We start from the raw sequence: 144,179 nt of genomic DNA on the forward strand, positions 1-144,179 counted from the left end.
AAAAAGTTTTGTCATATGTGCAAAAAGCATTTATTACCTTTGTAATCCAAAATAAACCTATAAAATCTTTGGATTTATCTAAAAAATTATTTTTTAACTTTATTTCTTAGAGCACTGTTAGGTTCACAGCAAAGTTGAGCAGAAAGGAGAGATTTGCCATATCTCATCTGCCCCCAAACACACACAACTTCCCCCACTATCAACATTGTCAGACATTTGTCATAATCAGTGAACGTAACCTGATGCATCATTATCACCCAAAGGCCAGAGTTTACATTAGGATTTACTATGGTGTCACACACCATCATTGTAGTATCATACAGAAGAGTTTCTTTGCCTAAAAATTCTCTGTCCTGTTCATCCTTCCCTCCCTACTCCTCCCTGGTGACCACTGATCTTTTTACTGTCTGCATAGTATTTTTTTTTTGGTTTTTTTTAAATTTTATTTTATTATGTTATGTTAGTTACCATACAATACATGATTAGTTTTTGATGTAGTGATCCACGATTCGTTGTTTTTGTATAACACCCAGTGCTTCATGCAGTACGTGCCCTCCTTTATACCCATCACCAGGCTAACCCATCCCCCCACCCCACCCCCCCTAAAACCCTCAGTTTGTTTCTCAGAGTCCATAGTCTCTCATGGTTCATCTCTCCATCCAATTCCCCCCCTTCATTTTTCCCTTCCTTCTCCTAATGTCCTCCATGTTATTCCTTATGTTCCACAAATAAGTGAAACCATATGATAATTGACTTTCTCTGCTTGACTTATTTCACTTAGCATAATCTCCTCCAGTCCCATCCATGTTGATGAAAAAGTTGGGTATTCATCCTTTCTGATGGCTGAGTAATATTCCATTGTATATATGAACCACATCTTCTTTATCCATTCATCTGTTGAAGGGCATCTCGGCTCTTTTCACAGTTTGGCTTTTGCAGACATTGCTACTATGAACGTTGGGGTGCATATGGCCCTTCTTTTCACTAAATCTGTGTCTTTGGGGTAAATACCCAGTAGTGCAATTCCTGGGTCATAGGGTAGCTCTATTTTTAATTTTTTGAGGCACCTCCACACTGTTTTACAAAGTGGCTGTACCAACTTGCATTCCCACCAACAGTGTAAGAGGGTTCCCATTTCTCCACAACCTCTCCAACATTTGTTGTTTCTTGCCTTGTCAATTTTTGCCATTCTAACTGGTGTAAGGTGGTATCTCAATGTGGTTTTGATTTGAATTTCCCTGATGGCTTTAGCCTTGCCGGATAAAGTATTCTTGGCTGCATGTTCTTCTCATTTAGTATCCTGAATATGTCTTGCCAGGCGTTTCTGGCTTGCCAGGTCTCTGTGGATAGGTCTGACGTTATTCTGATGTTCCTCCCTCTGTACATAAGGACTCTCTTCCCCCTAACTGCCCTTAAGATAGTTTCCTTCCTTCTAAGATTTGCAAGTTTTACTATTACATGCCAGGGTGTTGGCCTGTTTTCCTTGATCTTGGGAGGGGTCCTCTCTGCCTCTAGGACACGAATGTTTGTTTCATTCCCCAGATTAGGGAAGTTCTCAGCTACGATTTGCTCAAATATATCTTCTAGTCCTCTCTCTCTCTCTCCACCCCCTCAGGAATCTCAAGAATTCTGACATTGGAACGTTTCATGGTGTCACTTATTTCTCTGATTCTATTTTCATGGATTCTGAGTTGTTTTTCCCTGGCCTCCTCTTTTCCCTTTTTGTCTATTAGTTGGTCTTCTGGGTCACTAATTCATTCTTCTCCTCGCTTACCCTGTTAGATTATCTAGATTAGATTGGATCTCATTGATAGCATTTTTAAATTCTGTCAATTCAGCTTTCATTTCTGCCCTTAGAGACTCCATGTTGCCATTAATTGATTTCTCCATTCTAGCTATTGTCTTCACAATTGCTAGCCTGAATTCCATCTCTGACATCTTGGTTTATCTGCATCCATTTGTAAATCTGCGGCATAAATCATAATCTCTGAGTCTTTCCTATTTTGGGCGTTCCTCCTCCTAGTCATTCTGTTGAAGGATGGTTGAGGGAATGTATAGAGTCCAAATTATTGACCACAACCCAAGCAAGATGCACCTGTTTTCTAGGGACCTTAGCGTTGCTGGCCTCTTGTTCTCCCAGCCTGTCTTCTGGGGGAGGGGCCTGCCGTACTGTTACTCAGGCAACCCTGTTTGGGCAGAGTTGCCCTGCCCCCTGTGGCAGGGGATGGGCTCAGTGAAAACTGGTTTTGGGGGGCTTTTGTTCTCTGACAGCTTTCCCTGGCGGCTTTCCACGTCCCTTCCGAGAGTCAGAGCAGAAGAGACCGTTTCCAGCCCTCTGCCTCAGAGCAGAGAGATGGCAGTCTGTTCTTCAGTGAGCTCTCCAGGCCACACCATCTCCGTTTCTGTCCGTGCTGCTATAAACTGCAGTGGCCTGGGTTGTGCGCCCCTCTGCAGCGCCCCCAGTCCTGCCTCCAGGTCGGGGCACGTCTCTGCCCTTTGTGCTTCTAAAACCGCCAGCTGCTCCCAGTTCATGCGCATGACCCCACCGCTCCAGGTTTCTGTGTGGGGGCACTGCCCTGAAGTCCTTTCCCCACTGCTACTGGTCTGTGAGTCTGTGCCCGGTCCCCAGCGTGGAAGGCGGTCGCTCACCGGCGGTGTAGGATCCCCACAGCCAGGCACCCTCCCGCTGCCGTTTATCCTCCAATATCTGCCCACAGAATCATGCTTCAGACCTGGAAACCAACTGCCCGCAATATTCTGTTTGTAGAGATCCAGATCTATCTTCTTACATCTCAGGCTGATTTCATGGGTGTTCAGAGTGGTCTGGTAGATATCCAGCTCAATTCCAGGGACCTGCTGGAATAGGGTCCCCTACTCCTCCACCATCTTTTCCCCCCTCCACTGTCTGCATAGTTTCGCCTTTTCCAGAATGTCATGTGGTTGGAATCAGAGTATGTAGCCTTTTCAGGTCTTTTTGACTCCATAATATGCATTTAAGTTCCTCCATATCTCTTCTGGGCTTGATAGTTCATTTCTTTTTAGTGCTGGAAAATATTCCATTGTCTGGATATTCCAGTTAACATATCCATTCGACCTACTGAAGGATATCTTGGTTGCTTCCAAGTCTTGGAAATTATGGATAAAGCTGCTATAAACATCCACGTGCAGGTTTTTGTGTGGACATAAGTTTTCAATTCATGTGGGTAAATACCAAGGAGTATGACTGCTGGATCATATGGGAGAAGTATATTTAGTTTAATGTAATTTATAAACTTCCCCAAAGACAAACCCTCCTACGTAATATAACAACTATAAACTCTAGACAAACTACAAAAACCAATTCTCTTAGGGCTCCACAGAGTCAACAAAGGCAGATTTTGGAAGAGAGCTAAAACATGTAAGGCATCAATATACGGTGAGCTTCCTGGATTTGTGGCTTTCGTCTAAAGTGAAACACAGCCAAAATGGGGCCAAGAAGAGCTGATGTTCTCATTGAAAACAACTTCCTTTCAACCTGAGGGAGGCAGAGCCCAAGACAGAAAGTGAAGGGAAAATTCAGGAAAGAAAAAAGGCAGATGGGGAAGCTCCACATTCTACGTGTAAGCTCTGCCCAAGTCTCTGGCTGACCTCTGAAACCACACATGTTGCAGAGTAGATTGCAAACAGGTCCGCTAAGAAAAAAAAAAAAAAAGGATTGAACTGACATTTGAACTGCTACCCACCAAAGGTAAGATATGTTACGGTTTGAGTCTAAGCCTGTTAATTGCCTACCAAAAGAAAAGCACCTCATTGGAGGAATATATAATAGAGTCCAGATTTTCTTCAGCATAACATTCACAATGTCCAGGATATAATCCCAGAACACTGGACATATGAAGAACCAGGAAAAGGTGGGTCAGCGGGGGTGGGGCAGGGGACAATCAACAGAGACCAAACCCAAGATGACCCAGATGTGTCGCTATCAGACAAGAACTGAAAAGCAGTTATTATAAGTATGCTTTGTGAACTTTAATATTAAGCTCGTAATGAACGGAAAGGTTGGAAATGTTAGGAAAAGAATATAAAAAAGAATCAAATGGAAATTTTAAAACTTTTTTAAAAAAGATTTTATCTGAGAGAGAGTGAGAGAGAGAGAGAGAGCAGGAGTAGAGGGAAAAGCAGACCCTCTGCTGAGCAGGGAGCCCGATGTGGGGCTTGACCCCAGGGCCCTGGGATCATGACCTGAGCCGAAGGCAGACGCTTAACGACTCAGCCACCCAGGCGCCCGGAAATTTTAAAACTTAAAACAATATCTGAAATAAAAATTCACAGGATGGTCTTTAATATCAGAATGGACATAGCAAACAAAGTCAGTGAACTTAAACACAGATTTTTTTTTAAATGCCTCAGAGATCTGTAGAACAGTATCAAATGATATTTTTAAAGATTTTTTTTTTTTTTTTAGAGAGAGCACAAGCAGGGGGAGGGGCAGAAGGAGATGGAGAGAGAGAATCCTCAAGCAGACTCCCTGCTGAGCACGGAGCCTGATGGAACCAGGGCTCTATCCCAGGACCCTTGAGATCATGACATGAGCTGAAATCAAGAGTCAGACACTCAACCGACTGAGCCACCCAGGCGCCCCTAGAACAGGATCAAATGATTTGACATAGCTTTAATTGGAGTCCCAGGAAGAGAAGAGGGAGCAAATAGCACAGAAAAAAAACCCCAAAACTTTTGAGTAAATAATGGCCCCAAATATCCAAAATTTGGTAAAGCACAAAAACTTTTTTGTGTGGACATAAGTCCAAAATCTAAGCAAACCTCAAACAGGATAAATACCAAAAAAAGTACACCTTGGCATATCATAAAGTGCTGAAATCCAAAAATAAAGAAGATCGTGGAAGAAGCCAGAAAAAAAGGATACATCTAGGGAAACAACAATTTGAATGACCAGCTATCACACTGGAAAAATCTTGGAGGCTAAAAACAGTGGAAATCTTTATAGTGTTGAAATAAAACAAATACTCAAAAAATATTTGCTTCAACTGATGTTTAGAAGAGATTTTGTATTTGAAGACAGGTCTGGAATCAAAAGTAGCGTAATAGAATTAGATATCTAACTGCTAATACCCCAAACTGATTTTAAAATACTCTTTTCAGGAATACCCAAACAAAAATTAGGAATCCTTCAATGATTACCTGTTTTCTCCCTGTCTTTTGTATTTTAAAGGCAACTTTATCAATGGTCCTTAAATGTAAAAATGTGTCATTTCTTAAGATAAACACTTAAAATTTTAAATAGCCATTGTTGGAAAGGCTGATTGTTTCCAATTTTTGTAGCATTATGATTTTCCACTTAAAAAAAAAAAAAAGCAATCCAATCCATCAAATTGGAACCTGCATTTAGGGGGAAAGGAAGCAGAAGAGAACGACATAGGCTTGTTGGCTCCGACTACCAATAAAGCAAGGTAACTCTCAAGCACATCTTCCAGTGTCAAGATTTGTCTGGCAGCTTACCGCACAGGATGTCTGACATTTTATGTCCATAGCCATGTCCATCAATCTTGGTCAAAAGCAGAACTGCCTGTTTCTATGTGTTCACCTGGGATTACTTTTCTCAAATATAAATAAATAATCTATCTTTCAACGATTACTTCTCTCCAAGTATTTGATTGCCATTTTTCAGGTGTCCTGCCTTTGTTTCTGCTTTGCTCTGGGACTTCCAGTTAAGCCAACTATGTCTGCTTCGGGGACGTAGCTCAGGATATGGCAGGCAATAGGGCCTTTTTTGGTTTTTAAAATGTCACCAGTCAAGGGCGCCTGGGTGGCTCAGTTGGTTAAGCGACTGCCTTCGGCTCAGGTCATGATCCTGGAGTCCCTGGATCGAGTCCCGCATCGGGCTCCCTGCTCGGCGAGGAGCCTGCTTCTCTCTCTAACCCTCCCCCCTCTCATGTACTCTCTCTCTCTCTCATTCTTGCTCTCTGAAATAAATAAATAAATCTTTAAAAAAAATAAAATAATAAAATGTCACCAGTCAATTCCCTGGAAGCTGAACTATTTCCCTAGAGAACCAGTAAAAATCAGTGCACTCCTTCAAAAGAACTGATCATGCAGCTTTTATTTACCACTTAGTATCTTCTTGGGCATGGGTAGAATGTTCCTTTCAAATAGGTCGATCACATGCTTAACTAGCTCAACACATATTGCAAGGGAGTCTATGAAGACTTCACGTATAAAATACAAAAATCTGTTACATATACATCCATCTAACAGCGGTTTGTACATTACAATGAGTTCCAGTGTCGAAATAACCCCCTGTACCTAACTAGCAGCATGAGCAGACTGTGGCAACAGCCCGCAGAAATGCCCCCCAAAGGGCAGGCCACACAGTGCAGTCGCTGCGAGAGCACAGATCAACAAGGTCACATCTTTTTCTTGTTGGTGCACACACAAGGAAAAGATGGAAGGGGAGAGCCTTGGGGATTTGGCAGTGGTCAGTCTTACTGGCAGGTAAACCGTCACAGGCAGTTGTAAATGGGACACAATCATTCATTAAAGAAACTCCTGCTTTTTCTCACCGAAAACACAACTTTATGCTACTTTCATTGTTTTGATTTCCAATTGCCAAACTTCGGGTCCCTCCTTTTCACATACCTAATAATTTTGCGAAGTTCGACCTAAGTGCACTAATTTCAAGAGGAAGGTGTTCAGTAATTAAGCTCTCCAAATCAGATACTTGTATGACAAGTAGCACTGAATATTCCCAGGGGGATAAAATAATAAAAATCCATTCCAGAGAGCTTTGGAGAATGAGGGCCAAAGACATAAACACGTGTGGGTCCTTTCGCCATTGGTTCACCAGTATCAACATCCCAAAATGACAAACTCTCAGTTATTAATCCTTTTAATAAATATGTGCCCACCCAACACAAGCTGCAATGGGACACCATGATTTCACATTACCAGTCATGCCAATGACTTGGCTGGTCGAGGGGAAGGCATTAAGAGTGTAACTCGGCATTGTGCTTATAGAAAGCGACAATAAATGAACTCAACAGCACTGCGCACAAAGGTTTAAGAGTCAGCCCCACTCTCAGCACCATGGGAAATTCCCAGCAGTGAATAACAGAAAGTTTAAAAAGCATAAAACTTGATGAGGTGAAACACTCCGTATGGGCCGAGAGCACAATTCTTGCCCTCATCCTCTTTCAGAAAACAGCTGACCTGCACGGCATTCTTGCCTCAGAGGCGTATCCCAGGGCCTGTAAATCAAAGTCAGAGGGCACTCAGCAGAGGGGGAAATACTGAACTGGAAAACACCAAATTCTATGAGGCCACACGCTTTCTGAAAAATAGCCAAAGTGGATTTTCCCCCCAGGCACAAGCCATTCTTAAGTGGGAGTCCATGAGAAGCTCCTTACAATTCATGCTACTAAAACCCACAATTATATTTAGTATCATCTAAGAGGATGTTTTTTCAAACTGTGCACTACAACACATTTATAAGTCAGGAAATGAATTTAGTGGGTCTGAAGAGCATTTAAAATGGTTGTGGGGGGATCAAAGTATATTACACATAGTTAAAGAGTATGTATTATTATCACTCCTCGGCCTTTTGGCTAAGATAAGTGAAGAGTGTATATTATTTCACAAAACATTTATTTCAGTTAAAGATTTTATATTCGTTCACACACACACACACACACACACACACACAATTTCTGGGTCAAGATGTAAGAAGTTATTTTTATTCTGGTCACAGTCAATACAATGGTCTATAGAGACCACCAAAAATAATAACCATGGAGTTTCCACCGTGGAAACTGTAAAACCAATTTTGTGCTTGGAATCCAAGGTGAGCTAGAGTCGTCAGTTGACCATAAATACTTGCGTTAGGCTTGGTTTTCCCCCTGACCCTACACCCTTAGGCAGGGGTAGAGCAGTAAAAACAAAAAACAAACAAAAAAACCCTAGCTGCAATTGTTTACTTTGAGTGATATCATGTTATTCCCAAATGGCTAATTAAGAGGTTTGCCCTCCTATTCCATAATCATACTGTTAGCCTAAAAATGGGTGGAAAATTTTAAGTCATCTTCACAGTTTGGAGATTATAAATGTTTGTCTAAACCAAAGCGGTCATGATTTTGTTGTTGATTTGGCTTTTTGCAAAGTATGCAACCACAGATACAGAGAGAAGAAGCAATCTTGTCCTAAAGTATTTTCATCTGCCTGTAAAAGGACGATCAGAATGATCACATGGAGATCAAAGTCTCTCTTTCAACCTGTGAAGATGCTAAACAATCATCTTCTAAAAACTGATCATCTAAACGATGTGTTCAGTGTTCAGCTTCAGAGTTTCAGGAATCCCATGGTACTCAGATAATGGGTCGGTCGGCTTCCGGTGCAAGGACTGTTGTGCATGCCTCATCTCAGGAGCTTCTCGGGCAGACCAGGGGCAGCACTAGGCAGGGCATCTAACCCTGGGTCCCAGCCTCGGCACAGGCCGCATGGCGGAAGCTATGTCATCTCCTAGCCTCCCTGAGGCGTAAAACAAAGGGGTTAAATTAAGTGAGTTAGAGAGTCCCTTCCTGAAGTAACTTTATTTACTTTGGATGCAGTTCTAAGACTTTTATCCAGATTGCTCTGCAACTCTGCCTATTGCTTTACTAACAGCTTTAATTCTTTTCATAACTATTTCCGTCAGTTTCACCAACAACCACCTCTCAAACATCCAAGGTCCCATTAAGCTCACTAGGCCCAGACACTTAAAAATCAAGTAAAATAGGGGTGCCTGGGTAGCTCAGTCATTAAGCGTCTGCATTCGGCTCAAGTCACGATCCCAGGGTCCTGGGATCAAGCCCCACACTGGGCTCCCTGCTCCGCGGGAAGCCTGCTTCTTCCTCTCCCACTCCCCCTGCTTGTGTTCCCTCTCTCGCTGTGTCTCTCTCTGTCAAATAAATAAATAAAATCTTTAAAAAAAAAAAAAATCAAGTAAAATAAAGCTAGTAAGGAACAAAATTTAAGGCATTTTTTTTTTTTATTTCAGCCAAGGAATGATGCATGCTACAGATTAATCTTTACTTTTCCCCACTTGGTTTTTCAAAGAATACCACCATTTCAACCCCCAGTGAACATGGCACTTGTTTCTTTCTTCCCCTTCTAATTTATTCCAGATTTTCAAGTGTTTTCTTCAGTAATGATGCTTTCTCCTGCAGCTCAGGTCTGCTGTCTGCCTCCATAGTAGCTAAAGACTCGATTAGGAGCACTCTGCACTCAGATGTCAAACTTTCCCACTGTTTAGATTCTGAATGGAAAAAGAAGAAAAACAGAATCCTTATAGAACAAGCAAGCAAAAAGCCTAAAACTATTCTTTCTGCTTTTCTTCCATATAGCCTATCCCCCGAATAAATGCAAAGCAACCCCCTGATAACAGTTTGGTATAGAACAGGTTCAATAGTTGTCTCAAAACCTAATTATTGACAATAATCTGAGAGCATGTCAGGGAGTTTCATCCTCTGCCCCAGTACTGGTGGGACAAAGAGAATCTAGGGATGCTGAATCAAAGTGCGAAGGAGGAGTTATCAAGGCAAAGCACACAGTAACAAAAAAGCATTTTTAACACACAAAAAAACTCTTTATAAAATATGCTCAGTAAAAAAATCTTGAATAAATTTCATAATGGCCAAGTCAGTCTGAACAGACAACAGACAACAATTACTCCTTTCTTTAAAGCACTAGAAATCTATATACATACTAAAAATTTTAGAAACTCAAAGTATACCAGATCCTAAATCTTGTCTATGAGGTTCTGCCACTTTCTAGTGATAAGGTTTCAAGCAAGTTGTTTTGCTGTTTAGCCTCATTTTCCTCATCTAGAATACATTCGTATGCATCTGGCTAATTGTGAAAATTCAGTGATGTGACTAAGTGCCTAGCTCTTTTACTTCAACAAGGAAAAGATGATGAGGTGTGTAGTGTTACTGAGTCTAAAAGGCCTGCTTCATGGAACCTTAAGGGGGGTGCTTTAATTGCTAAGCAGAAAGAGAAGTAGAAACAGCAAATAAAGACTCTAGAGGAAACTGTTCCATCTTCTCCATTCTTAATCCATAGGCTTAGAATAATTAAAAAAGAAGAGAAAGAACAAAAGTGGCCTCCTTTTGAAATACCCCACTGGAGAAAATCAGAGCAGTTTTCTTTTATCATTAGAAGAAATCTGCTTCTTGATAAAAGGTTTTAAAAAAAAAAAAAAGGAATAGGGGAAAAAAATAAGATTAAGCAAACTGCTGTCAAATTTGATGAGTTGGGTAGGTAAGTGTTAAAATGTTTTCCCAACCCCACTCTTCAGGGATCACTCTGTTTCTTGGCGTGTGTACTGGGAGCCCCATTCTGCCACTGGAAGTGACCCAGATTACATCAGGAGTCATGGCGGAAACAGAACTTTTTTATTTCAACATAACTGTAGCTTCATAATACATTAAAAGTATATAAAATGAAAAAGTACCAAATTTAAACACTTAATAAAATTTAAAGGTTTTAGCTTTGTAGATCTCACTCACATGTCCGTGTACTAATTTGTACTTTAGAGTATACACTTATTAAAAACAAAAGCAGGAAAAAATTTCTAAAATATATGCCATAAAGTATCCTGGCTTTCTGGCCCTCTTCCAATCAGAAGAATCAAGAACTCACCTTCCTCCCCCTCTCCCACTCTCCCTACTTACGTTCCCTCTCTTGCTGTGTCTCTGTCAAATAAATAAAATCTTAAAAAAAAAAAAAAAAAAACTCACCTTCAAGTTTTTTAAGCAGTAATTCTATCACAGATAAAGCTTCTGTTCTCACAGATGAGTAGGTCTTATTTTCTAAGAGGAAAATCAGATATTCACATTATTTGTTTTATACGCCTTACAAACAGAACCTCCAAGATTAAGTTAGTGTTACTGGAAGAAAGATATTCAGAAATTACAAATTCAGGGAAAGATACACCTGTTCTTAAGTAAGCTTCACTTTGCTCATTATCATCAAATACTTGAAATGCGTTACATGTCCATATTCCTTACTTAAGAAAAAAAAACCAAAAAACTGTCATATACCAATATACCAATGTAACTGTCATATACCCAATATACCAATCACCACAACAGATGGCAATATTTCAAGGACCCATTTTAGAAGTGAGAACTCAAAGGACACTATCTCAAACACAGAGTTGTCGTCACATGATACCTAAGAAAGGTCTTTAGGTTTGCATGACTTCCTCATTTTATCAGAGAACATTACAGAACCCAGAGGCCTAAGGGCAATCAGGGACACCTGGCTGAGACCCTGCAGAGACTAGTGTCTTAGCAGCCAGTTTTTTATTCGAAGGCAGGCTACCTCCAAGAGTTGCAACTGAAAGAGGCGTCTCTGGTGTCTATTCTAGACACAGCATCTTGTTCAGGGTGAAACTGTCTACGGAAAAAATTAATACACAGCCAAACCTGAGGCAAGGAAAGCACAGGGTGAGCTTATAACATCCTTTTTATGCTACGAAGTACAGAGGTGCCTAAAAGGATGACAGTGACCTGCCAATAAGACATAGGAGCTTTTCCACTGGCCAAAGCTGGAACAATTTGAGCAAAAAATTAATTAAGGAAAATAATTAATTATAAACTGGTGGGGTGGGGAGAAAATCCACAAATCAGTACTGTTAACAGATCAATAAAGAGGTAGGGAGAGGTGGGATCTTGTTTACAAGAGGATGCCAACTGCCAAATGATAGATATGGAGAAAGCACCAGAGTTGGAAAATCATCTTAGTAAAAGCTGGTTCAGGGAGAAACCACGGATGCATGGTCTAAAGAGGATGTTTTGAAAAGGCGCAGTGTATCTGCATGGTCTTGGGAGTATCTTCTGACTGCTGGTTAGACACACTTTACAAAAGGAGCAGGGTGTCTGAATGGTCTTAAAGTGTGTTCCCACAGGCTGCTTATCAGACACAAGGGAGAAATTTAGTAACTATACAATAAAGAAAACTGAGTAGTACCTTGACCAGGTAATCAAAATTAACATCGCCAAGTAGGGCAGATGAACACTCTATGCCTCTTGAAGTGAGAGCACACAGCCTCACTTTCGGAGTATCCCAACTGGGAATTCATAACCTGGATCCAATCGTGAGCATACATCAAACAAACACCAAATGAGAAACACTCTAGCTTCAACTAGGCCGGTGGGGCGGGAGGGGGGGCTTTTCTTCAAAATTGTCAATGTCATGTGAGGTAAAGGAAGGCTGAGGAAGTGTCCTAGACTCAAGGAAACTAAAAAGACACAACAGCTAAAATCAGTGAATAATCCTGGATTCCTTACTGGAGGGGAGGAGGAGAAAGTCTATAAAAGAACACTGTCAAATCAACTGAACCTAAAATATAAATGGAAAAAATGTGATTAAGCCCACAGCGTCAGCGTCATACAACCTACGACTGGTAACGGTCCTGAGATGGTATGGAAGATGGCACACTGAAGAGTTCAGGAGTAAAAGGGCATGACATTAGCAACATGCTGTCAAACGGCTCCAGAAAAAAATATGTACACGGAAGTACAAATGATGAAGTAACTGACACAAAATATTAACAGGTGACTTTGGGTAAAGGATATACAGATATTGGGCGCCTGGGTGGCTCAGTCGGTTAAGCGACTGCATTCGGCTCAGGTCATGATCCCAGGGTCCTGGGATCAAGCCCCACATCGGGCTCTCCCTATTCTGTGGGGAGCCTGCTTCTCCCTCTGCCTCTGCCTGCCACTCCCCCTGCTTGTGCTCTCGCTCTCTCTGTGTCAAGTAAATAAATAATCTTTTTTAAAAAAGGATATACAGCTATATGTACTGTAACTGCAGCTTTTCTGTAAGTTTGAAATTATTTCCAAGTAAGGGTAAAAAAAAAAAAAAAACTATCACAAACGTTTTCCCAATCTAGGGGTTAAAATCCTAAATTACAGCTCCAGACTAATATACCACAGTGTGGGGCCAAGGTCAAGTAGATGAAGTAGCTCAGCAGCTGTTCCATAAATCTAGCTCCAAGCACAAGGGAGGGAACATCTGAAGTTTCACTCCTTGAACTTGAAAATGAGAGGCCTCCTGGGGCACCCGCGTGGCTCAGTCGTTGGGCGTCTGCCTTCGGCTCAGGTCATGATCCCAGGGTCCTGGGATCGAGCCCCGCGTCGGGCTCCCGGCTCAGCGGAAAGCCTGCTTCTCCCTCCCCCACTCCCCCTGCTTGTGTTCCCTCTCTCGCTGTGTCTCTCTGTCAAATAAATAAATAAAATCTTTAAAAAAAAAAAAAAGAGAGGACTCCTTACCACTGTCAGTTCACCACACTCACCTAAAGAGTAAGTGATTGATTTACAAGTTTCAAGGAGAATTTCAGCCAAAGCCTCAGGATCTGCATGTTCTTCTTCCAAAATCATTAATCTGTACAAATCAGAAAACAAGATACAAATTGCTAGTTATGAAGAAACATTCTAAAACCTTTCTGGCACAAATAATTTCTATCTGCATATATCACTTTCTGATGTCACTGCAGCTTTTCAGTTTTAAAATAAAAGAATTCCCTCTTAATCTCAGGAAACAAACTGAGGGTTGCTGGAGTGGGGGGCGGGGGTGGGATAGGGTGGCTGGGTGATGGACACTGGGAAGGGTATGTACTATGGTGAGCGCTGTGAATTGTGTAAGACTGATGAATCACAGAACTGTACCCCTGAAACAAATAATACATTATATGTTAATAAAATTAATTAAATAAAATAATTCTACTGATTCACTATAAAATGCTACTGGGGGGCGCCTGGGTGGCTCAGATGGTTAAGCGTCTGCCTTCGGCTCAGGTCATGATCCCAGGGTCCTGGGATTTCGAGTCCCACATCGGGCTCCCGGCTCAGCGGGGAGCCTGCTTCTCCCTCTGACCCTCTCCCCTCTCATGCTGTTTCTCTCTCGCTCGCTCTCTAAAAAATAAATAAATAAAATCTTTAAAAAAAATAAAAAATAAAATGCTACCGGGGCAGGAGAGACAAACAAATGAGTGAACTAGAAGCAAAATTACCCCTGAAAAAAGGCGTTCATGGACTGTAGGACTCCGAGCTGCACTTTCCACGTGCTCAGTTTTAGCCGTTCACATAGCAACTTGCACAGCTCCCAACGGTAACAACCTGGGGAGAGCAGGGCAGAGAATGGGCAGGGCCAAGAGACAGAGCAAGTGGGGGACACAGACAGGGACAGAGAGAAATTGGAGCAGAGAAGGACAGAGGGACAGGGAAAGGAGAGTAGAAGAGAGGAAAAAAATAAAATAGCAAATGCCTTTAATTAAAGCCATGAAATCTCAAAAAAATTTCAGCCTGACTTTGTGCCCAATTCCCAAATTTCCCTGGCCAGGAACACGCCCCACCCCACCCCTGTTCAAAAATGTTGGCTCTCCAAGGAACGAACACAGAATCTTAACCACACTACCTTTCCCTGTAAGATACCCTGAGTGATAGCCAGAGAAAGCAGAACTCGGGAGGCAGGGAACTCGACTTGGGACACATCCAAGCTTCTGTGCCTGGTTGGCTTATCAAGAGACAACGATGCCTATTCCAAACATGTTATGCCAACTGCACTTGTTATAATTACATAATTACTATTATGCTAACTGATGAAAAGGAGTATAAAGCTCAACAAAGTAGTTATTTCTTAAATACTGTAAAATTTAGTAGGGTTCACAAATGATGAATGGTGGTAAAAATCTAGAAGAATTCTGTTGCACTTGATTTGTTTCGTAAGAAATTGTAAGTTCTTTTTCCACTATAAAGAACCAGAAACCGGAAATTGTAGATGTGCGTAAGAAGCCAGTGTGGAATAGTTCAATTCTCAAAGGCCTTAGCCCTCCCTTCAATAACTAGCAAATGAATGTACATTCCTATGCCTTCTATGAAAATAAACTGCTTTGTTTTGAGATGTATGTCATCTTTTTTTACAGAATTCGCTACTCTAACTTTTCTACCTATCAAGCAAAAATTAGGAGTCCTAATGGTGTCAATAAAGTGAACTTCCGCTGTGGTAGTCAACGTAATACCAAGAAATAAGGCCACTTAACAACGCTCCATCTTTTGGAAAATCCTTCTAGTATGTAGCAAATAGGCCGTAAAAAGCTCACACAAAGATGGCAAGGTTCAAAGACAACCTTAAGTCTGAGTTTAGACATGTCCAGTCCTGAATAATCAGTAATGTTCTGTGTAACATTTGAGAATACGGAGATGTTCAGCAGGGTGCACTGGAGGAAGCAACACCAGGCCAACTTAGGAGCAGCGTCATCCCGCGACTAAGGCCCTATGAATGAACTACAACTAAATCAACAACAAAGGTTTAGTGGTTATTTACTTAATCCTTTGGAAATACATGTTCAATTTAAAAATCTCTCAAAAAGTTGCAAGTTTCTCAGTGAAATACAGATTTCACCTCTTTATTGAAGATTTGGTAACAAGGCCCTTAATTTCGAGATGGAAAGAACCCACTAGTGAAAATTCTACAGATTCCTCAGAACAGAGCATTTACGTAAAAGAGTACCAGAATTCTTTTTATGGCCAAACTATCTACATAAAATGTATCATGACTGTTACGGGTTGAACTGTGTCCCCCAAATTCGTATGCTGAAGTCCTAACACCAACTACCTCAGAAGGTGACCGTACTGAAAGACAGGGACAGGGTCTGTAAAGAGCTCATTAGGGTGGGCCTCAATCCAGTCTGACTGGTGTCCTTGTAATAAGAAGGGATTCGGACTCAGACACAGGCGGCCATTTACAAGCCAAGGAGAGAAGGTTCAGAAGCAGCCAACACTGCCAACCCCTCGATGCCAGACTCCCAGCCTCCAGAACCGTGAGAAAACCATTTCTGTCGTTGAAGGCACCCAGCCCGCGGTGCTTTGCTCCTGCAGCAGCCCTCGCCAACCCGGTAAGAGGAGTCAACGAGATCATCTGCTCACGTAGGAGTACAATTTACACTGGATCCTCACTACACAACAAACGGTAACTGTGATCTGGCACACACAACATCCTTGCTCTCATTCAGTAACCTCTGGTGACAGCACTTCTCCAAATGCAAGCCGTGTGCTTACGTTGGGTCTCCACATTTCGGGGCCAGGCTTTGCCCAGGCTCTCGAAGGCTCCCAGCAGAGACTCCAGCTGCAGCTCCTTTTCCTTCTCATTCTCATCTTCATTCTTGGTTGTCCGAACGCCAGTGTTTTCAGGGGAGTTCTAGGATACATCAAAGCAAAGGAAAGCAAAACTTATTTTCCGTCAAAGTTACAGGTGTACTGCAAAACAGTCAGGGTACCAGAATAGATGTTAACCAAGAACTAAAAACTAAATTCTCTACCACGGGCCTTCCTATTTGTAAAAAAAAAAAAAATTTGTTACAGAAATACTACACCTCTCTAATAAATTTGGAAAATCCTTTAAAGGACTCTGTTAGGAAAGGTGAAAAAAATACTGTGTATGTAGGATTTTAAACATAACATAAAAAGACTTGCATTAGAATCATGGGATTAAAGATGCAAGAACTTGGTAATAATCCTCTAAATCCAAACTCTCTCTTAATAAAGAAAGGGAAACATGCTGAGAAGTGACTCATCCAGCTAGCTGGTAATATAATCAATTGAAAACACAAGTCTCCCAAATCCATGTACTATCATTATGTAACAGAAATTATTTAAACAGCCTTACTGTTGAAAGAAAACTGCAGATTGGCAGCAACACAAGAAATAAAAATGCTATTTAAAATATTTCGTGTTTCACAAAAAAAAAGATAATAAACCGTAACTTTTTTTCTCTGAACCAGTGCCCAACCTTTACAAATGAGTACTTCATTTTCCAAATGAAACCAAAGTCTTTTTGACCAAAGTCCCTCAATACATGGCAGAGACAATTAACAGTGGCCCACTGAGCTCCCTGTACTCACTCTAGGATGCCTGGGGTGGCTTCTGCACACCCTTAAAGGGCAAAGCATATCACCACTACGTCAGAGACTGTCCATTCACTCCAACACTCACTCTTGGAAGTCACTGTCCCCATAACCCTGAGTTTCCCCGTGTGCAGGTTGAAACCCCTGCAACAAACTCATCTTTCGCTTTGCTTAAGAAGAACCAGCCATTCTCCCATCGTCCCACGGAGGGCAGATGGAGGGCAGACACCTGGAGGACTGCCTTCCTCAGCCTCCTGTGCAGAGCTGTGGCTAGCTGGTGAAGGACTGGCCGATGAAAGAGAAGTGCCAGGGCCATGCAGCAATGTCCGAGAACTCTCCTTGAGAGAGAAGAGATGTGCCGACTTCGACCCTGCATCCTCCCTCCATCTCCTCTGCCATTACCCGCCCGGAAGGCAGTGACACCACGCACCACGATGACAATGGCCACACTCCAGGGAAGGCGGAGCTGTGAAGAGCCTCAACTATTACGTGACAGACAAAACTCTATCTTGTTTGAGGCCATGAGACTTCGGGATTTCCTATTTGCAGCTACACTGATCCAAATAAAATGAGTAAAGAGGATGCCGGGAAAATCTTGCTTCCTTTTCTTTCTTTCTAAATTTTAGTTTTTAAGTCTAAACGAGACCTGAGAGAAGAGAGGTGATCACTACCTTCTTGATGAGAGGTATGACAATGTCAGAAAACTCCTGGAATCTGTCTTCTTTGGTGGCCTTCAAGACATCCGCCGCACAGCTGATTGCTACGATCTTGTATTTAAGGTTCTCTTTGCAACACTCCTTCAGAACAGCCCGGAGAATCTCCTTTGTGCTGGGCTGACTGGGCACAGGCTTTTCCAGCTCTGCACTACGGGAGCCACACAAACGCATCGGGACAGTTAACAAGGACTTCAGCTTTGGGGTTCAGCTTAAGAAATGGCATCTTCTGATGTAATGTATGGGGATTAACATAAGAATTAAAAAAAAAAAAAAAGAAAAGAAATGGCATCTTCACTGAAAGAACATTTACCTGCAAGCTGTCACCACACAGGCAATGGCTTTCAAAAGCTCTTCCTAAAGGGTTGAAAGATGAGGGAACACTGTTAAGCACACAGGTGTCACTTCCATCCCACGTACTATGACTCCATTACCTCAGGAATACTTAATGACTATGAGGACAAAAATTAACCAGAGTCATCTTATCTTTAATGCACTTTACTATTTAACAAGCACATCGACAGACTTGTACTCCAAACCACAAGAGCAGGACAACTGTCTTCATCTCCATCTCATAAAGCCTAGAGACCTGACTTGCCCAAGGTCAACAGGTGGACGTGCCAATCACGGAATGCTGATACCCAGCCCAACGCCTCTCCTCTAGTACAGCGCTGGCCACTACTGACTGGGACAACATCAAGGACATTGTGATATGCTGCCACAATCTCATCTCCCCCACGGAGGGTTCACTGTAAGTATCCCACTAGCACCCTTGTGTGTAACGTGACTGATTCACAGGCCTCAGAGATGGGCATCCTCGGCTCCAGGTTTAGACACAGCTTGCCTTGCTACTCAATTTCACATGTGCCCAATCCTGATCTGTTCATGAGGTCAACAGGGACAAAATGGCGACCAAGTGATTTAAGACCTCTCTTGGAAAGCTGAACATGACAAATAAAAATCAACCCCCAGCATTACTGTGCAGTATTCAAAAACACGTGGGTTATACTTTGATGAAATAGCATATTTAATCAGACAAGGTTTACCCAAAGCTTCCCATTGGCTAGGAAATCTGCTTCACAAAAACAATCCATCTGACATCCCACAAAACCAGATTCTAATTTTTATAGAAAATGAGAGATGAAGTCATAATCCTTTAAGGATACCTTAAATTTAACTGGGCATGAATGGTTCCTTTACCTTTCCTGCCCATGTTCTTCCAGCTAGGCCTTGCAGTAATGCGGTCAGGATCATTCCCAGATATGGAGGTACTAAGGAGCTGGTTTGTTTTGCAATTGATGCCATGGCAATTGCACCCTGGGCTTTCATTTTCCAAGACTGAGACTGCAAAGCCTTCTGGGTAATGGTAATCAACTCCTGCAGGTATAACCGAATGCCACCAAAGGAACCTAGGTTATGAAAAGCAAAATCAAAGCAACTTTTAAGTGACAAAAAGAATTAACTGGGTTTTTTTAATCTGAAAAAAAAGTCAGTGACCATCAGTCTAAAGCAGTAATTCTCAATGGTTAGATCACACCACTCTCGGAAAGAGAAAGAGAACAGTGTTGCGATATATCTTTACAACAGTAGGACTTTACGAACTCGAATATGCCCACAGGAGGGTGTCATGCAAATGGTCGTCATCCATTTACACATGTGCAGGTGAAGTACAGAAGAAGCCTCACTCTAAAATAATACTCTAAGCCAACATCAAATCACCACTCACTCCCAACACAAATCAGTAAAGCTCTACTTAGCTGGGGCAGAGGTTCTATTCTCTCACATAGGCAGCAATGAGGGAGGAGAGAGAAGAGCTGAGCATCAACCTTGAGAAGGCAGCAATTTGGACAGGCTTAAAACCAGACGGGACACATACCGTTAAGGTCCTGGGAAAGTAACTATAGGAGTCTATAAATGAAAAAGAGGAGTAAGAACTCCAGCTGTGGTTCTTAAGAAACGGGATGAATTCACAGGTACTGATTACTAACCAGGTACGTTTTCCTGCCACACTTCAGTCCACAAGTCACACTCTTCTTTCTCTGATTTCTCCTCCTCGGCGATCTCATGCATGCCCAGAAATGCCAAAGGCAGCACTTCTTTGGCATGGTTCTTCAGCACGTCGGGGCTGTACCGTCCAATAGCATGGATGGTCAAAGCACAAGAGGTCTTATAGATGGGTTCTGAAGAGGAGCAGAAATAGAGTCATCTTTATGATACTTACTGTGGTTAGGGTAACGAACTGACGTAAACAGACTATTGCTCAGCTCGCACCACAGCAAAACAAATCAGTAACATCAATCCAGTGTTCCTAGCAAAGCACATAATACCACAGACGGCAAGACCCGATTTGTATTGTCTTACTAGACTGTTAACATCTAAATTAAAAATAACAGAGGGCCGCCTGGGTGGCTCAGTCAGTTAACGGTCCGACTCTTGCTTTCAGCTCAGGTCATGATCTCAGGGTGGAGAGAGGGAGCCCACCCCTCATCTGGCTCCCAGCTCAGCAGGGAGCCCGCTTCTCCCCCCTTCCTCTGTCCCCCGACTCACGAGTGCACTCTCTCTCTAAAATAAATAAATCTTTAGTAAATAATAAATAAAATAAAATAAAAAAATAAAATAAAAAATAAAATAATAAAATAAAATAAAATTAATAAAATAAAATAAAATTAATAAAATAAAATAAATAAAATAAAATAAATACTAGAGAGAAGGAAATAAAGGTACCTTCTTTCTCCATGTACCAGCCATTAAGCTTCTGCAGGAGTTTCTCAGTGCTGCTATCCCTTGAGGTCTGAAAAAGAAAACAATCGCTATTTATTTCTTTATAATTATCAAAGTATAAATACTTAATTAAATAAGAAATTCAACTCACCCGAACTAAATGGCCCATGGCAAATGCACAAGATTTCTGAATTACACTGTTCCGATCTGTCAGGCCACTAAGCAAAGCACTCATGAGTTTACCTATCAAAAATAATGAAGAAAAATCTGATCCTTGGTTGACCAAATGTTCAACCAAAACAAACTTAACCCTGTTTAGAACACATGTATGTTACATGTGTACGATGCACTTGCTTCGTTTCGCCCAATACAAAATTAAACAATCCGTGTCTAGAATATCGTGGGGAAAGTTGCAAAAATGAGAGCTAGGTACATAAAGTTCATTAGCCCCATCGAGGAGTCAATCCAAGAAGAGAAAAATGCTGATGTAAAATTAGGCATAAATGGGAAACAAATCCTACAAAATGGCAGATACTCTTACCTCTTCATAGCCAGTAAGAATTAATCTAATACTTATAAAACAGTGAACACGTGCTAAACTTGTTAAACTTGGTCATCACCGCACCTCTTGCAAACAAAGAAACAAAGGCAGAAGGGGGAGTTTACAGGGAGGAAAACCATACAGCAGATCACAAGCCCGTCTGAAGGATACTTAACATTTTTAAAAACCCTGTCCACAAGACATGGCCACACCGAAGTATCACCACTCGCGGCTCTGACAAACTCACCTGAGTGAGGGGTCAGGTCCTGGGGACACTGAGTCGTTAACGACACGATGACACTGGCACAGCCTCCCTACAGGGTTACAAAAGGCAAAGGTCTAAATCTGATGGTCACAATGTTCTGTCTCTCAAACCCACCGTGTCTTAGGTGTCGCTGATTTAAAGATGAGAAATACAGGACGCCTAACGGGATTCCTATCTGGCAAGAGGAAGGTCCTTATTTTAAGTATGCAATGCAAAGATTTTTTCTCAAGGCTTCCAGCAGGAAGACGTGTGCTCTCACACACACTACAAGGAAGAAAGAAAACTAATACAATCTTTTGGGAGGGTCACATAGGTCAACCTGGCCATCCTTGTTCTAACAGTTCCAGCTCTAAAAATGTAACCAAAGGAACTAGCTCCAGATATGTCCAAAGACATTCATCACAGTGCTCTGTTCAGTATCAAAACAGTTGAAGACAAATCCGATGCTCCTTGACGGACTAATATAAATGATGCTACAGCCACATGACAGAGTACCCCATGGCCATTAAAGGGGACGCTGTCACAGACACGTGCACAGAAAAGAGACTGGAGGAAAACACTGTGGAATATTAACAGCGATTACCACTGGGTGCTAAACTTCATGCACAGTCTTTAACTTTCTCCTGATCTACAAATGCTAAAATGTTAAAATGCAAGCAAGTGCTAATTTTGTCAAGAGAAAAACTGTGAGTTGGCTTTTGAAGTGCGGGGACAGGGTCTGATCCTTGAAAGACCTTGGAGAGGAAGACATTTTTCTTGCCAAATACCTGCTAGCCCCTGTGAAAATGCTAATCACCACCTAAAACCACCATCCGTGCCTTGATACCTACACAAGCATTTCCATTAATGACTGATCATGGCGGGGACCCAGAGGGCACGTACACGGCAACCAGGGGACAGAAATGATCCCACTAAAAAAGTCAGACACTATTTATTGAATAAGTCACATGTTTTCTATTCTGAGTGAGCTACATATTTTAAGTTATTAGTACAACCAGAGAAACAAAATGGTTAATGTAAATTATTATTAAGTTGTACAGAGAAATATGAATTTCAAACATGACGGCTGTTATATTTTTGTGGCCCCAACTAATGAAGATGCAAATTCCTCTTGTGAAAAATACACGTACTTACCTTAGTTCCAAGACCCACACCACTTCTGATCAATTCACATAATCTAGGAACGAGCTCACCAAGCACCGACACATCAAGATATTGCAGGCACTTTGGGAAAAGAATAAAGTTAACCTTAGAAAATGATGAAGGCAATGCCACATCATCAATTAAAAGCTGCTGTGTCACATATGTACCCACTGGATTTATCAAGTTGAAAAACTGCCAGGTTCATTTTGCACTGATTTCAATATAAAAACCACCACTGTACTACAAACAGAAAAAACATTCATCAGTCGTTCAACATTAAAACAAAAATTGGGGTGGGGCGCCTGGGTGGCTCAGTCGTTAAGCGTCTGCCTTCACCCCAGGGGCCTGGGATCGAGCCCCGCATCAGGCTCTCTGCTCAGCGGGGAGCCTGCTTCTCCCTCTCCCACTCTGCCTGCTTGTGTTCCCTCTCTCACTGTCTCTCACTGTCAAATAAATAATAAAATAAAATCTTAAAAAAAAAAAACATAAAACAAAAATTGGGGTACCTGGGTGGCTCAGTCGGTTAAGTGTCCAACTCCTGATTTCGACTCCGGTCATGATCTCAGGATCATGAGACTGAGCTCTGAGTCCAGCTCCACGCTCAGCATGGAGTCTGCTTGTCCCTCTTCCTTCCCTTCTGCCCCTCCCCCCACTCACATGCTCTATCAAATAAAATAAAAATCTTTTTAAAAAATCATGAAAAACACTGACTTACTAAAGGAGAAAATAAATTAGGATTCCGCAAGAAAGGATCTCTCTGGGCCTACTCTTCCTCCTTACCAATCCACGTTTAGTGTAAAACATGTTTAGTTAAAACTTTCAACGGGCCTGCCCTACCAAACCAACTTCTTAGCCAAATTTGCTACACTATGTTTTAAAAACGCAATGACATATTTTCTATTATTAATGAGCATATCCAAAAGGTGTTTGCTAACCATTCCTATTTATTTAAGATTCCTTTTCCCCTCAATAATCCAACTAAGACATAACACCCTTAGACCAAATTTCGGTGACAGTCCCCCAGTAAGCACTAAAAAATATCTTCTTCTCTTGTCCAGCCTTGTGATCTGCTTAACAAAACAATTTCCAATAGCTCACGAGTTGTCAATTAACCACTCCAGGGTATGCGCAGCAGAGCTATCTATCGACTTTAGTGACCCCTAGTCCCGGACTCCAGGATCTTTAGAATTTAGAACCTCAGTGCCAAGCAGATCTTTTCTGCAAATCCCTTCTTACAACTAAAACATTTCAACATTGCTCAGTTCTCCTTCCCTATCTTTTATGCTACCTACCTTCACTGAACACCTCCAGCTTACACCTTCCTAGGTCCTCCCAAAGACCGTGCCCAGGCACACAAATATCTGAACCTTTCTAAACAGGCCAAAAGAGATAGAGATTTATAGAGGAATCTTTTAATATATTGTTCTTCTATGTAACACAAATCTGGACTAACGGATTCTAGTATTTGGAAAATGTTTTATTCCATTTAATAATCTGGAAGAAGAAAGAAAGACCTATACTAAGAAAAAACTAGAGTCAATAGCTGTTTGACTCATCCCTTAAACCTCTACTTCATTTAATGGGCTGTAAAGACTGAAAAATTACACTCTAAGGTAAGCAAAAAACAAACTTTCTTATTACATTAGGCACTGACCATGTTGATTGTTTCCATCATGGGAGAGGATTTGGCAGCACTGAGTCGAGCACTATCCATCGCAGCCTGAGGACACAAATTCAAGTCACTCAGCATATTCGATCAATTAAGAAGAACCCACATACACTCCCATAAAAGGGCTTTACTTCCAGAGGAAATTTTTTAAAAATAATACATAGGTAAAGCAAACTCAAATGTTAAGTCCAACTCTAATTTCTTTTGAGCTACATTCAACAATTACCAATGAGGCAGCCTCTCACTGCAGGTGAGAAATTCAGACAATAGTTAGAAATTAACTGCAGTTAGAAATTAACATAGCGTGGCTCTGAGCAAGCCATCGGCCTGCCTGAGCCTCAGGTTCTCCAACCACTAAATACGAGAATAGGCTAAATAAATTTCTACCTAAGGTTTTAAAAAATTGTATCTAAGCAATAAAAAATGTCATACTTTTTTTTTGCTTTAACTTTGTAAAGGTATTTCAGTCTAACAATGACCCTGCAGGAGAGGTTAACTAGCCACACGTAGTCAATGAGGAAAGGAACGCGTATAGAAGTGACAGGCCTAAGGCTGCAAAGTTTGGGCTAGACATTGTTTCCTACTTCTCAGCACTAGTAAACTACTGTGGGAACCTAGGCAGGGCGAGTCCACTGCTGAAAAGGAAAGAATGATGAATGGAGAAGAAACAGCAACATGAGAGGCAAAGGGAAAGAGGGTCGGTTATTAGAATAGTTTAGCCAAGGTAAAAACCAAATAGCAAACTGAGAGCGAGTACCAGCAGTCTACATGACAGAGGTGTGACAGTCCTAATAAACAGAGACCAACGTAAAAACATCAACAAGCACAAAACCAGGCACGGAATAGAAACACACAATTCACAGAATGTAAGTGACTAACATAATACGATCAGACAATGGACAGCCCTAGTAACAGGAAGGTGTAAAGCAGAACGAGATTCTTGCTCATCAGACTGATGTTCTTCAATGTTGGCAAAGGTGTGGAGGAAACAGAACGGGCACAACTTTTGATGCTGCATAATCTCTCTGACCAAAATGTGAAATCACCTCACTGTAGAATACTATGCATGCATTAAAAAGAATGGAATAGCTCTATATACAGATATGATATAATGTCCATAACAAAAAGCAGGTTGTAGAACAACATTCACAGACTATTTTCAAATCAGTGTGTTTGTTTGGGTTTGTCGCCTGTGACTTCAAGGGAATTTCAAAACAGACCCAGAAGGCTACTGACCATGGGGACCCGGTAGGGCAGAGGAGACTCCTAGGGGATTACTTCCTCCCCCTTCTGCATTATTTTTTCATAGTAAATGTTTCATCTACAATTTTTTTTAAAAAAACTTTGGTCAGTCAAGGCAACTACAGTATCTCTGAAAAGCAGAATAATCTTGGACAATGCCAAAGTCTAGATACAAATCCTCTTTACTTATAGGGCAGGAGTGGTCCATAGAAGGACTCTGAAGGTGGAGAACCAACCCCTAAAAAAATAAACAAACATGTACAAAAAACTGTGTTAAATAAATGGAAATGCATTTTTTGAATGGAAGTGTTAGTTTTCATCCAACTCACAAAACACTATGTGAGCCCTCGTTGTGCTCCCTCCGACCCCCCAAAACACACACTGCATGAAGTCACAGGTGTGGAGTTATTTCAAGAGTGGTGAAAGTATCATTCGAGTAATGGAGTTTGTCTAAAGACACTGGAAAGATTGTTCAGATGGAACTCAGTACCTTAGCAAGGCTTTTCTTCCTTGAGACTCACCAGTATGCCTGTGCTGTCAACTCACCTTTTCTTGGTCTGTAGCCCGGAGGCTCAAATAATTGAGAACCTGCGGTTCCAGTACACTTAAGGATTCCAACAGAGCTGGGATGAGTTTTGGTGCATGTGGTTTCAACATGGCTCCCGCACTTTTGCTAATCTTCACAAGGGTGTTAATGCTACAGACACACAGAATACAACTCCTAAGTCCTTTTGACAAAAGCCAGAAGCTCTACAAATCTAACCATGAGGACGTTCTGTGGTTTATTGTGTTCAGGAACACATTCACATGGTTAGTGTCTTAGCACTATTTTTTTCCTTTACTTTTTATTATAGAAATTTTCGAGCATATGTGAAAGAAGAGAGGATCATAAATGAAATTCTACATATTCTCTACCCAGTTCAGCCATTTGCAACTTCTCACCAATTTTGTTTCATTTATACCTCCTCCAGACACACAAGCACACATTCCCCGCCCCCCATATCATCTTGAAGTATCCTTTAACTAAACTTCAGTATGTGTCACTAAGAGGCAAGAATTCCTTACTATAATCAAAATAACATTTTCAAACTTAGAAAACATTAATAATTTTTTTCATGTAATTTGATATCCAAATTTCCCTGTTTCACAAATGTCTTTAAGAGTTGGTTCGTTTGGAGGGCACCTGGATGGCTCAGTCAGTGAAGTGTCCGTCCAACTCTTGATTGTGGCTCAGGTCATGATCTCAGGGCTGTGAGATCGAGCCCTGCGTGGGGCTCCATGCTGGGCTTGGAGCCTGCTTAAGATTCTCTCTCTCTCCCTCTGCCCTTCCCACCCCTCCACCTCTCTCACTCAAAAAAAAAAAAAAAAAGTAAGTTGGTTTGTTGGAATCGGATCCAGAGTCCACCCACACATTGCAATTTACTGCATTTCTTAAATCCTTTTTAATCATCCCTCCTCTTTTTCCTTATAATTTATTTGTCCTCACTAACTCTCTTCCAATGGTGTCATTTAACATGTTCCTCTCTCTGTCCCCTGTACAGATCTTCAGGCTAAATCAGGTTCAGGTTCAATTTTTTTTTTTTTTTTACCATGAATCTTTTATAGGTGGTGGTGTACATGTCCTATTCCATCACATTAGGATGCATGTAATGTCTGCTTATCTTTTTTTGTGATATTAAGTGGTCAGTGAATTCAAGTTTGGTTCTCCTGACCATCCATTTAAAGCTTCCAATAACCTTTGACCAGTGGATTTAGGAGCCACTAATGATCATTACCCTAGATTATTTTAATGAGGTCAGCAAAACAGTAATATCCTACTTTTATCATTCCTTTGCCTTTGTTATGTGAATTCTTTAAAAACAAAACAAAACAACAACAACAAAAAAAACACCTTCAGGGAGCCTGGGTGGCTCAGTCAGTTGAGCGACTAGCTCTTGATTTTGGCTCAAGTCATGATCTCAGGGTCCTGGGATCCAGCCCTGTGTTGGACTCCGCAATCAGCAAGGAGTCTGCATCAGGATTCTCTCTCCCCCTCTGCCCCTCCCCCTGCTCACGCGCATGCTCTAAAATAAGGTAATTAATTAAAGAAAAAATCTTCCCTCATCAATTATTTTATTAGTAATAGTAAGAAATAGTTACTCTTAGTATGAAATACTGTTGGTACTATTAATGTGATCTAATTTTAAGAGTGAAATAAAATGACAGGTAAAATTCCTAAATAGGACTCTAGTTTAAAAAAAAAACAAGAAACTAGAATCCTTCACTGCTGAATTTTACAAAATGGCCATATATGTCTAAACATGTGAGTGTATTTTTTTAGTACTTCACTGTTGCAGGTGGTACAGTTTATTTTAAACCTAGTTATCTGTGAAATATTACTAAATGGTCTAACCAACAGCAACCTCCCAGGGACCAGGGGCATAACAGAAAGGTGTGCTTGCCGAGGACAGATGCCAACGGCAACACAGTAACACACCTTACGCAAGTCAAAGCAGAACAGCAGGATGTTGGTCCAAAGCAAGGTTCCCGTGAGAATGTTTGTTTCTGAGAAATGTTCCACCTCAGAACTTTTCACAAATGCTCTTGGGTCACCTCAGTGTATTCTCCTCAACTCATTTTCTCCATACTTTGAAGAATCTAACACTCAGAGAAACACTATTTCTGCGGAATGGCTAGACACTAAGTAAATCCATTCATTTTATCAGCTGATTCACACCTGAGGGCTCGAACTTCTGTCACAGGACTCATCATTCCTTTGTCCAGAAGGCAAGGCAGAAGGACCGCGATGGTTCTCTGGCCAGCTGCTCCTTTGGCGGGGTCACACATTTTCACACAAACCTCACATACACAGAGCATGGAAATTAGTGAAACTGACTTCTTACCCAATAAAGCATTCATCTAACAAAATACTTTCTATTTCCCATAGCCATAGAAAAGAGTAAGCATCAACTCCATGACACTTCGGGGAGAAACGGAAAAGAATGCTCTGTATGCCAACACCTAACAGGGAATTGGGTAATGCCTTCCACTCTGTAAGCTTTGGTCTTGTCATTTGTGAGACAGGAAATAGTTGAAAAGGAAGTGAGAAAATCTGTAAGAAAGCACTCTGCAGAAGGCTTAAGGTATTATCATCATCAATAACTTTGGGTGGCGGCATAACACAGTGGTCAGGAACACTAATCGGGAGTAAGAAACACCTGGATTTAAAACCTGTTTTTACTACTTACTAACGATGTAATCTATGGCAAGCCTATACAGATAGAATGTAGAAGTCCCTGAAATACCATACAATCAAGTTCAAGTAAGAAACTAGTTTCAAAAAGCTTGCCAACCTCATAAACATGCAAGGCAGCTGAACACAAAACCACAGTAATAATAAAAGAGGTAATGTGTTCTTCAGGGTCGAGTGAAAGTCATACCTTATGTAAAAGCCCACAGAAGCCGACCAAATAAAGAGACCAGACATATTCTATGCTAAAAATACTAGTATTCTAGTATAATGGCACCTAGTTTCTCATTCACTGTAAGAACACTGAACTATAACATGAAACCGATTACTTTATGTCACTGCAACTCAATGGCAATTGAGATGACAAAAAAATAAGTCATCGTTGTCCTGGTCACAGAAAGCCCTGCCCCACTTCACTCCCAGTATAAGATAAGAGTTTTCACCTTGCTCAGAGTTTTCAGAGCTAGTTCTGCGGCTTTCCGTACCGATTCCTAAAAATGAGGAAAGTATGGCATGACAGATTAGTTTCATTCCCATCCACCCCATGATGTGTATTTAACTGCCTCCGACTCTACACAGATTAGTGAAAAATCCTACTTGCAATATCAGGTAAAAAATAGTGTTTCATTAGGCTCCCTGCCCATCAAGGAACATGTTATAATGGCATATATTTTTTTAGGTATGACCTATTTTGATCTTATAAAAATATGGCTACAAAGTATAACAGTTTAGGGCCGCGTGGGTGGCACAGTCAGTTAAGTGTCCTCCTCTTGGTTTCAGCTCAGGTCATGATCTCAGGGTGTTGAGACTGAGCCCCATGTGGAGCTCTGAGCTCAGCACAGAGTCTGCTTGGTCTGCCTGGGACCCTCTCTCTCCTTCTCCCTCTGCACCTCTCCCTACACTCATCTCTCTCAAAAAATAAATAAATCTTTTAAAAAAACATAAAACAGTTTAGAAACTAAAGGTATTATAAACGCAAACATATAAATATCTGTATGAGCATTCTAAAAGACTTTTAAAAATCTCTAATGAATAAGTCAAAAAGAAAGGCAAAACTAAAGTGCCTAATTCTAATGGTGAGATACCAAAATATCTAAAATTTAGATTGAATTTAAAATTCAAAGGAATTGGTCACGTTATTTGGGATTAACTGATCCAATTTATAAAACTGATCAAGTAGAGGTTGTCTGGATTATTTCCAAACTGTTGCTTGTCCTAATCAATAACATCATAAAATCTCTATTGAAAAAAACCCTGCAACATCACAGATACATTAAGACTGAAATTTTGGGAGGAAACTGTAGTCTCTTAAAATTGTATACAGAGTGAATTCTTAAATACCCAATGTATACATCTTAACAATCTCAGTTAAAGTTATTCTGTGAATAAATGCAGACTTTTTTTTTAATACCTTGATATCATCTTGTACCCGAAAAAGAGTTTCCCAAATTTCTGGAAGTTTATCAATGATGTCATCTAGAGGTCTTCCTCTCAATAAATCATTCAGAGCTAAACAGCTGAAAATAAACAATTTGGTTTTCAAGTCTATGATCAAGAAAGCTCAATCTTACTATGAAACATTCATATCAAACAAGAATATGGATTCTGCCTCCTGGACAGCAACACCTGTTCTCTCCTTGGTGCCTCAAATACCCCCCCCCACACATGGCATTTATATTCATCAGATGTCTGCGTCCCACAACTACAATACAGCCTCTTTGAGAGGATACATCATTTTTTATTTACCAGTGTACCCCCACGCAGCACACCGACAAGCACGTAACAGGCACTGAATAAATTTACATAAATATGTAAGTAAATGACACCCTACAAAGTCATGACAGTATATATCTTATTGTCTACCAATTTAACAAGTGATCTTCTTTAATGTCATACTTATATAAACTAAGACAACTGAGAAAAACCACTGATTAGAGTTGGGTGTTTATTTTAGAGTTTTAAATAGTTAGGTAGAGAGAATTCTCTAACCCAACCAAAAATACGCTTTTTCGTAATTTAGTAATTTATTCCTTTTGCATAAAGTATAAAGCTTGGAAACTTGAAGAAAAAAAATTAGTTATATCTGACTAGTCTTGTATTTCCAAAAATGGTACCTGGATTCTCGAACTCGCCACATACTGCTGGTAAGGTTCTTAACCAAATCTTGAAGAATCTCCTTCAAATATTTATCCACCTAATGAAAGAAAAAGTTTAACATTTAAAATGTGAAATTCATCAACTGTCAAGTTATTAATCTCTCAACCACACTAACCATGTCTCTGTAGGTAGCAGCCTGAGTGTCTCTGGGCGTCTCAGCCCACAAGTCTCTCCCCACTCTGCTTGCTGACAGCTGCTAGAATGATCATTCTAAAATGCAAACTTGATTCTCTTGTCTTCTTCAGGACACGAGAATAAAATCCAACCACCCAGGCATAGATACAAAGCCCTCTGTGACTGAGCTAGCTCCAAAGGTATCATGTACTATTTCGCCTTTATTCCTTGATACATAATGCCTCTCCCTACAATCCCTTTCCATCTCTTGCTTGCCTGGCTAATTCCTACCTGTCCTTCAAGATTCATATCAGGCATCACCTGGTGGAGAATACTGGCCTACTCTCCTCTGTGTTCCCACAGCACCTTCTTCAGCATGTCATATCAGACTGTATGTAACTACACTGCTCCATCACACTGAGACCCCAAGGACAAGGACAGTGTCTGACTTGTCTCCATATCCCTGGTAATATGTACAGTGTCTGGCACCTAAAGAAGTATTATGATTGTTCAGAATGAAAGGTGAGTTGAATCTTTTAAGCCTGTTTTGTTTGGATATACACTTAACAATTTGGTAATAACAACTAACTGATGGAAGGCTCAATTCTTATACTGATCCAAAGAACCTCAAAACTTAAGGCTTGGCGGCACCTGGGTGGCTCCGTTGGTTAAGCATCTGATTTTGGCTGTGGTCATGGTCTCAGGGTCCTGTGATCCAGCCATGGTGGGCTCCACGCTCAGCAGGGAGTCTGCTTCTCCCTCTGCCCCCACCCCTCCCTCCTGCCCCTCTCCCTGCTTGTGCGCGTGCTCTCTCTCATATAAATAAAATCTCAAAAAAAAAACAAAACAAAAACTTAAGGCTTTTCCACTTTTACTCTTATAGGTAGGAAAGGTTTTGTTATCCTCACTTATATGGAAGAAAACCAAGACAGAGAGGTAGGTAAATAACTCACCTAAGATTTAACAAACTGACATCTTATGTCCAGTTCTCTAAACATTCTCCACAGTGATCTCATCTGCACTATCTCATCTATCCACTGAGACAGACCAATCTCACTGATCCCCTTTCACTCATAAGGAGATGATACTCACATCTTGAAAGCCTCAGTCTGTGCACTGGACGCAGATCTATCAAGCCAAGTGGCCTATTAGATCTTGACTGACCCAGTGGTACCAAATACTCTGCTAGAGCCTTCAAAGCTGAATCCTCAAGGCCTATCACCATGAACAGGAACACACTCAACCTGACACTAAAGTGAAGAAGGGGAAAAGCCGTATCATGTGCAGGGACTGCAAAGGTAAGGTAAGGCTCATGGAATTTATTTAAAGTGAACTATGAAGCCACTAAAGGATTTTAACCCAAAATGGCAAAATCCAATTTCTTTTTAAATCACTTTTACTGCTGATTATATAAAGGAAGGCAAAGAGAAGAGAGAGAGAGGACACCCTGTTCTCCAGGAAAGAATCAGGGAAAGAAGACAGTGGATTCAAGAGATACTTTGGAAGCAGAATCAACAGAATTCGCTACTGGATTCAACTGAAAGTAGGGGCACAACAGACAGAAATCAAGAGGATACCAAGTTTCCTGGTATGGGTAAATGGATGAATGTTGAGAAGAGAGGGGAAAGTCCTGTTCTGGACATGTTAAGTTGAAGGAATTGTGAAACAACATCCAAGTGAAGCGGGCAGTTGGATGTGCAAATCAGGAACACAAGTCAAGTCTGGGCCAAAATATAAGATTGGGAACCATCACAAGTAAGATGACATTTAGATTCACTGGAACAGCTGAGCTCAAAACATAAAACTGAGAGAGTAAAAGGTACTCAGAGGCAAGCCTTGAGAAATCCTAACATCAACAAGTGGAATCGAGTATGACAAGCAGCCAGAGAACAGAAAACCAAGAGAGAAAACCATACATGGTAATGGCCTGTTTCCTTGTCTAGCTCCTCAACAAAGGGAACTCCTTGAAGGCAGGACTGTGGCCTGTTCTCCACTGTATGGACAGTACCGATCGACACGGTATTCCGTTTGTGTGAGTATCCCGCCACTTCCTCAGCCAGCCACCCCATGGACATTTAGATTATTTCCATTCTTGAGATTTTAATAAATGTGGCCACGAGCATCTTCGACATCTTGAGAGAACGGAGAAAGCAAAGAATGAAAGAAAGCTTATTTGTTTAAACAGGTAAGTATACAGAGCAGAAAGAAAGATGGGCCTTGGGTTGAAATCCCATGTGTAATCTTGGACAAGGGTTCCCAGATACTTGCCGTTGATTTGTCAGTGACCAATGCATTCCAAATACTTGTCATGGCCTGTCGAATGCCCAGGTTGGGATCAAACTGGTAACGATAAAGACGGGGAACCAGCTGAGGCAGGAAAGGAGCCAGCTGTTCCCCAGCTCTGGAGGCAATCATATTAAAACCAAAAGCAGCACCCTAAAAAAATAAGATGGTGATGAAGTGACTCAGATACCTCACTGTGGTAAAATGTTAATATATTAAATCTACGAAGATCACAAAATCCTCCCTCCCAAACCTGTCCCTGGACCTGATCCACTGGGTGTCCCAGCTGTAGCGGTAACAGCAACCATGTGGTGGTCTGGCTCTCTCTAACCCCAGACTTTTACAAAGCATACTGCATATCAATCGCCACTGCCAGCCAGTGTAGCAGGTTTGGTTTGGAGGTAAAAAGCAAAAACCGTCCGTGATAGCAACTTACCTTCCTAGAGTTCCACATTGCATGATGGTTGGCTAAATTCATAAATTTATACACCAGATCTGGCTGACTAAGATCACTTGCCAGAGAACAAAGCTCCTTGTAAGTAGAGAGGCCCTGGCTTGGAAACAAACAAACAAAAAGTACACAATGTATTTCTCTGTCTCCAGCCTAGTAAAAGTCACATCACCAATATTAGTAGGACATTTTTAAATTATGTTCTCAATCTCATCACCACAGAGGAAGAGAATGAGGTTGAGAGGAATATAAAGAGTCACCTAGTTCAATTACTGACAAGGCCAGGTAAATGACAGAAAGGCCCCCTTGAGTCCCTTGGACATGGAGCCCTCACCCCCCCGGGAGGTGGCTCAGTAATTCCTTGTTACCTTGTGCACCAATCTCTCTCAGAATCAGGAGTTGCTTAGAGACAACTTCTATCATCCCCAAGTCTTTTCTAAGCTACAGCACCCCAATCATTTTTAAGTTTTTATTTTAATGCCAGTTAGTTAACATAGTGTTATAATATTAGTTTCAGGTGTACAATACAGTGATTCAACACTTCCATACATCAACCAATGCTCCTCACAGCACGTGCCCGCCTTGATCCCCATCACCTACTTTACCCATCTCCCCACCCCCACTCTGGTGACCATAAGTTCGTTCTCCATAGTTAAGAGTCTGTATCTTGGTTTTCATCTCTTTTTTCCCATATGATCATTTGTTTGACTCTTAAATTCCACATGTGAGTGACATCACACAGAATCTGTCTTTCTCTGACTTGTTTCCCTTAGCATTATACTCCCTAGCCCCATCCACGTTGTTGGAAATGGCAAGATTTCATTCTTTTTTATGTCTGAATAATACTCCATTGTGTGTATATATATATGTACACCACATTTTTATCCATTCATCTACCTCAGTGAACAGTTGGGCCGCTTCCATATCCCAGCTATTATAGATAATGCTGCTATAAACATCAGGGTGTATGTATGCCTTTGAATTAGTATTTTTGTATTCTTTGGGTAAATACCCAGTAGTATGATTGCTGGATCATAGGGTAGTTCCATTTTTAACTTTCTGAGGAGCCTCCATACTGTTTTCCACAGTAGCTGTACCAGTTTGCATTCCCACCAATAGTATAAGAGGAGGTTCCTTTTTCTCCACATCCTTGCCAGCACCTGTTGTTTCTTGTGCTGTTGATTTTAGCCATTCTGACAGATGTGACATGATACCTCATTGTCGTTTTGATTTGTATTTCCCTGATAAGTAATGTTGAGCATCTTTTCATGTGTCTGTTGGCCATCTGGATGTCTTCTCTGGAGAAATGTCTGTTCGTATCTTCTGCCCAGTGTTTTTTAGGTGTTGAGTTATATCAGTTCTTTATATATATTAGATACTAACCCTTTATCAGGTATGTTATTTGCAAATATCTTCTCCCATTCCACAGGTTGCCTTTTAGTTTTGTTGGTTGTCTCCTCTACCGCACAGAAGCTTTTTATTTTGATGTAGTCCCAATAGTTTATTTTTGCTTTTGTTTCCCTTCCCTCAGGAGAAATCTCTAGAAAGAAGTTGCTTTGGCCGATGTCAAAGAGGTTACTTGCCTGTGCTCTCTTCCAGGATTTTTATGGTTTCAGATCTCACATTTAGAACTTTAATCCATTTTGACTTTATTTCTGTGTATTTCTTTTACATGTTGTTGTCCAGTTTTCCTGACACCATTTGTTGAAAAGACTGTCTTTTTCCTATTGGATATTCCTTCCTGCTTTGTCAAAGATTAATTGACCATATAATTACAGGTCAATTCTGTTCCATTAATCTAGGAATCTATTTTTGTGCCAGCACCATACTGTTCTGATTACTATAGCTTTGTAATACAGCTTCAAGTCTAGAATTGTGATGCTTCTGGGCTTCACTTTTCTTTTTCAAGAGGGCTTTGGCTATTCAGTCCATACAAATTGTAGGACTGCAGCACCCAATCTTGATAACTCCTTCTGAGTCCTATTAACTTTCCTCTGAACAAATAATATTTCCTTAAATACCCGATCATTTGTATTAGTTATTCTGTGAAAAGAAAGCACTTTTTAAAAACTCAGAAAAAGTCTACAGGGACAGTAAGTGGAACAAAAATAATTTCTGATGTGGAAACAGCGAGCTATGGGAGAAAGTCAAGAACAGAACAAATGGCTGCTCTCTGGTGTTGCAGACAACACTGAAGCAGGGCCCAGCCAGCTGCACAGTTTGACCTGAGGGGTTTTAGAGGAAAAGCATCAGCATAACCACAACGGAATAATGATAAGATAAAGGAGGTAAGGCTCTAGGAATTAATCTGAAGTGCTAAATTGATGGACCCCACAATAACAAGCAGAGCTGCCCCCCCCGCCCCCAAAAACGAGGTGCAGCGGATGCGGAGCTGTGCTGCCAGACCGCCCCTCACGACTCAGCTGGCTGGGAGTTCATGGAACTGCCCTTAGTCCAAGGTCAGGTCCTCCCCCAGAGCAGCCCACCACCAATGGCTAGACACTGAGGGGATGTAAAGCCTAATGAGGGGATGTAATGTCCTGGCCCCTCATAGCAGGACAACTCTGAAGGGCCTGCCCAGCCCAGTTCCAGAGGCCAGGGTCTGCTTAAGTGTTGGCAGCAGGTCAGCTCCTCCTTGGGCCATCGGCCCTCTCCTGCCTCCTCACTGCCCTAGGTGATGAGCCTGGGGCACTCTTCAGTCAGCTTCCAGCTTTGTCCAAAACTCCACCTCAGAGTCTGTTTCCCAAGAACCCCAATCTGAGACACTATGCTTTCTCCACAGAAGTTTTCTTCTTCCACTAACACACATTTCCTAGGAGGGTAGAAATCAGTGTCGTGAGTGCTCCATTCAGAGACTAAAGGTGTCAGTGATGACTGATCGATGGATTTGGCACACTTACCCATCGGGTGTTTTGCCAAGGCTTCCCCCTTGAAATACCACTGTCTCTCCAGAAACTTCATGTTTAGTTCTAAAGCAAAACAACAGTAAGACTTTATATTAGCCTCAAATTTTTCAAAGCAGCATTCAACTAACTGATTCATTTCTTTTATAAATTGATAAAATCAAATTCCATAGCAGGTATCGACCAAGATGTAAAAGTCAACTAAATCCTTTCCAATCAGCCTGAGAATTCTGTAAAACTAACTCTAGGATGAACAAAGAGATGTAAAAGACATTCCACATCAAGTTAAACTGAATTAAATGTGGTCATCCATTAAAAAATATCCTCCCTGCAAGGAAGGCAACATAAAACAGTAACCAATTACAAGAATGACTGCCCCTCTCATCCTCTTCACAAATCAGACTATGAAAGACATGCAAGCTTCCCCTCCACATCTTCACTTTCATTTAGCCAACAGCAATTACGGTATTATTATAATCCAATGCTTTGACTGTCCTGAGATCATTCAACTTTTAAAGCTTGACCTACTGGCCTGTTTCTGAACAGTAGTTTAGTTTACTTCACTTTACTGTCTAAACAATATACGCTGAATAATTAAACTGCTATCCACCACATAACAATCACTGACTTGAATTTAAAGACTTAATAAACAAGAACATCAAATGCTGAATTTTCCTTCTTCCACTGCATATTCTCAGTATGTGCAAATCGTGCTGTATGTGTTTAAATCTGAAGTGTACAAGGTCACTGTACCTTTTGCCAGTCATAAGTGTCTCTACAAGTGTAGAAACCAATTCCTGCTGATCTTGTTCATTGCCCAGTTCATACACCAACCCAAGGCCTTTTGAGGCAACGTCTTGGCTAAGTTCTGCACAAAAGTCAGACAAAATAGTATTACTTTAAGAAAATTTGTCTTCTGGCCATTGTCGGATTTTTTTAAGTTGTAATAGAAATCCAAAATGATACCCAAGTGAAGACATGAAAGCAGAATCAATCTGCCTATTTTGTTAAAACATATTAAATCATCTCAGTGGACATGGCACCAAACGTCCCTGTAAGTAAGAATTACATTCACAAAAGATCCAACTCACAAACCAAGTCAACCCTGCTGGGCCTTAGAGTTCTGTGTACTACAAGTCGTACATGTGAAAAGTACAACAGTCTCACGGATTTCCATATACCCACATCCAATTTTTTAAGTAAAAAGTCAATATAAGACCATATGTTTAAAACAATTTATAAAACATGGGTGCCTGGGTGGCTCAGTTGGTTAAGCGTCGCCTTCGGCTCAGGTCATGATCCCAGGGTCCTGGGATAGAGCCCCATGTCGGGCTCCCTGCTCAGCGGGGAGCCTGCTTCTCCCTCTGCCTCTGCCCCTCCCCCCTGCTTGTGCACGCGCTCTCTCTCAAATAAAATCTTTAAAAAAAAATTTATAAAACAAAGCTACTGTTTAAATGTCTAATACATTTGCTCTCTCCTGGCTTACATCAGGAAAGGAACAAGAAATAGAAAAAAAGCTATTTTTGTAAGTACTAATGTTATAGAAGGCCTTGGCGCCATTTTTTTTTCATTTTTGATAATTAACTGAATTTAAAAAAAGATTAACATACAGTGTATTATTAGTTTCAGAGGTAGAGTTCAGTGATTTCATCAGTCTTATATAACACCCAGTGCTCATTACATCACGTGCCCTCCTTAATGTCCATCACCCAGTTACCCCATCCCCCCCACTCCCCTCCAGCAACCCTAAGTCGGTTCCATTTTTAAATGTAAAACTGAAGAACATGATCTAATTAATTAAATCAACCAAAAAAAATACTTTTCCTGTGTTCCTTCTTTTATGTTCATTAACCTAGATTTTTTAAAATTTAAAACACAAGCTTAATGAAGTTGGCAAATCAAATATTTACCAATAACTTACCATCATTTTCCGACAAAACGGAAACAAATGCACTCTGAATTTCTTTAAGGTGAGACTGAAAGAAGAAAACAGGCATTCAAGAACACAAACTCTACCTCTTGGTAGATTAATGGAAGGTAAGAATCTTCTCTCGGGGCATACAACACCTTGTAATTACGAGTCTTCCAACCCAAGACAGCCACAAACCCTATTGTGCTCTGTCTGAAGGCGGCCAAATTGCCTGAAGGTTGTACGTTTACAGGTAGTCTAATGCACACTCAGCCTCCCCCTCCTGACCATCTGACCTTATGCCTTCAAGTTTAGAATCATCTTCCAGCCAATGTACATCAGGCTGCCAACCTTCATTCACAGCTTCTTTCAAAATATCTGTTACTGGCTAATGGCCCTCACTATCCACTGGCCCTCACCTTCATACACTTTCCTTCCTATCACCTTTTAATTATAAATATTTCAAAGATGGTTTCTAACAGTGCTGAACACATTTCTGGAGTGGCTTACCTTCACTTCTTTATGAGTACTTAGCTTCCTCACAAGGGAAAGGAGCCAGATGCAGGCTGCTTGCCTCACGTGTGGGTTGGGGCTGACGATATGTTTATTTAAAATCACATCCAATACCCAGGGGACCACGTCATTCACTTTGGCTCCTGGGGGGAAATAAAGGAATGATAAAATCAATTAAAACAAATGAAAAGAGTATCCTGAAAAATTAAATTTTACTCAATATTTACTCAGTACAACAATCCTAGAACATATTCAAGTCTACACGATTAAGGTGTTGAGGTTGCTGAAGGGACTGATGATCATCCATGTGAGAAGCGCAAGACATATGACACCATGGTACCTGTAACGTGTAGTCAGAAAGCGCGCACTCCTCACCAGTGTAGGCACTAAAAGCCAGCGCACCTCCAGTGCAGAGGTATGCAGAGCGTGAGCAGAAGACCCTGAGGCTTCATTATGTGATAAGGACTAAGGGACAGGTAACTTGGAAACGTAACTATGCCTCGACTTCTGAAAATGGCTAAATACACCAAGCCTCCAGAAAAAGCGCACAAGTTTGAAGGTAATACACAGCTAACTCCTTGTTTCCCAAAGAATTAAAAAAGAAGACCTCATTCATTTTGTTGTGTTCACTCTCCTTTAGCCAACTATTTTTCTTGACCGAACCAAACTGATAAGACATATCCTACAAGAGTGAAAATGGAACACATAAATTTTTTCTTTTGCTTCAAATGTGGTAACAAGACCAGAAAGGGTTACTTGAGGATTACGAAAGGGTTAGCGGAGTGTGAGGTACCAGCAGGGGGAGTATATTCCTCCTCCGTCACCAGCCAGGCGTCCCGGGCAGCCACGGAGCTCGTTCCCACCGCAGCACTGGTGAGGGCTTCGCCAATAGTGAACTGCAGTTCGATCTGCTTGGCCTGCAACCATGCAAACGAAAGCCATGAATCACCGAGAACATTTCCCCACAACATCCACTTCCACAAAAAGCTGTTTCAGATCTTGTCTGTCAACATGCTCTGTTTTTACTCTTTTGCCTGGATTGCTCTCACCTAACCTGGTGGCTCGGAGGGGAGGCAAGGGGAGGGAATGGAGAATGTGAAAATGCCCTGAAGATCTTTTTCCAAGCCCACGTTGCCCTCTTCACCCTCGGCAGAGAACCACTAAGCAGGGATTTTTAATCTCTGGAGGAAAAGGGTATGGACTAAAGCCATACAGATCTCGGGGCAAATTCTTATCTGTCGCTCACCGGCTACATACACTTATTTAAACTGAGCCTCAACTGCGTTTCTAACGCAGGCGTAACACCATCGCCCAGCTCGTCAGGCTGTAGGAGGAAATGAGGGTAACGTACACAAAGCTTCTAGGGGACACCTGGTAGGCAGTAACAGCAGCCATTCTAACTTATTAATACCGCCTCTGGGCGCTGTTAAATTACATGGTGTCCACGAGCTACTCTCCAATGGTTCCGATAAAGGAGAGAACGCGGTAAAATGGTAAAACTTGGTGTATCTGGATAAAACAGTATAGTATAGAAGTACAGAGATCCATGAAGAGCTAGCTAGCTCCAATAGCAAGTTAATAATCCAGACAAGAACAGTTCTTCATGCTATTCTTACAACTGCACTGTAAGGTTGAAATTGTTTCAAAAACCAAACATTAAGAAAATTCTATATAGTATATACTCAAATTTTTAAAATTTTTTTTTTGAGAGAGAGAGAGAGCGAGCATGTGCAAGCGAGCAGGGGGGAGGGGCAGAGGGAGAAGGAGGAAGAGAATCTTTTTTGTTTGTCTGTTGTTTTTTTTGGAGAATCTTAAATAGGCTCCACAACCAGCACAGAGCCCGACATGGGGGCTCGATCTCATGACCCTCAGATCATGACCTGAACCAAAATCAAGAGTCAGATGCTTAACCGACTGAGCTGCCGGGTACCCCTCAAATTTTTTTAACTTGGTTTAGAAAATTTTGACACATTGGGGCACCTGGGTGGCTCAGTCAGTTAAGTGTCTGACTCCGGCTCGTCATGATCTCAGGGTCCTGGAATTGAGCCCCGTGTTGGGTTCCTTGCTCAGTGGGGAGGCTCCTTCCCCCTCTACCCCTCACCCCCACTTATGCACACACGCCTGCTCTCTTTCTCAAATAAATAAAATCTTTTTTCTTTTTAAAGATTTTATTTATTTATTTGACAGAGACACAGCAAGAGAGGGAACACAAGCAGGGGGAGTGGGAGAGGGAGAAGCAGGGCCCCCACCAAGCAGGGAAGCCTGATGTGGGACTCGATCCCAGGACCCTGGGATCATGACCTCAGCCGAAGGCAGATGCTTAACGACTGAGCCACCCAGGCGCCCCATAAATAAAATCTTAAAAAAAAAATTTTGACACGTTTCACAAGCATGAAGTATTCAACATGGAACTGGACCTTAGTTCCCTTTGGTCTTTTTCTCTGTTTACTATAAACTGGAAAACAAAGAATTTGGGGACTAAGAAGAGAATGAAGAACAGAGAGTTCCCACGAGGAGTATGGGAATAGTGACCTTGGAGAGAACTCTACCAAGCACAGACCACAGTGTAGCCAGCCATTCCTAAGCTCAATCAACTATGCTCTCATCTCGAATGAGGTGTCAAGTTCTGATGCCAGATGCTTCCTATTCTGAGGAAAAAGAATTTCAGGGCTTCAGTTCCACAGCTTCCCTGGCCAAAAAATTCTTTGGAAATTTTAAACAGAGAAAAGGTATGTAAACACAGAGGATCCTACAGTAAGGGTTCATTTTACATGCCTGTTTTCAAATGTTTTCCTTTTTTCTTCTTTAAAAATTTATGCCAGAGATGCATTTCTTCTAGTTTTATTTAAATAAATGAAGCTTTGGGGCCCTGCTGGGTGGCTCAGTCGGTTAAGCATCCGACTTGACTTTGGCTCAGGTCATGATCTCAGGGTCATGAGATGGAGCCCCAAGTCAGGCTCCATGCTGAGCGTGGAGCCTGCTTAAGATTCTCTCTCCCTCTCTCTGTCCCTCATCATGTGCACACAACACATGCGTGCTCTCTCTCTATAAAGATAATTAATTAATTAATTTTAAAAGAAATAAGATAAGAAAGCAGACACTATAAGCTTTTCCCCAAGTGGTTACAATGTCAATGACACAAGGGAGAACTTGATGTGTGTATAATTCATTCTCAAAAAATTCACATTAAAAATACTGGATTATGGGGTGCCTAGGTGGCTCAGTTGGTTAAGCGACTGCCTCCGGCTCAGGTCATGATCCCAGAGTCCTGGGATCGAGTCCCACATTGGACTCCTGGCTCAGCGGGGAGCCTGCTTCTCCCTCTGACCCTATCCCCTCTCATGCTGTTTCTCTCTCTCTCTCTCAAATAAATAAATAAATAAAATCTTTAAAAAAAAAAAATACTGGATTATGATTCCAGAGACCTGGATCCTGACACTGGCTCTGTCACTCACTGGCCTTAGTCCTCAACTCCAACCTGCTTCCTGCCTCCCACCCATCCTTCCAGGCCCAGCAGCAACCTTGCCTCCAAAAACCTGCACCAAGTCTCCAGACAGACGTGCTCAAACCCCCCCTTGTGAGTCTACTCCTTGACATGCAAACGTCTCTTCTTTCAGTTACTCTTCCCACATTTACTAAGGTCCTACTACTTCTAATCACACTGCAAGACACCTATTTCATAATGGGGATCAGGAAAGACTTTGCCTTCAGTCTAGTGAAAAATTAGAAACTGTGATAAATGCTGTGAAGAAAAAGTATGGAGTCAGGAGAGCCCAGTATCTAAGGAATCTACTCTAGTTCAGCAGCAACCCAAAAAAGGAAGTATTCATCTTTCAAAAGCTCAGAGCAAAGAAGACAAAGAGGCTGGTGTACAAAAATGTGAGCAAGTAACAAGAATTAAGCCTAGATGACGGGCCATATCAGGCCATGTTAAGACTTATGACATGGGACTAGCAACTGCCTGCTTGTAGGTCTTCCCAACTACATTAGAAATTTATCCAGACAACAGAAGCTTGGCCACCTGCCTGAAGAGCGACTGGAATACCAGCACCCACTTCCCAAATGTAGCTGATTGGGTGAGTCTCCCCTTCTACCCACACTGCACTGGGCTTTACTCAAAAACGAAGAGGAAAGTACTTTCCCATGTAGGTGATTTACTCAATGCTATGCCTACCAAAGTGGTAAGCCCAAGGCTGGTACTCAGTAAGTACTTGGTGAATAAATTAATAAAGGTTTAATTTAAAATCTCACAGCATGCCGGGGTGCCTGGGTGGCTCAGTCAGTTAAGCGTCTGCCTTCAGCTCAGGTCATGATCCCAGGGTCCTGGGATCGAGCCCCGTATCCAGCTCCCTGCTCAGCGGGGAGTCTGCTTCTTCCTCTCTCCCTCCCTCTGCCCCTCTCCCTCCCCCCCAATACTTTTTCTCTCTAAAACAGATGAAAAAATCTTTAAAAAAAATAAAATCTCACAGCATGCAAAATTCCATGCCTTTTGTTTGATTAACTGACAATCAGATAGCAATATAAATACCTCCACAGAATCCATCAGACCTTGCAAGAGGAGTTTCTGGTGAGGAAAATCTCCATCCCCAACTGGAAAATATCCCAGTGTTTGGATTGCTCGTTCTTTCATCTAGAAAACCAGAGAATTTTGCTTTTAAAAAAAAAACACAACAAAGTACGTAACAGCTTTATCCCAGAACAGTGTTTCCAAAATGAGATGACAGAGAGGGCAGTCTGTCTAAAGCACTTATGCATGCAAGTTTTTTTATAAAGTAGCCACAATTTTACAGAATTATGTGTATAAGACATTGGAGGTAGAAAGACATAAAACTGAGTTCATTAAGGGTCCATGGCTGCAAAAGAAGAAGAAAGCCTTTAACAAGGCTTATTATCCGTCACACTGTTTATAAATATAGATTCTGAGTCCAAAGGACTTAAGATCAAATCACGGCTTAACCATTTTAGCAGCCTTTACAGGTATGTGACCCTAGGCAAGTTACTGCACTCTCTGTGACTCCATTTCTTCATATGGGAAAAGAGAGATGACAAGTGTACCTACTTCACTAGACCTTCTGAAGAGTTCCATTAATTAACATATATGAAGCCCTTAGCATACGCCTGGCACATTACAAGTGCTCAACAGTGGTTGGTGAGCACTAATTAGTTAATTAATAGCTAACAAAACTACACTGCGATATTCTCAGGAAGTTTTAAATGGTACCTAGACCAAGAATAAGACTGTTTATTAAACTGGTAGTAAACTGATTCATCTGCTCATTAAATCATGTTATATTTCAACACTGAGGTACTCTGATCACAAATGTTTTAAAGTTTATGAAAGTGTTTATCTAAAACTAAAAAATGATAAATGTCCTTCTCCTCAGATATTACTCACACTGCTTCCTAACATCCAGACTTCTTAAAACCATTTTCGCTGTCAGAGGTTAAGATTCAGATTTAGTCTAAAATTACAAAAGTGATAACAACTATTTAACACTTTATTACCCACTTCCGCATGACAGAAGAATTACCCGTGCAGCTAGTTCTTCACTCAAATCCTAACAGTTATGGGTCTAAACTGGAACAACTGGGCCAAACGGTGCACGCACAGAGGTCATACACAAATCACCCCTAACTCAAAACTAAATAGTCACCTAGACTTTATCATTTTTTTTTTACATTAAATCCTTCCTCCGGCTGCACTGTCATCTATCCTCATGACAACTGCGTTTTTGCTCACTTATGTATCTATGAATAGAAAGAATTTCAGAAGAAGGGGAAAAAAGGAGAGACTTGCCTTATTTGTTTCTTTACTGGAGGGTATTCTATTCAGTAAGCTTTCTACAAGATGTGATTTGGTGAAGCCAGATCCCTCACTGGGGATTGGGAGGGGACCATTCCTGCCAATTTCCCCGAGGGCTGTGCAGGCAGCAATGGCCAGGAGGGGCGACGTACTGTCCAAAAACGAGCCTGGAAGCACATGAGCCGAGACTGAGAAGAAGACACTACTGCTCTTGGGGTCCGGGGCAAGCAGCAAGGGACTCAAGACTGTCTCAGAGACAACAGAACAAAATCAAAGTCCACATTTTCTTCTAATTGGTGGTTTGTTAACATTCAGTCAGTAATGAAACACCACGGGAACAAGGCAGACAGCACTGTCCTCTTAAAAATGTTTAAGGTTTTTCCCTGTAATGCAACCATCTCTGTCATACAGAAACACACAGGAAGAAACGTACAGAAAAATTAAAGTACTTTCATTGTTATTAAAAGCACAGAACTTATCCACCATCAAGCAAGTTTTGTGAAAAGACTTGTGCCTTTAAGGTACGATGCTGTAAAAAGAAACTAAAACGCTGTAATAAATTTGAACCCAACTCAAGGCAGCACAAGCAGGTCAAGTACCTATTGTTTCCGTGGCGCTCTGAATGAGTTCCTCTTGTTCCGGCAGGAAATCGGCATCTGTCTCCAGGTCCTGCTGCTCTGCCATTCTCATTTTCTTTTTGGCCAAGTATCTTCCTACCGTGAATCCCAACGCAAGCAAGGATCCGTGCTGTATCTCTGGGCTCTGAACCACACAATAGCTCTGTCACTCTCTCTCACATGCAAGAATGCACTGAAATAACAGTATGCTTAGGAGAGTCATCTCTCCAATAAGACATAAGGCTACAAAGTGATCATTTGAGGTTCTACTGAATGCTAACGAACCTGGAGTTTCCAACACTCAAGAATTCTGAGAAGGTAAGCTGAGTCTTGATTCACTTCGAGTAATTCCCTAACCCCACACCCACTCCAAGTCTGGGTGAAGTGACTCTCCTGCAGGCTCCCTGTAGCACCCATACTTTCTTCTAGCTTGGAGCACTTACGTAACTACACTACCATTAATTTTCAAGCATAATTTCTCCCTTCTGCCCTACTGCCAACAAAATACAATGAGCAGATACGATTTCTAACTGCTAAAACCTCTGAACACAAAGTAGAGGTTTGATTATTCGAAAGCACATGTTTCCTGACAGAACAGGCTCAATGACAGGTGGCTCTAGATGGGGAAAGAAAAAGGAACTAAGATTTCCGAGCACCTGGTAGTACGAGGGATCCTCGTGTAATCACTCCCCACTGTATTCCTAGCACCTAAAACAGCGCCGATTAGACACAAGGCACTCACAGTTGTTGAATGGACTGAATGAATCAATGTATCACCTATCTCAATTTTTCTTCACCATCATAAAAGTTCCTTTTAGAAATGAGAACACAAAAACTAAAAACATATCAGATGCTTTTAGAAAGCTCTCCCATCTCCCACAAAAAAGAACAAAGACAAAACTGATAACATACATGATTGTCTTTTGTGGTCTTTATAAGCTGTTCTATCATTGACTTCAACTCATTCCCCGACACTGTAGATACCACCACAGAATAAAACAATGCCGCCAGTTCACGCATCTCTTCTTTACTGCTATTCATCAGACTCTGAGTGATGTAGAAAAACAAATATATACGTGATATACAATCATCTTCCTACTGACAACATCTGACATTTAAAATTGAAAGAATAAATGATACATTATATTGTTCAATCTATTGGTATCGGTAAGAAAATAACACAATAAACTACGTCAAAATAAAAGCTGAATTATGTACCAAAATCTTCTGCGCATTTTCATCAAAAATACAAGACATAAAACAGACAGAATTAATACACAGATGATCTGAAACAGAGGTCAACAAATGCTTTCTGTAAAGGGCGAACAAGGCTTTGTAGGCCACCTGGTCTATGCGGCAACAGCTCCATTCTTCCACTGTAGGGCAAGAGTAGCCGCAGACAATGGAGAAATGAAGGGGTGTCTGTGTTCCAATAAAACTTTATGGACACTATAATTCTCATGTCAGAAAATACTACTCATCTTTTGATTTTTTTTCAACCATTTAAGAACGTGAAAACCACTCTTAGCTTGCAGGCCAAATAAGAAAGGAGGCAAGGCAGATTTGGTACATGGACCATACATAGTTTGATGACCCCTGATCTACACGATCAAAAGTCAAAAACTGCGATCATTTTACAATCAGCAAATATTCACAAGGAATAAAAAATCCTTTTTAAATTTGAAGCAATTTCATGAGGTCAGTTTTTCCAGAAAAGCACAAAACTTACACTTCTTGGTATATTACATTCATGCTTTCACCCTAAGAGAGAATCTGCAAATTTTACCATAATTCAAGCTCCAATTTCCAAAAAGAACTGCATTATACAGCCCAAGAGGTATATGAAACTGTATGAGCCATACCTGTACTAAAAAGAACTTTTCGTTGTTTATGTGGAATTCAAATTTAACTGCGAATCTTGTTTTTTTTTTTAAAGATTTTCATTTATTTATTTGACAGAGAGAGACACAGCGAGAGAGGGGAACACAAGCAGGGGGAGCGGGAGAGGGAGAAGCAGGCTTCCCGTGGAGCAGGGAGCCCGATGCGGGGCTCGATCCCAGGATCCCGGGATCATGACCTGAGCCAAAGGCAGATGCTTAATGGCTGAGCCACTCAGGCGCCCCGAGAATCTTGTATATTTATTCGCTAAACCTGGCAAGGCTTTTGGTGTGACCATGAGACAGGAACACTCTCCTACATGGCTGGTGGGAGTGTAAATTGGTACCAGAGGATGTGGACTATCAATAAGAACTGCAGAAGTCTATGTCCTCAATTCCACTTCTAGGGAATCCATCTAAAAAACAGACTTCCTTATATTCAAAATGATGGACTGTTCATTGCAGCAGAGTGGAAGCAACCCAAATGACTATCAGTGAGGTTCTAGAATAAATCACGGCATAGTCATACAATGGAAAAAATGAAGCTGTTAAAGAGGATGTTCCCTCTCTAGTTCTACAGAATACCTCCACATTCTAATGTTAAGTGAAAGAGGTAAGGCACAAAACAGTGTGAGAAGTTAAATAACTTAATAAAATTATACTATATGTTAACTAACTAGAATTTAAATAAACACTTGAAACAATACAACTGTGGAAACTATGTGCCTTTTGTGTAAAAGAAGGAAGAAAAATTGAAAATGCTTTTATTTGTGTGTATAGGCATAAATAAACTCTAGAAAGCACACCATAGAGAAATAAGTGATGACCTACATGTTTGTCAGGTGAGAGAGGAAGGGGCAGGAAGTTGAGAGATTTGGGTAGGTGGGAGAGAGTTACAGAAAGGAGATATTTTACATATATTTTATTTAAGCTACACAAATCTATTTTCTTAACTTTCAAAACAGAAAATACATATATATTTTTTTTACTTATATGATTCTCAATTCTTCTCTCACTCTCACCTAGATGGACTGTTGAGATACACTGACCTACCATGCTTCCCAGGAAGTGTCTGATAAAAAGAGTTTTCAAAACGACCCAAAGGCAGGAAAGGTCATAGGAACACTAGTAAGGAAGATGAAATTATAAGACTAAAGTGTAAAATATACAGAATCAAAGAGAAATATACATGCATAAGATGTACCTTTATCCATTCTGTTTTGTCTACAAATTTGGTAGCCAGTTTTTCTGGATACACGGAGACAGCTTCCAATAGACAGTACATGACTGGCAAACCTAAATAAGAAAGAATTCAGAACCATTTTAGCTTTAAGAAAAGTGATAAACACACAGGGCTCACTAAATTCCTTTAAAGTATAAGCTACTGGGACACCTGGGTGGCTCAGTCGGTTAAGCGTCTGCCTTCAGCTCAGATCATGATCCCAGGGTCCTGGGATTGAGCCCCACATCAGGCTCCTAGCTTGGCAGGGAGCCTGCTTCTCCCTCTCCCTGCAGCTCCCCCTGCTTGTGCTCTCTCCCTCTCTCTCTGACAAATAAATAAAGTATAAGGCTACTGCTTTACGAAGCATTCCCCAGTTCTATGAAACAAAAACCAACATAAATACAGTATGTGATCCAAAACAGCAAATTTATAGACTACGTATCTATAAAAAGATGCCCTGTTCTTCGCACCCACTTCCAAAGTAAAAACATTATCTACTGTTAGCATTTCTTTCCGGGAAGAGTAAGAGTGTATCAAGGATGAATCAAGTAAGTTTGGAAAAGAAGCAAAGACTCATGTTCAGTTACAGTAGTGAAGGGAGAAAATAATTTTGCTATAAATTCTCAGCTGAGTTTAAAATGAGATTTCTGCTTAAGTGCCTTAACTTCCTCCTCAGCAGCACGACCTCCTACCTCCAACACCTGCCAACAGCTGCTGAAGCAGGCCGATGTAGATCTGAACAGGGTGGGTTTCTCCACTCTTGGAAGAAGATGATGAGGATGTCGCCTGGCCGCCTGACAGCAAGGTCCGTATGTAGCGTCCAATGGCTGGGGCGTGGTCCTGCATATCAGCCAGACTCTGGGAGGTGGGCACCACTCCCGCACTGTGCGCTAGGCACATGCGCAAGTACAGGACTATCTAAAAGCAGCAGGAAGAAGAATACCAGACAAGCTCCTCAAGAAATCAGTATGGGAGGGAACTCTTCAAAATGAGTTTCCCATTTTCATTCCCCCACCCCCCCCTTCATAAAGCTGTTCAACAATCCTCACGAAAGCTGGAAAACATGACTCAGTACGTTAACTGAAATTACCATAATGGAGCACAACTTACATAACAAGCTTTTATAAATCCAGAGTGTTTTTAGTGGAGTTTAATGGAGTTAAAATGCAAACTCAACTTTTAAGGTCTAAACTAATAATTACAGGGACGCCTGGGTGGTTCAGCCAGTTAAAGCCTCCGACTCGTGATCTCAGCTCAGGTCATGATCTCATGGGTTGTGAGACAGCCCTGCGACTGGCTCCACGCTCAGCGGGGAGTCTGCTTGAGATTCTCGCCCTCTGCGCCTCCCCCACTCGCATGCTCGCACTCTTGCTCTAACAAATAAATAAATCTTTTTAAAGATTAAAAAAAAAAGTCTAAACAATTACAATAAAAACTGTTATTTTTGAAAGCTGGGGGGGAGGGGAGAGTGAGCAGAAACCTGGGGCAAATCATCTATTCCTGTGGAACTCCAGTTGTATTTAATCTCCACTAGCATAAGAATTTGAGAAAATGGGTTCAAATCATAAGAGTAGAGACAGCACCATAAAAACTTCTGATATAGGGGCGCCTGGGTGGCTCAATTGGTTAAGCGACTGCCTTCGGCTCAGGTCATGATCCTGGAGTCCCTGGATCGAGTCCCGCATCGGGCTCCCTGCTCAGCAGGGAGTCTGCTTCTCCCTCTGACCCTACCCCCTCTCATGCTCTCTCTGTATCTCATTCTCTCTCTCAAATAAATAAAATCTTAAAAAAAAAAAACAAAAAAACTTCTGATATAAACTGGCTACCCAAGGAGTCCTCCTGAAGCTCTTTCCTTGACAGCTAAAATAGGCAGCAATTCCACTGTGGGTATCTTACTCTGAACAAGATTACCTCTTGTCATTTAATTAGTGCAAGTCAATGACCTAAACAACAGATAATCCAAACAACCTCAACATAGCACTGGCTTTAAAATTCAAATCTAATTTGCTGTAAAATCACAATAGTAATCAATGCAGAGCACCCAATTCTTCCACAAAGAATCTCACTGAGATAAATATATTTATAGACTCCACTACGAACTGAAATAATACCAATTACCCAACACTGTTTTTCTAATAAACAATCTGGTGAAGGACAATGACATCACAATATGGGTTTATCTAGAACACAAAAAAATTCAGACATCTCTTTGGGTGTGACATTATCTTTTAGAATGTTTAGAGAGAGCAAAATGGAAATAGGTCCAAGTCCTACCTCTCCAAAGGCTGCTGGGTTAAATGGAAGGACAGTAGTCCCAGTCATGTACTTAGCTGGAGTTTTCATTCGATGGGAAGCCTAAAAAAATAAGCCAAAAACAAACACAATTACTAAAACATGGAGCACGTGTGCCCTTCCTCAATTCAAAAATAACTGTATTTCTAACTACATTATTGTTTGCTACTGTTTTTTCCTAAATCAAAGCATTTTTCCATCAATCATGCTGATTTGCACATGTCCCTCAAACCCTAAATGATAGGTGTGGTGTCTTTTCTTCTTCCTGTTTTTACTGGCATATTTAAAAAGAATAAACCTGCTCAGGGCACCTGGGTGGTTCAGTCAGTTGAGCATCTGACTCTTGGTTTCGGCTCAGGTCATGACCTCTGGGTCGCAAAACTGAGCCCTGTGTCAGGCTCTGTGCTCAGCGGGGAGTCTGCTTGAGATTCTCTCTCCCTCTGCCCTTGCCCCTCACATGCGTGCACGCACTCTTTCTCTCAAATAAATAAATAAATCTTAAGAAAGAAAGAAAAAGAAAGAAGAAAGAAAGAAAGAAAGAAAGAAAGAAAGAAAGAAAGAAAGAAAGAAAGAAAGAAAGAAAGAAAGAAAGGAAAAAGAAGAAAGAAAGAAAAGAAGAAACCTGCTCCAGGCATCTACGAACAGTCACCTCAGGCCACTGCAGTCCAGTTACTTTCATTACTAATGGAGGCAGGAGGAAAAGATGAGCACAAAAACATCTTCTGACCACAAATATGACTGTGCCTCAGAGAAAAAAATCATGACTACTTAGTCCTGACCTCCAATTCCCTTAAGATGTCTATCTAAATAAAAAGCCAGGACCACCAGCATACTCAAAGAAACACTGACGTAAAAAGTGGGACAGGATCAGGACTGGGGGTCACGACAGCCAATACTCTTGTCTGATCCACCAGCAGACAGAACCACACACACACACACAAGGCTTGCAAAAGCAGACGTGATGTTCTCTTATGATCACAATGGAAAAAATCTGAACTGTTCCCTGAAGCATTCTTAAATTTATGGTTTCCAAATAATATCCTTAAAAATACAAAAAAAAAAAAAAAAAGATATTTTTAAGCATGTCATACCAAGGAGAAAATTTTTAAACCCAGCCAAAATGTTGACAAGCATAAAAGGAATTTAAGTAATTCAGATTGGGGCAAAACAGATCAATTTTGAGAATTACATTTTTCTCTTCATTTTGTATTTTCGTCCTCTCATTGTAAATATTAACATTGTTAGAAACCTTACTAATATTCAACATTTAGTGATAACATTTTAAATGTGTCACCTAAAAAAATACATGTTTATTTTCATGATTCATTATATGACCCAAACTAACTATCTGAAGTTAAATGCCATACCTTTTCGTGAATATAATACACCATTTCCGGGAAAGAAGGCATCTGCTTAGAAGCACTTTCTTTTCTGTTTCTACCAGGAAGACACCTTAATACTCGCTGTGCTTCTCCATGAACTTCTTCCCGTCTTACAGAAAGACAAATAGGAATAAAATATAAATTGCAATGACAGAATGATCATGTGATGATTAAGAACAGTCATTTTATTTGACAACGGGGGATCTGAGAAAATGTCTTAAATATATTCTTGGCTATCTAAGCAAAGAGTCATAAAATACATTTTAAGAAACTACTTCTTTGTGGAAATTTCTTGAAATTTGAAGAGTTACGTGGCTTGCATCTTTTAAGTTTACCCACAGAAAAAAAAGAAGATAGGGTATAACTACAGGTCTGTATCATATCAAGGGCCATATTTTTAACTCTTTAATAAACTGCTTCCAAATTCCATAGAGCAATACTGAAAACAATATAAATTTTAGTAATTCTCAAATAATTTAATATGAACCCAAATTCAAATTAACACCTTTTGAAACTTACGGATCTCCTGCAGCTAGTAAGAGCAAATATCTGGAAGGTATATGATCTGAGGGAAACACCGTGCTAGCAAATTTCACAGCCACCTGTCGAACTTGAACTTCAGGCTATTTAACACATAAATACACGCACACACAAACACATAACAGATTTTAAAAAAAGAAGAAGAAAGAAGAATCCAATTACCAACAGCTCATTCCAGTCAAGATAAGTCATCTTAATTGTAAACAATTAAAAATGAAGTTTTTTTAATAACTATATCTAAGTAAATAAAATGAAGACAAATCATTTGTTGAAAATCTTTAATCAAGTTGTTTAAAAGTCTTTTGGACAGCGGCATCACTTAAAAAGTACTTTTATGAGCTAAAAAAGGACCCTCCAAGTAAAGCAGGAAGACCCACAAAGACCATAGCCAGAGAATGTCCCTGTACACGCACATCCTCCGCCCAACTTTGGGACCACGGTCACTGTGAACAGTTTTCTCGCCGTCATCTCTGCTTCCCCAACCCTCAAACTGTCAGTCACATGAATGAAATTAAGATATTTGGCAGGGAACACAAACAGAGGTTACTTGGAATCTCTATAAATGTGAAGCAAATTCGTCTCCAAGTTTTTCAGATTAGCTTTAGTTAAAACTGACTCCGAAGGAGTTTCAACTACATGAATATATTCAATTCACCTAAACAGAATAATGAACAAATCTACGAATACAAAGTTCAATGAGAGAAGCAGCTGAAGAACCTTTATTCTGAAAAGCCTTATTCTCATGTACCTTTCCCCCCAGGTCATTCTCCTAGTCACAAACCTAACATAGTGAGATGAGAGTGATATTAAGAAACAGATAATGGTCCTATTCATTCAGGTATTCTTGCTCTTTAAGCATTCCTTGAGCTACAATCAAGAGCAGTGATACTAAGGACTAGTTCGTATGATTTAGCCTAGAGTCTGGTTGCTTTAAATGTAGTCTGAGAAAAGAACACCAACTAGCTTCGGTTTAGTAACATTGCTGCATGATTTGATCTGCATACGTATAACCAGAACCCACATGCATTATACATGCATCATACATCCTTATACGATTACCTAGGGAAAGATTTAAGTGTTCTATTCTAATGAGCTTCCAAATAAGCCCATACTTCTTTGTCCACAATATAGGACTATGAACCATGTACAAGAGCATCCGACAGTGGAACTCAATATACAGTAATGTTCCTGAGTGTACATAATAATCCTGTCACATTTCAATAGAAACCAGATACCTTTCTGAACCTTTAGTAATTCCCTCGATAGCAATGTATTAAATATGCCAGCCAAATTTCAGTAAGACACAATATATATTAATCACACCAATACTTTTTGACATCATTCCCTCTTCCAATCTCTCTCTTTCTACTCCTAGAAATGGAGGACAAAGAACTGACTATAGCAAGTCCATATTATTTTATATTGTATACTATATATTACATATACATATGTGTATATACAGATACTCAAAATTTCCTATAAAATCCCATGACAGTCAAATAAAGAGGACTAGAAGGAAGAAGACTATGTATGATAGTACTGGCTTACTTCCTACAGACTCGATTTTAAGGTATAAAATTTGTCTTTCTTTCCTTCTGCTTTTCCCCCAGTGTTGGCTATAGAACTCCATCCCAAAGGACTGTAGTGTTCAGCTACCAAGTAAGACAAAAGACTTCCAACTTGGAGGACACGACATCAAGAACAGTTTCCCAACATGAAAGGCTTTAAACATAAAACTTCTGAGAATATCACCACTCCTTCTCCCCTAAAATCAGATTCCCATCATGAAGAATTAAAAATCAATCAGAAATCACAGTCCTGGGCCGCCTGGGTGGCTCAGTTGTTAAGCACCTACCTTCGGCTCAGGGTCACGATCCCAGCGTCCTGGGATCAAGTCCCACATCGGGCTCCCTGCTCAGCAGCAGGGAGTCTGCTTTTCCCTCTGCCCTCCCTCTGCCGCGCTCTCAAATAAATAAAATCTTTAAAAATAATAAATCACAGTCCAAGTGAAAGCAAATATTCTTCTTAATTGTCAAGATCATTAAGGAAAAAAAGCAATTCCAATTCTGTTCTTAAAAATGTACACTGTATCACCAATCATCGCAGTTCACATAGCTGGACCTACCTTTATTAAGTACGAAGCCACAAGTGCCTCCATGAGAGTTCGCTGTGCTCCCTCCAAAGTACTATAAGCTCCCACCATCATAGACAATGCTTCTTGAATAGCAAGCCGAGTCTCAGGCTCTTCCTATAAATATAATAAAAATAGCGTTTCCCTCCCTGTCGGGTTTCCAGGTCAGCATCCAAGCGGAAAGCATAAACTTGCTGGGTGTTTCCCTACCTTACAAAGGGCTTCAAAAAGCTGCTGCACAAGAGCTATATCCTTGGTGAATAAATGGGGCATTCGACTGTAAGAGAATACAAGACCATTATTACGATCATCAATTTCCACGATGTTAGAAGAAAATGTAACTCAACACAAATTTTCTTGAAATGCATTTTCATCTCTAAACATAATGTCGACATCATTAGATTACCTCCCCAAAGAGCCAAATATTGTTAAAAGTAAATACTTAGTTCTTCAACTGTCTAATATAAGTAACCCATGATTAAAATACATACTATCCAGATAGAGCCTTTATAAGATTCCATGCATTCAGTTAACATTTCTGATTTTAACATAAGAAAAATAGACAATTAAGACCAAACTGCTACTTAAACTAAAGGCTATCGTGTAAGTGCTGTATCAGGTGACTGAGGGTAGCTTTCCTCTGAACCCCAAGGATCCTTTCCCTGCAGACAGAAGAGCAAGACCCAGTCCACACAGGCCAGTAAGGGCCCTGCACCACGCTGGCAGCACCACATGGTGCCACAGTCTCCCTGCTCTGAAATATAGGGAAGGAAGAGGAAACCAGGAGGAAGTGGAAGGAGGAAATCATACCATAAGCAGAAGAAAAAAAATCCACCTCTGGAAACGGGCCACCCAGAATCATAATATACCACTATCAGGAAAGAGAGTCAAGAGCTAAACCTTGATGACTGTGGTTATAAAGACTAGTGGTAAGCAGCCACAAGAACACTTAAGGTCAATCAAATGTCTCCAGGGTGCAAGAAAAAGTAACCCGTTAAGACACAATCCAGTTCAAAATCTCATTTCAAGACTACCATTTAATATGGAAACATATCTATCTTCAAATGGAATGTCTCACATCATTTTCCTTCTACAAGGAAAACATTCCTAAACAACCCTTGGCCATTAAATACATTTCCTTTCAAAATCACAACCAATTTATTCTCCATCCATTATTAAATGCCACATAATTTTTCTTAGTTTACCAACAGGGTATCTCTCACTGAAGAAGAGTTTACTCACCTGGAGAGTTTTCCAACAGCTGAATATGCCATTGACAGTAGCTTAGGGTCCTTGAAATTAAGAAAAAAAAAAAAAAGAACAAAAAACAGACAAAACAAAAAATACAGTAAACGGCAAAACCTTTTTGCTGCAATTACATGCATTATTTTACTCCTTGTTAAACCTGGTCTCACTCTGCCTAACTACATGATATTAGCATCTAACAAAACAAACAAACAAAAAAAAGTCCAAACCCAGAATCATCACACTACTAAAAGGAAAAACAAAACAAAACTTTGCATCCCCAACTCACTCCAAAAGGAAAATACAGAGGCCATATATGAAAGGGTTCTCTCAGCTGGTGCTAAATTCAGGATATTTTCAACACTATGTACCCTGCAAACACCAACGCACTGGGAAAACAGCTTAACTTATCAGAAAATTCACCACTGGTCGCACAGACTAGGATCCTCCATCTCTCCCCCCAAAACTGCAGTAAACTGGGGAACGATTACCTAAAACTCTGCATGATAATAAAGAGCTTCCCCTCATATCTTCCATTATAAAAAATGAAAGGGATCATAGTCATCAAGTGAGTGAGGTTCCCTCCTCAGACAGACAGAATTTTATATTGTTTTATGAAAACCAATAGTCTGATTACTCAGAAAAAAAGGAACACCTCTGTGAGTTGAAGTTTATACAATTAACATAGGACTCACTCTTCCACACCTCGATGGACACACTTACAGATTCATCTGTTGGGAAGTTCTGCAGGTACCTCCAGGAGGTACAGAGATTAGGGACCTATGGTTTATCTGGCCTCTCGAATTTATTTTTAAATATACAGATTCTCCCTAAAAGCCCAAAAGCATTTTTATTTCTACCAACCATCCCAAGCATCAGACTATGTATGCCATTAAAAAAACTCTGAAAGGTTCCCTAGGCCTCAAAAACCTTGCAAGCACTATTCAGTAAAGGATAGGAGAGCCAGGCCTACCACTGCTCCCAAAGGAACTGTACAGGAATGAACAGCTTTTCCCTAATAATAATACCTACTAAAGGGCATTCGATGTGCTGAACAATTTTTGTGTATAATCTCATTTAATCTTCACAATAATCCAACGAAGAGGTATTATTTTCATTTTTCTAATAAAGAACAGAACTCCAAAGAATTTAAGCAACTCATCAAAGAACAAAACTAGGATTCAAACTCAATTTTAACTCCAACTGGCAGAATGTTAATTACTATACAACTGCAAACATGCATTCATGTTTAGTTAAGACTTAGGAAAATAATGCTAACTAGAGTTCTTGAAATACTACTTTCTTTAACAAATTCACCTGAACTAATGAAGATGGTAAGAGTGACACAGCAAGGACAAAGGGGATTCCAAAGAATCCTCATCCCACTTAGCTTAAGGAATCAAAAACTTACTGAATGCATGTTTTTATAGAATTTTGAACTGGTAAAAACTCAGCCCTTAAGAATTAACACTATTTCTAAATATAAGCAAATCCAAATAAACATCCATATGGAAACAAATCATAAAATAAAATTTAATGCTTTCCATTCCATTTTTGCACAGTGCCTAAAAGCAGAATAAAATGCAGTTGCTTTAAAAGATGTTATTTAAAGAAGCAATAAGACCCCTCGAAATTCGTACTGTATTTTTAACACTTAATTCCAAAAACAAAAAAGCAAAAGATGGCAGTAATTTCTGAAATTCACACCACTTCAAGTAAAAAGATTAAGAAATGATGGAACAATAGCAAACTGTAACTAACTAAACAAACATGCAGACCAGAAAGATTGGTAACAGAAAATATTTTAAAATATAAAATGTTAACAGTGTTTAAAAGACAAGTCACTTACTTCTTTATATTCATTGATTAGCTTGGTGAGGCCATTCAAAAGCATTGGACCTAATGGCTTAATCTTGATTTCTGGACAACTTTAAAAAAATAGCACACATACACAAAAGCAAGATAAGAATCTCATTATTAGCGTATCTTTTCAGATGATGACTTAAAATAATTAGAGACACAACTGAAATAACCTATTAAAACCTAAAATTTTTTTAAGATGAGCAAACATGGTTTCTTTCTGGGTAAGAAAGAAATACTTGAATCATTTGACCACTCCAACAGCTTGAAATTTTACAAATAGTTCAAAAAAACTTACGTTATACAAATATGATGCACAAACTGCAGGGATAATGTTCTCAATTTTGAATTTGTATTTGTACCAAAAAGTCCATCATATACCACCTATGAAAAAGAGACAATGTCAAGAACACCAATTAATAATAGCAATTTGCTATTCTCAGATATTAGTCAGGATTCAACAGCAGATGTTGTGCACTACCCCTTGTTATTCAAACACAGTTCTTTTTAATACAGATAATCATCTTAGCTGACCAACTTAGGAAGCCGTCAGTAACTCCAATCAGGAGTCTGTGGAATAACGAACACAGTGGTTGATCTTGACAGTCTGCAAAACTTGTGGATCTACCACCAGAAAGCAACAGAGTTCACAGTGGGCCCTCAATCTGCCACTCCACATCACACAGGGGACATGAGCAGATAAAGCCACTCTGGTCCCTTAATTACATGTAGTCAGTCATTCCAAACAAATTGTAATAAAAGCTTCATGGAAAATGTCAAGATTAAAGCATTCATTCTACAAGCGTAGAATACAGGTACTCCATGTATGGTGTAGTCATGCCTAGGTGGCAACAGATCACACAGGTGAGTCCTGTACAGCATCTAGAAGGTTCAGACATTAGACAGCAATGTCAAAGAAATCTAAATTCCTCAAATTCCCACTTTCTATGGGATGGATAGTCTTACACTTAGAAAAAAAAAAATCTCCTCACATTGGTTCCTAAAATGACTAGCAGTATTCTGATCTTACTTAACAAGGGCATGTGACTGAACAGGACTGAGCTCTGCTGGGTAACCAACACTAGCCAGGTACTATGAGACACAAAGAGACAAGCATTGCTCCCAAGGCACTCGATCTGCTTGAGGGATTAAATGTACATACATTAAAAATGATACAGGACAATATATAATCACATGCTACCTTATCTGGAAAAGACTTCTAGAAAATTTATCTGATAATGCTAAATTATACAGAATAATATGGTAAGATAAAAGAAGCAAAAGAATCAGAATACTAATGTTTTATCAGAAAAAATAAAATTCACTGTGCACATATTATACACGAAGAATTATGCTGGGTACTTTCATACGTTCAAAATCAGGGTGAGGTACTATGTGCCTCGTTAAAGCCATTGGTATCAGGAAAGAAGAGGCTCATCTGAATGATGCCCTGAAGGATTTCTATAATTGACAGGTGGAGAAGAGAGGGGGTAGGGCCAATTATGTAGGAGAACAGTAATGCAATCATTAAAAATGGGACTAGAAAGAAGAATGTGTGTGAGGGACAGTGAGTTTGTCTTTGAATACACCAAGTTTTAGCCAGATTTATTTGGAAAACATATAAATAACTACAAATAAAGTACACACAGGATGTCTATGAATATTTTGTCACAAAATTCTAGCTGCTGGTGGCGCCTGGGTGGCTCAGTCGTTAAGCGTCTGCCTTCGGCTCAGGTCATGATCCCAGAGTCCTGGGATCGAGCCCCGCATCGGGCTCCCTGCTCTGCGGGAAGCCTGCTTCTCCCTCTCCCACTCCCCCCTGGTTGTGTTCTCTCTCTCGCTGTGTATCTCTCTCTGTCAAATAAATAAACAAAATCTTTAAAAAAATTTAAAAAAAAAATTCTAGCTGCTTCTCATGTAATGTAGTGTTACTACAACCAAAGTTTCTGAACCAAAATTATCAAGACACTATCCAGGAAACAGTGCTTGCAAACACCAATTATAAAACACCAATTATGAAAAAGAATGACAGAAGCTCTGGGATAATTTTACATTTATGAGACACAGAGAATACTTTAAAGTCATCAAATATTAGAGTGCCAGATAGGGGGAATAAAAGTTTTATCATCGACGGGGAGGAAGTAGCCACTTCAACAAAATAAGCCTTAAGAGGGAGAGATGCTAAGACTGAAGTCTAGGCCCTCCATACAGTGAGCACGATGGCAAGTGTTCTCACTTTGGGACTGAAAAACGAGAGCGGCAGGAAGTGGGAACATTACAGATGGGAGGCGACACACTGGAGGGAATCCTGAAACAGGAGTAGATGTTGACCAGGCTAAAAGGGGAACGGGGCGGGGGGGGGGGGGGGGGCTCTGGCTGGCAGAGGGAACATCATGAGCGGAGACACGGAGCCGTGAAAACAGCGTCTTTAAAGAGGAACAATCTTCTGTTGGAGCATAAGGTACAGGGCAAGGGGGAGGTGAGACAGGAGACCAGAAGAGAGAAAACTGCTACCCCGTCAGCAGATAACTCGGAACGTGGTAACTGAATGAGTACCAGCCACTGTGCTCTCAATTTTCTACGACCCCATTCCGTCTTCAAAACCTTGCTACGAGTAAGCTGCTGTTATTACACCCATTTTACAGATTCAAAAAAGAATTTCTTAAGAAAAACAGAAAAAAAAAAAGAAAGAAAGAAAGAAAGAAAGAAAAACAGAAAAAACCCTGAGGCTTATTTAGGATCTACAGCAAATAACTGATGACAAAATTTTACTCCAATCTATCTGCTACCTGAGCTGAGCTGGCCACCACTTGGGCAAAAAAAGCAGGAGCTTTTGCAGAGGGACTCGTGTCCTGTACCAACAGAGTACAAGGATTTCCAACTGCAACAAAAACTCTGGTGGCAACAGAGAAAACAGGCTGACTGTCTTTCAGATGAGAGGAAGGGAAACAAGCTAGATTACTGTGATGGCCAAAGTGAGAAGGCACAGTCCCAATTAACACCAGCATTAGCTGGAGGGAGATGAAGCTCTTAAGGAGGCAGAATCAAGAGAATATGGCCACTGCTGTTACGCAGGGGTTCAGTTAAGGATGACGCTTGATAACTGAATTTTTCCACTTAACTGACCACCAGAAACTTGGTTGCCTAAGACAAACATTTTTCGAGAAAAGCCGCCCAGAAAAGCACTAGTTTGAAAGGACAGTCACCATACATTTGAGTGTTAACTATATACAGTATGTACTCTATAACAAAAAATTTTTTAACCATGTCTGCAGCTAAACCTGAGATAGAAAAAAAAGATGGAATCTCATTAGACTTGTTACGAACATCAACATACCTCCCGAATATGCGTTAATGCAGTTCTTTCTGTAATTAGACAGACATAAAAGTTGTAAACAGGCCATTTTTCTCTGGAAAGAATGAATTACCTGGATGTTAGCTGGGAACGTTTCTGCAGCTTGTCTAGAACGAAGGAGATGGGGGACAATCTTTAACTTAACCCTTGTACTGACGGGGTCCCTCTTCAGCTCTGGTTTCAGAACTGCTCCCTGTTAAAAATATGTTTAATTATAACTCAGCAGTTCAAAATTACTACTCACTGAAAACAGTCATGAGAAATCATAAAATCAGTGGTCTCTCAATCTTTTGTTTCAAGATTCCTTTACACTCTTAAAAACTACTGAACCCTCCAAAGAGCTTTTGCTATACTGGAATACCTATCAATATTTGCTAAATTAGAAATTAAAACTGAGAAATTTTTAAATATTCATTTAAAATTATAATAATAAATCCATTATACATTTTCATAAATAACGTATTTTTAAGAAGATTAACTATATTTTCCCAAACAAAAAACTGTACTGAGTGGCACTGTTTCACGTTTTCTCTAAGTATCTTAATTGTCCACCTTGACAGAAGAGAGTTGGATTCTTTTCTCTTCTGCCTTCAATCTGTTCTGGTATGTTGTTCTAGTTAAATTACATTAAAAAAAAACAACAACAACTGGCACTGGTTGTGGCCAAAAGAACAAAACAAAACCCAGTTTCATAAAGATATGTGTTTGGAAAAGTGGGGATGATTTCAGCCTTTTCAGGTAATTCCAGGTATTCTTTGATACTACAGCAAAACTTAATAAACAATAGTTTCTTAAAGGCTAGTTACAATTTGGATTTGAAACCTTCTCACTGAACTTTTGTACACTCTGTTATACTAAATTCCACTGATCTGTGTTGCCCACTGAATGGCCCCCTCACCCTCGTAATGCTTCTGTAACATCACCGGCCATTTGGAAAGTACTGGCTCATGAGTGAAGCAAACATTTCATTATGAAACATTTTTTTAAATCACATGTCATTATCACCACCAATCTAATCAGAAAAATCTGTAGGTACTGACAAAATGTCAGGCTCACGGTGACGGATACAAGTTTCCCCAAATTGTAATTTTTGCTTGAAAGTCCAACTTTTACCACTGCCAATAAACCTCGTGAATTGTTTTTCTTGAAGCCTCATTCCTTCATTTTAGAGAACGTATCTGCCAAATACCATCTCGATACCCACAGTTTCCCAGTCTACAGGTAAATAATTTTTACTGCTTCATCAAAGATATTTTTTCCTATTTTTTTATTTATTTTAGAGAGAGGGAGAGAGAAAGTATGCATGAGGAGGAGGCGCAGTGAGAGAGGGAGAGAGAATCTGAAGCAGACTCCACACTGAGCATGGAGCCTGACACGGGGCTCAATCCCACGACCCCGAGATCACGACCCAAGCAGAAACCAAGTGTCAGCTACTCAACTGAACCACCCAGGCACCTCATCGAAGATATTCTTCAGTAAAGCTGGGTTTTATTCTCTCTCTCTTTTTTTTTTTTTTTTACCATGAGTGCTGACAGTTAAGAACACAATAACTACTAGTACTATTTAGTGACACAGTTTTGGTTCGTGCTAGGGCCCCAGCAGTTACACCCACCATTGTCAGCGCACCGTCAGTGCAAACATCGACATGATCAAAAAAAAGCTCCCTATGACCCGACAGGGGTGAAGAAGCACTGATCTAATCCAACCCTTTCATTTTCTCCACGAAGAATATGAGGCCAAGAAAAGCCCTGTGATTAGCTATTCATTACCAATAGCTTGTTATCAATAACTCATTACATCCACGGCCCAATTGGACACCCACACAAGAAAAATGGACTGTATTTCACTCTCCTCCCCAGTACATTTGTGTGCAGCCATTCAGGACTAGAACCCAAGGGGGAGGCTCCCAATTCCCAATTCATTGTTCTTTCTGCCACATCACACTCAATTTAATCTAATTGGAAATAGTATGATGGGGGGGGATTATGATTTTTAAAACAACTATTTATGGTTTAAAAAGCAAGCAAGCAAATAATCCTTGTATGTCTGGATTTGAACATGAGAACACTTTTAAACACAGTGAACTGAACAGAATTTAGCTTATTAAGCAAACACCTTACTTGGAGGCTTCAGAAGAACCCATCTATGGTCCTAGATTTTAGACCAGAGGTCAACAAATGAGCCAATGGGCCAAATCTGGCCCACCATCTTTCTTGATAAAGCCTATGAGTTAAGAATAGTGCCTTATGTTTTCAAATGATTTTTTAAAAATCAAAAGACTAGTACTTCAGAATATGTGAATATTATATGAAACTCAAATTTCAGTAGCCATGAAGTTACACTGGCATCCAGCCATGCTCCTTCGTGTGTTGCCTACAACTGCTTTCATGTTAGGGCAGAGTTGAATAGTTGTTGCCCCACAACCACATGGCCAGCAAAGCCTAAAAAACTGACAGAAAAAGTGTGTGGATCCCTAATCCAGAGATTGTATCATCATTATTTAAGTATAGGAATTGAAACGACCAGCTCAAATAAACTAAGTTACCAGGAAATCTTAATCCACCCAGACAACATGGCTTAAAACTAGTATTTCCTCCAGGATAAATTCAGCTTAAGTCAAAATAACTAGGAGAGGGGCGCCTGGGTGGCTCGGTCGTTAAGCGTCTGCCTTCGGCTCAGGTCGTGATCCCAGGGTCCTGGGATCGAGTCCCGCATCGGGCCCCCTGCTCCGCGGGAAGCCTGCTTCTCCCTCTCCCACTCCCCCTGCTTGTGTTCCCTCTCTCTCTCTGTGTCTCTGTAAAAAAAAAAATAAATAAAAATCTAAAAAAAAAAAAAAAAAAACTAGGAGAAAAAGTTCAAATATATGGAGCTCATGTCAACCAAATGCTTTTTATGATGATGTGAGAATAAACCAAAACAACCTACCTCTTTTGTCTTCAGTGGTATATCTCCAAGGTATACCTTGTACATCTTATTAATGATGGCAGGATTATTCCAGTCAATCAAGCTACAGAAGGTTTCAACACAGCTTGTTAAAATTATTTTTTTGGTCCCACTTCAATGATTTCAAAAAATACATAGCCCCAATATTCGTTACCAAAGGAAAATGTCAGAAATACACAAATGAACTGAGCAACTGACTTGTAGAAGAGAAGGAAAGGGATTAATTTAGATCAATGTTAATTTCTAAACAGAAATCCAGGAAGTCACTTGTCCCACCCTGATTCAATAGCTCATTACATCCACAGCCCAACTGGACACCCACACAAGAAAAATGGACTGTATTTCACTCTCAAGGCCAACGCCACGGAGCAGTTCCAACAGAGCAGAGCTATAGTACACTTGTTCAAAGAGAACTGAGGCAAGCATCATTCTTCTGTTGAACTACCTGGAAACCCAAAAGTGATAAGGAAAGTGACCCAAAAATAAAAAAATTATCCGTTAAAGCCCCAACCCTAAGAAGCTGGCAGCCCCTCCCATTTCTCTTATATTGTGTTACCAGGACCCCCAGCCTCCCGCTCTTCCTTCTCTGCCAGCACATATTTGCAGTTTCATCACCTAATCCTAATAGCAGGCATGCTGCCATTAGTCCCTGACTTGCTCCTACTCAGGCCCCACTGTCAGGTGAATGAGGATACAACACTGTATCCTACAACACCCACCCCCTGCAGCAGCCCCTCCCAGTCATGTTACAAACCTAGCGGTACTGCAAGCCTGCGTTTCACTTCATCAGTGAGATTTAACCGTACTATCTTCTCTCTGCCTTTTGACATTGGTTCTGCTTCCAAGCTATGTTCTAATCTGTGCAAACACAATTTCTTATGCTGCTCTGACAGGTTTTCTAATCCGTCTCTTCTTTCACAGTTCATCCATCTGCCTCTTCCTCAGATAGCCACAATTCCACAATACCTCCATCCTCGAAGATGTTCCACCATTCCATTTTAGTTTTTATTCACCTACACTCTCCTCAGATGACTGCTACTAACTAATCCTCAAGCCCCACCTTTGTCTCCCTTCTATAAATACATCAGGCGTACAGATTTTTGACAACACGTACCCATTTTAGTAAAGCTTAATGGTAAAAACAAACTAAAAACTAAAAATTTTCACTGTTTCCTCTACTTTTCCCCTTGCCATCTTTCTAGGTTTTTTTATTTCATGTTTGTTGTGAAAATTCAGAAATGTACAGAAACTTATAATCTGTATACCATATCCCTCTCTACTCCTTTTCAGTAACCACTAACTTTGGTGTATCTTTTTCTAGACTTCTTTCTTATGCATGTAAAACCGGTGGATGGTATAGCAGGTGGGTAGGTAAAGAAACAGATCAAAAGAGAGATGCATCACTTGAAGAGATACTTCAGGATTTTTCTTTTAACAAAATGGGAAAATATCTACATACCGTTCTCAACTTACTTTTTACCTCTTAACAATGTTAAACTCCTCTTATGAAAAAAATGCACACTTGTTTTAAAAGACAAAATCGAAACGAACTAGAATACTTCTGCACCACATTTACATTTCTAACAATCCAATCCACTACATGGTGTAAAGAATGGGGCCAGCTCAAACACAATGAGAAGTTTTAAAGGAAGATTTTTTGATACTTCGAAACCAAATAAATTCTTTGAAAGGGATACCAGGAGGATGCAGTTATAAGCAGCATGAAGGAATTTTAGACTGGGGGCGGGGGCGGTGTTAATGTACAGTCTAGTCCAGCTTCCTTATTCCACAGAGTCCAAGGCCTGGCAGGTTACAAGAGTCTTTCCTGCTCCATCAGCGAGAGGCATGACCAGAATTAACTCCCTGACAACGCGCTCCTCCCCTAGGCTGCCTCACCTGCTATGGAGGGGTACACCGCTCCTAACCGCCCCCACACGTGCAGTCTGCTTATGGACACGTAACCGAAGACACAACGAAGTTACCTTCCTTACGCGGTTACACCTGCTTATATCACTTTCTCTGAAGTGGAAAAACTACAGTATATGCACTCCACTGCCTTTTAGCATGCTATTACATTAAGCATTAAAACAAATGAAGAACATAACTCTTCCATAATCGTGATAGTTTTCAACCAAGTAACTTCAATTTCTCCCGTTGTTTTTCCAGTCTCCCCACCTCTCCTGTTTTAAATCAGTACACATATTATTTTGTATTCCGCTGTATTCATTTGCCATTACTTGTGGACAATTTACACATTGCTTTATTACTTTCATAATTATTTGGGAAGATCTATAATATTCCATACAGAGACACACAGTTAATTTACTTAACTACTTCCCTATAGTAGAAATTTGAATGTTTCCATTTTTCTTAAAATTATAGGAAATGGTATAATGGGCAAATCTATAACATTTTTCTAAATATAATCTTTTTCTTCTTCTGAATGACTCTCTTAGGATAAATTCCCAGAAGATTTACATAAAACATTATAAATATTTTTATGATTCATTACATACTGCAAAGTGCTTTCCAAAAATTATTTCGGTTTATAATGCCAATCAACAGAATATAAAAACAGCAGTTTCAACAGAAACTTAAATGGAGTTTCAACTGTTACATAATTTTATTTACCAATGGGTACAAACTGGTACACCAGCGTTTCATTTTGCATTGATGTGATTTCTCACACAAAACATTTTCTCTGAGGCTATTACTATTTGTATTTCCTCCTGTGTGAATTAAGATCTATTCAGCACCTCTTTTATGGGACCTGCTTTTTACTGTATTTATCATAATACCTACATATCCTTTATTAAAAGCCATCTCAAATGGTTTGACACAGAGGAAGAATCAAAAATGAATAACTTCTGGGTTCTGACATTCTTCTTAACATCAATTCTTTTAAGTCCATTTACCTAGACGACAAAGGTCCCACTTCTCATGGTAATATCTCTAATGCATTCCAGTTTTAAACTGCTTTTCCAAACAGCTTTTCTTCTTTGTCTTATACAGAATGCTGCTCCTAAGCAAACTGTCTTTATTACAAATTAGGTATATTTCATAATCTCCTAAATTGAATACCTCATTATAGAAAATCCTGGAAGAATAAATATGTGCTGAGTGAGCTTTTAGAAATATGGCCTCTTTTCATTTTTTCAAGGTGGAAAGGGAGGCAGTTTACCTTTGCTTGCTTTTCAATTCTAGGTCCGCTGCTGTCGCTACGCTGTGGCGTGTGTCACTAGAAGCAATCACCAAGTGGAGAACAGCTTCGAGTTCAGGCACCTGTTCAGCTTCTATGAATTTCACTATACCCAATTTGCACTGCAGATAAATGAAGGGAGGGAAAAACGGTGATCAAAGAAACAAATACTACCAACCAAAAATTAATAGTAACAACAGTGGCAGCTCCTGTTTGGGCTTACAATGTGCCAGGGAACTGTATATAACATATATTCATGACTTCATTTAACCCTCACTATCTATGACATAAGTAATATTATACTCATTTTTCTGATGAGGAAACTGAGGCAAGGCTTAAGAGATTAAGGCACATATTAAGTGATGAGAACAAGATTCAAACCAAAGTTTCTCCAAATCGAAGACCATCATGATACACAGCCTTCCTACTCAGGTTACAGTCTCTCTAGAATGATAAAGCCTTGAACTGAAGTCCAAATTTGGAGCCTACAGGTAAGAGATTGGTACATTATAAATAGAGGGCTCAACGGATTGTTTTGACAGTTCAAAAAGAACTAAACCACATTCCATAGAGTTCCACTCTATTGTTAACATATTCATTCTGTCCTCAAAATTCTTAGACTGAAAACAATAGGATTTCAAACACACTCTAGGCAAGGCAAGTGAAATTTTAACCAAACAGTATTCAATCTAATTGAATGGCTAAAATAAAACACAGATCAAAGAAGGATTCTAATTAGAACTTCATGCAATGTGAAGGAGCTATGAATTTCAAAACAAACAATTCTATTTAGGACAAATATGCCTGAAAACTATCTTTACCTTTAAAAATCAGTTATATACCAGTTCTTATGTATATGAATCAAGATTAAGAGAGTTTATAATTATTAAATAATAACATGCAATTTAAAAAGGTATATAAACAGATCATAAAATGCTTGCCTTCCCTCCCCTTGTTCAAAACAACTTACTTGTGGCAAGAGTCACAAGAGAAAAGACTCATTTACTTAAGCCACAGAAGAACAGTTAATGGAAATTAACTAAACAAAGATATAAACAAAAAAATGTGCAAAGAAAACTGAAAATAATACTAATGTCCATCAATAGGAAACTAGTTAAAATCTTACGTGGTTTACACATAATTTTATATAAACATATAAAAAGATGACTTTTTAAAAAAACTTTCTATACTGTTAAATGAAAAAAGTAAACCACAAATACTGTATTATATGTAAATGTATGTAAATGTAATATATAACATATAAAAATGTATTGTATAAAACTGTATTTATATATATATATACACACACAAACATACACACATAGACTAGGCTGTAGATGAATGACAAACTAGGATTTCAGGTCATTTTTAACTTCTCTTTATAATGTTCTGTACTACTTGAATCTTTACATTATCATAATGTTATCATTAGAAAAAATAAAAACCATTTTTATTTAAATAAAAAAAATTTTATTTCATCCTTGAAACTAAATGGTTCATTTAGATTCACTAGATTATAAAATTGACAAAAAACATGGAGAGGACCTTAAAAATTAGCAAATAATTATCAACACAAGATTACAATTTAATGTTAACTATTATTCTCCAGCACTTGGAGCCTGAGCCCTCAGAGAGGCCTAGATTCAAAGCCTAGTAATAGGAGTAAGACCACGGTACATCTCAAAACCTCAATTCCTTTTACAAAATGAAATGATTTCTCTAGCTCCTCGGGTTGACGTAAGGATTAAATGACACAAGGTATTCAAAGTGCTCAGGAGAGTACCCGTCACATCACTCCCACCCAAAAAAGAGGAGCTGCTACTACTATTTACCTTTCTTTCTTACTTACATCATGGTTTGAGAAGGGGAAAAAAAGACCTTTGAAACATGAAGTAAATCTAATCAAATGTAACCCTCGCTGAACAAGTCATTCTATGAATTTTGCGAGTGGAAGCAATCCCCCACTTGCCTTTTTCCCTCTCCTGGGGAACACTGCTTTTTGATCCAAAAAAACACTGCTTTTTTTCAAAAAGAAAAAATATCAAATCACTTAGACTGCCATGGAGAGAGAAAGGAAGGACTGGAAGACTAACCCATGTTGCTTGAATTCCAAAATAATTACATACTGATCTCATCTGTTCTTCCCTGAGGTGCCTGATGACACAGACACAGTGAGGCAACTTCTCTGCAGAGCACCAGTCTTTTTTAAAAGCTGCTCAGAGAACAGCTGTGTCCTGTTTAAATCCAGAATAAAATGCTTAATGCCAATTCTGAAATTCCCAGCAAGAAATATCAAAGGGAGTCATGCTTTTCCCCCATATTGTCACATATGAGTATAGGAGTTCCTCACTTTACACAAAATGTACAGCCCTAAAAAGCTGAATAACCCAAGATAAATTGTATCTTAACTGCACCAAAACAGCTAGATGATTATTAAACCTACAGTTAAAAGCTAAAATGAGTGAAGTTAAACATAGTCCGTTTCTGAGGGGGCTGGATTTCACCCTTGAGCTGTGGACATAACGAAGAGCACTGAAGAGCACTGCCCGCCCCTTCCCTTCCCCTGGGGCTTTAACACATAACTGCCACGATGAAGACAGCACTCGAGGTCAGGCAGGGGTTGCAAAGCTGTTTCACTAGAGAGACTGAGCACATGAGAACTATGGCAGACCTGCTCCCGGGGGGCCCCCCGGGGCCAGCGCACTGGGGCAGGCTCCATTATGAACAAGCAGTGATACCTGTTCCAACTGTTCAGGTGTCCACGGGTTATCACCAATAACTCGCTTAGCTGCATAAAAACTCATTCCTGGGGGAGGCTGGGGTATTCCAGAACCTCCCCCACTATTTGAAGAAGAACCCTGTCCTGAAGATGAATTTTGGCGACTCTGGGATTCATTTAACACATATCTGAAAAGGAAAGAGAAATGTAACCTCCCTATTAAAACACATACATAAACATATATGTGCACATTTAATACATTCAATTTTATACTTTTCTCTGAGAGATTTTTTCTAGAATACTTGAAAGTAAAATTTCATCATAAAGAAAAATTCTGAAGGTATCTAAAAAAGGGTATTTACATCTTTAGCAGATTAACCGTAAGTCCATCTGTTCAGCTTAGTTACAAATGAACTATTACAGTTACCAACAATGAATATAAATATTTTGCTCTCAATCTATAAACAACTCTCTAAGAGCCACTATGGACCTACTACATTTTGAGTTTCAGGTTGACAAATACAGAGAAAGAACAGTTGTTTGTAAGAAGGGTTAAAAAAAAAAAGAAACATTATTCTATATCCAAAGCACGGAACATTTTTACAGTCATTCCCATTTCTGCTAAGTGGCAATTCACCTTTAATTCCTATATCCCATTAGAAAACCCACTGAAACCTCCAAACCACTTACCACACAAGCACATAACACCCCAAAAAGAAAAAAAAACCCAGAGAAAAAGTCATAACAATTAGCTTTTCCCACTGTATGTTCAAAGCCCTCTGTAGCTACTTATTTATTAATTTACCACCCTATTTTCATTTTTAGCTTCTACAGATTAAAAATAAGATTTCTGATAAATTCGTTTTGATCCAGTAAACTGGTATTTCTCATCTACAAAATGAAAATTTTGAAAAAAAAATTTAATTCAAGTCCCTTCAAACTCTAAAATTCTATGCTGATGAATTATCAGACTGGATATTAAAATGAAATACCCATTATAATAAAAATTAAAAATAACACTTAGATTCTGATAGTACAGTAAATTATTCCACATTACTTATATGCTATATCCATTTAATCCTAAATCCATCTATTAAAAAAACCTATTAAGAAATCACTTTAATACTTTTATAAAAATAAGGCAAATTCCCACTGGTAAGAAAAACTGGATTGAGTACATTATGTGCCTAAGTTAAATTTGGATTTGGTAAGAAAAACTGGATTGAGGACGTTATGTGCCTAAGTTAAATTTGGATTTCAAAGTTTATTTACCAAAGCCATCATCACCTGCCAATTCTGGCTGCCTCCTGATTCAACAACTATAAAAAGGAGGTTTTCATTTATTTCTAAGTTAAAGCAAGACTAGTGGCAGTAAGTAAATGAATCAGTAATTACTGAACAGCTAACATTATGCAAAACACCATCTTGAGCACAAGACAGAAGAATACCAGGAAGTGTAAGATCTGGAGCAGGTTGAGATAATAACAGCACATGAGAGCATTTGACATGTTATCACATGACAAAGAAACCACTGAGAAATAAGCAATGATAGGACATGTACTAGAAGTGAACAGGTAGAGGTAGTGGAAGTGTTTCAAGGTCTGGAAAATAAAGCCACCAAACTAGAGGGGCCGGAGGGGGGGCAAACTGGAAAGGGAAAAAATTGTACAGCATGAACCATCTTGTGTCTGGTCAGGGGACAGAGGACAGGAGGCTCCACAGGCTAAGATTATAGTACACATTACCCCTTTGGTCAGGGAAGAAACATAATGAAAGCAGCATTTTAGATAAATATCTCTGGCAGGAGGACAACCTAGAAAGTAAGTAGCCTAGAAGCAGATCACAACCTGGGCCACTGAGCAAGGGACCAGAGCTAGCTAAAACAGCCCTTGACTTCAAGGAGGCCCCAATCTATTAGGGAAGCTGGACATGTCAGCAGTACAATGAAAACACAAAGTGGCAATACAGATGGATGGTTAGTGTAATAAGGATCCGGAAAATAGTGTCCTCTGCCCAAGGCAAGAAATTTGTGTCAGAGACACACACAGCTGACCTCTTAAAGCTAGTCTGAGATGCTTTTTCAAAGCAGTTGTTTTGGCTGTTGTTTTCTTTCTTTCTCCCCTTCTCTTCTGTTGGGCAGGCATTCTAAGCAGAGAGAACTGTATTTTCTTAAAACACGAAAGGCAAGGACGTAAGAGTGCATGAACTGCGTAAGTGTATGTAACGACTGGAAAATAATGCCCCAAGGATTTTAAGGGGGATCTGGTAAGATCTACATTTTAAAAATCAGGGATCCCTGGAGCGCCTCGGTGGCTCAGTCGGTTAAGCAGCCGACTCTTGATTTTGGCTCTGGACATGATCTCAGGGTCATGAGATCGAGCCCCCCCATCCCCACCCCGGAGAGGATTCTGTCCCTCTGCCCGTGCTCTGCCCCTCCCCCACTCAAGCACGAGTGGGCGCACGTGCCCTCTCTCTCAAATAAATAATCTTTACAAAAAATAAAAAATAAAACAATAAAAATCAGGGATCCCTCTGGCAGTGTAGAAAGTTTTGGAGAAGAACAGCTGGAGAGAAAGTCATGACGAGAGCTGAGCAGAGATGAGACCAGCCCGCAGCGGACAGCGTGGTTCCAGGACGAGACAGGGAGCAGAGAGGGGCTACTATGGGACTGGCATTAGCAACAAGGAAAAGGAAAGCTGCAGGCAATTTATAGCTGTACGCAGACATGGCTAAGAGAACCATCACAGCACCGACAGCAGTTAAAGGAAAGAACTATTTTATGGGGAAAAACTGATTTCAGCTGGGACAGGCTGAGTCTGAAACCGTGACAGGAGCTCCACATCTGTAAGGTCAACAAGCAGTGGGGCTGGGGTTTAGAAGAGGTCGGGCCTGCAGCAGAAATGAAAATCTGAGACACATCCATTTTCAAGTGAAAGCTGAATCATTTAAAATAGTATTTAACCCCACACAGTGAAAGCAGTCACCGACAAGGTCGCTGGGTTTTATTTTGAACCTACCCATAAGGCATCAGAAGGACATCTAGCATGAAGTCCAAAAGCAGCTGCACGGTCTTTGGTTTCTCAGCAAGATTAAACGGAGAAGCTGATTTTGATGATTCAACAGGGTATTTCATGTGAAAAAGGGTTGGTATTAAAAGATGCATTAAGCTGAAAAAACAATTACATTTATTGCAACTACTTTAAAAATAAGGTTTTCATACATGCAAATAACAGACAAAACAAAAATCACATTAACAAGAAGTGGCAAGTGCAGCAATGGCCCTGCACTTTCAGAACCACCGATTTACAAAGTCCTAATCTAGGAACTGGCCTCGCTTTCTTTGTTATTGAAACCCCAGCGTGCTGGGTGATGTGATGACTGCCGTTTAGCCACTCCGACTCATTACCAAAAACACTAGGAAAAAGATATACATAATATGCCCTCAGTGCCAGTATCTAAAGTTACCAAAAGAGATTTTTCTATTAAACTTTAGGTATAGTTCAACTTATAACATGTTCCTTCAATAATTTTTTTCTTCTCCAGTTAATTAAAATATTCTAAATCTAAAGAAATTAAAAACCGATCCTGTTAATATTTTGAGTATGAAAATTTCCAATGTGTGAACTTATATAACACAGCTTCAGTAATTCCTTCTTTCATTACACATGAAAACCTCAAAAAGTGCTTGTACTGTTTATTAATTTTATTTGTAAAGATCCGTACGATAGTCTCTTTTAAAAATACATGTGCTCTAAAAAAGCAAAGTAAAACCATCATTTACCTCCACCTTCCCTCCACAGCTTCTGCACTCTTCCTGATGATGCTCACCATGACCAGGCTACACTACAGAACTTTGAGCCAAATCTGAAACTAAGGGTGTTATCCAAACCTTTTCACCCCTCCAATGCCCATATTAATACAAACAAGTGATCTGTTCCTTAAAACTGCTCTAAAACTTCATATGCTCCAAGACAGAAATGTTTTGATGAAAAGCACTTTATGACTAATTTGTGCAATCACATGAAATTAGCCTCTTCAAAATAACTGACAAAATAAATGCATCTAGATTGAGAAACATGTTTTTAGTTCTGCACACATTTTAACATGCTCGCATCAAGAAAGTTGATAATTACCAAAACAGTAACATTGAGGTGACACAGAAAATTCAATCATCTGTCAGCTGAAAGAGCTCAAGCCTTCACATTAGCCCAAGTAAAACCAAATGTGTGACTCTGTGTTTGAGAGGTAGCTGTTGACTCATGCAGGTGGGAGAGAAGGTAATTGAGGACACCATACCTATCCTGCTGTGGCTGAGGCTTCCCTTCCATGGCAGTAAGAAGCGTAGGGGCCAGTTCACATTGTTTTTCCACTGGCAGGCGAGGATAGCCCATCTTAACATAAATTATAGTAAAATTCTAACACGAGAGAAAAGCAAGTGAGCATGAAGGAAATATTCTAGGATTTCAATGAAAACACATGGCTGATAACTTAGGGAGATACGTTATAACAAAGAAATCACATTCTCTCTCCATAAATTTATCACATGTTTATTTATTACAGCTTCAACTATGACATCTCAGGAAGAATTCCAGCCCTACTTATTCAAAATGTTTGCTTTAAGATGTACTTAATGTGAGAGAGCATGACCTAATCTAAAGCACTCATGCATACATATATCAAACTTCATGTTTTTTCACTTTAAATATATACAATTTTGTCAATTACGCCTCAATAAAGTTGGGGGGGATAAAAGCACGCAAATATGCAATTTTCGTTGAAAAGAAAAAGTCATCATTTGGCCCATCTGAACCTACATACTACACATTAGCATCAGAGCTCCCAGCTTGTTGCACTAATCCTTTCAAGCAAAGAGGAGACCACCTGTGAAATCCTAGGCTGCCGTTTCCCAACCAGTCAGTTCCTACAGCCGCCTTATGGCAGTACTCTGGTTCCTCGTTCCGGTAACTGACCAATGGATGATGAACCAAGGGAAACTGAGTGCTGTGGGTATTTTTCTATCACTAGAATCCATATGAATGCTTCATTCTAAGCAAATTCATACATGCATATCTGGATCTATGCATAAGACAAAAACTGGCTTTTCTAAAAGGATCCTTCACTTCAGAATAGGCCTCATAAGGTTATTCTTTGGGAGACATTCTATTTGGCAGTTTTATGGGCACACAGTGTGTCTCTCTGCGTGCAGTAGGAGCTTCTGTAATGAAGCTGTACGTCCAGAGCAGGCACAGAAAAGATCTCTGCACCAGTAGGTGGCTCCGAAGGTTTGGAACCCAGACGTTAGACGATACTCAACAGGTTGAACCTCAGTGCTAGGAGCAACAGGGCCACAAAAAAAACATGCGACATCACAGGACATCAACATTTTTATACAGCTCCATTTCAGGAAGATGACCACTGAAGAGGAACATTTCTTACCAGCCTCGGTTACTTCACTTTCAAAGAGCATACCTTTCTGAATGTATCAGAGACAGAATTTTTTAAAATTCAGCTTCCTGTCCTTGACAGTCGCCCTTTCCTCCTCCTCTTATTGTTTATTCATGCCCATGCTGCATAACTCTGCCTTCTCTCTGTTCAGACTGGCCTCGTACAACCTTTTACTACGAATCAAATCCTTCCTTTATATCAGCAAACCTGAGGAGTCATTTCACCAGCCTTCCTGTGCCCGATGTAGACAACCATGCCTTATCCCACACCTACCACTTCAGTGGAAAAAACGTGTGTCATCTGAAGAAAAACACCTCCTGTTTCATTTAGAATTAGTCTGAGGTGAAATTCTAAACCTGCCCATATACTGATGACATCTAATAAACGTTAGGAGAGAAAATTCACTGTAAGTCAGAAATATGCCAAGAAAACACTCACTGTGACAAAGGAAACTGCAGCAGGGTCCTGGTATTGAACCAACAGTGTCTCTACCGGGAGCTGTATTTTGGGGCGGCTTTTTATACGCTTATTCAGATGGACCAGCAGTTCCATTACCTAAGATACAGAAAGATATGAACTGAAATTATTGATTCCTTTAAAACAAATTCATTTCTCAACCACTATTTAATTTGATGAATAGCAGCTACTTTGTTTTTTTCAAGGACATAAATGTGACATCCCAGAAAGGGAATTTACAGTATCAGGGTCTTGTTCCAAAATGCTGTGTCCCCCAAAGCTGGGATCCTGTGTGAGCCTACACTGAGGCACAGCCCCCCAGGACCCCTGTGAATAAAATGACTGCAACACACCATGCCACGAGTGGAATGTTTGTGTTTCCCCAAGACGCATCTGTTGAAGCCCTAATCCCCAGTTTGATGGTTTTAGGAGATACTTAGTTTTGGCTAATGTCATGGGGGTGGAGCCCCCACGATGAGACTGGTGTCCTAATAAGGGGATGAAGGGATTAGAGTCCTGTCTCTTCCCCTCATGAGGATGCAGCAGAGAGGCTGCCCTGTCAACTAGGAAGGTCCATCCATGAGGAACCCGACATGCTGGCACCCTGACCTCAGACTCCCAGCCTCCGGAATGCTGAGAAATAAAGTGCTGTTCAAGTCACCCGGTCTGTGGCCTTCTGTTACAGCAGCCCAAACGGACAAAGACACACCGTGAATGTGACAATATGAGAAACAGACGACATACTGTGGGTTTCCAGAAAAGACTCTGCCAGATCAAGGAGGACTTAGGGAGGAAGTGACAGAACACTGAATCCTGACAACCAGATGAATTTCCAAGCAGAGAATCAGTTATAAGAAGGAATGAGGACTAAAAGAATATAACATACTGCATGTGACTGACACACAGAGTGATAAGAGATAAAAGAAGAGCCCAGATTATAAAAGGACTCAGGTAAAATGATGGAGAATTTTTGCTTTATTTTGAAGATCATCTGATTCTACTAAAGCAATATAAGTAATAATAAGCTTCCTCTCTTTCAAGTGGGAAAAGAGAAGAGAGATCTGCAAGTCAATAATTCCCATGGGTGGAAAGCAAAATCCAGAAGCTTATGTCAAATGGCCCCAATCTTACTCTAAGAGTGAGATTATCTTGCTACGAGAGAAGTGAGAAACTGAGCATTGAAAAATGACATTTTTAGGGGCGCCTGGATGGCTCAGTCGGTTAAGCGCCTGCCTTCGGCTCAGGTCATGATCTCCAGGTCCTGGGATCGAGCCCCATGTCGGGCTCCCTGCTCGGCAGGGAGCCTGCTTCTCCCTCTCCCTCTGGCCCTCCTCCCTGCTTGTGCCTCTCTCTCGCTCTATAAATAAATAAATCGCTCTCAAATAAATAAAATCTTAAAAAAAAAAAAAGGAAAGAAAAATAACATTTTTAGAAAGCCTCACCTGAGAAAGACTCAAGGATTTAAGGTATCTGTTCTGGAGGGCCAGGCCTATACACTGTTCTCCATCATTTCTAAAATGTGTGCTCTAGCTTCAAAGCAAGTATTAAAGAGAGTTATAGAGGGGTACCTGGGTGGTTCAGTCAGTTAAGCGTCCAACTCTTGATTTTGGCTCAGGTCATGATCTCAGGGTGGTGGGATCAAGCCCTGTGTGGGGCTCTGTGCTCCACAGGGTGTCTGCTTGCCCCTTTCCTTTTGCCCCTCTCCCCACTTGCGTGCTTGCTTGGGCACACTCACTCTCTCTCTCTAAAATAAATAAATAGGGGCACCTGGGTGGCTCAGTCGGTTAAGCGTCTGCCTTCAGCTCGGGTCACGATCCCAGAGTCCTGGAATGGAGCCCCACGTCAGGCTCCCTGCTCAGCGGGGAGTCTGCTTCTCCCTCTGTCCCTCACCCTGCTCGTGCTCGCTCTCTCTTGCTCTTTCTCAAATAAATAAATTTTAAAATTAAGTAAATCTTTTAAAAAATAAATAGAATTGTAGGACTATCCCTGGCAACAACAAAAGTTCAAGTGAATCTAGAGCAATAATGAAATGTGAATTTTAATAACAACAACAAAGCCTGCTTCTCCCTCTCCCAATCCCCCTGCTTGTGTTCCCTCTCTTGCTATCTCTCTCTCTGTCAAATAAATAAAAATCTTAAAAAAACAGGAGCACCTGGGTGGCTCAGTTGGTTAAGCGACTGCCTTCAGCTCAGGTCATGGTCCTGGAGTCCCGGGATCGAGTCCCACATCGGGCTCCCTGCTCGGCAGGGAGTCTGCTTCTCCCTCTGACCCTCCTCCCTCTCATGCTCTCTGTCTCTCATTGTCTCTCTCTCAAATAAATAAATAAAATCTTTAAAAAAAAAATGTATAATCTATGTTTAATGAATAATGAAATAGCTGACATTTATCAAACAGTTTCTGTACAGAACACACCTCTGCATAGCACTCTGCATTTCCTATCTGATTCTCACAACCAGAGAGACGGTATTGTCATTCCCATTTCACAGGTGAGGAAGCAGAGGCTCAGGGGACTAAAGTAACTTATCCTAGGACACTGAGCCACCAGGTGGCATAGTAAAAATCTGATTCCAACACTGACAGTCGAGCTCAATTCATCTGAAGTGTCTGTCACCATGAGACATCCTTGGAACCACTAATATACCTTACAGAGACCTAGAAACTTGCATTACCACACATACTCATCTCAACTTCCTAGCTGTCCAGACCTAAGATACAGCTGACTGACAGAGAAAAGAATCAGGAGGAACCAGGCTCAAGAAACAGCCCTCGTCTGACAATCTAATCTAGACTGAGTCCTGGCAGAGCTCTATGGGAAATCATTATTAGTGACAATCATGCCCACAATCACACACTTTCTTTTTATGATAATTTTTTTCTTACTTTAAATAAACGACAGGGGCACCTGGGTGGCTCAGTCGTTAAGCGTCTGCCTTCAGCTCGGGTCATGATCCCAGGGTCCTGGGATCAAGCCCCGCATCGGGCTCCCTGCTCCGCGGGAAGTCTGCTTCTCCCTCTCCCACCCCCCTGCTTGTGTTCCCTCTCTTGCTATTTCTCTCTCTGTCAAATACATAAATAAAAATCTTAAAAAAAATAAGTAAATAAATAAATGAACATTAAAAAAAAAAATCAACCCCAAACCAACCTTCCCCATGGACAACAATCAGTAAACCTACAGAATCACCAGCCTCAGGTATACAGTATCTTGTCTATATCAGTTCTTACTACTCGTGTATTTATAATTCATTTATTCATTAATAAGCTTTTTAATTGAAGTATAAAACATAACTAAAGTGTACAATTGAGAGTGCATGGCCCAATAAATTTTCATAGAGTAAGCACACCTGGAACCACAAAAGCCCTGTCTACCCCATGCCCCTTCACTCACTAACCCCTCTTCCCCAAAAGTTACCACTATCCTGACTTCGAACACCATTTTTTTAAAGATTTTATTTATTGGCGAGAGAGTGTGAGCGAGAGAGAGCACAAGCTGGGGAAGGGGCAGAGGGAGACGGAGGGACCGAGGGGAGGGAGCAGTGGACTCCCCGCTGAGCAAGGACCCCCCCCCCCATGCAGGACTCGATCCCAGGACCCTGGGATCATGAGCTGAGCCGAAGGCAGGCGCTTAACGACTGAGCCACCCAGGCATTCCTCGAACACCATTTTTAAATTTCTGTAAATGGAACACATAAAGCATTCAGACACGAGTTCGCCTTATTTGCCATCGTGTCTGGGACTCACCCATGCTGCTGCTCATAGCAGCAGTTCACTTTCACTGCTCTAGTAAGGAGATCCCGTCATTTATCCACTCTCCTACTGACAGACGTGAGATTATTTCCAGTTTGGGCTATTACCAATAATGCTGCTATGAACATTCTTAGATATGCTTTTAGTGCACATATATACATAATTCTGTTATATATGACCTCAGGACTGGATATGCGTCATGGAGTACGCATAGGATAAGCTTTCGAGTATTTCCAAACAGTTTTCCAAAATGGTTATACTAATTTACACACCAACCAGCAGTCTGTGAGAGTTCCAGTCCAACCTTGTCAGTATGTGGTATGGGCAGTCTTTAATTTTAGATATTCTAATGACAGCCTACATTTAAAGTTGGCTATGAAGTAAAATTCTACATAACAAACCTTGTTTTCCTTAAAATAGCAAATATACTCTAATATGTCACTAGAAATCTAAAACTTTTATTTCTCTTTCACTCAGTTTATCCACAAATTACCACCTACCCTTGCAGGGTATCCTGCTTAAGTCTAATGTGCATCATGACACTGATAGTTAGGAACCCAAAAATTACACAACTGACAATCAATACAAGTTTTCATCAATCACAAAATTTCACACATTGAAATTATGTGTACATGAGCTTTCAAATTGCTGCCCACTGGCGTCCCTGTTTCCTCTCCCCAAAGCCTGACCACCTATCACTCCTATCACTGGGTGCACTGGGTGGCCCTCAGGTCCCTGAAGTCGTCCCACACTGTTCTAGCTCAGAACATCCACACAGGGCCTGCTGTATCTTATATGGTCTTCCCATCTCTCTGTCTGGCTACTTCCTACACACCACAGAGGCCTTCCTTATGCCCCACATTCAGTTTAAATCAAGTCCTCAAATATATTCTTTCAAAGATCCTTTTCTATCTTGGCACTTATTACAATTTATAACTGGATACTGTCTGTGACTGTTTAATACCAGTCTCCCCAACTAGATGTTTCTTTCATTCACTAGCGTGAATTCTGCTAGTTACCTAGCAGAAACGAACTCATGAGGGGCCTTTTAGTATAACTTGCTCTCCTGAGGGTAACAGAAAGCCACAGAGGAGTTTTAAATAGGACAGTGACAGGATCAAATACATATGTGTTCAGCAAAGCAGTGTTAACAACAGGCACGTCAAATACCTGATGAGAATGTCCTGTCTCTTCCTGCAAACATAACAGATGTTCTTAAAGAGACTCTTTGTCCAATAAACCCAAATTGGGCCTCAGAATCCCTCTCAGGGCAGACCTCCAAGGAGCCATTTCCAATCAATCACAGTGGCCCAAGGGATGAAACTTGATGACAGCTCTAAGACCTGAAGGTCTAGTATAAATACACCAGAAGACTAATGAACTATTTTAAAAATGAAGGGGGCAAATGTTCCCTGCAGAACATTTAGGTTAAAAAAGAAAATCTTGGGGCACCTGGGTGGCTCAATCAGTTAAGTATTTGTGCCTTGGGCTCAGGTCATGATCCTGGGGTCCTGGGATCGAGCCCTCCCTGCTCATCAGGGAGTCTGCTTGTCCCTCTCCCTCTGCCCCTCCCCCCACCAGCTTGTACTTTCTCTCACTCTCTGTCTCAAATAAATAATGAATCGTTGAACACTACATCAAAAACTAATGATGTACCGTATGTTGGCTAACTGAACATAATAAAAAAAACCTCTACACCTGAAAGTAATATTACACTGTATGTTAACAAACTGGAATTGAAATAAAAACTTGAAAAATTAAAAATAAACAAAAATAAAATAAATAATAAATAAAACCTTAAAAAAAAAATCTTGATGTGATAGTTACCCAACTTTTGGTGACAGTACTTCAGAATCCTAAAACAGGAGCTGTACGGTATTTTGCTTTTTAAAAAAATTATTTTGCTTAATTTTCATGAAAGTTGTATTCATAGTCAGCCAAAGCTAAAGAATATTTTTGCCCCATTACCACCTGACTTTCATATCGGAATCAAGGGCATGGCTTTTAGATCAAGCCTCCACATACACGGAATAACGATCTCAATTCTATCATCGGGCACTGGGGCCAAGTGTACGGCTGGCACTAAATGCAGCTGTGCTAAGCATACAAAAGCTACGTTTAAGTCACGTAAGCTGGTCCCAGACTCACTCTCCACTTTGAAAGGCCATAATGAGACCATGAACCTGGATGTCAATAATGAGAACAGAAAACTCACTTCATAATATACACCCATTTACTCACCATTTAACTCCCCCAACCGTCCCAACATGCTTACCTTTTTGCGTACTCCTTCTTGGGTGCTGGACAGTTTGAGCAAAACAGGAGGAAGGAATTTAGATATAATATTCTGTAATTGTTCATCTGTTTCAGCATGGCCAAGTCGTAAAAAGACCCGTTCAAGCTGATCTATAATATAAGAAGAAAAAAAGAACTTAACAAATCAAACACAACCAAAACTAGGTATTTTTATAGCTTAATCCTTTTCCTGTACTACAGTTCACTCAGTCATGATTAACCACAACTAGCCCTGTATGCAGATGACTCTGACATAGTAGGACACAACACTAAAAAAGGTTTACTACTGGGGCGCCTGGGTGGCTCAGTCGTTAAGCGTCTGCCTTCGTCTCAGGTCATGATCCCAGGGTCCTGGGATTGAGCCCCACATGGGGCTCCCTGCTCAGCGGGAAGCCTGCTTCTCCCTCTCCCACTCGCCCTGCTTGTGGTTCCCTCTCTCGCTGTGTCTCTCTCTGTCAAATAAGTAAATAAAATCTTAAAAAAAAAAAAAAAAGGTTTACTAGTTATTTATACTGTCTTACAACTGTCCTGGTCATTTAACCCCTAGAAGAGAGGAAAACAAAGCCAAGAGTATCAAAATTCTCTTCTACATATAGTTATTCCTTTTTTCTAAAGGATTTGTATACTGAAAAAAATACAAAAATTTTGAAGAAATCTTCTAGATCTAGCTAGCAATGGGAAGGAGAACTTTAATCAGACACCAGGGACAATATCTGTTTGGTGAAGCCACCTTACTGATGGAAGTTTCTCCACAGACAGAACCACTGCCCACTACTGTGGTGGGATTACCTAAGCAGAATGTGACAGACCAGTTTCAACCAAGAAAGCCTCTATGAGAGGAACATGTTGAACAGCACCACCGTGATGCTCTCGGCAAAACCCAGACTGTGACAAAGTACAGAACAGGTAGGCAGAACATTCCAAGGGAGGGGAGGGGTAGGGACAGGGGAACCTACCATTTGCAAATGCCTGGATATTTTATTTTAAGGAATTACTGTTAATTTCTTAGGTGTAATAACGGTATTGTGGTTTATGTTTGTTTTTCAAGATTCTTATAAAAATTATCACTTGTGATTGAGGAGACTTCTGAGGGGCTAGAAATGCCCTGTATCTTGTTCTGGGTGATGGTTACAAAAACATATAGCTTGATAAAAATTCATCAAGCTCTACACTTTCATACTCTCTACTCTATTATACCTCAATTTAAAATTTTATTTAAGAGAGTATTTTTTAGAGATCAAGACTGAAATATCTATAGGTGAAATAATATAGTTACTGGGATTTACCTGAAATAACCAAAGGTGTACTGGAAATTTGCTAAGAGAGTAAATTTCAGCTCTCACCACACATACACAAAAAGATAACTATGTGAGAAGATGTATTAATTAGTTTGACTACAGTAATCATTCCACATGTACATATATATCAAATCATCACGATGTACCCCTTAAATATACACAATTTTTATTCTTTTAATATAAATAAAGTAATAGCCTCATTTGGGTCTTCATAAAAAAATAATAATCACGGGCAGAGGGGTGAGGCATGGGGAGAGGCCATATAAATGAAACCAAGATTGGCCACTAATCGATAATTGTTCAAGCTGCATGACAGATACTGAGAATTTGTACTTTTGTGTATGCTTGACGTTTTCCAAATTTTTCAAAGACGCACACACACAGAACATAGAGGCAAGACATTCTGGTAGCAACAAGCACACCCTGCACCCAAATCCTGGTTGTTAAATACCATTCTCCAAAAAGAGGAACCAGGCTCCTTGAAAAAATGACGGATTCTGGGGCTGGAGCACTGAAAAAGCAAGATGACCCCGAAGCATTTTGTCATGCTAGAAAGAAAATGGGGCGTGAAACACATCAAAGGTCTCCAGGAGCCACCTGAAAGAGTTCCAATATGGCCAAGGCTGGAATAATTTGAGGAACAAAATAAGTAACACAGAACTGGATTATAACCCAAAGTATAAAATTAATCTACATGAATCCATGCCGATGTAAAGAAATCATTAAATGATGAAATTCACTGGGGGGAAAAGAAACACATCTTTCTTCTAAAAGAATTCCAAATAATGCATGTAGGTACCTCCCCCTGCAGGAGGTATGGCTTCATTTCTGCTTCTACCCTCTCTGAAAGGGTAGACTAGGTTTAGTGACCTGCTTCCAAAGAACAGAAAAAGGAAAAAGGAAAAGGTTGATGCTACAGTGGAGACACGTGATAAATACGATCTCTACCAAGTGATGAACGTTAACACCATGACTGATGTCACAGGGCTATCATGATCCCTGATAGGATGTGACAAGAAGGGCACTGCACCTCTGTGGTATTCTTTCAAAAGCCCCAGACCCCCCATCTCATTATCAGTAAAACCACCAGAAAAACCCAAATTGGAAGAGCTTCTACAGGATATCCAGCCAGTACCGCTCCAGGCTTCAAGATGGTGAAACACAAGGAAAGACTAAGACACTGTCACAGACCAGAGGAGACCGGAGAGACAACTAAGCACAGGGTGGTGCCCTGGGTTGGATCCCAGAACAGAAAGAGGACATTAATGGGAAAAAGTGGTGAAATCCAAATAAAGTCTCAAAGTTAGCCCAAAGCTCAATGGTAAAGGAAGAAAAGAGTAAAGAAGAAGGAAGGAGGAAAAGGCAGGCAGGACGGCTGTGAGAGCAGCAGATGAGATGATTCTACGTGGTGGCTGTGCAATCAGTCTGCGGCACTCGTGCCAACACAGGAGGCTCTGCCCCAGTGCCTCTCAGATCTCAGGCAGCAAACACTGCCCACAGATTTTAGCTACAGAAACGATGGAAGAATCATTCTGGGGAAGAAGGCAGAAAGTTAAATTCCTCATAACAAACTGACGTAGACAATCTGTACCAAAGGCTTAAAAAGGCAAGTGATACCGGTCTCTTTCGTTTTTCAAACAACCATTCGGTTTCTTCCTATGTCTCCCCAGTATAGTGCCTAAACTTTCCGCTCTCCCTCACTAGGAAAGAAAATGTAGCATCCTAAATTCAATAAAATTATTTATGATGGGACCATGGGAATGCCAAAAGGGCACCAAGCATCATATGGAGTCCCTCCAAAACGGGCCAAGTATACCAGAGGAAGAGTTAAAGCCTCCTACACCCTTTGAGGAGGATCAGTGTAACACTCTTATGCCATCTTTAGATACACACCATACTTTAAATAAAAGGTAATTAATCATGTTCAAGCTTTATGAAAAGAAATGTAAATAAGTCCTGATATAATCAAGTACTAAAATTATCAACCCGTCAAAGCTAACAAAATTAAAAGTAAAGATTTAGCAATAGTATGTTCTCTGAATCCTGTTTTTAGAGGCACAGAAAGAATGTGAACTCCAGGGACGCCTGGGTGGCTCAGTCAGTTAAGCAGCTGCCTTCAACTCAGGCCATGATCTCAGGGTCCTGGGATCGAGCCCCACTTAGCTCTCTCTGCCTCCCCCCGGCCCCGCCCTGCTCATGCCCATGCTCTCTCTCTCAAATAAACAAATAAAATCTTAAAAAAAAAAAAAAAGGTATCTGAATTCTGTGCCCTTACCCAACCCAGGAAACAACCTCATGAAAGTGACAAGGCAAATTAGGCCTAGGACCCCAAAAGTGTCTATTCAGAAACAAGAAGGATTGTAACCAATTAGACAATCTGGAAGAAACAGATGCATTCCTATAGAAGTATAAACTACCAGAACTGAACCAGGAAGAAATAGAAAACCTGAACAGACCCATAACCAGTAAAGAAATTGAAGCAATAATCAAAAATCTCCCAAGAGCCCAGGGCCAGATGGCTTCCCAGGGGAATTCTACCAACCATTTCAAGAAGAATTAATACCTATTCTTCTGGAACTGTTCCAAAAAACAGAAATGGAAGGAAAACTTCCAAACTCATTTTATGAAACCAGCATTACCTTGATCCCAAAACCAGACAAACACCCCATTAGAAAGGAGAATTACAGACCAATATCCCAAATGAACATGGATGCAAAAATTCTCACCAAAATACTAGCCAATAGGATCCAACAGTATAATAAAAGGCTTATTCACCACGACCAAGTGGGATTTATCCCTGGGCTGCAAGGTTGGTTCAACACCCGCAAATCAGTCAATGTGATACAATACATTAATAAAAGAAAGAACAAGAACCATATGATCCTCTCAATAGACACAGAAAAAGCATTTGACAAAGTACAGCATCCTTTCTTCATTAAAACTCTTCGGAATGTAGGGATAGACGGTACATACCTCAATATCATAAAAGCCATCTATGAAAAACCCACAGCGAATATCATACTCAATGGGGAAAAACAGAGCTTTTCCCCTAAGGTCAGGAACACGGCAGGAATGTCCACTATCACTACTGCTGTTCAACACAGTACTAGAAGTCCTAGCCTCAGCAATCAGACAACAAAAAGAAATAAAAGGCATCCAAACTGGCAAAGAAGAAGTGAAACTCACTTTTTGCTGATGATACGATACTTTATGTGGAAAACCCAAAAGACTCCACCCCAAAACTGCTAGAATTCATACAGGAATTCAGTAAAGTGGCAGGATATAAAATCAATACACAGAAATCAGTTGCATTCCTATACACCAACAGACAGAAGAAAGAGAAATTAAGGAGTCGATCCCATTTACAATTGCACCCAAAACCATAACATACCTAGGAATAAATCCACCAAAGAGGCAAAGGATCTGTACTCAGAAAACTATAGAATACTCATGAAAGAATTGAGGAAGTCACCAAGAAATGGAAAAGCGTTCCATGCTCATGGACTGGAAGAACAAATACTGTGAAAATGTCTGTTACCTAGAGCAATCTACACATTTAATGCAATCCCTATCAAAATACCATCCACTTTTTTCAAAGAAATGGAACAAATAATCCTAAAATTTGTATGGAACCAGAAAAGACCCCACATAGCCAGAGGAATGTTGAAAAAGAAAAGCAAAGCTGGCGGCATCACAATTCCGGACTCCCAGCTCTATTACAAAGCTGTCATCATCAAGACAGTATGGTACTGGCACAAAAACAGACACATAGATCAATGGAACAGAACAGAGAGCCCAGAAATGGACCCTCAACTCTATGGTCAACTAATCTTCGACAAAGCAGGAAAGAATGTCCAATGGAGAAAAGACAGTCTCTTCAACAAACGTTGGGAAAATTGGACAGCCACATGCAGAAGAATGAAACTGGACCATTTCCTTACACCACACACAAAAACAGACTCAAAATTATTGAAAGACCTAAATGTGAGACAGGAGTCCATCAAAATCCCTTGAGAACACAGGCAGCAACCTCTTCAACCTCAGCCACAGCAACTTCTTCTTAGACACATCGCCAAAGGCAAGGGAAGCGAGGGCAAAAATGAACTATCGGGACTTCATCAAGATAAAAAGCTTTTGCACAGCAAAGGGAGCACTGAACAAAACCAAAAGACAACTGACAGAATGGGAGAAGATATTTGCAAATGACATATCAAATAAAGGGCTAGTATCCAAAATCTATAAAGAACTTATCAAACTCAACACCCAAAGAACAACTAATCCAATCAAGAAATGGGCAGTCAAGATGTCCATCGACAGATGAATGGATAAAGAAGATGTGGTATATATATACAATGGAATATTATGCAGCATCAAAAGGAATGAGATCTTGCCATTTGCAACAATGTGGATGGAACTGGAGGGTATTATGTTGAGTGAAATAAGTCAAAAAGAGAAAGACATGTATCATATGATCTCACTGATATGAGGAATTCTTAATCGCAGGAAACAAACTGAGTGTTGTTGGAGTCGGGGGTGGGGTGGGAGGGATGGGGTGACTGGGTGATAGACACTGGGGAGGGTATGTGCTCTGGTAAGTGCTGTGAATTGTGCAAGACTGTTGAATCTCAGATCTGTACCTCTGAAACAAATAATGCAATATATGTTAAGAAAAAAAAAAAAGAAGAAGAAGAAGGTAGCGGGAGGGGAAGAATGAAGCGGGGGAAATCGGAGGGGTAGACGAACCATGAGAGACGATGGACTCTGAAAAACAAACAGGGTTCTAGAGGGGAGGGGGGTGGGAGGATGGGTTGGCCTGGTGGTGGGTATTGAGGAGGGCACATTCTGCATGGAGCACTGGGTGTTGTGCACAAACAATGAATCATGGAACACTTCATCTAAAACTAATGATGTAATGTATGGGGATTAACATAAGAATAAAAAAAATAAAAAAAAAAAAAGAAATGGGCAGAAGACATGAACAGACATTTTTCCAAAGAAGACATCCAAATGGCCAACAGACCCATGAAAAAGTGCTCAACATCGCTCGGCATTAGCGAAATCAAAATCAAAATCTCAATGAGATATCACCTCATACCAGTCAGAATGGCTAAAATTAACAAGTCAGGAAATGACATATGTTGGCGAGGATGCAGAGAAAGGGGAACCTTCCTACACTGTTGGTGCGAATGCAAGCTGGTGCAGCCACTCTGGAAAACAGTATGGAGGTTCCTCAAAAAGTTGAAAATAGAGCTACCCTACGACCCAGCAACTGTATTACTGAGTATTTACCCCAAAGATACAAATGTAGTGATCTGCAGGGGCACCTGCACCCCAATGTTTACAGCAGCAATGTCCACAATAGCCAAACTATGGAAAGAGCCAAGATGTCCATCAACAGATGAATGGATAAAGAAGATGTGGTGTATATATATATATATATAATGGAATATTATGCAGCCACCAAAAAAAAAAAAAAACAACGAAATCTTGCCATTTGCAACAACGTGGATGGAACTAGAGGGTATTATGCTAAGCAAAATAAGTCAATCAGAGAAAGACAAGTATCATATGATCTCACTGATATGAGGAATTTGAGAAACAAGACAGAGGATCATAGGGGAAGGGAGGAAAAAATGAAACAAGAAGAAACCAGAGAGGAAGACAAACCATAAGAGACTCTTAATCTCAGGAAACAAACTGAGGGTTGCTGGAATGTTGGGGGGTGGGAGGGATGGGGTGGCTGGGTGATGGACATTGGGGAGGGTATGTGCTATGGTGAGTGCTGTGAATTGTGTAAGACTGATGAATCATAGACCTGTACCTCTGAAACAAATAATACATTATATGTTAAAAAAAAAAAAAAAGACGATAATAGGAAGGGAAAAATGAAGAGGGGGGAATCAGAGGGGGAGAAGAACCATGAGAGACTATGGACTCTGAGAAACAAACTGAGGGTTTTAGAGGGGAGAGGGTGGGGGAATGAGTTAGCCTGGTGATGGGTATTAAAGAGGGCACGTATTGCATGGAGCACTGGGTGTTATACACAATGAATCATGGAACACTACATCAAAAACTAATGATGTAATGTATGGTGACTAACATAATAAAATTATATTTAAAAAAAGGACTGTAACCAAAAGTTCTGAAAATTCAAAAGGAATCCAACACTCAAATTCATCTTTCATACAGACTAAGTTTTCAGTTGTAGAAAGTGAGATCCTCCAGGCCATCACATAGTATCTGAGACATGACCAACACTACTTCAGAGTCAGAAGCCAGTTCCACCCTCTCCACAACTCCGACATTATTCACTGCATACAAACGCGTATCAAAGTATTTTCACTTATGAGAAAAAGACATTGCCATAACTTCAGATAATCACTGTTAAATGTGGAGAATATATTCTGAACTATTATTTCCTGTTCGTAAAACTAACATTATTTTAACCTAAAAACTGGAATATAACATAGAGTATTTTACAGTTTGCCTTTTTTTCCTTTTTTTTTTTTTTTTTAAGATTTTATTTATTTGACAGAGAGAGAGACAGCAAGAGAGGGAACACAAGCAGGGTAAGTGGGAGAGGGAGAAGCAAGCTTCCCGCCGAGCAGGGAGTGCGATGCGGGGCTAGATCCCAGGACCCTGGGATCATGACCTGAGCCAAAGGCAGATGCTTAACGACTGAGCCACCCAGGCGCCCCTTTCTTTTTCCTTTTGATTAATACAAGTCCTTTACCAGAAACCTTTGGAGCAATATATGTCTCAGAATATTTTAGATTTTAGAATGATTATATAGTGAATATACTGTGTATTTCAAATAACCCCATCCACCCAATGGGTTCTAGAGCAGTACCTGTAATCAAATACAGTCATATTTCTGTAATAAAACATATGGGCACTCACACTAAGTGGGATAATCAAAGATTATAAAGAACCACATATCCATTCAGGTCAGGTTTTAAATACCAAATGAAGAACACTAAAAAAATGTTTGGTTACATATAAAATCTTAAATATTTTTCCGTAGCACTAAATAAAAATCTAATTAATAATGGCTACAGGAAGACTGTCTATAGAAGTAGTATAACGTACTGAACGAACCCTCTATTTGTGTTATTACCAGTTAGGACCACAAACAATGCTTCAGAGAACATTCTTATCCATGCATCTGTTCACTTCTATGGGTTTCTGTAAGCTAAAACTCTAGAAATGGAACTGCTGAGTCAAAGGGTAGGTGGGTCATCAAGTTTAATAGATTTTGGAAAAATACCCTTCAAAAAGTCTGTGCTACTGAGTAATGTATGAAGTGTTGAATCACTATGTTGTATGCCTGAAATTAATATAACACTGTATGTTAACTACACTGGAGTTAAAATTAAAAACTTAATTTAAAAAGTCTGTGCTTATTTATACCACCAGCAGTGTATACAAGTAGCAATTTCCCCACACCCACTCCTACACTGAGTACTCAATTTTATAAAGACTGTAAGTAATCAATGTTAGCTGACTATGATAAATGAAAAGACTGTTGTCTTACTTTATACCTATTTTATCACTGAGGTAAAGTATCTTCTCAAATATTTATTGGTCCTTTGAAACACCTTCCTCAGCAAATTACTCATTATTCTTTTGAGTTGCTGACCTATAAAAGCTTTTATATATTGGGGAAAAAAATCTCCCCCTATTCTCCCACACATCATAAATACTTGCCTTGTGACTCTACAGCACTTCATTTTCATATCTAAGTTTTTAAAACATAAATTTACCCTTCCTTCTTTTTATGGCTTCAGAGCTTCTAGCCATGCTTAGAAACGCCTTTCTTACTCTAAGATTACAAAAAAAATAGTATATTCTGCAGAAAAGAGTTAACATAGGGGCGCCTGGGTGGCTCAATCGTTGAGAGTCTGCCTTCGGCTCGGGTCATGGTCCCAAGGTCCTGGGATCGAGTCCCACATCGGGCTCCCTGCTCGGCGGGAAGCCTGCTTCTCCCTCTCCCACTCCCCCTGCTTGTGTTCCCTCTCTCGCTGTGTCTCTCTCTGTCAAATAAATAAATAAAAAATCTTTAAAAAAAAAAAAAAAAGGAAGGAAGAAAAAGAAAAGAGTTAGCATAGCAGGCCTGAGATGGCTATCCTTAGAAACGCGTGCCTGCCAGGCTGGCCCTTGGCTGCCATCTGGAAATGGGTTTCAGGAGAGATCCCCCCACTCCCAGAACTGCTAAGAGTGGCTCACTGGGCCTAAACCCTTTGTACAAACAATATGGTTTATGCTGAACACGCTGAACACTTGCTTTCCTTCTCAGACTCCGGAATTGTGGTACGTGTTAGGCAGAAGATGCCAACATGACCAGCACTGATTAAAAGCCCTTGGCACTGAGTCTCTAAAGAGCATCTCTGGTAGACAACGTGTCACGCGTGTTGTCACAACTCACTGCTAGAGGGATTAAGCACGTTCTGTGTGACTCCACTCGAGTGGACTCTTGGACGCCTATACCTGGTTTCCTCTGGACTTTGCTCCACATATGTGCCTTTTCCCTTTGCTGATTTTGCTTTTTATCCTTTCACTGTAATACATCTTAGACATGAGTACAAATATATGTGGAGTCCTGTGAATTCAACTCACTGAACCTGGAGGTGGACTTGGAGACCCCTGCCACATATATTTACCTATGTTTTCTTCCTACTCTTATGATTTTGCTTTCTGCATTCAAGTCTTTAATCTAGCTGGAATTTTTTTTGGGGGGGAGAGGGGGCACATGGACATAAGAAACCTAGTCTTGGGGCGCCTGGGTGGCTCAGTCGTTAAGCGTCTGCCTTGGGCTCAGGTCATGGTCCCAGGGTCCTGGGATCAAGCCCCGCATCAGGCTCCCTGCTCAGCGGGGAGCCTGCTTCTCCCTCTCCCACACCCACTGCTTGTGTTCCCTCTCTCGCTATGTCTCTCTCTGTCAAATAAATAAATAAAATCTTAAAAAAAAAAAAAAAGAAAAAAGAAACCTAGTCTTTTGTGGGTTCTTAAAATCTTTTTCATTGTAAAATAAAACATCTACAAAAGTGCACAAAATGGAAGTGTGCAGGTTCATGAATTATAAACATCCATGAAACTACCACCCAAGAAAAAAAAATTTATTTTGAAACCTATGCCACAAAGATTTCTACTGAACTCACAGTTGGAGAGGACTAAAAGACTGTTCACCATAAAAAACACAGTGGGTTTTAAGGACTCACCTAAGTTCACAGAGGTAATAAGCAGCAGGGCCAGAACTAGAATGGGGTCTTCTGATCTTCAGTCTAAAACACCTTGCGGACGCTGTGCCACTCTCTGCAACAACGACCCTATTTTCTATAGGGCACTATGCTACACATACTACATCAGACACAGGGAGCCCTGCTCGAGAGCATCACCAAAAGGTCATGTGACTTTGTCTCATTCAAGTGGTAGTTAAGACAAAATGGAACAGTGTACAAAAATCAAAGGTCAAAAAATGACACGAGAGAAGGCTCACCATTATGAATCAGAAGCTAACACCAAATGTGTCAAGTTGCAACTCACCCTTCCACCTCCTCCCTGCTCATCTAAATTCTCTCCTCCCTCAAGGCCCAGCACCCTCCTACTTCCACTGTGAAGCACTAACTTCCCTAACTAGATCACTGATGCACTCATTCAAGTATTCACTGAAACCCCACCCTGTGTCAGGGCTTGGTGGTCATGGATCAACAGAGTGAAGAAGGAAGAGGCAAGGATGTGGTACAGGTCTGAGCACTTGTATATGCTAGTTGTACGCTGAAAGTAAGTACCAGAAAGCCAGAGACAGTGTCCAAGACAACAGCATTTAAGGATAAAGGAAGGAGAATCCAAAAAAGGAAATGATAGGCAGCATACAAAAACAGGAAGAAAACGGAGTTATGGGGTCAGAAGAACTGGGCGAAGAAAAAAATGAACTAGTCAATGAAAACTGGAAAAAAATTTGTTTACCCATATAGAAAAGAAATACCTAAAAATCCCTTGCAGGTAGATTAATGACATATGTAAAAAGTAGAATTTTAAAAATTTTAAAGTAAAACTAAGAAGGGAAAATTAAAACTTGGGCACAAAACATAAAAGACTAATGGGTTAAGATTTAAAAATATAAAACACAAAACATAAAATAAAAAGATAAGTTATAAAAAGCAACAAGGTTTTTAAATGAAAAGGACTTAAATACAGAATACTTTTCTTAAAGATTTTATTTATTTATTTGACAGAGAGACACAGCGAGAGAGAGAACACAAGCAGGGGGAGCAGTAGAGGGAGAGGTAGAAGCAGGCTTCCCGCAGAGCAGGGAGCCCGATGCGGGGCTGGATCCCAGGACCCTGGGATCATGACCTGAGCCCAAGGCAAATGCTTAAGGACTGAGCCACCCAGGTGCCCCTATACAGAATACTTTAAACATTCCTGCAAATCAAGAAAAAGCGAATTAATCCCAATGTCTTTAAAGAAAAAGATATAAGCAAGCAATTCAGAGATGATACCCATATACTAAATAACACAGATGCTCAATCACACTGATCAGGAGCATGCAAAATTAACATAGTAAGATACAATACTGCACCCTTCACATCAGAAAAACTTTGCAAGGGGCACCTGGGTGATTCAGTCAGTTGGACTGTATCCGGCTCCCTGCTCAGGGGGAAGCCTGCTTCTCCCTCTCCCATTCCCCCTGCTTGTGTTCCCTCTCTCACTGTCTCTCTCTCTGTCAAATAAGTAAATAAAATCTTTTTAAAAAGAAAGAAACTTTGCAAATCTACCAATTGTTGGCAAAGACTGGAAACAAACCAAGAGGTACTTGAGCTCACTGCGGATGGGGTGTACACCAATACCATCTCTGAAAACAAATCTCTCTACTAACTCTACACCAGGGTAACATACCCTAAAGCAGTGCTGTTCAAAGTAACCCAGCTGCAAACTGTCACCAGTCAAAAAAAAGATAAGGAACACTCTTCCTTCGTTGAGAATGTCTTACGAGAAATATTAAATAAATTAACAATGACAGTTAATTTACACTCTTCCACAGTTCCCTATTTGCAAAAAGTAATTCTTCCTTCCTTAGACCACACTTTGTGTAACACTATCCTGGAGAAAAACTCTCCTAGGCAAAGACAAGCAAAAGGAACACCTGTAAGAAACTGATCATACACACAGGGTCAGTAAAAGGAAAAACATGGAAACAATCTAAATGTCAGTCAACAGGAAAACAGATAGAGAAATTGTGGCAGGGTCATACCTCAGTGAAAATAAACAAGAGTTGAATGTCACATGGACCAACATGACAATATCTAAAAACCTAAGATCAATGAAAGCAAGTGCAGAAGGATATGTACAGTTTGATTTAAATGCTATATATATGGTGCATATGATATATATACTTCACAGGAATGACCACCTCTGGGCTAGAAGGGAAGAGAGAAGGAAAAGGGGAGAGAAGAGGAAAAAAGAGAATGAAAGGGAAATTGTAAGGGGTAACACAGCAAGCTTGAACTGTATCTCTAATATTTATTTCTTAAATAAAAAACTTTTTGCTAACAGCAAAAAATATAAAGATTTGACAAAGATGGGTAGGACATACATAAGTATTTCTAAGATTAATCTCTATACTTTCTTCATACTTGAAATATTTCATTATTTTAAAAAAGAATATACACACCATACTAATTTTATTTTAGGATACAACTACATAAAAGGGGGAAGAAAATATATCAGTAATTTTTCTTCTTTATACTTTCATGTATTTTTCAAATATTCTTCAGTAAAAACACGTTTTTGTTTTTGTTTTTTCAAAAATCTGTTGAAAGAAGCCATGTTTCAAGGATAAAGAAATTTAAAGCACAGACTTTTAAAACTTAAGAGGAACCTTAAAGAATATGGAAGGACAAAAATAAGAACATTTACTGGTGGGAATGCAAAATGGCATAGTCACTTTGAAAGACAGTTTGGAGGTTCCTTAAAAAACTAAAGAATCTCACCATACGATCCAACAATCGCACTTCTTGCTATTTACCCAAAGCAGTTGAAAACTTACGTCCACACAAAGACCCGGATGGGATGTTTACTGCAGCTTATTTGTAATGGCCAACGCTTGGAAGCAACCAAGATGTCCTTCAGTAGGTGAACGGATAAATAAACTGACATACAAACAGCAGAATATTTTTCAGTGCCAAATAGTTTTTTCAAGTCGTGGAAAGACACGGAGGAACCTTAAAGGCACATTACTACTTAGTAGTAGTAGCAGTACTAAAGAGGCCAATCTGAAAAGGCTGCATACTGTTTGATTCCAACTATATAATATTCCCAAAAAGGCATAACTATGGAGACAGTAAAAAGATCAGTGGTTTCCAGGAAGGAATGGGGAAGGAGGGATGAATTGGAGGAGAACAGAGGATTTTTAGGGCAGTGAAAATACTCTGTATGATATTATAATGAGGGATATAGGTCCAAACTCATACAATGCAGAACACCAAGAGTGAACTGTAATATAAACTATGGACTTCGGGTGATTATGTGTCAATGTGGTTTACCCTTGATTAAAAATGTACATGCTGGTGAGTGATGCTGACGGGAGAAGCCATGCTATGGATGGGAGGAGGGAGTAAAGTGGGGGGTAACATGGGAAATCTCTCTGTGCCTTCTCAATTTTGTTGTAAACCTAAAACTGTTCTAAAAAAAAAAATAAAGTCGTTTAAAAAAACTTAGTCTCAGGGGCACCTGGGTGGCTGAGTCAGTTGAACGTCCAACTCTTGATTTCAGCTCAGGTCACGATCTCAGGGCACTGGGCTCTGTGCCGGGTGTGGAGCCTGCTTAAGATTCTCTTCTCTCGGGGCACCTGGGTGGCTCAGTCGTTAAGCGTCTGCCTTCGGCTCAGGTCATGATCCCAGGGTCCTGGGATCAAGCCCCGCATTGGGCTCCCTGCTCCGTGGGAAGCCTGCTTCTCCCTCCCCCATTCCCCCTGCTTGTATTCCCTCTCTCACTGTGTCTCTCTCTGTCAAATAAATAAATAAAATCTTTAAAAGAAAAAAAAAAAGATTCTCTTCTCTCCCTCTCCTTCTGCCGCCCACCCCACCGTGTCAGTGCACTCTCTAAAATAAATAAATCTTAAAAAAAATATATCAAAACACTGAAATTCTTCAATCCCAAAACAAAAAACAATTTCCAGGGCACCTGGGTGGCTCAGTTGGTTAAGCGACTACCTTCAGCTCAGGTCACGATCCCAGGGTCCTGGGATCGAGTCCCGCAGAGCAGGGAGCCTGCTTCTCCCTCTCCCACTCCCCCTGCTTGTGTTCCCTCTCTCGCTGTGTCTCTGTCAAATAAATAAATAAAATCTTTAAAAAAAAAAAAAAAATTTCCAATTTAGCTTATGTCAACTATTACATTCAAGTAGGGAAAAAAAGCCTACTAAAAATAAATACATTCATTTAGTTTCCATTAAATATTTCTATAATTCATATTATTCACCTGTCTTCAATTTCTCTATGTAGAGACAAAGAAGGGACCTTCCTTCCTTCTACCCCTCCCAAGGAAGAAATAACCAGTAAAGGTTCAAGGACTTCACTTTAATGTTATCCACCATTAGCCACTGATATTTCTGAAAACATGTAATTATTCCTGACAAATGAAACTGCCCACATAAATCACTCATACTTCAGATCACTCCAAAAAAATACAACTTTGACTTCTGAGTTAAGAAGGAAAGGCTATTTGTTCACAGGATTAGAAAAGGCAAATACTGGTTTTTCACTCACGTAATCACCTATATAAAAAATTTTAAAAAAAGGAAAGAAAAAGAAATAGCAGTATGTCCATTTCCTCAGATGTATCATCTTTTCATAACAACTTGAACATCAAAACATTCCTTACAAAGTATGCAAGGCAAGCATACACCATCAAAAAGAAAAGGAAAAGTTACTAAATTTAAGGTAGTGGTTATCTCCATGTGATGGAATTTCAGAGGATCCTTTTTTGGCTTAATTTTATGTCATTGCTAATTTACTTCATCAGCATGAATTACTTGTTTGAATTAAGAGAAAACAGTTATTTCAGGGTAACAGGTTTAGGAATGTTTTTAAGGCTGCTTAAGTTTTCTACAAAGAACATTATTTTTTCTGAATATGAACGTAAATTTTACATTGTTAATCAGGTTAGAGCTTATGGAAATGGAAATGGAAAGCTGAAAATACCTAGACCACTGCCCACTGCATCATAAATCAATTAATAATCTAAAGCTACAAGATATTTTGAGAAAGATCTATCAAGTTACCATAGAAATGTACTAAACTCTAATGGAATAATCTCACAAAGAGATATTGTCCCTCGTGGTACTTACTTTCTTCCGATTCATACATATGTAAACACATTATAGTCACAAAGCAGTTTCACACATCCCTTTGAGCCTCAAACAACACTGTGAGGTGGGTAACTATTGTCTGCATCTATAGATGAAAAACAGGCTCAGGACCTGATTTGCCAAAGGTCACCAAGCTAATAAGACAAAGAATCATTAAGTTGAACCTCGAGAGGTCTTTACCTTCCAAGTACACACTAGAATGCAGTACACTTCCCTCTAAAGTACTATTTATTGAAGTAGGGTAATACTAGCTTCAACTTACACATGAAGAAACGGAGCCTAGAATTCATTAAGAATGTTGATTTTAAAAAAAGGAAGAAGAAGAATGTCGATCAAGACTATAAGGTAGCAAGTGTCAGGGCTCGGGTTCAAACTCCAGGCCAGTCCAACTCCAAACCCAATGCTCCTTCAACATGCTAAATTGCAGCACTGATGAAGCGGAGAAAGGGGGTGGAAATGATACAAAGGCTTACTGGACAACCATGTACAACATGACTTTGTATCCTGGCCACAGCCAATGTGTCAGGATGGGTCCCGACTCAATTCATACCTTCCTCAGCAATTCAGAAGTGGGACCAAAAAAGTCAAGCATCCCTTGAGTGCCTGGACCTATAAAGCCAATGGATAGGACATGGGCCTCTTTAGCCTACTCTATGAAACAGAATCAGAAGAAGCTGGTCTGAAGAAAGAATGGGCACAAAAGCACAGAGAGCGACTGGAAGAACTGGATGATTTCTATTTCGTGAAGGCCCCTCGGGTTTCCATAAAACTCCCTAAAATAAGTGCCCTGTTTTTGCTTAAGCCGGCTTACAAACTGGGTCCAAATACAAGCAGAAGGTCTTTGCCAAAGGGGATAAAAAAAGAAGTACTTCTATAAAAGTACATTTAAAAAAAAAAAAAGCAGCTAGCACATGCCTAGGGTGAATTATCAGATCAGAGAAAGAGTCCTTCCTTCCTAATGGCCAATCTAGCTCCAAAAGAATCTTCTCAACCATGCACCCTATTACTCCCACAACAGCAATCCAAATCGCAATAGCTTCTTAAGTGTACCATGTTTTCCCTGCCCAATTATTTGGTCAACCAAGTCCCCCAACGGGGAATAGTCTCCTTCTCCACACAGCCAATTCCTCCCATTCAAGGTCCAGCTCAGATATTACGTGCTGCACACTTATACATCCTACTATCTGAGCCCTACAAACTCCCACAGATCTCTCTTCTACATCTCTCCTGGCACTCACTGTCTTTTGCTACACATTATGTAACTGCCCGATTTTCTCCTCCTTAGACCAAAGCAGTTCTTTGAGGTGTGATTTCAATATGATTCCACCTAAGTACCCACTCCTCTACCCTCCATCCTTCTATAGAGCTCCTCAGGTTGAGAAACTGTGACTTAAGTCTCTTGGTATCCCAGCACTAAATTCAGTCCCTTGCAGAGAGGAGTTGCTCAAATACCTGTTGAATGTATGAAATATTAATTCCTCGTGCACTAGAATAGTTAGAAGTTTATACATTCAACATCTGTAGCAAGGGAAAGGAGGGGACTGGCGACAATTTATAATACCTGACATCAGAATCTCTTGAAAAAGGGACTATATATATTTTAATACTATGACGAGTGCTTAGGGTTTAAAAAAAAAAAAGGTGGGAGGAATTCTGGACGGTCTGATTGTGTGGCAGAACTGGTCTGCTCCATGGGGCGCCTGGGTGGCTCAGTCCTTAAGCGTCTGCCTTCAGCTCAGGTCACGATCCCGGGGTCCTGGGATTGAGCCCCGCATCGGGCTCCCTGCTCCACAGGAAGCTTGCTTCTCCCTCTCCCTCTGCCCCTGCTTGTGTTTCCTCTCTCGCTGTGTCTCTCTCTGTAAAATAAATAAATAAAAATCTTTGGAAAAAAAAAAAAGAACTGGTCTGCTCCAAATCAGGAGGGATGCAATAGTTACTACAGAGAGGAGAGAAGAAAAGGAGAGACGACAGAACAGTGAAAGGACAGAAAGTCAAACACTCTACACCAAGACTTTCCCCATGACTCACATCTTCCAGAGTTAACTAAATTGCTGAAATGCTTGGGAGAGTGGAGTCAGTGAGTGAGTGAGTGAGTGAGTGAGTGAGTGTGTAAACCAGTGAAACAGGTGGGTTTTCATGTCCAAGCTGACATGAGTAGAACCAAAATATCATTTTCAGAAATGGGAACCTAAGAGAAGAAAAGCATAAGTAAAGTAAATTACAGGAAATTCACAAGAACAGGGTGTGATGGGGGTTGGGGGTGGCGGAGAAATGACCACCTCTGGACTTTGACAACCTCTGCAATTAGGAGTGTGAGGCTAAAACTACGAAGAGTAAGGAAGGCCTAGCTGCCATCTAGATTTTATATGTAATAGTCTTTTCTGGTAGATCAAACCTGTGAATTATCTAACCAGATACTAACTAAGGTTAAAGTAGTTAAAGTCCACATCATCTATTGATTTCTATATGCCATTTCGATTCACTAAATGCCACTCTAATACTTAAGTGACAATATCCAAATGAGGCCAGCGAGATCCTTCTTCAGGAATAAATGCTTTCAATTTTGATCTCTACTGCTAGGTTTTTAAAAAGATGTTTGCCCCAATCCCTACCTTAAAAAAAAAAAAAAAAACTTATTAAATGCAAACATACTTAAAAGGAGAATGTCAGGAAGTCCAGTAGTAATCAATATAAGTCAGAGATGGGGAGAGAATCCATTCCATCATGGCTCCTTCCAGCCAGGGCTGCCCAAAGGGGAGACAGATAAGAACTTCTGCAAGCAATGAGGCTCAGAGCAGGAGGTGCCTGCTGACACAGTCCCTGCTGGTACCCCTTACTCCCAGAACTAAGCAGTCAGACAGACCAACTTCCTGTCCTCCAGCCCACCATCTTACCCCCAGGACCCAGGCAGACACTCCAATATGGAAACCCCTGCACGAGGATGCGCTCTTGACTCTGAGCAGGGAAGGGGAAAGGAGTCTTTCTTCTGCCGCTTCCGAAGTCCTAGCCACCTGGAGATGGTGTCAGGCTACTTTGAGCCCCCCTGACCAACTCAGCATAGCCCTAAGCAAGGCGACCCTCTCCTGCTCACACACATCCCCCTGCCCCCCTCCACACACACAGACAGAGGGAAGGAAGAAGTCACAGGGTTAGCTTGGCAGGGTTGGGCCAAGTGATGAGATAAAAGCCCTCATCTGTACCCCAGATTTACTGAATAAGTGCCACGCTCCAGATGCACTGAGCTCCACAAACACTCCCACCTCCCAAGGAAGCCCTTTCCCCCAGAGACAGCAGCTGGCCAATGCCCAGTTAGAAATCAATGTTAGTAAACTGATGAGCAGAAAGATTAGTTCAGCTTATGAAAGCCAGCTTAGAGGAGACAATATATACTATGCAAGAGTTCAGACTGCATAAAAGTCAAACATGTGATAGTTAAGATCCACCAAAGCAGTTAATTACTTAGGACAATGCTCATTTGGATGTGTAAACTCTAGAAAGTTCTTTAAGTCACTCTTTAAATTCCAGCATTTGTGGTTTGACCTGCTTGCCTTCGGTATATCATAACTTCATTAACACATCTGTCACAGGCCCAAAAGCACTGAGAAAGAATTTAGGAGCAAATAAACAATATCCTCATTTTTCTTCTAAACAATTCCTCCAACCTCCCAGTTTTCCATTTCTCTATAATGGAATGAAGATATGTGAGATAGCAAAAATAAACCAAAGCTTACGCTAAAGTTGAACTCTGATTTATAAAATACTCCATTCATTCTATCCCTCAAAATTCCACCTAACTGAATTAAGGAATCCTACACCATCATCAGCCATATACATAGCGAAAAACAGAATGCACTGGGGAAAGGGGAATGCAGTCGTTAGATCAGAAGCAATAAAACGCACCTTTGGATTGAAGCCACAAAAGCCAAGGTACGCTGGATATTGAGCTCAGGGTATCAGAGAAGTACAATCTGAATTTACAGAGTTTCAATCAAAGGACCATCCAACATCATTCAAGAATGACACCAACACTAGTCTTATTCGGCCCCAGAATTAAGTAGAATTTAGTGGCTTTTTCATCACAGTACATGTCAAAAAGGCAGAATTAGGAATATCCAATTATTATGATGATGCCTCTTTCAATGCCCCCTTTTTTTCTCTCTCTCTTTTTTTTTTTTTTTTTTTTTTTACAAATAAAACCGTTAACTCCAGGATGACATTTCAGGAGCATGTAAAGTCATTTTTTATTGTGGCAGACAATACTACTTGAAAACTAACACTCACAGTCTTTTCCTTGTGCACCCTGCTAAAGTGATGTCTTCAAGTTTTATCTTTTTCTCTCTCTTGCTAATTGTTTAAATTTATGTTTATGTGATGACAGACAATAGAGGCTTCAGGAATATATAAACTAACATGAACTTCACTAACTCTCTCAGCATAGCTGGAAAAGGAGAAAAACCCATGAAGATCTTGGCAGGAAATTTCTTGCTACTTGATAACTTATGCATTTTTAAATGCTACTACAAAAAAATGCACACATCCTAAGAAACTAAGGAACTACTAACCTCTACAATCAATGTGATACATGGTTTATCCAGTCTTGACAAAAATCCTCTGGATCACCAATGGTAGGTTCATCCACTCGTACATATGCAATTGTATAAAGAATCTATTATTTAGAACACCAGGAAAAAAAAGCAATTAAAAGATTTATATTCATAGCTACCATTAAGAAATTTTTAAAAAAAAGCACTTTTCATTTCTATGCTAAGATCTAATTTGATGCCCTGCTTTGCAAATTCAGAATGAGGAGGAAAAAATTATAGTGATTACCAAACTGGAGAAAGATAAGGAGTATGTCCACAAATAAAAGTGGTTGTATAGAAGTAACAGGCTAATACTTTCAAATTATTCACCGAAGGCAAACATTGGAATATCAATACAACATAGATTTCATCATATATGTATATGTGTACATATACATCAAAATCATAAACATACAAAGTCTTACATTACAAATTGAAGGAAGTGTTAATTATACAACAGTTTTATAAGAAGGGTATTAGTAGGTGGGTACACGTTACTATACATTACAACTGAGAATGTAAATGGTGAACATTCATAACCCTGGGAACCTCTGCCCTCTCTCAGCACTCCTGATCCCCTTCTCTGGTTCTTCTTGTTCTTCTTCTCACCCCTACATATGCACAGCCCCCAGACAGCTGTCCTCTGGACAATATGCCCATTGCCCTGACTCCACCATCACCCCCACACTGTCCCAAGCTTCAGAACAAGTTCCCACACCCAAGGAAGCCACACGCCTAGCACTATTTCAGGTTCTTAACATGCATTATTTATCTCTTCCCACTCTTACAACAACTCTGTGAAATAGGTTTGGTGGTTATCCCACTTAACAGATGAAAAAACCAAAGCCCAGAAGTTAGGTCCCTTGTTCAAGGACATTAATCAAAAAGCAGCAGAGCCAGGATTCAAAACCATCTCTGACTCCACACGACATTTCAGCTACTATTCCAAACAGTCTCCCTAAACAATGCAACATGGGCACCTCAATAATTCAACTCATTCACTCAACAAATTATTTCTTTGTTGAACACAAACCTGTTCTCTCTTTTCTCCACTTCCACCTCCCTAAATCTGTCAGAGACTATACTCTCCACCCCCTGCAAATCTCTCAGGTAGATTCTTGGAATCATCTCTAACTCCTCCCTCTCTTGAACAACACTCATCTACTTGGCCGATAATTTCTGCCTATTTTAGGGATTCTAGGTTATGTTACCTCCTTACCAAATCCACTTCCACTGTCCCACTTCAGACCCTAGGTTTCTTTCACTTGGCCACTGCGATACTCTCCTAATTAGTCTTGCTGCTCTTGGTCTCTGGATCCACGCAATCAATGTTACACCACTGCTACCTGTTATCCTTATAAAACAGACCTACTCATGTTACACTCCAGCTTAAAAGCCTTTGATGGTCCTCTACTGTCTACAGAACAAAGTCCAAACTAGTGTTGGCATTCCCACACAAGCTAGTCCCAACCTCTCTTCCCAGCTTCATGTCCTACTGCCTCCCCACCTAAATAATAATAATAATTTACATAGAGCTTAATTGTTTATACAGTGCATTTTCATATACATTAATCACAACAACACTATGAGTATTTCTTACTATCCCAATTTTATGAGAAAGAAACTTAGACCTAGAAAGGTAAATAATTTGCCGAAGATCCCAAATCGTAAAAAGAACATAAAAGGCAGAAAGGGTCAAGTATCAAACTCCAAATTTCTTCTCCTTTCCCAACACTTCCCGCAGCCACAGCACCCCTACTCCGGGACATCAGACTCAAACTTCCTCTGAAAGTATTTTCCAACCTCTGTCTTAGCTCAAGCTATTCTCACTTGAAACTTCCAAAGAACAGTGGAAGGCATTCTTCATATTACACTTTGTATCAGTTACATACATTTATATATAAACCTGTGTCCACAGATCATAAGCCCTATAGGGACAGGACCAAAAGTTAGTCACTCCATTTTTAAAGTCTGCTTACTTAACTGAAAATGTGTGGGGAAAATAAGCCATATAAGACAACAAGCATCAAGGCAGAGACTGGCCAGGCCTGAAACCAGAGACCAGAAACTTGAATGAGACCATCAGAGCACGTTGGCAGTGCCGATAATTTTAACATCTCCTGAACAAGGTCGAATGCCCCAGTGCCAACTACTTTCACGGACATTGGCCTTTATTAAATATTACAGCTTATTGGAAGCACAAGTCAAGACAGAATGGAGTAAAAATGAAGAATTAGAATAGAAGTGATAAGAAACAGAAATACCATTATTTCCCATTTTAACTTCCCTCTTTGACTAAGTAACCAAAATTTGAATGATACAGGCTTGACTGAGCGTTTCCACAAAGATCGGCTCCGCCGCATAGATGGCTGTCTCTGGGGCTATTTCCGTAGGCCACAGAATCACGTTCCCCCACACGGCTACACAGACAGCTTCCCACGTCTCACCCTCGAAAAGAGCCACGAGGCTTCCGGCCACTGGCAGAGCCTCTCTCAGAAGGTATTTGACATGTTGATTATCTGGCCAACTTTTGCAAGTGAAGCTCCCCATGGTTCTGTCAAATGGTCAAACTGAAGAGTGTCAATGTGCTTTAAGATTACAGGCCATACTCCTTCCTGAGTTGTCTTTATCCCAGTGAAGATCAGATGCTAAGGATGCCTTATAATTATAAAGCCCAGAATATGAAACCACTGAACAGCTGACCAGGTGAAAAGTCTCAAATGCTTCCTTCCCTCTGTCAGAAATCTCCCTGTCCACTGCTGAAACAGAACCACAATGTCAACTTTTCTATGAACTGGCAGAGGGTAATATTAGAAGAAAAACTAGCCCACATGCCCTGCACTGAATTTCATTCCATTCCAAACAGTTCTAGCACCATGACCTTAAGTAATTTACAAACTAGATTTCAGAATTATCTTTAAGTCAGAACTAACTGTTCTCTATCGTGGGATCTCACCCAAAAATCTAATATTTCTATTCAATGAACCTCAGAATACTGCCACATTTTATACACAACAGCAGATTTCTTCTGGAGGCTAGTAAGACATGGGGGGGGGGCGGGAGGAACATGCTGCTCTTGTTATTAACTGTATTTTTGCTTTCAGAGACAGTAATACAACAGTCAGTCAGAATTAACATCAACTTTGGAATCAGAGAATCTGAATTCAAGCCCTAACTCTATAATTTGAAGGAAGTTCCACCACTGAGACAGTAACAGCACCAAACTCACAGAGGTGTTGTATGGATTCTGTCAGCCAACATGTACAAAGTGACTAGAACACACAGTAAGCTTTCAATAAACATTAGCTTTACAATCACCTGATTCAAAGTGACAATTACATGAGATTTGTGAAAGGATAACAAATTCTAAGAAATCCCAGCCCAAGATTGTCCTGCTTACCTTTTGGCAACTTCCATATGTCAATGATACTAATCATTCAGTCAATCGATAAATATGAAATAAAACAGAAACCTAACAGTGCTGCTTCTTGGGAGCTCCCGCAAAGTGCGGTGGCAGATACAACTGAAAGCAACTAGATTTAATTTAAATTTATGGCATGTGTATCACCTCAAATACAAAGATAAAAAATGCTGATCTGAAATCTATAGAAACCCAGTGTTACCAGCTATACATCCCTAAATAGCAGATGTGGGAACCACAGATAATATGATTTTAGCATTATCTATATTACATAATCATACACTTTGCTCCCTCCATATTTGTTTACATGTATGCTTCCTCTTTCCCCTCAGCAATATTATAATTCTGTTGGTGGACAGTGGTGTTTCTTCTGCACCCCACAGCAATGTTAAACAGCAGTCCAATAGTTGGACTAAAGTAACATCTAGCTAAGAATTTAGCAGCCCACCTGACCAGATCTTTCCATCAGCGCGAACACTGACTACGGTAGACAGAGGTAACACAGCCTAAAGCCTAGCTGAGTGCACGCTGGAGTCTGAGACACCTGGGATCCAACGCCACCACTCACTTGCTGCAGGACCTTTGGAACGTAAAAAGTCTGTTTTCCATTCCATAAAACAGCAATAATAATTTGACCCACCTCTCAGGATTACTGTGACAAATGAAAGAATATATGCAAAACACTTCATGCTAGACTTGAAATTTTGAGGGGTACGTTTACAGAGGTCTCCAATTTACTTTGAAACACATCAAAAAAGGCTGGATTGAGGGGCGCCTGCGTGGCTCAGTCGGTTAAGTGGCTGCCTTGGGCTCAGGTCATGATCCTGGAGTCCCGGGATCGAGCCCCACATCGGGCTCCCTGCTCGGCGGGGAGTCTGCTTCTCCCTCTCCCTCTGCCTGCCTCTCTGCCTACTTGTGCTCTCTATCTGTCAAATAAATAAATAAAATCTTTAAAAAAATAAAAATAAAAATAAATAAATAAATAAATAAAAATCTTTAAAAAAAAAGGCTGGACTGAGTACTTAATGCCACTGAACCGTACAACTAAAAAATGATTAAGATGATAAGTTTCATTATGTGTATTTTACCACAGTTGAATTAAAAAATAAAATAATTAAAATAAAATTGTAAAAGGTGGATTGGAAGATGGACAGATGCATGATAAAGCTGGTAAAATAACAAATGCAGAATCTAAGTAGTACGTATATGAATACTCACTTTCAACTTTTCTGTATTTTTGAAGATTTTTACAATAAAGTATTAGGGAAAAAAACAATGCTGGCATCCAAAAGTTTGCTTTTATTATCACTGTCAAAAATAATAGCCAGCAATATTCAGATTCTTGGCTTTTTAAAAAATTGTATAAAGCATCATTTATCGGCCATCTCTCCTTTTATTGTAACTATTCTAAAACTAAAAGTGGCTTGGGGCGGCGGGGTGGCTCAGTTGGTTGAGCGACTGCCTTCGGCTCAGGTCATGATCCTGGAGTCCCGGGATCGAGTCCCATATCAGGCTCCCTGCTCAGCAGGGAGTCTGCTTCTCCCTCTGACCCTCCTCCCTCTCATGCTCTCTGTCTCTCATTGTCTCTCTCGCAAATAAATTAAAAAAAAAAAAAAAAACCTAAAAGTGGCTTACTTGAAACTGCTTAGCCAGTACTTATGTATGTAATTTCAAGTTAAATTATTCTAAGGTACCAGCGGCCAAACATTTAATCTCTTCTGAAGGAACACAGAAACCAAGTCAACAGATATTTGTGGTCGATGATTGATGACTTGACCAAACAAAACAATGGAAAAGCAAGGATTGGAATTACTTGTTCCTTTTTCAGTAGCTGCTAAAGCTGTAAGTTCCAGTAGTATTACCAGAAGTACTACCAGCACTTAACAGATACCTGATGTACGGGAGCATGCTGCATGTACACAATATGTCAGCCACTTCAGAATGATACCCAATTTGGGGCGCCTGGGTGGCTCAGTCAGTTAAGGGTCTGCCTTGGACTCAGGTCATGATACTGGGGTCCCGGGATCCAGTCCCACATCGGGCTCCCTGCTCAGCAGGAAGTCTGCTTCTCCCTCTCCCTCCACCCTTCCCCCAAGCTCGTGTACGCTTGCGTACGCTCGCACTCTTAAATAAAATCTTTAAAAAAAAAAAAAAGAAGGATATCCAATTTTCCTCTAGTTTTTTTCCCCCATTCCAAATGGTAATTCAAATTTTAAAGTGTTTAAAGGTACTACAGGAACTGAGATACCATGCGGTATAACAATTTTAAACAGACCATCTCAAACCCATTGCAATGGCTACTTTCAAAAATACAGAAAAGAACAAGCGTTGGTAGGAACGTGGAAAAATTGGAACCCTTGTGTACTTTTGGTAGGAACCTTTGTGCACTGTTGGTAGGAACAGTATGGTGGTCCCTCAAAAAATTAAAAACAGAATTACCATATGACCAAACAATCCCACTTCTGCATATACACTCAAAAGAACCGGAAGCAGAGTCTCAAAGACATATTTGTACACCCATGTTCATAGCAGCATTACTCACAACAGGTAAGCTATGCAAGCAACCCAAGTGTCCATCAACAGATGAATGGATGAGAAAATGCAATATATACACACATGGAATAAAAGAAAATACGGTCACATGCTACAACAGAGATGAACTCTGAAATAACATTAGGCTGAAATAAGGCAGTCACAGAAAGGCAAAATCATGTATGATTCCACTTATATGAGATACCTAGAGCAGTCAAAATCAGAGAGAGAGCAGAATGATGGGTGCCAGGTGCTGGGAGGGTGGAGCGGGGTGGGATAGGGAGTTCAGGTTTAATGGGTATAAAGTTTCAGTTTTGCAAGATGAAGAGTTCTGGAAATGGATGGTGGTGATGGTTGCTCAACAATATGTACTTAAGATCCCTGAACTATAAACTTAAAAATGGTTATGACCATAAATTTTACCTTATGTGTACTTTACCACAATAACAAAAAAAGGGAAGAAAAAAAAATCAGGGAACTGATCTCCCCAGGAGGCCTGGTAGGGGTGCTCCAGCTTGGATCTGATCAACTCTGCGGCCCTCAAACCATGTCTATCTCCAAAAACACCCTGAGACCTTGTCCATTCAGACTCTCCATCCTGCCCAGGGTCACACCAACTGTTTATTTCAGCTTCAGAATGAACAAACATTACTCCTGCTACACCAGTTTTCTGTCAAAGGAGCAAGGAACTTAATCTCTCTAAACCTGCCTCCTCTTTAAAACAAGGATAATTCCTACCTACCTGCTTTACAAGGTTGTTATGAGGGCAAGAGTGAGATCACGTATATAAAAGTAGCTTTAAACTGCCAAACACCAAAGAAACACAGATTACTATGTTTATAACTACTTTCGTATGGAAATGCAGAAGGGACTATAACAACAAAAACTTCACAAGGCTTGCGACACCTCACCCATGCTTCATTCCCCTTAAAACTCACATCATCCCTAAATAACACCTTTTTTGTTTTTGTCATAAACCGGTGGACAGCACCGAAAAAACAAACAAAAGCTCAACCTAAACATTTCGTCTAACCATCCCAAACGCAATCAGAAATCATCTCACGTGTCCTAGGAAAATTCAATTTTTATGACCCCAGCGTGGGCCTGCGGCGCCCTGGAACTACACTTCCCACAAAGCATCGAGGTGAACCCGGGCGGCGGGCGGGGCGGCCTGGGATTCAGGGTGACCACCGCTCTCCCCAAACAGGGATCGCCGTCCCCTGAAAAACGGCAACGTTTACGGCCGAGGGCGCGCTGGCTCTCCTTTCTGAAAGCGCGCTCAGCCCCCGGCCCCCCCTGCGTCTAGCCCCGCGACCCTCTCTCTGCCCTCCCGTCCTTCCTGCTCCACCTGAGGGTCACCGCCTATTCTTGACCTTTCCGCTGATTTCTAGGGTGTCACACAGAGGCACCTTCTCCCCCGCCCCCAAAGCTCCATTTCTAGAACTCCCCCAAACAGTTGGGACCCGGGGCCACGGCGGGGTCAGACGGGACGGGCAGACACAGCCCGCCACCCTGGGCCCCCCTGGCTCGTCCTCCAGCCCGAGAGCAGCGGGCAAGGGGCTAAGCTGCCCCCACCCCCGGACCGGGGCGGATCGCGGGCAGAGGTGGCTCCGCCCGGGGCTCCAGTTTCAATTTCGCAACGTGACGGTGCAAACCTGAGGCCTACAAGCGCAAGCGGCGGCGACCGGCGCCCCCCCCCCTCCCCGGCCCGCCCGCCCGCCAGGCCCGGGCGCCCCAGCCCCCCGCACGCCGCGGCCGCCGCCCGCCCACCCACCCACCCAGCCAGCCAGCCAGCCAGCCCGCCCGGCTCCCGGCGGGCGGCAGCGCGCCCCGGCCCGGCAGCCCGCCCGGCCCCGGCTCCGGCCGCCGCCCCGGGCCCTGCGCAGCGCCAGCTCTGACTCGCGGCCGCGGGCTGGCGGTGGCACTTACTCAGCTCGTCCTGGGAGGCGGAGGCGGCGGCCGCAGCCATGTTGCGCCAGGGAGGGAGGGAAGGGAGGGGCCGGAGCGGGAGGGCGCGGACGGGCGGCGCGGGGGGCTCGCCGCTCTCGGTGCGGCAGGGGCCGGGAGCCGCCTCCGGTCGCTCGGCGCGGGTCGCGCTGCGCCCACGAGGCCCGCCCGCCGCCGTCGCCTGCGTCCTCCTCGCTGCACGCGTCGCTCTCGCGGTCCCCCGCGAGCTCGCGACTCGGGCGCTCCCACCGCCTCGCGCCTCTGCGGGGCCGCCGCCGTCGGTCGGCCGAGTCCCGGTGTGCCCGGCCCGCGCGGTGGCTCTGCGGCTCCGCGCCGCGCTCGCCCAGCTCACGCCGGTTTTATATTTAGAAAGAGCTGAGCCATCCTCCCAGCGGCCCCCCCGCCGGGCCCCTCGCGCGCCCGCCCGCGCTCGCTCGCTCGCTCGCGGCTCGTCCTGCCCACCTGCCGCCGCCCGCCCCGCGAGCGCTCCCCGCGCGAACCCGGCACGCGGCGGCCTGCGCGGGCGGCCCGGCCTAGCCGCCCCGCCGCGCCGCAGCAGCCCGCGGCGGTCGCGACACGAAACGGACGCGCGGGCCTCTGACCTGAGTCTGAGCCGGTCTCCATGCCGGGATGCTGCGCGCGGCGCCGCGCGGTGGGCGCCCAGAAGCGAGGCGGCGGCGGGCTCGGGCCCGAGGCGCCGCGCGCCGCAGTCCGGGAGAGGCCTGGCCGGGCCGGCCCGCGCTGCCCCGGCCAGGGGAGCTCCTCCAGGCGGGGCCCGAGCTCTCTCTTGAAAGGTCTGCGGCTGTCACGTCGGCCGGTCCCGACCTGAAGGAACGCGCCTGGCCAAAGGAAGAGACGTGGACTCGGAAAAGTAGAGCCGGGTTCGGAGTCGGCGGGAGGAAGCCCCGCCCTGCGCCTCCCGCGAACTTCTCGGCCCCGGCGCGTTGAACGCCCGACCCGGCGCCCTGGGCTCCTTTTCTCACTGAAAAGCCGTGATCAAGTATAGTTTGCTGATGTTTCAGAAACTAGGACTGCCGAGTGAAGGAAAGCCACGAAGTCCTACTAAAGTTAAATGAACCAAGATATTTGAAGTTCAAGTATATATGCTTATATGAGCCTTTTTAAAATGTTTATTCTAATACCTACGTTCTTTTTGGTAACCAGAGTGATTTATTTTCAATATACCGATTTGAACTTTACGGCTTAAGTTTGTCCATGAGGTCGTGGACGTGAAAAAACACTTGCAAAATGGAATTCAAATTAAGGGGTTGCGTATGGGACGGCACTGTCAACAACAAACTAGGTACAAGATCAGATGCTTTTTTTTTTCCTTTGGTATAAGAGGAAGAAATCAAGACCCTAAATGGATTGAAATTGCATTTATTCCTAAAAGAAATCTCTAAAGCCCTAGTTAATGTCTTGAAAAATGAATATATGTCATTCCAGGTGTAACTTAGGCAAGTACAAGGTACTTGCAAGACATTAAAGACATTTATTTCCTTTATTGCTCTAGTATGGAAATTATACATGATCTTTGGGAAATTTTCAAATGATCGGGGATATCACAAAATTAAAAGTCAAAGGCCTTCCACTCCCACCGTCCCATTCCCCAGAGAAAAATGCAGTTAACAGGTACAGAGTGGGCATTCTCTGAGGCCTTGTCTCTGCACACATATACACATCCCCAAAAGCAACTAGAAGGGAGAGAGGCCCATACTTACAATAAAGTTCTGTATTTCTGTTTTTCCCCCATAAACATTCTTCCCTGTTATTTCAAAAAGGTCTACACCACCACTCTTTTTATTAATGACCTCACACCACATTAAGTTCACCAATTCCTTTTTTGAGGACGTTTTGGATCTTTAGTTTGATATTGACACAAAGTACATAACAAACTATTTGCAAAGACTATGATACAGAAGTGTATAAAAGTAAAGGTTGTCCCCCACCTCCCTGCCCACCATCCCCTCTCTTACTCCCTGGAAATAATCCTATTAACAACTTGGTGCCTCCAACCTTTCCTGACTATGAATACGTAAAGTAGTTGCACCAAGGATTGGTTTGAGAAAACTTTTGACTTCCCACAGCCTCAAACAGATCCTTCGAAAGCCACCACAAAAAAAAAAAAAAAAAAAGAATATAAATTACAAAAAAAAAGTTTCTTAGGCAATATTAACTTCCAGACAAGACTAGTTAGCATCTCCTAAGTTCATCCTATGTTTAAATTTCAGAGTCCACACATGTGCAAATCAAAGATACGTGCGTATACACAGATTTTTGTTTGTTTTAATAATAATGGAATCCTACTACACATATTATATAACTTTATCTTTTCACCAAACAATATATCACAGGTGTCTTTCCACACAGGTAATGATAATAATAGCTAATACTAATCATGCCAGGCAGTGTTTAAAGTGTTCTACATGGTGGAATCCATTTAGTCCTCATGACAATCTTATGAAGTAGGGATTTCTATGACACCAGATCGTGGAGGAAAAATCCAAAATGCCACAAACTAGAAAGTGGTGGGGCGGGGATTTCAACCTAGGCAGAGTGGATCATTCTTCACCACTGCGATCTGTATGTACAGAATTACCCCATTCCTTTAAATGGCTGCACGATAAGTACATGATAAAACTTATTTAACCATTCCCCTACTGATGAGCATTTAGGGTGTGGACAATTTTTTCTACTAGTGCAAGCAAATGCTACTGTAAAAAATTCCTATACATGTCAACCTAATCACATATTACCTATATAGAGAGAAATATGTAGAGGCGGAATTGTTAGGTTAAAAAAAAGATGCCTTTAACATTTCATCATATACAGCAGCTCATACCACTTTACAGTACTGATGTTAATCGCTAGTGTTTAAAGCTCTAAGCTTTTTTATAATTGCTTCTTCCTTCAAACTATTGTAGTTTATTTTTCCCACTAAATAGCTTCATATTCTGGGGCGCCTGGGTGGCACAGTTGGTTAAGCGTCTGCCTTTGGCTCAGGTCATGATCCGGAGTCCTGGGATCGAGCCCCACATCGAGCCCCACATCGGGCTCCCTGCTCGGGGAGGAGCCTGCTTCTCCGTCTCCCTCTGCTGCTCCCCGTGCTTGGGCTCTCTCTCTATCTCTCTCTGTCAAATAAATAAATAAAATGTCTAAAATAAATAATAAACAAACAAATAAATAAATAACTTCATATTCTTACTAGACAATTTGGTTTTGAATAGTAGCCTGGAGATACTTCCTATCTAGAATTTACTTCAATTTCCAGAAACAGACAAGAAGGAATTGTGGAAAGGGATGCACAGGGGACAGAGAAGAGGCCACTGAGAAGCCAAAATAATGCATCACAAAATCCAAGAACGAAAAACTTACGTCTTCTACTCTTTCAAAGTCCCCTCTCCCCTCTGGAAGGCCCGAATTACACTAAACGTATGCACAGTTCTAACAAAGTAGACTTGTTTCCATAGTGAGAGTAAATTAGAAGCAGAACATTAGAGAGCACTCTTCTGGGCAGGTACTTGGATGACAGAGGAGCTTATGGACCCCTAAAAACCAGGGAAGAAGCAGGAAAACTATGAAAAGAAGCTGTAAGAACTCAAAAAGCAAAACATTCTGGGGTTATTTGTAAAGTACAAAAAGCACTACCCACCCCAGAGTCCCTGAAGTCATTTCACTTGAATAACTGATGGCCACGGCGATAATCCTGACATCAAGAAACAGTACAGGGACACCTGGGTGGCTCAGTCGTTAAGTGTCTGCCGTGGGCTCAGGTCATGATCCCAGGGTCCTGGGATGGAGCTCTTCGCTGGGCTCTCTGCTCAGCCAGAAGCCTGCTTCTCCCTCTCCCACTCCCTCTGCCCTTCCCTGTTTGTGCGCGCGCTCTCTCTCTCAAATAAATAAATTTTAAAAATCTTTCAAGATTTTATTTATTAGAGAGAAAGAGAAAGGGAGAACAAGTAAGGGGAGGGGAGAGGGAGAGGGACAAGCAGACCATCCACTGAGCAGGGAGCCCTATGTGGGACTCAATCCCAGGACCCTGGGATCATGACCTGAGCCGAAGGCAGATGCTTAACCGACTGAGCCACCCAGGTGCCCCTCTAATAAGCAATTTTAGATGCCTAAAAGGATTAATTTTAAACTATCTAGAAAATCCAACTATCCCAGATGATTCAATTATCCAATCCCAAGGAGCTCCAGACAAGCCAAAATTCTACAGGAATAAGTCTCATACAGTATTCATTTTGGCTGCTGAAGAAGTCAGGGACTGGGTCCAGTCAGCCAACAGAGTCCACAGCACTCATGATCTTCATCTCTGCTCGTTTCAGTCAGTTATTAGTTAAAAACATGTTTCACTACGCAGAAAACTGTGTCAGGACTCAAAACATTCCACTTCTAAAAATCAAACTCAAAAACATCAGTCTCTAACCACCATATAGAATCCTTCCACTGTTTTATTCCCTAATTCCTGTGGATTTAGAATACATTTTGGATCCTCCCCATCGCCTGGAACATTTCCACTGCTTTCTGGTCTGTGTTTCCTCTAAGTATCACATGCTCCATTCTTAGCCTAAACCCCAAAGATGGCAATGAATTCAAGTCTGTCTTTCCTTGGTTTCTATCTTAAAGACAGTACCAATCAATTCCCAACCTCTGGCAAAACCTATCATTCACTTTATTTTTCCCTCCCAAATATCACTGGAAACGGGCAAAAAGCTGACCTGGTCCAATACAATACTTCAACTTGCATCTTAGAGGATAAGGCAACATTTCCTCTAGGGATAAAATTTATCCCTATACCAGAAGGGAGATCTCCTCTGATTTCCTTTAGTTTTCCAAAGTTTTTTGTTTACATTCCTCTCCCCACCAAAAAAATCTTCGAAAACTAATGTAATCCATTCACACATTTTTAGCAGCTAAAATTTTCCCTTATGAAAAATTGAAAGGGAGAAATTTTGACAATAAATTCTGCTGTAAACACGAGCACTTAAGTATAAAAACCAGGGCACTAGGGTGGCGCAGTCAGTTAAGCATCCAACTCTTAGTTTCAGCTCAGGTAGTGATCTCAAGATCTTGAGATCAGGGTGCCTGGGTGGCTCAGTCGTTAAGCGTCTGCCTTCAGCTCAGGTCATGATCCCAGGCTCCTGGGATCGAGTCCCACATCGGGTTCCCTCCTTGGCGGGAAGCCTGCTCTCCCTCTCCCACTCCTGCTGCTTGTGTTCCTGCTCTCGCTATCTCTGTCTCTGTCAAATAAATAAATAAAATCTTAAAAAAAAAAAAAAAGATCTTGAGATCAAACCCCCATGTCAGGCTCCATGCTCAATGTGGAGTCGGCTTGAGATTCTCTCCCCCTCTCCCTCCGTCCCTCCAGCTCATGCTCTCTCTCTAAAATAAGTAAATAAATCTTTAAAAAATAATAATAAAATAAAATAAAAATCCTTCTGTTAACTTCTTTAAACTATATGTATAGCACTAAATTCTATCCCTGAAACTAATAATGCAGTGTATGTTAATGACATTGAATTTATTTTATTATTTTTGATTTTTTTGATTTTTTTTATTCTTATGTTAATCCCCATACATTACATCATTAGTTCTAGATGAAGTGTTCCATGATTCATTGTTTGTGCATAACACCCAGTGCTCCATGCAGAATGTGCCCTCCTCAATACCCATCACCAGGCTAACCCATCCCCCCACCCCCTCCCCTCCAGAACCCTGTTTGTTTTTCAGAGTCCATCGTCTCTCATGGTTCGTCCACCCCTCCGATTTCCCCCGCTTCATTCTTCCCCTCCCACTACCTTCTTCTTCTTTTTTTTTTCTTAACATATATTGCATTATTTGTTTCAGAGGTACAGATCTGAGATTCAACAGTCTTGCACAATTCACAGCGCTTACCAGAGCACATACCCTCCCCTATTTTTTATTTTTTAAAGATTTTATTTACTTATTTGACAGAGAGAGAGCACAAGCAGGGGGAGCAGCAGGCAGAGGGAGAAGCAGGCTCCCCACTGAGCAGAGAGCCCGATGCGGGGCTCGATCCCACAACCCCGGGATTGTGACCTGAGCCAAAGGCAGACGCTTAACCACCTGAGTCACACAGGTGCCCCTGAAATTGAATTTAAATAAAAAATTTAAAAAAATATATGTAGCATCTAAATAAGATTTTTATTTTTTTTTAAAGATTTTATTTATTTATTTGACAGAGAGAGACACGGCAGAGAGGGAACACAAGCAGGGGGAGTGGGAGAGGGAGAAACAGGCTTCCCGCTGAGCAGGGAGCGCGATGCGGGGCTCGATCCCAAGACCCTGAGATCATGACCTGAGCCGAAGGCAGATACTTAACGACTGAGACACCCAGGTTCCTCTAAATAAGATTTTTTAAATGAGATATGGATTTGGTGCCTACTATTATCTATTTAAAAATACATGAACAAGTTCTTAAAAATCAGTGATTTTATATAATTGCATTTTCTCCTTGAACTTGTATGTCAATTTTACTTCCCCCCACAATAATTTATAATAATGCAATACAGTTTTTACCTTGAAAGTCTTATTGTTCACTTCATCATCCTTTTCTTCAACAAAAATATGTACATAAATTTAAAAATTTAAATTTTTTCTGTGGCCATTTGAAAAATTATTATGATTAAGCATAATTAGTAGTAGTACACAACTTTTCAAAACAACGTAAATATATTACAACTTTTTTAAAGGCTTTAACTATTAGTGATTAGCATATTTTTATGTTACAACTTTTGAGAGTTGAAATATATCTCTTAATGAAAGGGACAGAGGCTTTTTGGGGAAAAAAAAGAGAAAGAGAGACATATTCAGGTGTTGTTATTCACTTCCTCATTATCTAATTTGGTATATCAAATTGTCCTTTTGAAGTCACTTGAAGTTCTTCCCCGGGGGTAATCAACCATAGTCAGACTGGAGGTGGCTGAGAGGTGTGGCTTGCTTTTGTAAGATGAGAGAAGGGCCATAGTGAAAAAGAACATCTTGACTTTATTTTTTTTAAGATTTTATTTTTAAGTAATCTCTACACCCAACATGGGGCTCAAAACCACAACCTGGAACTCAAAAGTCACATGCTCTACTAATTGAGCCAGCCAGGCATCCCATGGACACCTTGAATTTAGAGCGTTCTTAGGCAAAGCAATTTAAATGAAGAATCGAGGCACCTGGGTGGCTCAGTTGATTAAGCATCAACTCTTGTTTGGTTGGTTTTTTAAAAAATTTTATTTATTTATTTGACAGAGAGAGACACAGCGAGAAGGGAACACAAGCAGGGGGAGTGGGAGAGGGAGAAGCAGGCTTCCCGTTGAGCAGGGAGCCCGATGCGGGGCTTGATCCCAGGCCCAGGCGCCCCAAGCGTCAACTCTTGTTAATCCTTTAAAAAAAAGGGGGCGCGGGGCGCCTGGGTGGCTCAGTTGGTTAAGCGACTGCCTTCAGCTCGGGTCATGATCCCGGGGTCCTGGAATCGAGCCCCGCATTGGGCTCCCTGCTCAGCGGGAAGCCTGCTTCTCCGTCTCCCACTCCCCCTGCTTGTGTTCCCTCTCTCGCTGTGTCTCTCTCTGTCAAATAAACAAATAAAATCTTAAAAAAAAAAAAATTCCTTTAAAAAAAAAAAGCATTGACTCTTGATTTAGGCTGAGGTCAGGATCTCAGGGTCATGAAAATAAGCCTGGAGTTGTTGGGCTCTGCGCTGGGCGTAGAACCTGCTTAAGATTCTGTCTCTCTCAAAAATAAATAAATAAGATAAAATAAAAGAAGAATGTATATGACCAAGAGATTGATTCTCTTAACACTATCCATGTTTTCAGGGCACCTGGGTGGTTCAGTTGGTTAAACGTCTGCCTTCAGCTCAGGTCATGATCCCAGGGTACTGGGATCGAGACCCACATCCAGCTCCCTGCTTGGTGGGGAGTCTGCTTCTCCCTCTCCCTCTGCCCCTCTGCCTGCTTGTGCTCTCTCTCTCAAATAAATAAATAAATAAAATCTTAAAAAAAAACAAAAACAAACAACACTACCCATATCTTCATATCCTAAGAAATCCTTCACTACTCCCAGAGGACCCTAGCTTCAGGATAGTGCATCTTGAGTGTTTTTTGTTCTTATTCTATTCTATCCCTAGTCTCTCCTTAAAAAAATAACCTACCCCATCCTTCTCTTTCCATTCCCATATTCAAGCTGCTCCTTTATTCTTTCCTCAACACATTGGACTACCCTGAAACTAATCACTTGAGGATCAATCACCAGCACACTCTGATAAACACTTTCATCCTGATCTTGTTTGGAGTATGGACTCCATTCTCCCTTTCAAAACTCCTCTACTAGGGGCGCCTGGGTGGCTCAGTCGTTAAGCATCTGCCTTCGGCTCAGGTCATGATCACAGGGTCCTGGGATCGAGCCCCGCATCGGGTTCCCTGCTCCGCGGGAAGCCTGCTTCTCCCTCTCCCACTCCCCCTGCTTGTGTTCCCTCTCTCACTGTGTCTCTCTCTGTCAAATAAATAAATAAAATCTTTAAAAACAAACAAACAAACAAACTCCTCTACTAGGTCTTCCTTACACAATGTTCTCCTGATTTCTTTTCTACCTATCAGTTACCTTCACTGTCTTCTCATTCTCTGCCACCCCTTTGAAGTTGGCACTTCATTGGCTGTTAGTCCCAGACCACTTCTCACTCTGCCTGCTCCTTCTTGGCATTCCCTGCTCCCTCATCTTCAATTACTAAATAACGAACTTCTCTCTCCAATTAAGGTCTCCTGGACGTCTCCACCTCATGTCCTACCTGTGCTTCAAACTCAGTACATCTCCAACTGAATACATTTTCCTTCTCAAACCTATGTCCTGTATCCCTCAGAGTGTGTGGAAGCAGCATCCAGTTGACCAAACCAGAGACCTGAGAGTAGCCCATAATCCCGTCTTCTCCCTCAGTGTTACTCACCATCTGCGGATTGTCACTGACTAGTATCAGGTAGGGGTTCTCCTGTTCCCAGCACAGAAACCAACTCATGTAAGGACAACAATATCTGAAGATGAGCACTGGAGTAATTCACAGAAACAAAGAAAAATGAAAGAAATTGGCTTTAAAAGGATAAGAAGTGGGCACAACCAGGGTCTCTGCAACAGGAACTTGAAGATCATCCCTCAGGGAATTACAACCAGATGATTCAGCAACAACACAGCCTTTTATTTCTGGATGTTGTGGAATAAGAATGATAAGCCCCAACCTCTGATTTGACCTTGATTAAAAATAAAAGAAACCATAGGTGCAAATGCTAATAGATGAAAGGTAAACAACCTTAGTGACATAAATTCTTTGGGAACCCAAAAGTGTTCTGTGACATAAATTCTTTGGGAATCCAAAGTATTCTGTTGGTCTATCATTTCTCAACAACAATAAAAAGAGAAATGATTTTTAAAAATTTGCATTCTGATAACTAGAGGAGCACGATAAATAAGAGACCAACTCATAAGTGGCAAAGGTCATGTTTAAATTTCAAATCTAAGGGCGCCTGGCTGGCTCAGTTGGTAGAGCATACGATTTTTGATCTTGGGGTTGTAGGTTTGAGCCCCACGTTGGGTGTAAAGGTTACCTAAAAATAAAATCTTTTAAAAAATTCAAATCTTGGGGCCCCTGGGTGGCTCAGTCGGTTAAACGGCTGCCTTCGGCTCGGGTCATGATCCCAGAGTCCTGAGATCGTGCCCCACATCGGGCTCCCTGCTCCGCGGGAAGCCTGCCTCTCCCTCTCCTACTCCCCCTGCTTGTGTTCCCTCTCTTGCTGTGTCTCTCTCTGTCAAATAAATAAATAAAATCTTTTTTAAAAAACTCAAATCTAAATGTGCTCTACTTCTTGTTATTATGATTATAGCTTCTTTAATATTTAATAAGGAACAAGAGACTACTCTTAAGTGATCAAATTATCTTATTCATGCTCTAAGTGAATTCACTAGCCTTAGATGTACTAAATGTATTGTATGGGTGCTTCTGTCAAATCAAGAGTATTTTGAATGACTTTCTCTCAGACCTGTAGAAATTAAAGCCACCTCTGATAGAGCTGATCCAAATGCAAACAAAATCTGATTTCTTCAACACTGTCAAGTTTAAAATCCTGGGATGGGAAAGTTGACTGATCTAGTTTGGATCACTTGTCCACACTGGTGGGGATTTGGGACTATTAATAGAAGAAGGAGAATGGGAAAATTGAACAATTAAACAAACAATAGCAACCACCTCCCATTAATCTAACTAGCAAATATTCATTCTCCTTAAAATGGCTCTAATCTGCCACTTCCTCTCTATACCTTGACTTTATCTACTTTCTTTAAGGCATCTTTTGGTAAAAAGAAGTACTCAGTCTTTAATCCTTTGCATTCTGGCTTCTGGCTTCTTCACTTTACCCTGATGATAAAGATCACCACTATTACTCTGAAAGTTTACCATGACTTCTCTTATGTTTTAATTTAATTTTTAAAATTTAAACACATATACATTTTTGCTTTATACACATATTTTTACATTTTGTATATTTTATTATAAATACAAAGAATTTAATTTTTTTATTTTTTATTTTAAAAGATTTTATTTATTTATTTGACAGAGAGAGAGAGACCACAAGTAGGCAGAGTGGCAGGCAGATGGAGAGGGAGAAACAGGCTCTCCGCTGATCAGGGAGCCAGATGCAGGGCTCCATCCCAAGACCCCAGGATCAGGACCTGAGCCGAAGGCAGCTGCTTAACGGACTGAGCCACCCAGGCACCCCAAGAATTTAATTTTTAAAACTTAGTACATATGTATGTATTTTTTAAATTTAGCTACAATTGACATAGGGCATTGTATTCCTTCTAGGTGTACAACACAATTTAATATATGTATATATTACTAAATGATCACCACAATAAGCATAGTTAACATCCATCACCACACATAGTTTAAAAGTTTTCTTGTGATGAGAATTTTTAAGATCTACTCTCTTAGCAACTTTCAAACCATAAGGTTTTGTTAACTGTAGTCACCATGCTGTACATTATATCCCCAGGACTTTATTATAGTGTAACAGGAAGTTTGTACCTTTTGACGTCTTCACCCATTTTGCATACGCCCTATATTATATTATATTTAGTGGTTTTTCAAGACAGCTTAGGCTCCCTGACATCTCTCAAACATCAAACATTTCTTGCAACTCCATCCTCTCTTGTCCCTCTTAACTCATTTTTCTTCTACCTTATTTTTAAAAAGATTTTATTTATTTATTTGAGAGGGAGAGTGCGAGGGCATGAGCACAAGCTGGGGGAGGGATAGAGGGACAGGCAGACTCCCTGCCAAGTGCGGAAAGCCTGAGCTTGGGCTCCATCCCAGGACATCCCCCTGAAATGAGATCATGACCAGAGTGGAAATCAGACACTTTATTGACAGCCACTCAGGCACCCCTTTTCTACCTTTCTAAAGTTTGCCTGATTCCCTCATCATTTCCCCTTCCTACTCCTTTATGCACCTTATCAGCAAACCTTTCCTGTAAAGCGCTAGCTAGGATATAGTTTAGGCTTTGTGGGCCACAGAGTTTCACAACTATTCAATTCTGCCATTATAACATGAGAGCAATCATGAATACTACAGAAACAAAGGAGCATGGTCGTGTTCCACTAAAACTTTATTTACAGAAACAGTGGGCTGATTTGGACTAAAGACCATAGTTTGCTGATCTCTCATCTAGGAGCTTCCTGAGAAAGGGAGACTAGGAGATGAATGCTGGGGACTTGTATGTCTAAAAATGTCTCTAGGGGCGCCTGGGTGGCTCAGTTGGTTAAGCGACTGCCTTCCGCTCGGGTCATGATCCTGGAGTCCCGGAATCGAGTCCCACATCGAGTCCCACATCGGGCTCCCTGCTCGGCGGGGAGTCTGCTTCTCCCTCTGACCCTCCCCCCTCTCATGCTCTCTCTCTCTGTCTCATTCCCTCTCTCAAATAAATAAATAAATAATCTTAAAAAATAAATAAATAAAAATAAAAATGTCTCTAATGTCCAACTGAAATACCCAGGATGACTGGGATAGAATTCTAGGTTGGAAATAACCACTCCTCATCATTTTGAAGGTATTGCTCAATTTCTTCTCACTTCCCCAATGCCTTGTTTCCTTTAGCTCGGTTGGCTCCACTAGCCTCCAGAGGTAGGGCTTTGCCTTAAGATTTTATTCAGGCTCACTGAGCTATTCTACTTCATTAGTAACATTTTTTCATTTCTAAAAAATAAAATCCATTTGAAGAAATTGACTGTGATGTTTTCCAATTTCCTGTACCCATGGACTATCTTTTCCTAGAATTTGGTACGAGGAAAATGTTTGAATCTCACGGAAACTTCTATGCTGTCTTTTATGGGACAATAAGCACTAAGTAATCCATTGTGATTCATTTTTTGTCTTGACTATTAGTGTCCAATTGCATTAAACTCTCATACCATATTCAATTCATTTGTATCCTCAGATGTTTAATAAAAGTGAATAAATGTGAAGGAACAGACAATGGGAAGGCAACTCTTTTGTCAGCTATTTCAGCACTCCAGACTGAAGGGAAAGAAACAGATATTTCCTTTCAATGGAAGGACATCAACACCACATTGTAATACTATATATCTAGGTGGGAAATAGGTCAGTGTAGCCATCTTTACAAAATGTAATCTGCCATATAGTGCATGAATTTGATGATTTATTTGTTCTCACCCATCAGTATTTGCAATAAATCACCAAATCCTACTACTATTATGTCCCAAGTCTTTTTTAGTTCATCACCATTTAGACCACCACCATCATCATCCCACCTGGATTATTGCACAACCTCCTAAAAAACTAGTCTTTTTGCCTCCAGTCTTCTCTCTCCAATCTTTTCTCTCCTGAAGCCAAAACAGCTAAAAAGCAAACAAACAAACAGACCACTTATTTGATTAAGCATTCCTTAGCTTGCTTATCCTGACTAGAAATCCCACTAGATTGCTTACAAGTGAAACTAATTGATTTGTGGTTTTCCTCTTTCTTTACTGATGCACAGTCCACCACTCTTTACCATGATGTTTGCATTTAATCAAAAGTTACAGTTTGGTCACACTTCCAAGAAGGAGTAATTTTTTTCCTAGAAACTTATTCATATGTAGCACATGTCACTTACTTACATAATATTTCAACTAGTGTAGTGTTTCTCAAAGTGTAGTCCAAGGATCACCCACAATGGATTGTAGAGGGGAAGGTCCCAAAATTTGTATTCAAATGAAGAATACCATGTGATTCTAACGTACATACAGTTTGAGAACCACCAAGTAAAGTTTCTCTGACATGCCCAGTTAAACTTAAGAGCCAATTTATTTCATGTTCCTCTGCTTCCTCCAGCTTCTCCTTGATGTCCCATTTTCAGCCTGACAAGGAGAGGTGGGTAGAGGAGAAGAGTATGTACTCTGACCTGGGACTGGGCTTCTTCTTGACTGTGGGAGTTTCTTCAGCTTGCCTTTTTGCCTGTGAGATGAGCTCAGCGGTTCATTTATTTGAGCTTGCTCTATCTTTCTAAAGTCTCGGGGCCTTGACTCACCCTGGTCTTTCAGTCTAGAATGTTTTTCTCTCCCAACTCCACCCGTCCAAAAGTCATCTCGTTATTCGAACCCTCCAAACAATCCTTCTGGAGTCCCTCAGCCCTATATGCTATGCCCCCCAGGAATCCAGGCAAGCGCCCATTCATAAATTCAACAAATCTACTGAGCCCTACTATGTACCAGGTACTGTTCCAAGGCCTGGAGATTGTGTCTCATGGAACAAACCAGATTAAAATCCTTACTCTTGTGGAATTGGTATTCTAGTGAAGAAGACACACAAAAAACAAAAGAAAACAAGACCGACAATACGTAGTAAACAAATAAATAAGAAAATTGTATGTTAAAAGGGGAAACAGGAGTGGGGAGGGGTGGAGTTCCAACTGAAGCAGTGTGGTGGAAGAGCTTTATTGAGAAGCTATTAAAGGGTGGAAGAGTGAGCCATAGGGCTACCTAGTGGAAGAGCATGCAGCCAGAAATGCCAGACAGGTTGGAAGGGGAGGGAGAGCAAGGAGACCTTTGTGACTGGAGCAGGGAATTCTAGGAAGAGGTCAAGGAGGTTATGGGTGATCAGATTCTATCAAGCTTTGTAAGCCACTGTTAAAATTTGGGGTTTTACTCCAAGTGGAATGGGAAGCTCTTGCAGGGTTTTAAGCAGAGGAGGGACATAATCTGTTTTACGTTTTTAACCATCTCTCCGGCTGCAGTGTAAAGAATAGACAAGATTAGAAAAGTGCATTCAATAGGCTATTGCAATAATCCAGGGGAGGCATGATGGCGTTTTGGAGCATGGTGGCAGGTGTGAAAGTAATAAAATTAGTACTTGTTCAAATGCAACTTGCGGCATTAATTATGGCTTGCATTGAATGCATCACTAACATGCTTCTGCAATGGGTTTTCCCAGCCTGGATTTCAGGGAAGGATAGGCAAAGAAAGGAGGAGGGATGGTTTGAGGTTACCAAGGAGACCAAGCATCATAAATCTGAAAACCTGAGATGGTTGTAGGCCTTTAGGCCTCTGGCGCAGCAATAATTCTGTGGCCGAGCCCACCAGCCGTTTCCCAATGACCATGCGCAACAGGCCAGGTGGGAGCCTATGGAAAACACAGGACTTTAGCAAAGCGGGACAAACGCATTCCGGGAATCGTAGTTCTGCGCCTTTACGCAGGCGCAGTGGCCCCTCGCCGGCTTGCGCGCGCAGCTCCTGCAGGACCAGTTTCTAGAAGCTCATTGCGGTGGCGTTGGTCCTGACTGCGGGTGCTGATGCAGGTAGCGGTTGTCCCGGGCCCCTGATTTGGGGGCCGCGGCCAGCTCGCCGGCTCCAAGGATGCACCCGGGGCGGGGTGGGTAGGGGGTGGGTGGGGAGCCGAGCGACCTCACCATGCACTCCCGATGCCGCAGCTTCGGGGGGAGGTGGGCACTGTCCTCAATGACGGAGCTTTCCTCCATCCCTTCCCTGCGCCTATGGTCCTGCAACTTGGGTATGCGGACAGTTTGGGCGGGAAAATTCCTTGATGTGTGTGCGTGGGGGAAGGGAGCTTTGCGGTGACTGCAGGATGTTTAGCAGCATCCCTGGCTGTACCCGCCAGGTAGGTCTCAGTAGCGCTCCTCCTCTCCAGCCGCGATAACCAAAATGTCTTCAGCGCCCCCCTCCCTTTGAGAACTTCTTTCTGCCTGCGTCATATTTTCGCGGAGCCTCTCTTGTAGGCCCCCTGGAGACCGAGACGAGTGTCTTAGTCACCGCACAGCCCCAGGTGCTCAGCGCGGCGCAGGTACTCGGTAGGCGCCTAATATTTGGCGAAGGAATAAGTGACGTCATGCTTACGTGTGTGCCGGGCTCTGTGCTCGGAGGTGGGTAATTACTGGTGTAATAGTTGCAACAGGAGGAGAGTGTAGAGTGTGCTTTCACCTGCCGCATTGTAGCGCATCTCACTCAGGCTGTATTGTCATTTCCTGGGTGTTGTCTGAGGGTGGGGCCCCTGCCCGATCTGTCCACGCGTGTCTCCGTAGTGTCCTGGTGGTCAGTATTTGCAGAATGAAAGAACGCATGTAACACAGGATAGGCTCTGTGCAAGAGAGCACTGGGGGATCAGAGAAAGCTTTATACAAGAGGTGACAGTTGAAAGGAGTCAAGTTTTAGGGGATGAGTAGAAGTTTGGTAGGAGAGGGCAAGAAGGCGGCTTCCGAGGAGAGGGAACTGCTCAATGCAAAGGATGGAAGGGGATGGAGGGTGTGTGGGAATGGGGACATTTCTTCTTTCTGGCGGCCGCATCCATCGGGCAGCTAGAGCTCAAGAGGTGAGGTCTTCAGGGCAGGGTCTCTAGATCATCATGCATGGCCTCTGCATTTGAATTTTATCTTGGGACAAATGGGGGGAGGGTGATAGGACCCGGGTTTGCATATTAGAAGGAACCCTGGGGCTGCAGTCTGAGACTGGATTGAAGAAACCTGTACATGGGTAGTTTAAGAAGGATAGAATGGAGGGGTTCTTAAGAAATAAAAATGCCAGAACTTGGTTATTGATTATGTGAGAAATTTGAGAGGCAAATAGGAAATCAGGCTTGTGGGTTGAGCACCTGGAGGGAAATGGATGGCCCGTCACTGCAGCAGTTCGGGAGCTGATGAATAAATTTGTGACTGGATTTTCTTGTAGCCATGAGCCTTTTCTCATGTGTTTTGCTTATGAGGAGTATTTAAGTCAGAAGAAACTGTTTTCTTGGAGGGTATCTTTAATTACCGTTAAAATCTCCTCCACTTCTCACCTAGACCTTTAATGTAGCAGCTGGGCAGGGCAGTTCTAGGCCTCTGTGTATGTCTACATATATCTGAACCAAACCAAGAACAATGTTTTTAGGAGTAATAATTTGTTTTACTTAATATCTTCTATTTCTTGACAGTTTCTGCAAGACCATTAGCTGAATGTTTGGAACCCTTGATATTTTGCTGCCAATAGTGCCTGCTGGTGGACTGTACTGATAATTCAACTAGAGTCTAAAGGGAATTGGATTCCTCTGCTGATACACATTGCAAGCTGTAGTAGCCTTGAATAAGATGACAGCCATCTCCCCAGACCCTCAAACTCTGGCCTCAAGTGAACCAAGCAAGGTCCTGAGAATGGATACTCCTGGGGATCAAGAAGCTATCCTGAGAGGAGACAGTACTGACCCAGAGACTTTCAGACAGAGATTCAGATGGTTTTGTTACTCAGAAGTGACTGGACCCAGAAAAGCCCTAAATCAACTCTGGGATCTCTGCATTCAGTGGCTGAGACCAGACATCCACACGAAAGAACAGATTTTAGAGCTTTTGGTATTTGAGCAATTCCTGACCATTTTGCCTGGGGAGATCAGATTTTGGGTAAAGTCACAACATCCTGAGAGCAGTGAGGAAGTGGTGACCCTAATAGAGGATTTGACCCAAATGCTTGAAGAAAAGGAAGGTGAGATTTATAGATGGCAGGAGGATGAGGGAGCAATCTCCTCAAGGTGTGAAAGTAAACTCCTCCAAAGAAAGCAATTGATTGCTAAAAAGGAGTCTTTAAGTTTGGGGTTGAGACTGGCTTTGGATCAGCCCTACCATTTACTGTGTTATCTTGGGCAAGCTGTGTAACCCCTCGGAAACTTTTTTTTTTTTTTTAATCTATGGAAAGGGATTCCCATCTGCTTAGTCTTTTTTTTTTTTTTTATGTTAATCCCCATACATTACATCATTAGTTTTAGATGAAGTGTTCCATGATTCATTGTTTGTGCATAACACCCAGTGCTCCATGCAGAATGTGCCCTCCTCAATACCCACCACCAGGCTAACCCATCCTCCCACCCCCCTCCCCTCTAGAACCCTGTTTGTTTTTCAGAGTCCATCGTCTCTCATGGTTCGTCTACCCCTCCGATTTCCCCCGCTTCATTCTTCCCCTCCCGCTACCTTCTTCTTCTTTTTTTTTTTTTTTAACATATATTGCATTATTTGTTTCAGAGGTACAGATCTGAGATTCAACAGTCTTGCACAATTCACAGCGCTTACCAGAGCACATACCCTCCCCAGTGTCTATCACCCAGTCACCCCATCCCTCCCACCCCACCCCCCACTCCAGCAACCCTCAGTTTGTTTCCTGCGATTAAGAATTCCTCATATCAGTGAGATCATATGATACATGTCTTTCTCTTTTTGACTTATTTCAACATAATACCCTCCAGTTCCATCCACGTTGTTGCAAATGGCAAGATCTCATTCCTTTTGATGGCTGCATAATATTCCATTGTATATATATACCACATCTTCTTTATCCATTCATCTGTCGATGGACATCTTGGCTCTTTCCACAGTTTGGCTATTGTGGACATTGCTGCTATAAACATCGGGGTGCACGTACCCCTTCGGATCCCTACTTTTGTATCTTTGGGGTAAATACCCAGTAGTGCAATTGCTTAGTCTTTTATGAGGGTTAAACACGATAAGGTATAATACTAATTTCTTTCCTTGCAGCCTTGAGTAAAAGGGGATCTTAGAACACAGAAGAGAAGGAAATTACCTGCATATGTTTGGAGTCACAAGCATATCATCCAGGGCAGGCCTCAGCTTCTGCCTCCAGTGTGTGAGGAAAAAAGTTTTTATCTGTGATGATAGGAATGCATTCTGCACTGTTTGGCACTTCACATTAAGCATCTGAAATGTGAAGAGGGCAAATAAGGAATTGAATCTTAAATTTAAATAGCCGTATGTGGTGAGCAACTATGCTATTGGATGATGCAGTTCCACAGCATTGGGGAGGACAGCTGACTAACAGTTTTATGATTACATTATTATACATACACAAATGTATAAAATATAAACAGAATTATAACATATCATCATAAAATATTGATAAAAAGACTTTTAGCGTGGATAGCCCTTTGAGGGCATGCGGTCCAACTTTTATAAAATCTCTCTAATATGGGCGCCTGGGTGGCTCAGTTGGTTAAGCGACTGTTTTCGGCTCAGGTCATGATCCTGGAGTCCCTGGATCGAGTCCCGCATCGGGCTCTCTGCTCGGCAGGGAGCCTGCTTCTCCCTCTGACCCTCCCCCCTCTCATGTGCTCTCTCTCTCTCATTCTCTCTGTCTCAAATAAATAAATAAAATCTTTAAAAAAAAAAAAAAAACTCTCTAATATGCTACAGATGTCCCAAATACGTCTAGCAGATGAGCCAGCTCTCAATACATATGTGGGACAGTTTGTATTCAACCAAGAGTTCCCAGATAGGGAAATGGCATTTACCTCTGCAGAGTTAAATTGTGGCCACACAGCTAATTGGTATGTTCAACATCGGGGTTTCCTGTCTGACTTGTCTGTCAGGGCAACACGGTGCTTCTCCAAAATTAGGGCCTCTGTGCGGAAGCCCCTCGCAATAAAGAAGCTTGTGAATTGATCGCTGTAGCATTCTGTAAGAACGGTTTCCTCAAAAGAGTCCCTTCTAATTCCTGTTGATTGTCTAATCAATAAGCTGCCTAAAATTCTTTTCATAAGAAAGTAAAGCATGATTTAAAAAATACTTAACCCTTACCAGAAGAAGAGCTGTTGACATCTGAGGGTTTGTAATATATTTAGTTGATATGTTCAGGTTCCTGATTTTCCGGGTTTAGGCATCTGCTTGTGACTCCAGAAGAGGAGTGTGTTCCTGAGACCAGCTGGGTGCTTTCATTCAAAAAGTGACTCTCTGCAAGGCATTGTGCTAGGACTATGAAGAAAACAAATTAATAACATAGAACAAATATGCCGTTTTACCTTAATACAGCCTATGAATATTTTTAAAATACTATGCAAATAAAACATTAAAACTGTAGGTGTGTGGATTGAATGAAATCAATTATTGTGAGCTTAAGAATTGAAAGGCTATTTTATGGAGTAGGGGGGAAAGCTTCGATTTTAAAAAGAAAGTGTATGTGGCTTTTATCTCTGTTTTAAAAAGAGTGGGAAAAACTTAGTTTCTTCTGACCTTTTTCTCCAGAGAAACATGTATAAGATTTTCTAGTCTGAGGAATGCATTTGAAAGACTAGAGTGTTCTTTCCCCCCCTTCCTAGATCCAGTCTCTGAAGAGTCTGTTATTTCCCAAGAGGAGAACCCTGAAGAAAATAAAGTGGTTTCTGTCCTTCCAAGTACTGAGTCCCAGGTAAGCTTCCTTTCACTGGTTTTCATTCTTAAGTGAATACTTACTGAGCTCCTATGGAGTGGCATAAAGATAATAAAATAATGAAGACAGTTTCCTTCACATTCTTTGAACTCATTCTTCAGATGCTATTTTATTTCAGTTACCAGAATTTGTCACAAGTCTGACTCTAAGAAAAACAACAAAAAAAAGTTTACTGAAATTGTACAGTTATTCTTGATAAAATTAGTCAAGTAGAAATAGAATTATATTTCCTTAATACAATAAAAAAAACATCTCCAGCTGAATGGTATTGGAAAATAAAAAACAGCTCTCACGATGCCTGTAAGAAGATAAGGATGTCTAATCATGCTGCTGTTGATGAGTAGTTTTTGAATATTCTAGCCAATGCAGTAAGATAAGAAGGGAAGGAGTTTAGTATTGGTAAGAAAGAGACAAATGTGTGTTATTTGCCGATAACATGGTCTATTTGGAAAACCTCTGAGAATCAACAAGTACTGAAACTCATAATTGAGAAAAGTGGCTAGTTATAAGTTAATTAGAATAATTTATAACCAGTTACAAATCACTTAGAAAAAATTTTTTAAAGATTTTATTTATTTGAGAAAGAGCGCACGTGCGCACACGCATGCATGAGGAGGGGGGAGCTGCAGAGGGGAGGAAGAAGTCTCCTCACTGAGCTGGGAACCTGGGTCCGGCGCTCCATCCCAGGACCCTGGGATCATGACCTGAGCCGAAGGCAGACGCTCAACGACTGAGCCACCCAGGTGCCCTGAAAAAGAAAATTCTTATTCACAGTAGTAATTAATACCACTGTAGTAGACTGATAATGGCTGCCCAAAATGTGTCCACTTCTAATCCCTAGAACCCGTGAATGTTAATCCAAAGCAAAAAGACTGTATTTCATGTGTTTGTTAGGAATCCGTGACATTCAAGGATGTGGTGGTCAGCTTTTCCAGAGGAGAGTGGAGGAGGCTGGAGCCTTTTCAGAAGGAGCTCTATAAGGAAGTGCTACTGGAGAACTTTAGGAACCTAGAGTTTCTGGGTAAAGATATCTCTTTATGATGTAACGTATGAGCTGTACATCTTTTCATCCACCATTATTGAAAGATAAGTGCTATTAACTGTATTGGCTGGGCACGCAGGGGTGATCCGACTAATCCTAAAAACGGGTTCTGAAAATGTACTTTTCTGCAATGTTTCCCTCCCCCCCCAAAAAAAGTTTCTGCTTCATTGAACTGGAAATGTTGAGTATCATGTGCTGTCATCGAGGACATACCTTCCCCAGTTCCTCCTCATTTTCCAGGCTTGAGGTCTGTATTTGACAGCGTCTTCTCTTCCCTAGAGAACCAGAGGCTGTGCGTGAATGTTGGAACAGCTTCGCCCTCTGCAGAAACAGTCATTTTTTACTCTTTTCTCTATGAGCAGGCTTTCCAGTTTCCAAATTAGATTTGATTTCCCAGTTTAAGTGGGTTGAACTGCCATGGCTGCTGGAAAAAGAAATTTCAAAAGGCTCCAGACCAGGTAAGTTGGTGAAAAGCAAAGAAATTAAAACAGTTGCTTAACCAAGTCATTTGTGAAGAGCTTTTGAAATGTTGGGTGGGCTGGATGCTGAAATAGAAAGGTGATTAGAATAGACCCCTTGCCTTCCTGGAATATTCATTTTACTAGAGAGACCATTCACTTAGGTCCTCTGAGAAGTAGATGCCAAGACGTGGTTAGCTATGCCAGGGACTCACTGGGGAGTGAGGAAAGTGAACGAAAATGGGAGACCTGTCAGAGTGGGTGGGTGTAACACCTGTGAATGACGGAAGGAAGGAAGGAAGGCTGGGTAGGAAGTGTCTTAGAGTGAAGTGCAGTGTTCTATTTTTTTTTTTTTAAGATTTTATTTATTTATTTGAGAGAGAGAATGAGATAGAGAGAGAGCATGAGAGGGGGGAGGGTCAGAAGGAGAAGCAGACTCCCTGCTGAACAGGGAGCCCGATGCGGGACTCGATCCCGGGACTCCAGGATCATGACCTGAGCCGAAGGCAGTCGCTTAACCAACTGAGCCACCCAGCCGCCCAGTGTTCTATTTTTTAAAGATTTATTTGAGAGCGAGAGAGTAAGTGAGAGAGAGCATGAGTCGGGGCGAGGGGGAGAGGGAGAGGGAGAAGCAGACTCCCCACTGAGCAGGGAGCCCGACATGGGGCTCGATCCCAGGACCCTGAGATCACGACCTGAGCCGAAGGCAGACGGTTATGACTGAGCCACCCAGGCGCCTGAGGTGCCGTTTAAGAAAGTTTTGGCAAGGCCAAAGAAGAGTTCCCCAGCTGGAGTTGCGTATCAGGAGTCCTGTGTCTCTGGGCCTGCCCACGTGTCCCTGCTGTACTTGCCATTGACTAGGAGCCCCTGTGGGAAAGTGGCCTTGGCATGCATGCCTTGGTGGAGTCAGGGGGCAGCCACGGGGGCTAAGTAGGCACCGCAGAGTTGGCGATCTGAGCAGTGCGTTTCTGGGGATGCCATGATACGGCAATCAAAGCACACAGTGTTGGTAATGGGATGTATGCTGTACTAACACCCGCACAAGGAGCCGTGGGGAACGCAGGAGCTGTGGCTTACTTAACATTTAAGTTGAATCTTTTTTTTTTTTTTAAAGATTTTGTTTATTTATTTGAGAGAGAGAGAATGAGAGAGAGCACATGAGAGGGGGGAGGGTCAGAGAGAAAGGCAGACTCGCTGCTGAGCAGGGAGCCCGATGTGGGACTCGATCCCGGGACTCCAGGATCATGACCTGAGCCGAAGGCAGTCGCTTAACCAACTGAGCCACCCAGGCGCCCTTAAGTTGAATCTTGAAGGATAAGTAGGAATTCATCCAGCGGACAGCATGGAGAGTATAATCTCATTTTTGTTAAAAGGAAAAAAATGTACATATATGCGTATATATCTAAGTATATAAAATCTTTTTTTTTTTTTTTTAATTTGACAGAGGCACAGCGAGAGAGGGAACACAAGCAGGGGGAGTGGGAGCGGGAGAAGCAGGCTTCCCGCTGAGCAGGGAGCCCGATGCGGGACTCGATCCCAGGACCCCGGGATCCTGACCTGAGCCGAAGGCAGACGCTCAATGACTGAGCCACCCAGGCGCCCCGTGTCTAAGTATATAGATATAGATAGATTTTTTTAATGTCTGGAGAACATTCATGTTAATCTGGGTTATCTTTGAGGGATTACGTTTTTTCTTCATCCTCTTAAAATTTAACAATAAATATATATACAGTTAAAAAATAAGTTATTGCTTATATGTCAATACCTTGGTGTTTTGTTTTTTTTTTTTTAAGAGGAAAAACAGTAATTTCACTTAGCTTTATTCCATCTTAACCAAAGTCAATCATTTGGCTGTTTTCAGTTTGGGAACCCAAATAAGGGATATTAGTTTAATACAAATGGTATAAATACGCTCCCCTCTCCCGGAGAAGCATTATGTAGATGTACAACTTGTTTCAAAAGTTAATTTATAACAGACTGGAGAAAAACATAGACAAAGCAGAGTCGGTAACTATAATTTATAAAATACTTAAGCAAATCAGTAAGGAATGCTGAGTCTGTTAGAAAAATGGGTGAAGAACTTGAGCAGATAGCTGACAAAATTAAAAATAAGTAACAAAACTAAACTTTAAATTGCCGTGAACTTGGGGTGCCTGGGTGGCTCAGTAGGTTAAGTGTCTGCCTTTGGCTCAGGTCATGATCCCGGGGTCCTGGGATTGAGCCCCGCATCGGGCTCCCTGCTCCACAGGAAGCCTGCTTCTCCCTTTTCCACTCCCCCTGCTTGTGTTCCCACTCTCTGTGTGTGTCTCTCTGTCAAATGAATAAATAAGATCTTTAAAAATAAATAAATAAATAAATTGCTGCAAACTTGAAAAAAATGTTCCAAGTCATTGGACAACAATGAACTATACATTTAAAGCAACAGTACTGAGGCACCTGAGTGGCTTAGTTGATTAAGCCTCCAACTTTTGGTTTCGACTCAGGTCATGATCTCAGGGTTGTGAGATTGAGCCCCGCATTGGGCTCCACACTCAGCGTGGAGTCTGCTGGAGTTTCTTTTTTTTTTTTTTTTTAAAGATTTTATTTATTCATTTGAGACACAGAGATACAGAGAGAGAGAGCGCATGAGCAGTGGGAGAGGCAGAGGGAGAGGAAGAAGCAGACTCCCTGCTGAGTCAGGAGCCCGATGTGGGACTCGATCCCAGGACCCTGGGATCATGACCTGAGCCGAAGGCAGACACTTAACCATCTGCTGCTGGAGTTCTTTCACCCTCTCCCTCTACCCCTCCCCTGTGCTGACTCTCTAAAATAAATAAATCTTTAAAAAAATGCACAGAATTTTTAATAATGGTTAACTTCTGGGGAATAAAATATTGTGTTTTGTAGTTAACTCTTTAAAAAATAGTTCTATGAAAGTGATGGTGTGATCTCATGATTAAGAGCCAAGATGAATGATGTGGCTCAAAGTTCTGAGGGGAGTGTAAATAGAGTATGGTATTGGAGAAAGCTGTGGGGACTGTGGGACTTGAACCCAAGGCCCTAAGTGTTTGTGTTTGGGAAGGTGTGGTGGGATTGCATTTGAGGTAGGATGAAGACCGAAAGAATATGATTGAAAACACTAGTGTGGTCGGGACAGTGAATGGATCCTGATCAGAGTATCTTCATAAGGTTGACTGTGGTAACCTTAGAAAGTCTAGCGTAGGCGATGCTGCATGTCTGTGATGTGATTAACATTTTTTATAAACAGTGCTGTTTGGCTGCTTTGAGAAGCAGTTGGTGTAGGGATCAAAAGTATGGGCTTTGGTGTTAGAATAGATGAAAAATCTGTCGCTTACAACACGTGACTTTGGGCAAGCGACTTACACTCTGTGTGGGTAGTTGTCACATCCACAAAACAGGGATGATATCAGCACCTACTTTATTTTGGGTTGTTGTGAAGATTAAGGGAAATACAAGTAAAGTGCTTGATATGGGGCCTGGCGTTTACTAAGCATTCAATAAACGTTTGCACTGTTATTATTTGGAAAGAAAATAGATTGGATCTAGAGAAAATGAGTTTGGACCTATTACGGAAATTTGAAATGAGGGTGAGAACGTGTCTCTTTATTCTAACTATAAAGCACAAACTTTTCATTTTCCCCAATATTTTTCTTAACCCCTATATTTACCTAGTGTCTCTATATTATTTTTTCCTTCTCTGTTTCCTAAGATTCTGAAAATCGTCCAAGATATATTCATATTGTTTATAGTCATTTCTACCTCTCTTCCTGCCTCAGTCCCAAATAGGACAGCTTCCTGTATTGCAAACGGGACACATTGTATTTGTTATTTCTTTTAGAGGGTGAACCTAGAGGTGAACTGAAGGAATCCTCTCGAAATCAAGATGTTCTTCTGGAAGAATCAACTTTAGATAAAATAATAGAAAGATGCCTAATGGGTGCTAATTATGGCTTGATGGGAGAGTCCTGGAAACGTAGCAGTAAGGAATATTCGCAAGTCGCAGGCACACAAAAGAAAACTCATGGGAGAGTTAGTAAGGGTGAGGAATTTGACCCAGAAAAGAGCCCCTTTGGAAGTAATTTCAAGCAAACCTCGGAAATAATTAAACATCTGAGAGTCTACTTAAGGAAGAAATCTCGGAGGTATAATGAATGCAAGAAACCCTTCAGTTTTCATTCAGACCTTATTCTGAACCGCAAAGAACACACTGGAGAGAAGCCATGGAAATGTAATGAAGGCAGGAAAGTCTTAGGTCACTCTTCCTCCCTAACTGAACATCAGAAACATCAGAAAATGCATTTGGGGGGGAAGACCCAGAAGTGCACTAATTGTGGGATAGCCTTTACGCGGAGCTCATCCCTTAAGAGAAAAAACTCCTCTATGTGTGAAAAATGTTGGAAAAATTTAAATCAAGATGTAACCTCAGATAAAGATGAGGGAGCTGAGACGGGAGAGAAGACCCACAAATGTAGCAAATGTGGAAAAGCCTTTGGCTACAGTGCCTCACTGACCAAACATAGGAGAATTCACACAGGGGAGAAACCCTACATGTGCAATGAATGTGGAAAAGCTTTCAGTGACAGTTCATCTCTCACGCCACATCACAGAACTCACAGTGGAGAGAAACCCTACAAATGCGATGATTGTGGAAAAGCTTTCACCCTGAGTGCCCACCTCATCAAACATCAGAGAGTTCACACTGGAGAAAAACCCTATAAATGTAAAGAATGCGGGAGACCCTTCAGTGACAGTTCCTCTCTTATTCAACATCAGCGAATTCATACCGGAGAAAAACCCTACACGTGTAACAACTGCGGAAAATCCTTCAGTCACAGCTCGTCCCTTTCCAAACATCAGAGGATTCATACTGGAGAGAAGCCCTATAAATGCGGTGAATGTGGAAAAGCCTTTAGACAGAATTCTTGCCTTACTCGACATCAGAGGATCCACACTGGAGAAAAACCCTATTTGTGTAATGACTGCGGGATGACGTTCAGCCATTTTACGTCTGTCATTTATCATCAGAGACTTCATTCAGGAGAAAAACCCTACAAGTGTAACCAGTGTGAGAAAGCCTTCCCTACCCATTCACTCCTCAGTCGTCATCAGAGAATTCATACTGGCGTAAAACCGTATAAATGTAAAGAATGTGGGAAATCTTTCAGTCAGAGTTCATCTCTTAACGAGCATCATCGAATTCATACCGGAGAGAAGCCCTATGAATGTAACTACTGCGGAGCAACCTTCAGCCGGAGCTCAATCCTTGTAGAACACCTAAAAATCCACACCGGAAGGAGAGAATATGAATGTAACGAATGTGAAAAGACATTTAAGAGTAACTCAGGCCTCATCAGACATCGGGGATTTCATTCTGGAGAGTAATTCTTGAAATACAGTAAGGTGGGTTGGGGGGGTGTGTGTGTGTGGAATCTCATCACATTGTCCCTTATTAAAAACCCAGGGTGTAAACTACCACAGCATTAATCAGTAGCTACCACTCTAAAGGGTTGGCGGCTGGGAAAAACACTCTTTGTCACTTACCACTCTCCTTTGGTAGATCATAAGTAGGGTTGGTAAAGTCCCGTGGAAAGTGAAGAAAGCAGGATGAGATGGGCAATGGTTCTAAAAGGCCAAGTGCAGATTTAAAAAGCAAGAGGAGGTGCACGGGACCCACTGACGAACCTTTTTTCTTCAATAGATTTCCCTCTTCTAGCTTCTAGCAAGAACTGGTCTCAAGTCATAACCTAGGTTCTGGGTTCTGGCCCAGTTTGCCAGCCAGCTCACTATAACTTTGGGCACATCATTTGACTTTTCTAAATTTGAGTTTTCTTTACTGGTGGCACAAGGGGGGGGGGTGTCACGATTTCCAAGTTTACTTCCGATCCTCTCTGAAGCTGTGGGAATAAGTGAAACGCTTTTGGTTCATTGGAATTTTCAAGTTTCTCTAGTAGAAAAGCACTCATTTAAGATCCTGAACTGAGAATGCAGTATACTTGTTGAATGCCTCACACCGGAATCCCTAGAATATCAACAGGAACGAGTCGGTGGAGCTCACACGTGTGTGTCTTCAGGGAATGTTTTAACTGGACAAAGTACCCCAACCTGTTTTTCCCTCTGGGCTTTGACTGAGGGGATTAGGAATCTAGAGGGCATATGTTGGAACCATCTCAGCCATGAGAGTACCAGTCCTAGGAAAATGGGTTGGGGGCTGGGGAGGGGGGTGGTGGGGAAGGAAGCGGGTGCTGAAAATAGAGCTATTCTGGATGGACTACCTTTTGCAAAATAGAATTCTATTTTTTTAAAAGTTTGTTTATCCTAAGTACTGCCCCGTGTAATCGGAGTGCAAACGTTGTGTATGGCAAAGGTCACAAACTGAGATTGGGCCATTTGATATGTTTTGGTTGGTCTGCATGGTAAGGGGAGTGTGTGTGTGTGTGTGTGTGTGTGTGTGTGTATAACTAGTAGTCACCATTTAAAAATTAGATTTCATACCAAAAAAAAAAAGGCTTGCCTTGAAAAATTATATAATAGGGCTGACAACTGGCCCATATTTCAGTGGAGAAGTCAGCTGGTTTGGGCTAGCACCCCTGCCTTTACACAGGGAATCGACTCTTCTGCTGGCCAGGTTCTCTGATCTACAGGACCCGACTTACCCCACTATAGGAACTTGATACTATGGTCCCTTACCATCTGGAGAATACATATTCTAAAGTCTAAAGAGACGCCATTGATAGTAAAATTCAGGAAAAGAATGTAGAAATCCCACAAAATAACTTCTCAGTTAAGTGTTTTTTGTTGTGAAAATTAGACCTGAAAATAAGAGTGAGCAGATATTAGTGGATTATTTCTTACGATGAATCTCATTCATTGGTGGAGTGTGAATAATTTCTGACTGAAAAAGGCATTAAAACCCTGAGTCAGGTTTAGGTCTCAAGCCCTAGGGTTCTGGAGGCACCCTACTGATTGAACAATGGTACCAAAAAGTTCATAAGGTTGAAATTTGAGGTAGCTCCTATATACATGAGAACGAAAACAGAACAGTTTTGGCTTACGGAAGTGAAGAGATCCTTAATGCTGATGGGAGACTCAGCAGTATTTGCTGTGATTTAATGGGTGTAGGTTTGCAGTGCTACCTCTGGAAGGTTTCTTCCTTATACCTCCTCCCCCCAAAAAAGCTTGTAGTTCAGATATTGCTGTGTGGTAAATTGATCTGCATAGTTATTGCTAAATGAACCAACCAGAGACATTCTAGCCATGAAAGGAATATGGCTTAGAATCATTCATCTGGTCTTAAGTTTTTTTCCAAACATATATAAACCCTGATTTGTTTTTTTTTTTTTAAAGATACAATTTATAGAGAAATACGTAAAATTCTTGAGAAGAGGCTTCTTCCAGGATGTTTACTGGTTATAGCCTCCAGCATTTATATACCAGGACCAGTTGGGTATCTGGAACATAGTTTTTTTTTTAACAAGTTTATTGGGGTATAAATTACAGATAAAAGTCATTTCAATTATACAATTCAGTGACTTTTGGCATATTCACTGAGTTGCACAATCATCATAACCCATTTTTGGAACATTTTATAACCTAAGATCCCTCATGCCTGTTTCCAGTTAACCCCCATTCCTACACCTAGTCTCAGGCAATCACTCATCAGTTTACACTCTGTCTTGAGAGTTGCCTTTTCTGGACATTTTATACAAATGGGATCATGTGTGGTCTTGTGTTTTTCATTAACGTATTTTCTAAGTTCATGTTGTAGCGCATCAGGCCTTTTATTGTTAAATGATACCCTATTTTATGGGTATACCATATTTTGCCCATTCACCAGTTGAAGGACGTTGGGGTTGTTTACAGTTTTTGGCTGTTCAAAATAATGCTGCTTTGAACATTGATGAGCACGTCTTTCTGTAGACACATTTTCATTGTTCTTAGGTAGTGCCTGAGTGGCTGGCTCATAGGGTAAATTTTTGTTTAACTTTTTAGGAAATTGCCAAATTGTTTTCCAGGTGAGTACATCATTTTTCAGTCTGAGCAACACTGTATGATCCCCTACAATCTGGGGAATATATATCTTAAAATCTAAAGAGACTCCACTGATAGTAAGTGAAATTCAGGAAAAGAACATAAAAAACCATAGAGAGTGACTTTTCAGTTAAATTTTCTTTGTGAAATTAGACCTCAGAGGAATAGAGTGTGCAGATACTAGTGGATTATTTAAGAATTTCATTGGCAAAGTCTGAATAATAATTTCTAAATGAAAAGGTAGCTAAAGCCCTGAGTCAATCAGGTTTCTCTACATCGTCACCAACCCTTGTGATATTGTCTGTCTTTTTCATTATAGCCGTTCTAAGGGTTGAAACGGTATCTCTTTGTGGTTTTAATTTGCATTTCCCTGATGGCTAATGATGTCGAGAATTTTCATGTGCCCTGTAGCTATTCATATATCTTCTTCGGAAAAAGGTTTATTCAAGTGTTTTTTTCCATTTAAAGAATTGCGTTTATTGAGTTGTTGTATTTTTTATTCTATGTAAAAGTCCTTTCTCCAGTATGGAGAAATACTAGCCACAGAGAGCAGCCTCTAGTCCTGCTGCATGATATTTATCAAAAGTTTGTTTTCAATAACTACTTATGTATAATTGCCTAAAGTATATTTGATGCAGGCCATCATCTAAGTACTTTAAATTCATTTTTTATGTCCTATCAGATCATCAAGAGATTTTAAACTTGTTTTGATTCCTTATAGAACTGATCTTATTATTAACTAAATTAATAGTATTTAATAATACTATTAAAACCAGTTAGACTTTATGCTCTTTATGTACATTGACAGATATTAAAATCAGCCCTTTAACACATTCTACTTTAAAATGAAGACCTTGTTTTTCAAAAATGTTTCTTAATGAGTTTCCACTGAAGAAACTTCTCTCAGGTCACAGGACAGGATAAAGCTTCTCCTGTCAGTGAATCTCCTTTTATTTCCTTATTTTTGAATTAGTTTCTAATGTGGCAAAATATACATAACCTAAAATGGACCATTTTAATCCTTTCTGGGAGTACAACTCAGTGATATTCGTGTTGTTGTATAATCATCACCACTGTCCATCTCCAGAACTTGTCTGTCATCCCAAACTGAAACTCATTAAACAATAACCCCTCATTCTGTCCTGCCCCCAGCCCCTGGTGACCACTCTTCTGCTTTCTGTCTCTCTGAATTTGGGTATTCTAGGCACCTCCTATAAATGGAATCATTGAATATTTGTCCTTTTTTGTCTGGCTTCTTTCACTTAGCAAAATGTTTTTAAGGTTCATGTTGTAGCAGGTGTCAGAATTTCATTCCTTTTCAAGCCCAAATAATATTCCATCGTACGTCTATACCACATTTTGTTCATTCATCCGTCAATGGACATTTGGGTTATTTCCACCATTTTGACTATTGTTAGTGATGTAAAATAGCAGAGTCCCTGTTTTCAGTTCTTCACAGATGTTGTCAATGGCGTCTAGAGTGGAGACTCTTCCCGGAAGGTTTTTAGTTCACTTTCCTGAGATCCAATGGAGGAATCACTATCTATGGCAGCTGTAGCCTTACGAGATGTATCTCTTTTTTTTTTTTTTTAAGATTTTATTTATTTATTTGAGAGAGAGAATGAGAGAGAGAGAGAGGCATGAGAGGGAGGAGGGTCAGAGGGAGAAGCAGACTCCCCGCTGAGCAGGGAGCCCGATGTGGGACTTGATCCCAGGACTCCAGGATCATGACCTGAGCCAAAGGCAGTTGCTTAACCAACTGAGCCACCCAGGCGCCCGAGATGTATCTCTTATAAGACCTGAAAGTTGAAGTCAGTCCTTGATGCAGGGACTGCAGAGAGGATATTTTGTCAGCAGTGATGAAAACCACAACCTTGTACATCTTCATCAGAGCCCTTGGGTGACCAGGTCAATTACCATGAGCAGTAATATTTTGAAAGGGATTCTTCTTTTTTTTTTTTTCTGAGCAGTAGGTCTCAATAGTGGGCTTATAAAATTCAGTAAAAACCATGTTGTAAACAGATGTGTTGTCATGTGGGTCTTGTCGTTCCATGTATAGAGCACAGGCAGAGAAGATTCAGCATAATTCTTAAGGGCCCTGGGATTTTCAAAATGGTAAATTAGCATTGGTTGTAACTTCAAGTCACCAACTGCATTAGGGCCTAACAAGAGAGTCAGCCTTCCTTTCGAAGCCAGGCACTGACTTCTCTCTAGTTAGGAAAGTCCTAGATAGTGTTTATCAGGCTCTTTGGTCTGCACCGAAAATCTGTTGTTTGGTGTAGCCACCTTCATTAATTAGCTAGATCTTCTGGATAACTTGCTGCTGCTTTGCTGTTTATGTTATGAAGGTGCCTTCTTTCCTTAAATCTCATGAACCAATCCCTGCTCCCTTCGAATTTTTCTTCTGCAGCTTCCTTACCTCTCTCAGCCTTCATGGAATTCAGGAGAGTTAGGGCCTTGCTCTGGATTAGGCTTTGGTTTAAGGGAATGTTGTGATTGGTTTGATCTCTCCAGACCACTCAAACTTTCTCCCTATTACTAAGAAGGGTGTTTTGCTTTCTGATCATTCATGTGTTCATTGGAGTAGCACGTTTAATTTCCTTCAAAAACTTTTCCTTTGTGTTCACAACTTGGCTAACTGATGCAAGAGGCCTAGCTTTTGGCCGGTCAGCTTTCAACATGCCTTCCTTACTAAGCTTAATCATTTCCGGTTTTTTGACTTAAAGGGAGAAATGTGTGACTCTTCCTTTCACTTGAGCCTTTAGAGGCCACTGTAGGGTTATTAATTGGTCTCATTTCAGTATTGTTGTGTCTCAGGGAATCAGAGGTCCGAGGAGAAGAAGAGACCCGGGGACAGTGGGTCGATGGAGCAGTCAGAACACACACATTTATCAGTCAAGTTCACTGTCTTGTATGGGTGTGGTTCGTGATGCCCCAAAACAATACAGTAGTAACGTCAAGGATCACTGATCACAGAACATCTTAACAGAGATGGTAATAATAACTGAAAAGTTTGAAATATTGTGCGAATTCCCACAAAACATGACACGTAAAGTGAGCAAATGCTATGGGGAAAATGGTGCCAGTAGACTTGCTCGATACAAGGTTGCCACAAACTTTCAATTTGTGTAACACAAGCAAAAAACCACACACACAATATCTGTGAAGCACAATAAAATAAGATATGCCTCTATTTTTGCAAATGCTACAAACATTCATTAATGTTTAGTATATACAATGCACTTTAAGAGATGAGGAGATGAATAGTACACATTCTCCCCCCTGTAGAAACCCAGTTGGATGTGTAAGACTGATGTGTCTTGGGGGGTGGGTAGGATGCAGGTCAGCGTAGGATTGCAGCTAACAGCTACAATGAGCTGTGTGCAGTACTAAAAATGCAGTGTAAACCTAGCAGGTGGGAGCACATGGGAAAGTGACTGACAACTTGGGGGTAGGAGTCGGTTGCACCTTGTGTTGCCACAGTTCAGGCCCCACATCATAAGGACCTTTTTTCCGAGCCCTTTTGAGGAGTTGCGTTTTATTACCAGGGCAGTGGAGAACCCCTGGGGGTGGTTCTGTGTGTGTGTATTACCTGATAGAGACTTCTATTTTTGTTGTTTCTTGTTTTGTGTGTTCCTCAGAATTGTTTCTCTGAGGTGGAACTGCTTGATGAAAAGGGAGACATTTTCAGATTCTGAAAATGTACTGTCAAATTGTTGCCTATAAAGTACAGCACTTTCATAGGGTCTCTCCTTTATGTGGAAATATGGACGTCTATAAAGGTCTGACCTAAGGAAGCTTTTCCCGAAACCAGGGCACTTGTGAGGTGTCTCTCCTGAGTTAATCTGGTGCTTAGGTAGTTGGAAATTACTAGAAAAGTATTTTCTATCCTGAGAGCATTGGTGAGATCTCTCTGCTGGACTCTCTCAAGTTCTAAGGTGAGTGCTTTTTCCAGGTTGGAGTCCTCAAGTGTCTCTACCTATAGAGTGGTTCCGATAATCTACAAACTTTGCCAAATCTGTCGGTAGCTCTTCTGGGGGTTCTGGCCATTGGTATTCAAGATGTTGAATTCAAGGAACCAAGAAGAGCATTCCCCTCTAAAGTAGTAATTCATAGATGCCTAGTCTCTGTTTTTTTCTGCCTTGAAGAATCTTCTTCGTTTTCTCACTTGATCTGCCAGCCTCATCAGAACCTTCCTTTCCGCTCGTGAAGCATCTTTAAGCCTCTTGGTTTAAAGTTTTTGTTTAGCAAGTCTGGCCTCTGGGCTTCCCAAGCTACATTTTCTGTTGATGTGTTTTATTCCTTCAAATGGGCCTTACTTTTCTGTTTCTTGGTATGCCTTGTGATTTTTTTTGTTGAAAACTCGACATTTGAATCTTCTAGTTTGGTAGCTCTGGAAATCAGGCTTTCCCTCTTTTCAGAGTTTATTGTCTTTTTGATTGTTTTAGGGTATCTCTGTGCTGGGGATCAGTCTGTGGTGAATGCTTAAAATTTTCTGACTCTATATTTCCCTGGGCAGAGGCCATGGTTTTCTAAATTCTCTAAATTATGTGATTTTTTTTTCAATGTCCAGGAAAACCAGGTGCTGTCCCTTAATTCCTCTGGAAGCTACTTTAGCCAGTGGGGGTTGGAAGAATGGTGGCTGGCTTCTGTATCTGCCCTTCTTTCATGATCAAAAGCAGCCACCCACCTTCAGAACCCAGAACTCCGATATTTAGAGGCAAAGGTTTTTCTTGCCTACTCTGGCTCCAGCAAGGCAAACTACAGATGTGGGTTTCATCTTCTGGGCTGGCCAGTAAAGGCTGGGTGGCTCCTACTGTCCCGAAGGCTAACATCCATCATTAA

General features: G+C 41.1%; 2 protein-coding genes across 5 annotated transcripts; one reads left to right on the forward strand and one right to left on the reverse strand.

The window, feature by feature from the left end:
- Window positions 1–3,238: 3,238 nt before the first annotated feature.
- On the reverse strand, window positions 3,239–110,984 carry ECPAS (Ecm29 proteasome adaptor and scaffold). Of its 4 annotated transcripts, none has more exons than XM_045882920.3 (50): window positions 110,666–110,984; window positions 102,143–102,246; window positions 81,895–82,025; window positions 75,858–75,974; window positions 74,271–74,389; window positions 72,992–73,141; window positions 69,994–70,162; window positions 67,238–67,377; window positions 64,039–64,120; window positions 61,187–61,306; window positions 58,057–58,142; window positions 57,748–57,826; window positions 55,896–55,945; window positions 54,864–54,930; window positions 54,648–54,770; window positions 52,502–52,605; window positions 51,968–52,091; window positions 50,583–50,663; window positions 49,001–49,226; window positions 48,291–48,382; window positions 46,122–46,256; window positions 45,192–45,354; window positions 44,587–44,759; window positions 43,318–43,419; window positions 39,583–39,706; window positions 38,787–38,932; window positions 38,289–38,343; window positions 37,121–37,235; window positions 36,365–36,433; window positions 33,450–33,567; window positions 32,999–33,166; window positions 30,574–30,653; window positions 29,871–29,976; window positions 28,903–28,950; window positions 27,947–28,068; window positions 25,777–25,927; window positions 23,974–24,039; window positions 22,311–22,400; window positions 21,159–21,225; window positions 20,522–20,613; window positions 20,374–20,440; window positions 19,638–19,829; window positions 18,850–19,058; window positions 17,963–18,006; window positions 17,608–17,800; window positions 16,092–16,230; window positions 14,045–14,150; window positions 13,328–13,416; window positions 10,767–10,838; window positions 3,239–9,283 (listed from the first exon to the last, which is right to left on the reverse strand). In XM_045882920.3, exons 2-50 carry the CDS (start codon window positions 102,162–102,164, stop codon window positions 9,144–9,146), a joined length of 5,523 nt encoding a protein of 1,840 aa, XP_045738876.1. In that variant the 5' UTR covers window positions 102,165–102,246; window positions 110,666–110,984; the 3' UTR covers window positions 3,239–9,143. The 4 variants fall into 4 exon arrangements, with proteins under 4 accessions (XP_045738876.1, XP_045738878.1, XP_045738875.1 ...); XM_045882922.3 differs by lacking the exon at window positions 110,666–110,984 and adding an exon at window positions 110,046–110,399; XM_045882919.3 differs by lacking the exon at window positions 102,143–102,246.
- Window positions 110,985–126,661: 15,677 nt separating this feature from the next.
- ZNF483 (zinc finger protein 483) lies at window positions 126,662–137,528 on the forward strand (the record flags this gene model as incomplete). The annotated part of the gene is made up of 5 exons (XM_054509087.2): window positions 126,662–127,079; window positions 129,697–129,785; window positions 130,701–130,827; window positions 131,211–131,306; window positions 135,145–137,528. Coding segments are annotated over 5 exons (2,274 nt in total), but the record flags the coding sequence as incomplete, so codon positions are not given.
- Between the last annotated feature and the right edge of the window lie 6,651 nt (window positions 137,529–144,179).

This window comes from Mirounga angustirostris, unplaced genomic scaffold, assembly GCF_029215605.1.
Source record: "Mirounga angustirostris isolate CCGP_5_RB_7025 unplaced genomic scaffold, mMirAng1.0.hap1 SCAF_15, whole genome shotgun sequence".
In the NCBI taxonomy this organism is placed as follows: Eukaryota; Metazoa; Chordata; class Mammalia; order Carnivora; family Phocidae; genus Mirounga; species Mirounga angustirostris.

Excerpts from the sequence above, each read along its gene's own strand:
- ECPAS (XM_045882917.3), bottom strand. The coding sequence starts at position 110,085 with ATGGCTGCGGCCGCCGCCTCCGCCTCCCAGGACGAGCTGA. Across the intron at positions 67,378-69,993 it reads CACCTGAACAGTTGGAACAG|TGCAAATTGGGTATAGTGAA; the intron begins GTATCACTGCTT and ends ATTTATCTGCAG. Across the intron at positions 14,151-16,091 it reads CCGAAATGTGGAGACCCAAC|GTTGTTACCGTTGGGAGCTG; the intron begins GTAAGCACACGG and ends TGCTCTCCCCAG.